The sequence below is a fragment of the Notamacropus eugenii genome, chromosome 2, assembly GCF_028372415.1.
Source record: "Notamacropus eugenii isolate mMacEug1 chromosome 2, mMacEug1.pri_v2, whole genome shotgun sequence".
NCBI lineage: Eukaryota > Metazoa > Chordata > Mammalia > Diprotodontia > Macropodidae > Notamacropus > Notamacropus eugenii.
Window position 1 is genome coordinate 483,485,277 of NC_092873.1, and position 144,179 is coordinate 483,629,455.

The following is a 144,179-nucleotide window of genomic DNA, read 5'->3' on the forward strand; positions in this document are numbered from 1 at the left end:
TCAGGTCCCTTATGAGCTCTACATCTATAATGTTGGGATTGGAAGCTCAATTCCGTGTGGACAGTCTCGGGCGGGTAAAGGTGGGAGCTTCTAAATCTTAGAGCTCTCACGAGACCCCCCCAGGAAACGGCAGGGAATCGAGGTGAACCGAGCTATCTCGAGTAATTCCGCCTCTTCCCGTGAGAAACGTGATGGGAGAGAGATCTCCCCGCCCTCGAGATTGTCCCGGATCTGGGCACACCTAGTTACCTAACAGCACGGTATTCAGATGCAAACTATGTGGCTGAAGGTTAAGTAGGATTGAGGAAGCCTGAAAGCTCTCTTAGCACGTGAGGAGCCAAGAGGACAGTAGGCTCCGCTTCTCTTCTTTCCTCTCTCCCCTCCCCCTCTCTCCCCGCTTGTACTTCTACTTCCAATCCCTTAAGATCTTAGCCTCCTTAGGAAATCTCCCCCTCTTCCTCCTAAGGAAGGCCCCCCTGCACTTGTAACCGAGACGCTGAAATAAAGCTCAACCCTTGTTCGACTCTGGAACGTCCTTTCTCTCATATGAGCATCCGGTTTTGGCCAACCGAAGACCTCGGAGGTGAGGTAAGAAGACTCGGGTAGCCCACACAGGCCTCTAGGCCTGGCACTATAATTCTATATTTTAATGCTATTGTGTACATGCAATTTGTAGTTCACATTGTGCAGTTTATGCCCACCCTGTTTCTCTGAGTGACTCCAAGCGTTGATTCTATAGAGCATACGGCATACCAGGAGGTGCAATTCTCTATCATCACCACAGAAGAATGGGGTAAACAAAAAGGCATCAGAATACAGCTTAACTATAGTTAATCTTGATTACAAAGGACCAATGATGACACACACTTTCTTCCTCTTGGGAGAAAGAAGTACAGAAGATTATATAGTATGTTAGATGATCAATTCCATCATGGTTTGTTAAGTTATTGTTATTATTATTATTAAAAAGAGGAGGGTGAGAAAGGTGGATATTACTAGAAATGACAATGATGTAAAAACAAACAAAAAAATCAGTAACTTTTGGAAAAAAGAAAATATTGTTCACTGTTGTTTTCCTCTGTTTTCCCAAGACATCCCTATATTGAAAGATCCATTCTATGAGTTATCCATTCAACTACAAATCTTGCTTTGAACAGTCAGCATTCTTCATTCACTTCTTTTTCCTTGAGTAGATAACAGTCCAAGCTCTTAAACAAGCAAAAATCAGAATTTGGGTTAGAAGATTATCAGTGGCTGTCTGGTCCAACTCAGAAGTAAAGACATGCCTACTATACCTCAGTATGGTCATCCATCCTTTGCTGAAAGTGTTCCACCACCTTTTGAGACAAGTCATTATCATTCTGGTTGGTTCTCATTGTTGGGAAGTTTTGCCTTACATCATCAAATTCAAGCTGGGACTCTGCAAACTCTATCCATTGTTCCTGGTTCTATCTACCCTCTGGGGTCGATAAAAAATTTCAATTCATCTTCCAGTGACACAACTCTACCCATTATTCCTGGTTCTTAGGAGGAATTCCATCCTCCAATGACACGAATCTAACCAGTGTTCCCAGTTCTATTTTCCCTCTGGGGTCGATAAAAAATTTGAATTCATCTTCCAGTGACACAACTCTACCCATTATTCCTGGTTCTTAGGAGGAATTCCATCCTCCAATGACACAAATCTACCCAGTGTTCCTAGTTCTATTTTCCCTCTGGAGTAGATGAAAAATTTGAATTCATCTTCCAATGATACCCTTCAAATCCTGAATCACAGTAATCATATTCCCATTTTCCTCCTGCTTAGTTCCTTCAAGGGATCCACATGTGCCATGAGCTCAAAGCCCTTCACCACGATGGCTGCATTTCCTTTTGAGTCCACCAAGCATCTCTTTGGTGACAATGTTTTAGAATTTTGTCAGCAATTGAAGTCAGACTCACTGATCTATTGTTTACAGACTGTTCTCTTCCCTCTTTTTGAAAACAGGGACATCTGCCCCTTCTGATATTTTCAATATCAATAATTGTGGCCCTGAAGTCACAATTGCTACTTCTTTTAGTACCTAAACATGTATTTATCAAGGGAAGTTAAGCGTTCTCTTACCGTCTCCTTATATACCTTGAGTGTCAACTTTGCCAGTAATTACTGTTTCATCATTTCCAGGGTAAAAGTCACTCTACTTTGCAGAAAAAGCAAACAAAATGAGCATGAAGCAAGCCAGCTTTTTCTCTGTTGCCAGTTACCAAGCAGTTGTTCCAAGCAAAGATTCTAGTCCCTCTCTAATCTTCCCTTTTCTTCCCAAAACTAAAAAGCCCTTTGAGTTGTCCTTAGCCAGTCACAGCTCATTGTGAGCATTAGCATTCCTAACATGGTCCTAACTGTGCCATGGTCCTAAATTCATCTTATGTTTCCTGGATTGACTTTCCTCTTCTGTAGATTCTTTATAAAATAGAAGCAAGTTGGTGAAATCCCCATATATCTATATTTGTATCTTTAGACAAGTCCATTTTTTTCCTCTCATTGGAATTATTTCCCTTTTTGTCTCTAGAGTTTCATTGTCAAGCACCTCTCATCCTCAAAGTCTGACTTCCCCAGAGGCTTCTGAGTGTGGTTCCTACTTTAAATCCTTTGTAATCTGCCCTTCTAAAATCTAGGGTGGATGTCAGACTATGTCCAGCTTTCCTCTCCTTCTCTATCATAAACTCTAGGAAGGAGTTGTCAACATTCTCATCATTTCTATCGTAGCCATCAGTTCCTCTCTGTTAGTTAGAATAAAATCTACAAGTGAGAAAAAAGGTGCTCCATGTGGATTCCCCTGCCTTTTGAACAACCTCTATCCCCTGACCTCCTTCAAGTCTCAGTTAAAATCCTACCTTCTTCAGGAAGGCTTTCTCAATCTTCCTTAATTCTTGTGCCTTCCCTGTAGATATTTTGTTCATTCATTTCATTCCTGTCTGACTTTTCATGATCCCATTTGGAGTTTTCTTGGCAGAGATACCAGAGTGGCTTTTCATTTCCTTCCCCTATTCACTTTACAAAACCTTCCTATTTACTCTCCATGCAGCCCGTTTATGCACAACCATAATACACGTTTCCCTCTTTAGATTGTGAGCTCCTTTAGAACAAGAACTATCATTCCCCTTCCTTACACTTAGCACAGTGCTTGGCACAAAACAAACAATTAATGTCCATTGTTTCCCAAGTTCTTCATCATTTCCTCTTTCTGTCTAGGTGGTCTGTAGTATACTCCAGTGATAAAATAAATTCTATTTTTTCCTCCTCTTTTGACCTTTATCTAACTACTCTCACTCTTGCACCCTTTGGTTCCTGGATTTTCTCATGTGAGTATCCTTCTTGGGAGACAACACTATTCCACTACCACCCCTACCCCTTTGCCTGTCCTTGTTCCTTTGAATAAGGTATATCCATCCCTGGTCATGGTTCAAGCACATTGAAGTGTCAATGAGACCTATGAGGGCTCGTTCCTCTTGTTTGTTGTCAGTTCTTTGGACAGTTGTGCAGCAACATCTGAGGCCATGGAATTCACTGCTGGCTCCTTTCTCAGGCTTAGTTTCCTGGGAATTTCTGGGTGGCCCCGTTGCTATTTTTCTTAATGATGTTTTCCTGCTTTGTATTAATAACCAGAGGAGCAAAGTTTCCTCTGTTGTTGCATTTTTCAAGGACTCTTGTCTGCTTTGCAACAAATGTATGGGAGACTCCTTATTGGAAAAGAACCTTTAAAGTGGCATTTCACTCACTAAATCAAGTGCTCTAAAAAGAGTCAACAAACAATAAACACATTGGGCTCTTGTATTTTCTGCACCTTCCAGTCAATTGTGTGACTATAAAGATGTGGCAAACCCTAGAATATAACTTGCAAAAAGCCTATTTTCTGTTAGTGGAGTTGAAAAGCAGCCTTAGAGATCTGACTTTATTAGTTCTGGCTCTGGAGAGCTAAGTTATCAGGCTTGTGGTAGAGGTCACAATGATGGCCAAATGAGCAAGGTTGACTGGGAGGATTCTGGAGCTAATTCAGGAAAGGTACAGGAAGTGGGAAAAGAAATCCAAGGTCAGACACAATCACTCCCTAACCCTTCTTTGTTCTTGATTCTCCCAGAGTGCACATCCCTTTTGGAATAAGTCTGGGGACAGCAGAGAGACTGGCCTCACACAATATCATTCACATAGAGTAAAGAATAAAATTAAATGACAAGTAGTTGGTATTTGTACAGTGATGTAAGGCTTACAAGATGTCTCATGTGTTCTCTTGTTTGATCCTAACAGCTACCCTGGGAGGGAGGTGCTGCCCCTTCTTACAGATGAGGAAACAAGATGTGCCCAGGGTCACATAGCTAGAAAACATCTGGGCAAAGATTTGAACTCAGGTATTTATGTACTAACACATACCAGAAGAAGAAATGACTGGGGGCTTCAGAAATAGACCTCATGGTAAGCCTAGTGCCAAGTGCTCATGGAAACAGTGTGTGTATGGATGCTGAAAAATCTTCTTCTTGACACATTCCTTACCTTAGGATATAGCTGCAGAGGTGGTATCAGAGGTAAATTCAGCCTGGTCCTCAGGTAGCAAGGCCCCCAGTCCAGCTCTGCACCACGTCCATTCATAGTTCTCTAGGATTTGAAAAGCGAAGACTGAATCAGCAATCTTCTATCACTATAGGACCCCAGGTTAAAGAGCACAAGCTCTCGAATCAGGGGCCTAGGATCCAGTCTTACCTATGGGATTTACAGCCTGCATAAACCTGGGTGAGGCACTTACCATTATTGGGGCTCAGTTTCCTCATCTTTCAAATGAAGGGCTTGGGCCAGATGGCTTCTACTCTATACCTATAATTTTCTAATCTCTAGTATTATGGCTAGCAAATTGGTACCTTAAATTTTTGGAATTAAGAACTGCCGATGGAAAACCCCCTTTGCTGGTGATCTTATGCCCATTCTTATCCCAATCCAGTTCAATCCAGTCTCTTCTCTTTCCATCATGTTACAACTATTAAGCTGTTCCCCATTCTCAATCTGTTCTTTTCATATCTCTTGCTTCATGGAAGTCCACACCTCTCTGGAAATCTTCCCTTGGCCACTCTGGCCAGCAATGACTGTCACTCCTCTGATTTCAGGAGAAAGAAGTCCTCACATATGCTGTGACATTACTATTATAAAGGACAGGACAATCCACTGTCTTCCCATTATTTTCCTTGACCATCATTTGAGTTATCTCAATCATCTCTACTTCTTTCATCTCCCATCTTAATGCAACTGCTATTGGTTCTTCCGTTTTCCTATCCAGATCCAATCAGTTGCCCTATCTTGCTGAGTTTCCCTCCATACATCTTTCTCTCCACTCACACAACGATCTCACTAATTCAGACCCTCATCCTAACAGCCTTGTGTTTTTGATTTCAGGCTCTCTTCTAATCCATCTTCCACGCAGGAAAAAAAAAAAACCAACATTCCTAAAAGAAATCTCTGCCCATGTCACTCTTCTGTTCAAAAACATTTGTCAACTCCTTTGGCTATGAAGTAAAATCAAAATCCTCAGCCTAGCGTTCCATAATCGTTCCACAATCAAGTTCTTATCTATCCTTCTAATCTTATTTCACACTATTCCCCTGAAAGAACTTCTAGGTTCAGAAAAACTGGACAGCTAAGATGTTCTTCAGACTCAACATTCTGTTTCCCTCCTTCATACACTCTCACAAGCTGCACCTCCCCCCTCCCCAGTAGACACTGCTGCTTCATCTCTGCTTCTCATAACCTCTCAAGGCTCAGTTCTAGAGCCACCCCCTCCATGAAGCTTTCCTAGATCCCCACTCCCAATCACTATGTAGTTGTTACTGTTCTCTGCCTTTCCAATCTTCCTTATACTATATTATTTATGTAAGTTTGTATCATGCAGAAGAATATAAGCCACATAATTTTATTTTTAACTTTGTATCTCTAGCACACCTCTGAATACATCTTTCTAATAAAAGGTATTTAATGCTAATTTCATTCAATTGATAAATCAGAGAATTAAGTGACTAAAGCCTGGCCTAGGTTAATAAAAACAGAAATAGTGAGAAAGGACTAGGTAAATTTTTTAAAATTCTAATTTTTTTTCTTATAAAATTTCAAAAGAAAAATTAATGGGATTTTGTGACTGACTAGATGTGAAGTTGAAGGAAAGGAATCCCAAGTCTTTTGAGTTTGCCAACAACAGGAAAATCATATTACTGACAGACATGGGGATATTAGATAAGGGAGCTTAATTGGAAGGAAAGAATGAAAAGGTCAATTTTGAAAATGTTCACCTTCCTATGTTGGCAAGACATCTCAGTTGAAATGTTTAGCAGAGGTTGGGATGAGAGGACAGAACTAGAGACAAAAGGTGGGAATCATCTATTTGTCTAGAGGTAATAGTTCAAAAGAAAAATGGCTGCATTTCTGATCAGCTCAGTGACTAACCATGATTCTGAAGGACTGATGACAAAGCATGCTACTCACCTCCTGACAGAGAGGTGATAGAATCAGAGTGCAGAATGAGACACCTATTTTTTGGATATGGTCAGCAAAGGAAATTTTTTTTCTCTTGTTACAAGAGTTATATTTTTGTGTTGTGCTTTTTTCTATGGTAGGAGAGAAATTAATTTTTGTTAATAAAACTAGGTGAGCTCTGAGAACTTATTCAAGAATTTATTTAAAAATAAGAATATGAGAATTAGAAAAGGGCAAAATGGATTTATTGAGAACAAGATTCACCCAATCCTTCCAATCATAAGGGAAGCTAGGAACCATCTAGCTATATTTAATTAATCCATTCACCTGGCCATGACAAACTGTATCCTAGGATGATGTGATTACTGAGCCACTTTTAGTGAATTCTTTAAGATGATGGAGAATGGGAAAAAGTATCACAGGACTGGAGATTCACAAAAGTCCTGATTTTCATTAAAGGGAAGAGAACAGCAACTTAAAAACCAAAGATCTGAGCTTGACTTTTATTTCTACAAAATTCTACATCTCACTATCCTTTTTTGGTGAATATCTGGAAAAGGTAGCAGTGATCTCAGAGAGTCATCATGGCTTCATTAGGAACAGTTTGTGCCAGATTAACCTCATTTCCTTTTTCGATAGAGAATAATGCAGATATACTTTATCATGGTTTTAGCAAAACATTTCAACACTCTCATGCTACTGTTACTCCTGTGAAAAAGATAGAGAAATGTCAACTGACAATAGAACAACTTGATGAATTAAGAACAGATTCAATGGCCAAGCTGAAAGAATTGTCACTTTGGAAGAAGGTGTTCAATGAAGTCCTTCAGTGATCTGTGCTACTAAATGTTTTATTAATTATTTGATTAAAGACACTTAGAGCACGCTTATCAAATCTACAGATTGTAAAGCTGGTTGAAGAAATGCATACAACAATAATGGATTCAGAGTTAGAATGGACTTTAGAATTCATTTAGTACATACAGCTCTTCTTATTTTGCAGATGGGGAAACCAAAGCCTATAAAGGTTAAATGACTTGCCCAAAGTCGCACAAGTACCAAGGAACAGACCTAGGATTTAAACCCAGGTCCTCCATCTTTAGAATCCAGAGTTCTTTCCATTGCACTAAGCTACCTATTATGTTTCTGTGTCAATTTGAAAAAAAAATGTCTGCGAGAGTACCAAAGAACTTTTATTTTCTGTCCTCTCTAATATTTTTATCAATATCTTAGAGGAAGTTAAGTGGTAACATTGTTATAGCACCAAGGATCAGGAAAAAATCTAGTTCAAATCTTGCCTCAGACACAAACTAGTTATGTGATGATAGGCAAGTCACTTAACTTTTGTCCATCTCACTTTACTCATCTGCAGAAATAGGAATAACAATAGTTCCTGCTTCAAAGGATTGTTATGAGGATCAATTAAAATAATATTTTAAAGCACTTTGCAAACCTTAAAGTGCTTTATAAATGTTAACTATTATTAATAACTTGGTTTAAAAGACATAGAAGACAAACAATAGATTTTACATGACAAAGTTGTAAAAGAAAGCTATCATGCTAAATGAAAAATTGATAGGTGGGAATGTTGAACTAAAACAAAGAGGAGTGAGAAAAATATAGTGTTTTGCCATTTAGATTCAAAATATCAATTGCATAAAATTAGAGAGAAATGACTTGACAGGAAATCATAAGAAAGGTACCCAAAGATTTGGGTCAACCACAAACAAGATGAGTAAACCATGTAATGTAGATGCTAATGAAAATAATAGTGCTAATGTAAGCAAACTGCTTAGATTATGGTCATCTCACTATACTCCATATTTGTCAGGCTGTATACTTTGATATATTTGATTTCATGAATGTGAGCATGCCTTCTACTCCTGGATATTGGAATCTATCCATGCTAAATCCTAATGCTTAAGCCTCATCCATACTTCTTTATTCTCCTATCCTAGTATATATGCTCTGATAAGTCCTCCTTCTGTGGAAGAGCTAAAGAGAACCCAGAAGGCTATGCCCAACATTTTACAATATTTTGTGGATACCAGTGTAGAAACCAACTCTTCGATGTCAAAAATTCTGATGATATCCACTTCTTCCTTCCATGTCACCTATTTCATGCAATCAAGGCTATACTTAACACAGTAGGATTTAGACCTAGGGAAGATATGAGGAGTCATGTATACGAAACTTCCCATTTTCAAGATAAGGAAGCTGACAGGTGATGTGAGACATAACCCTTAGACACACAAGTAGCAAGGTCAGAGTTTTAACAAAGGTCTTCTGACTCCAAGTCCTGATCTCTTCTCCTTCATGTTTATATCATACCACCACTAATAGGCTGCAGGATACTTTATGCCCATCATGTTCTACCCTACCCTTTGCATGTTGAGCCATGCACAATTTTGATTTTTCAGAGATTATGCATGATATTCCATGATTCACAAGATAGCATTCTGGAGTAATGGAAGGAAATTGCACAAGAAGTCTGGACCTACACTGTTACAGCATTTCCTCTTTGTATTAATGAAATCACAGGTCTGGTAAAAAAGGAAAAAAAAACCCTACAGAATAAAGTAATTTGTTAGTATCATTAAGCTCTCAGGGGGTCACTTTCTCAATTAAAGAAATATCACTATGAAAACTTTCTGTTTATTAAAAAAAACAAATGACTACCATATATTACATCAAAACAATTTAGAAGGATTAGTGGTCTAATAAACCAAATAGGATTCAAACTCTTCTCCCAGCCAATCTTTCCCACTCCATTATACACTAAATCTCTTCTTGTCCTCTACACTGAACAAATAAACAACAAGCCTTTTTAAGGCAAACATGGTACTGAGGATACAAGTAAAAACAACCAAACAACAAAAAACAACAACAAAAAAAAAAGCCTCAGACAATTACTAGCCATTAGACATTAGGTAAGTCAAATACCTTCTGTTTGCCTCAGTTTCTCCAGCTACAAAATAGAAATTATAGTAACACCTACCTCCAAGTCTGGCCTACAGTAGGGACTTAATGAATCCTTATTTCCTTTTTGCTCCCCACCATTAACAAATCTTTTCCAATATATTAATGATACTGGTAGATTTAATTATAGCTCTCAGAGAAAAAAAGTGACAAACAGAGGAGAGAACATGTATTTACCTCCAAACCTGCCTTCTTTTACTCACTCCTCACCACACCACTCCATCTCCCATCTTCATATGATTTCATCAGCTCTCTCCAGGACTGGTGTACATTCCCTTTTTACCTCTGCCAAATAGAATCTCTCACTTCTATTAAAATTCAACTTCAGCACTGCCTTTTCTATGAAACCTTACATGATCTCTGTTTCTACCTCCCTAGTTTCTTCCATTTTATGTAGATTCATTTTTTGTGTGTATGCATATGCATAGGTGCATGCTTATATGTTATTTACCTGAAAGAATATAACCTTGATGAGGGCAGGAAATGTTTCACTTGAGAAGCATTTAAGTGCTTATATTTTTGTCATTTCAGTCCTAGCACCAAACACATTGTAAGACCCTTAATAGGTACTTGTTGATTGCACATTGTTAAAATATTTTTAATATTGATACTCATCTAGAACTTTGCAGATCCTTTCTTTTTTATCAGAATGAAAATTCAGGGTATTTTCTTAAAGAGAGGCTCTCAACTCAATAGCCTCAGTCAAGAAATGAATCGTAAATGAGCTTAGTTTTAATGATTATTATAAGGCAATCAAGAGAACTAAATGTTTCGAAGAGATCCTGTCTGCTGACAGTGTTTATGATTTGATACCTTGGCTGTAAACGAATGGATATTTACAGAAAACATTCCATCACACCAAGGTTACCTGAGGTTTCCCTTTACCTGGCAATTGCAGTCCATCTAAAATATCAAACCTTTACTCACCCAGAACTTAAGCTTCTCATTTTTAGTGACATCTCTGAACTGCTGATTTTCACATCTGAATGTTTGGATATTGCTATCAATTTTATTAGGGAATCATGATGTGCTTCTTCTCAAATGGTTCCCCCCTTCTCTTGAACTTTAGTAAAAACCCTACAGAAAAAAAGTAAGATGGTGGAATTGGATAGCTGCTCTATGAGCAAATGTCAAAATATAAGAAGGCAAACTTTAAATGGAAATTCAAGATACTTGAAAGTGAGCATTTTTCCTTATTTCTATCAAATAAAAAACTTTGCTTAACAAAACTTACTACTCAAGATATAAAAACAAATGGTTAAAAAAAACAAAGTAGAATGTTATAATGACTTCATGCTAGTGAGTTTTAAAACTTAAAAGCAAATACTTAAAATGGAACTTTCAACTTACTAATTTCTAATCTATCAGACAGTCAAGATTCCTTGGGAAACCCCGGGTATACTTGATGAAGTCAAATTCTGTTATAATACAAATCATTCTATCCCCAAATATTTCTAAATCTAGTCAATGGACCTTTATAACAACTCTTTTATTATTCTCTTTACAAAAAATTAATACTCATAATTAAAGTAATAACTATTATTATTTGTTGGCAAAAGACAGATTTTTTAAAAATTTCTATAACACATGTTTGCATAAGTGGCTAATTTAGGTGGAATATTTTAGCTCTTTGACTGTAGTTTAGAATGTGAAGGATGACTTTAGAAGATCCTAAGTCATCTTTCTGATGGTTATGCAGAAAATATTTCATCAGAAATATTGGTGGTTCTCAGGCATTACAAATCACCTGCTTCTGCTTGCCAGGGCCAAAGAAATGTCATTAAAATTAATAGGAAGAGACTTCTTTTGATGGAATGCCAATGAAACATTTTAAAATTAAAATTGCAAGTAAATTATTCTCACCAGAACCAAGTGTAGAATTTTTCATATTACAAATAAAAAATACAATAATCTGGCAGAGAAGCTGGGAAGAACATACTTTGAAAACCACTAATACAACTGACAGCACAGGATATTTTCATTACAATAGCAAAGACAGATAGTTAGGGCACTTTCCCCTATAATACGTCAAGAGTGAATTAACAGCCTTCTAGATACCTGAGAATACTGATGTTGCTTCCTAGGAAAATATTTCAATACGAGATTTAGTTTGTCCAATATAAGAAATAATTTGAATAGCTTATAGAATTGATTATTATGAGATTGAAATAAATAGTAAACATAAAGTCTCCTCTTAAAGAATTACATGAAAAAATAGAATTGATTTTAAGGGAGGGGGGAGCAATATTGAACTTCAAAGTTAAAGTTTATATTTTCGACTAATAATGAAAGCAATGATTTTCCCAAAGATCCCAAACTTTTCAAATAATAAGCAACTCTGCAAATTTGAATGTAGCCTCATGCTATTGAAAATAGCTTAAATTCATACTTGATTTTTATAAATGCTTAAATATTGCTAGCCATCCTCATGATTCTTATTTATCTTCAGTTGAATTGTGACAAGTTGCTTTCTTGTCAGTGCCTTAGCCTTTTTTCATGAGTTGTCCTCTGTCTTTCATTTCTTTAATTCTAAGTACTTTCAACCTGATCCTCCAAGTAATGGTTCCATATGTAAAATAAAGTATATAGATTCAACCAAACCAATTATGGTTTATGAAAATGAAGATTTTTGTTTCTCTGTCTTGTTCCATACAACGATTAAATACAATTTTAATAGGTAATCACGATAAGCTTTTTAGTAGTTAACTAGTATCATGAAAGCAATATTTTAAGCAACATTCATTCAGTATGAATGTGTAACAGCCTGGAGAAGGGAGTAGGACTGAGCAGGCAAAAGAATCAACTTGTAGTAATAATAAAGAAAAAGAGGAGCTATTTATAGGATGCTTCAAAATTTACAAAACACTTTCTTCACAAAAGTCTATGATGATAAATGTTACTATAGGCAAGCTGGTTCTGATACAACAAAAGTTCATTTTCCTATGTGTACCTGAAGTCTATCATCTGTGATGGGACATACCAGATTTTGCATTCTTGGCTGCCAAAACTAGTCAGGGTCATCTCAGGCTTACAATGAGATATTAGAGAAGGGTTCTTTTTGGAAATTTTAAAATTCAACAAGAAAAAATTGAAGATCATGGGTAACAAGATGTCTAAATTCTGATTACTTCATGATCTCATCAATGTGGGCTTACCCTTCAGTTTAAAGTTTCCATTCTCTATAGCTTTTTTTCCATAATCCTCCATAATAGATTCACTCAACATGATGCACATATCCTCTAGCTTCCTGGAAATGATTGGGTATCTATACTTCCTATGGTTTGCCCGTTGCTGCTCTTTCACTCTCACTACGTGATTGGCCCTATATCTTTTCCAGCCATTTACTTTGGTGAAATTTTATAGCTTGTCTATACAATTAATCATTATAAATATGCCTGAGAATATTTCTCATACACTATATATCTCTTCAACAGTATTGCAAGGACTCCTAAATTTTGTTTTTTCTACAATTATGGTATTCATCCAGGGTTTCAGCTCCCTTTTATGTGTTGTCTTCACTCATTAAAATGTAAGGTACTTGAGGGCAGAGGGTGTCTTTCTTTTTTTCCTGTATTTGTATCTCCAGTGCTCAGAACACTGTTCTGTACACAGAAATCACTTTATAAATGCTTGTTGATCTGACACATGGTGGCCATATCCAAAAACCTATGTTTCTTTGTGAACCTTGGGTCCATCACCTCTTTGTCAAGAGATGGCTAACATATTTTATCACATAGGTCCTATAGAGATGTGGTTGGTCATTACTTCAATCAAAATTCTTTTCAAAGTTGTTGGATTTTTTTTTTTGCATTGTTGTTGATATTGCATAAATTGTTCACCTGGTTCTGCTCACTTCATTCTAAATCAGTTGATACTTCCCAGAGTTCTCTGAAATTGTTTCTTTTTTTCCCAGTGTAATAATATTCCATTACAAGCACATACCAGAATTTACTCAGCTATTTCCCAATTGATGAGCACCCCGTTAGATTCCAGATGTTTTCATTTATATTCCTTTTAATTGCACACACACACACAATCAGGAGGTTTGTTGAGTAAGCATTATCTACCCTTTTAATAGCACTCTCCATCTCTAGTTTCATCTATTTCCAGCCCACAGCCATCCACTTCAATTCAGTAAACATTTAAGTGCCTAATACATGCCATGCATGTAGTATTTCTACACCAAATTTCTTATGCCAAACTTTGTGCCAAACTATGTTCAATTCTCCTTTGTTGCTTTCAGATTAAAAGTGAGGGTATCTGATACTCCCCCAATTCCCTCTTCCATGAAGGATTGCTTACTTTTCTTGTCATCTGCTACAACTGTCAGAAATAACAAGTTAGTCCATTCCTCCATTCAACACTGTTGTTTTCCTTTTAATCTTTTTTCTTTCTCCTCTTAAAACCCTCAGAACAGAACCCATTCCCTGGTCTTCTGTTTTTCTTGTTAAACTCTATCAGTTCTCATTAAAGGCATGAAAATTCTGAAAAGACACCTGTTTCCCCTTTACCCCTATTGCAGTGTTAGTGCTGCATCATCCAACAACTCCTTTCAATTGTTCATGCTACCTTTCCAGATTTCTCTTGACTTGTGTTGACATAAAGTTCTTATTTGGTTCCAGCATTTTCATTGTGAATGAGTGAAAGTCTTCCATTACAATAAAGGTTTACTTTTTTCCTAGTAGGAGAATCTTTGCAGTGTAAATATTCTTGGATGCAAGTCTGTATTTTTTAGCTTTTAAAATACAGTATTCAAAGATCTCCTCTGATTTTACACTAGAAGCAGCCAGGTCTTGTTTGATCCTAATAGTGGTTCTTTGGTACTTAAACTGTTCCTGGATGCTCGCAGCACTGTTTTCTTTGACAGCACAATATTTTGGCCAACACTTCTGAGACTTTTCCTTTGGGGATTTCTTTCATGAGGTTATCCAGTGGATTCTATCTTCACTTGGTGCACTGGTTTTAATAAATCTCGGCAGTTTTCATTTGTCATTATTTTGTTATATTTCCTAGGCTTTTTTTGGATCGTGGCTTTTTGGGAGTCTAATGATTCTTAAATTATATCTTCTTAATCTGTTTTCCAAGTCAGTTTTGTTTTTGATAGCAGATATCATTTGACTTTGTTCTAATATTTCTTGCTGTCTTATGGAGCAATTTATTTCTTGTTTGATCTGTTCTAGCTTTAAGGGAGTACATTACTTAGGTAAAATTTACCACTTTCTTTTTAAAATATTTCTTTTCCAAGCTCTTTCTTTGGAGTCTATTTCATTTTTGAAAAAAAAAAAATCTGGCTTCATTTCTTCTATATTATCGTAGTCTTTATGAGAAATCCTTTCTTTCCTCTAATTCTCTGCTTGCAGTTGTTATGAAACTACTCTCCTTCTAGATTTGGGGCCTGTAATGGTAATTTCAATGGAAAGATTTTTCCCATTCATTAATAGGCCCATGTAACCTGCCTGGGTCACATGGAAGTCTGAGTCACATGGAGTCTGTGGTAGGAGAAGCTTGCTGAATGGGTGGAACAGGAAGAGGTGGAGCTAGAGCAGAGTTGAGAGGAAGTTAGTCATGAGAGCAGTCAGAGCTAGGAAGGATGCAGGCAAGCAGGCATCTGGCTAGCATGAGTGAAAGAGCTTCTTTGTCATTTAGTTTAAGAGAGCCTGCTTGTGATTTGTTCAAGGAAGCTGGTTTGTGGTTTTGTAGCAGGCAAAAGTCTGAGGATGGTGTTGTCCTCTGTATTGTTACTGTGTATAGATTTTTGTTACTGTGATGCACTTGGCTTTCTGGTGTCTAAATCAATGTTTTTATTCAGTCATCGATGTGGAGAGTTTGTTGTATTTTGCAATTCAGAATTGCATTGGGATATTTATGACTGTCATACAGGCTGTGAATATCACACTGGCACTACAAATGGTGAGAAGGATGGGATTGTGAGATATCAGACCTCTATTTAGAGGCAGGAAGGCTTTAGAGGAAGAAATAGATATGCCAGGGTGGGAGGATTTATCTTATTCCTCCCTAGCAAGAGAATGAGCTAAAAGTACAGGACTCTGTGAGAACTGGGAACTGAGGTTACAGAAGGGAGGTCCAGATATTTAGAATGATATTTGCAAGGAATACCAATAGAACAGGGAAAGAACTGGCAGGGGTATGTATGAGAGGCTAGGCCTTGCTCACAAGTTATTGCCTTATGTGTAAAAGCAGAGACAAGCTGCTGGAAGGGATCAGATGGAAAGGGAGTTGGTTGGTTTATATGAGAAGCTTTTTTATGCCACAACATTCAAACTCTCCTTTAAAAGAGCAAGCTAGAAAGTCTCAGGTGGTATAAGAAAAAGATGTAGTCAGTTTAGCTCACAAAAAGAAGCAAAAAAGTAGCAAGAGGAAGTTGAATGCAGCCCTTGCACAGGCAAAGCTTGATTGGGGCCCAAAGACCTGCCAGAATTAAGGGGGCCTCACAGTGTTTGGGGAGGTAATTGAGGGCTCTACTCAGCAGGAGGTCACAGATATTTTGAGTCTGTTCACCCAAAGAATGGGAGAATAACTGGTATCTTGGACAGTGATTATCAGTGAAAAAGATAAATTTCCTCAAGAGAGAAGAGTAATTAGACAGCAGATTCAAAGTTAAAATAGATTGACAAGAAAAGAATTATTTACTGTTCTATTGAGGGCAAGGGTAGAGTTTGGAAAAATAGATGGCATGCCAACTAATGAACTATATAAAATGTATGGAGGAAAAAAGCTTGATTTTAGACTGAGCAGGGAGATGAGAACTGCCCCTACAGATTCTTGTGAAACATTATATCCAAGTTCATCACATGTGCAGGGAGAATGGGAGATTGGATAGGCCCCAGGTCAGATTAAAAAAAGTATGCCTCTAGCCAAAATAATGATCCCAAAACTGCAAAGTGGAAAACAGTAAACCACAGTGAATGAGGCTATGATAGTGGGTTCATGGACTCCAGAAGCATGGCTGACCCTATACCTACCCTGCTTCTGGTTATTGTCTCCTTGGTTTTTTTTTGGCTTTTTTCTGTTCACCTTATTTGTCAGATTTGTTTTCTGCAGGCTTAATACCCTTCACCTGCAGATGCCTGATCACTTAAGCTAGATGTCACCCCCAGACCAATGTGGTGTGTCACCCCCTAGACCTGGTGTTGACCAAACTCTGAATGTTAGTTAAAGAACTGACCTCTTGGGGCAGGGATAGCTCTATGTCCAATCTCAGCAGGAAGTGACTGTGGAAGAAGAGACCTTCACCCCTTACCCCAGTTTTGGGACCCATTCATTCAAGGGGGGAATGTTGGGGTGCTTGTACTCAAACCCCACTCTGAGATATTGTTTTATGTGCTCATTTTGTGTGATCCCTGTTATTGTTGTAAAGTTCTATTGACAGCAGTTGCCTTAGGTATTGTTTTATATGTTTAACTTCTATTATACCTCTTAAAATTCTGTTGATGTGAGTTGCCCCACCTACCAATATGAAAAATGTTGAGGCCACATGTAATGGTAATTTAAATGGGAAGATTTTTTCCCATTCATTAGTAGGCCTATGTGACCTGCCTGGTTCACAAGGAAGTCTGAGTCACATGGAGCCTATGGTGGAAGGAGCTTACTGAACTGGAACAGGAAGGGTGGAACAGGAAGAGGCAGAGTTAGAACAGACCTGAGAGAAAGTTAATCATGAGAGCAATCACAGCTAGGAAGAATGCAAACAAGCACATAGCTAGCTAGTACGAGTGAAAAAAACTTGTTTGTGATTTTATTTTAAAAAGCCCCTTTATGATTTGCTTAAGGGAGCTGGTTTGTGGGAAGCCTAGCTGGGGGAAGGCTTGGGAATAGTGTTGTCCTCCGCATTGTTATTGTGTATAGATTTTTGTTACTATGATGGATTTAGCTTTCTGGTGTCTGAATACATGTTTTGGTTCTGTCTCCCATGTAGACAGTTAGTTGTATTCCACAATTCAGAAGTGCACTGGGATATTCGTGGCAGCCGTAGGCACTGTGAATATTGCATTGGTGCTAGAGGGTCATAATTCACCTAATTATGATTCTAATAGTCTGTATCTTTTTTGGTTATATTCATCTGTCCAAATTTCATTCCTGAATTGTGTTTTGTGTGCAAAACACCAACTCCTGTGGTGCTTTTCAGCAGCTCTCTTACTCAAAATGTATCTTGTGCTAAATAACCTTATTAATAGCAACTGTGGAAAGGACACAGAATACGTAAAGTTACATCAACAGTCAAGGAGAACAAGGAGGAGTCATGGGGGCCGAAGGGACAATGAAGCCAGGACAAATCTATCTGCTCAGTATGAACATGCTTCTGACCCTTATGGCCTGAAATTCAATATGGATGCCCACGGACTATCACTTGGTATAAATGGAAACTGCTTCTTAGAAAAAGATTTAAATTTTTTTATATTTATTTGAAGTGTTATCCAATTTTTAAAACTTAGAAGGTCATGTTTGTGCTGACTTGAAAAAAGGTGGGCATTGATGCACAGCATGACAGCCTGGCACTAGGGATGAGGCTGTGCTCCCTTCTGGAAGTATATTTTTACAGGGAGTTCTCCTGTCTGTCTAAGCAACTTCCTGTGGTTGGAACATTCCCCACCCAGTCCGGTGGGCTGAGCAAGAGAGCGAAAGCAAGAGAGAGAGAGGGAGATAGCCAAAGCACTTTACAAACAGAGATTGGATTTCATCCTATCTTCTGGCTTGATGCACTGACTTCCATCCCCCAGGCATGGGTTCTTTCTAGACATTTTAAGGTTTAGAATGGTGAATTGTCATGCTTGCTATGTATTTCACAAAAGAATGTTGAAGACCTAGGCATTAGGTATCCTGATCTGAGCACAAATGCAATGACAATGGTTATTGCTTCTTCTCGTCAATTGCAAGGTCAGTTTTTGACCACTCTGAAGTTTCTTGGGGGGGCTACTCTCTCTGCCTTCAAATATAGAGTCTTGCAGGCTACAGGTGATTCCTCTTGCACTGGGATGATGCATGGCTTGTTTGCCTAAGCATCTGAACTGGTAACACTAATAGCTGCTTTTCCTATTGCTCCAGGCTTCTGGCTTTTATGTGTACTTCTGAAATGGATGGACTTATTTATTTTAATTGCTCACTGGATTTTTAAACATTATTCAGTCTGATGCGGTTTTTAGTTTTCTTGATGAAATAGGCGTACTGTCAGCCTCTGCTTAGCCAGGTTTGTTGGCTGAACAGCAATAGGAATTCTCTATCCACTCAATTTTCCCCATATGAATAGTTAGGGTGAGATATCATGAGTGACTATGGATCTCATTTAGGAAGCTCTGCAGCATTCTGGGGATTAATGCAATTGACACAATGTTATCTGAAACAGAAGCATCTCTCTGGAATACCTCCCCATCTAGAATGAACCACTTTTCCTGTTGGACTATGTACCAGACATCTTCTATGATAGTGGCAAAACTTCCCTATTTGTGCTGCACTTAATATTAATAATCAGAAAAATGTCAAAGGTAATTTTGTTGTTCCTTTTCTCAATGAATCTTATATGTTCTTCAATATATACTACATATGATCCGATGGGAAATGTTTTATGGGAAGGAAGTCTTTAAGGATACATTTTATCATTTGGAATATTTTTTAATAGTAAACAATATTCTTTGCATCCATCAATCAATCATGTGAGTATAGAGATGTGTTCTTTTGTGGAATACACTTAGCAAAAGTCTGCCTGGGAAAAGATTTGTCAAGATTTTAAAAATAAACTTTTATTCAATTGTGACAGTTGAGCTGCTGCATTTGGACTCTAATATCACAGTCTCTAATGTAGTATGGTAAGAAGTAAAAATGGCACTAACAACGAAAAAGGAAAAATAGTAGATCAGCACACATAGTAAAGGTACATTTTGGAAGTAACACAATTTTGAGGGATGGTACTTCAGAATATCATTTGAAAGTAGGGTAGACATTAAACAAAAGTGGGGGAAAGATCATAGATATTACTACTTCCACAAAGATTATTTTAAAAAAATCTTAACTATCAGACTGCCTATTTTTTCATCTTTATGATAACAGCTTAACATGTTTTCAGGACATCTTTAATGAAAACGTGAAAAGATTTGTGAGATCCTACTAAAGAGAGTGGTAGAAATGCTGGAGCCTGAGTTCAGCTGCCATAATCTTTGAGAATCAATGTTTACCTCTATAGCATGAATAGATATAGTAGAAAAATGCATAGCGAGGACATGTAAGCATTATAAAACAGGAACCTCTTTCAAGATACTAATTACCTTTTCCATATTATCTGTAAGTTCTTCAATTTTCTTTTGAAATAATTGTAGCTCCATTTGGCATGAAGGCACACCCTCAGTTGAGTCTCCATAGGCTTCATATTTATCAGTCACTTTAAGCTAAAAAGTAAAAGGACTTGGTAGAAACCACAGTTCAATGATCTTCTTTATAGAAACTGTAGTAATGTCAATTTGTTTGCTCTTAAACAATCTCTGTACCTAACAAAGAACACAGAACTACATATGAAGCAATTATGCTCTTAGTAAGAGAGCACTGGTACTCTCATAGCTTAAGCGCACACTGTTCTTAATTGCCAAAATGTCCTTGCACCTCTTTATTACAAATGCAGTCATCATATTTCCAAATAAATTATCTAATACTGGTGATTATACAAATGTTTTATTTCTGGCATTAGTGCTAAAAGTATTCGTGATTAATTGTAGAGCAATTGTAATGCCCATTTTAAATCTTTCTATTGATTTCCATAATGTAGCTATTGCTTAATTATATATGGCAATGACTGAAGCAAATCTTTCCATAGTTCATTAATATTATCTAACACTTTATCCTTTTTACTAAAAAATCCAAACAGCAAGATATTTCCATTGATAATAGCTCATCTTCCAAAATGTTTCTATTGTTAAAACAAAGCAAAACAAAAACAAAACAAAACATAACAGGGAGGATCATAGATTTAATGTAAAAAGATAGCATAGAGATTTAATCCATCCAACCCTTTCATTTTAATTATCTTTTTATTGGTACTTTATGTTTTTATATAAAGTTTATTTTTGAATATATTGCTGCCTCTCTCTTAACCAAGAAGCCATTGCATTTTAGCAAAAATTTTAAAAACAGGGCAAAACCCCCCCCACCAAAATTTCAATATAACAGTGTGTCTGATAGTGCACATCATTCCACCTTCCTAGTCTCTAAATTTCTTAACTCTTCTTTGGGGCTATTTTTGTTAATTATAATTACATAATATGCAGTTTCTTTGAGTTTTTTGTTTATACTACTGTTATCAGTGTGTATCTTGTATACCTGGTTAGGTATACTTCACCTTGCATCAATACATACAAGTTTTCCCCACAATTTTATGAATTCTTCATGTTCAACGTTTTATACTAAATTCATATTCCATCACACAAAGGCACCATACTTTCTTTAGCTATTTTCCAATTGGTGAACGTTTTGTTTTTAATTCTTTGCTACCACAAACTGGTGGCATGGATATTTTGGTGTTCACAGGACCCTTCTTTCCATCTTTGATTTCCTTGAAGAATATGCTTAACAGTAGGATCTCTGAGTCAAAAGGCATAGATACTTTGTTCATTTTTAGAAGCAGAATTACAAATTTGGTTTAATTCCCAACTCCACCGACAGTACACTTGTCTTCCATGGCTCCTCCAATATTGACTATTTTATTATTTTGCCATGTTGGCTAATTTCCTGGGTTTAAAGTAAAACTTTTTTTTATTTGAATTACTCTCATTAAAGATTTAGAGCAATTATTTCTATGGTTAACAGTTTCAATTATTCTTTTGCAAATATGTGTTTTTCATATCTTTTGGTTATTAGAGAATAGCCCCTGGTTGACACATTTGTATTAATTCCCTAAATACTGGTCTACTAGACTCTTATGAGAAATATTTGATGCATTTTTTTTCACAAACAATAGTTTCCCTTCTGGTGCTTTGTAGGTAGAGCTGTGAATCAGTACAACCACTTTGGAAAGTACTTTGGAATTGTGCAAATAAAGTGACTAAAATGTCCATATCCTTTGACCTAGTGATTGAACTAATAAGTGTATACCCATGTACACACACGTATACATACACACACACAAAAGATGCCACTGATAAAAAGAAAATATATATACCAAAATATTTATAGTAATGCTTTTTTTATGGCAACAAACAACTAGAAGCAAAGTTAATACACTTAACTTGAGAAATGGCTAAATGAATCATGGTGGTTAGTAGTTGTCCTTCATCTTCGAAGAGGACCAAAATGCAATCACCGTTGTAAAGTGAAATTTCAGTGTGTCAGACTGTGGCTGATCAGACCAATTAGAGCTCAGAATGCTCTACCACAGGTTGGGCACAGATAGTTTGTGTGAATATGGGGGGTGAATATCCCAAATTTGCGCATCCTGCGTTAACTTTGTGCTGTCTCAATTCTGCTTTGCTCAAAGAGGATAGCACCTTTTCTTACGTGGGCACACCATGCTGAGGGTCCTGTGACAGTATTTCCCATGTTGCACAGTCAAATCCAAAGTTCTTGAGAAAGACCTTGAGAGTGTCTTTGTATCATTTCTTTTGGCCACCACGTGATTGCCTGCCCCATGTGAGTTCTCCATAAAATAGTCTTTTTTGGCAAATGTACATTTTGCATTTGAACAATGTGGCCAGCCCATCGGAGTTGTGCTCTCTGATGCATAGTTTGAATACTTGGCAGTTCAGCTCGAGCAAGGACTTCAGTGTCTGGTACCTTATCCTGCCAGGTGATGCTCAGAATCTTCCTAAAACAGTTCAATGGAAGCAATCCAGTTTCCTGGCATGGCGCTGGTAGGCTGTCCAAACAACAATGAGGTCAGCACAACGGCTCTGTAGACCTTCAGTTTGGTAGTCATTCTAATACCTTTTCTCTCCCAAACTTTTCTTCAGAGCCTCCCAAACACTGAGATAGCTCTGGCAATGTGTGCATCAACTTCATTGTCAATGTGTACATCCCTGGAAAGTACACTACCAAGGTAAGTGAACTTATTCACAGCATTCAACACTTCTCCATTTCTTGTAATTGATGGTTCCATATATGGATGGTTTGGTGATGGTTGATGGAGCACCTGTGTTTTTTTGGTGTTAATTATTAGGCCAAAATTAGCACAGGTAGCAAAGAATTGATCCATACTTTGTTTCATCTCAGCTTCAGAGGCTTCATTGAGTGCACAATCATCTGCAAACAGAAAATCATGCACCAATACTCCCTCCACTTTGTTCTTGGCTTGTAGCCTTTTCAAATTGAAGAACTTACCATCAGTACAGTAGTTGACCTTGATGACGTGTGTTCATCCTCATTGAAAGCATTTGTCAACATGGCTGAAAACATCATGCTAAAAAGCATGGGAGCAAGCACATAGCCCTGTTTCATGCCATTGGTGACTGAGAAGACATGAGAGCTTTGTCCATTATCCAGAACCCGGGCAAATATACCATCATGAAGTTGATGTACAATATTGATGAACTTCTCTGGGCAACCAAATTTTGACATAATTTTCCATAAGCCCTCACAACTAACAGTGTCAAAGGCCTTGGTCAGATCTATAAACATTGTGCACAGACCTCTGTTCTGCTCCTGGCATTTCTCCTGGAGTCAGGCAGCAAACGCCATATCAACTGTTCCTCAGCCCTTTCTGAAGCCACACTGGCTCTCAGGTATATGAACGTCTTCCAGGTGAAGGATCAGCTTATTAAGGAGGACTCCAGCAAGAATTTTACCAGTAATGACTAAGAGAGAGATCCCCCTGTGATTGTCGCAGGACAACCTATTCCCTTTACCCTTATAGAGATGGACAATGGAGGCATCTTTGAACTCCTAGGGGATAACCTCCTCTTGCCATATAACCTGGAAAATTTCAGTCAGCTTTTATATGAGCAGTTGTCCTCCTACCTTGCAAATCTCAGCTGGAATAAAATCAGTACCAGGTGCTTTGTCACATGAAAGAAGCCTAACAACCCTCAAAACCTCTTCTTCAGTTGGAAGTTCAGCTAAGGAGGGATTGACTTCAACCTGAGGTAAACAGTCAATGCTATCAGTATTGATTGATGATGGTCCGTTGATAACACTATGGAAGTGTTCAGCCCATCTCTCTAGGATAATGTCCTTATCACTAATCAATGTGGCTCCATCAGCACTGAGTAATTGTGATGCATCATAAGTTTTTGGTCCATAAATAACTTTCAAGGAATCATAAAAGTGCTTTGGATTGTTACTATCAGCATAAAACTGAATTTCATGTGCCTTCTTACTGAGTCAGGAATCCTGCATCTCTCTAAGCCTTGCTTGTACTTTGCTTTTGATGGAATTAAATGCCGCCTTCTTAGAGGTGGATGAACTATCCTGCTGGTAAGTCCTGTGGAATTCTCCTTTTTCATTTAGCACCTTCTGAATTTCCCCATCATTTTCATCAAACCAGTCTTGGTGTTTGCAAGTGTTCTGACCCAGACAAGCAAATGCAGTGCTGTACACCAAATCTCTGAACACTGCCTGCTCCTTTTCTGCTCCACTGTTGCCAACTGTGTGTTGGCTCAACTTTCCCTCCAAGTCAGCAGCAAACTGTTCACGCTCAGAGAAGAGCTCTAATTTGTTGACATTAATGCTTCTGGTAGTCATTTTGCCTTGGGGTTGGTGCTTTTGATGAATGCGAATATTTAGCTTGGAAAGGATAAGTCTATGATCAGTTCAGCACTCTGCACCACACATTGCCTTTGTCACTTTTACATCTTGTCTGTCTCTTCTTGTTACAATCACATAATCTATTAGATGCCATTGTTTGCTGTGAGGGTGCATCCATGAAGTTTTATTGCATTTAGGTAAATGGAAGACAGTGTTGGTGATGAGAAGGTCATGTGATGCACAAGTCTTTAGCAATAAATGACCATTGCTGTTGCTTTTTCCAACTCCATTCCTCCCTAGGACTCCCTGCCAAGTCTGGCCTACTCTAGCATTAAAGTCACCTAGAATAATAAGCTTGTCCTCTTTTGGCACATTGACGATAAGTGTCTCTAGGTCTTCATAAAATTTTCTTTGACTTCATCAGGGTTTGTCATGGTGGGAGCATGGGCACTAATGATGGTGGCATGGCATTTCCCTGTGAATGGCAAGCCCATTGTCATGAGCCTGCCTTTCACTCCTTTTGGCAGGCATGCCAGCTTACTGATTAGACTGGTTTTGATTGAAAAACCCACGTCAACTTCATGGCGCTCCCCTTCACTGCTCCCACTCCAGAAAAAGTTATATCCAATTCCAGCCTCAGTAAGCTGGCCTTCATTTGCCAACCTTGTTTCACTCAGGGCTGCTATTTGGATGTGAAACCTGTTGAGTTCTCTTGCAACAAGAGCATTTCTTCTTTCAGGTCTACTGGATTTTGTGTTGTCTATTAGTATGAGCATGTTCCACATACCAACAGTGAGTGGAATCATCTTTGTAGATGTTTTTGTACATTTTTGTGTGTTTCAACCACATAGTGGGATTCCCCGCCTGCTGCAGTAATCAGGCCAGGGTTGGCTAAGCAGGCAATGTTTAGGGCGCCTTTCCTAGCCCCCTTCCTCACACCAGGAAGTGAGCAGTGTGATCCTTAAAAGGTTGGTCAGACACCCAGGGGGCTGCTGAGTCCCACGGCTGCTTCCAGTGAGAAACAACCCTATGGCCTGGGCCGCCTATGGGCAGGGTTGTGACTACAGCTCCCAGTGTATCCACACCTGCTGCTTCATCACTTGCCTATCGCCACAGGACTTTGAGGCATAATAGTGAAATGCAATGGGTGATGTCTTTTGATTCATGCATAAATTGGATTTAAGTGAGACAGAGTTACATGAAATCATGAGCCTCACTCTCTCCTCCAGAGTCATCATAGTCCAGTGGCAGGACAGAGTCAAGACAACTGGTGATGACTCAGGATGCAGTGGATGACCTTGGCATCTTTGGTGTCTAACCAAGTTCTAAGTGCTCCACATCACCTGCTTCATCTGCTTTCATGCCCTTTGGAACAAATTGTTCTCATCCTCCCATTCTACCAGATGAAGTCTTCACATGCTTGAGGTAGATACCCCTTTAACTCAACAATGGGTTTGAGAACCCTTGGTTACCCTCAACCTGGTTTGGCCCATCTGCCAAAATGGTTTATCGGGGCCTGGCCTCTGCACATGATGCAGTTTCTTGGAACCACAGGTGAGAGGTAGGTGGAATAGGTGGACACCAAAGGTGGAAAGAGCCCTGAAAAGGGCTCAGCAGCCATCACAACAAAGTTATTGGTACTGGTACTGGTCCTCCCTGAACACACCCTACACCCTTTATTTTTTTGAGGCAGTTAGGGTAAAGTGACTTGCCCAAGGTCACACAACTAGTGAATGTCAAGTGCCTGAGGTGAGATTTGAACTCAGGTCCATCTGACTCCTGCATTGGTGCTCTATCCACTTGCACCACCTAGCTGCCCCTAAGTGAATTCTGGTACATTAATGTAATAGAATATTACTGTGCTCTAAGAAGTAAATATGATGAATATAGAAATGTAGAAAGACTTATATGAACTGATGAAAAACCAAGAAAACAGCATACATAATGATTACAACAATGTAAATGTTAGAGTAACCATCACAGAGCAAAAGACAATTGTGCAGAATTACAAAAAAACATGGTCCCAAAGACAAAATATGAGAAGATCCCATCTTTAATTCCTCTACAGAGGTAGAAGTCCACAGTTCTAGAACATTGTATGTATTTTTAAACATTTTTAATGTATTGATTGATTTTGATGATTTTTTTCCTCTTCCTCTTTTTTTCTTTCTTTCCTTAAAAATTACATTATGTGAAATGGCATACCAGGAAACAGAAGGGAGTAGGATACTAGGAAAAAATCAAGTAAAGTAAAAATTTTTCGCTTCCTATCCTAGCTGCATTGATTTCATTTGTGCAAAACCTTTTCAATTTCACGTAACTGAAATTTAGCTTTTGTATTCTCTATCACTTGCTTGACAACCCTTTTCATTGCCCACCAGGCTGTCCTCCTCTGGACTCTCCATTCTGCTCCAGAGACCTCTTCATCTTGGAAGATCATTTTGACCCTAGAACTCATACCTCATAAGGACTCTCTGCCCCAAGCCCTCTCCTCTGATTGGAGGGCTCAGCCCAGAACTTACATCTAAGGAGGGCATCCAGGTCAGTTGTCTTTGGCCTTCTCCATCATGTCCTTTGCTGGTACTTTCTTAACCATTCCTTCTTCCACTTTTATGGTTTCCTTTCAAGTGTTGTCTTCCACATTAGAATTGTGGGTAAGTGTTACTTTTTTGCTAGCAATTATCTTCCCAGAGTTTAGCACAATGTCTGGCAATCAGTAAAAGTTTAATGAATGCTTGCTGAGTGACTGACATATTTTATAGATGAGACCCAAAGAAAAATGACTTCTCCAAGGTCAAACAATGATAGTGTAAAAAGTAGAACTCAGAACTCCTAAATTGTAGTCCAGTATTCTTTTCACACTACCAAGATTATTGCTCTTGTATTGAAAAGAGATTTTATTTTAAAGTTGCAAATAGGACAGGAAAACCTTGTGGATGTGACTGTATTCCTCAGATTTAAAAAAAAAAAAGTTTTCTATCAAATGAAAACTATATTGCTCTATGACTGTGTGTTGTCTAGGTAATCCACACAGCTAAAATGTTTCTTCATCATATTTCCCTGGTTTACTGATTGAAGACTAGTTAAATGGAAATTAATGAAGATGTTTACTAAACATTTAGTGATTTCAGCAAGGTCTAACTTCTTCTGGGTAATTTCTACGTCAGGAAACAGCAATTAAGAATTGTTTAATGATCGAGAAAAAATTTAAAACAAAATCTATCATTGGTTTGGACAACAAAACAACTTAATAGTTTTTTTTTTTCACCTCCCACTTATAACCAGCTCACTATCCATTCTTAAAGAGATAGTACATGCCTTTAACAACTCAAGTACCGCTACAGCCTGAATAGTAGAATCATCGAATCATTACAAATCTACATTTACCAGTAGACTGAAAGATGATCAGACTGTGAGATACGGGTTCATATTAACTAAATTCATATTCTGACTGTTAAACCAGATTATTAATTTATTAAATTTATAGTAGGAGGTTAACCTGGCATTAGAACTCATATTGATCATCTGAAGAGGGCACTCTCTATCTCCTAGCAGATAAGTTCATTTCAAGTAATTGTATAATAGGAGAATCAAATAGTTGCCTGGTGAGCATAGTATCGGAATAAAAGAAGGTGCCTAGTTCTGAAAATCTTCCATTAAGTCCTAATAGCCTGATAAAATGCTCTCTTTTACTTCAAGGATATTTCCATCTAAAGAATCACTAGCTGGTATCTAGAACCAGATTACCCTCATCCTCTAGAGGGCTGAGGAAACACTGGCAACTTCTTCTTCTTTGGTTCCCTGTCTCAACTCTGTCTATCTAAATTGCCACTTCTTTGTTGTAACAGCAGAGCATAGAACATCAAAACTGATACATACCTAGCAAATCATCCCAGGGTTCTTAATCTGAAATCTATGAACTTGTTTTTTGTTAATATTTTGCTAACTGTAATTCAATATAATTGCTTCCCTCTCTATATTTTATTTTATGCATTAAAAAATTTCTTCTGACAAGTTTTTAGATTTTACACGACTACCAAAGGATCCATAATATAAAAAAGGGCTAAGAATTTCATCATTTTATAAGAATTTCATTTTATATTTATTTTACTATAAGGAAACTGAGGTCCAGAATGTGGAAGTCATGTACCACAAATCACATGACCCTATGTTAAGACACTATTTTAAACATGTTACATTTTATAATGTTACCTGTCTATGGTTACTCGAGAAATACCCTTGATGATTTAGGAGGTACACTTTCTTTGATAGGATTTGGAAATACTCTAACCCTTTTCCCAATTCACAATGATATCAGTCTTTAGAATGCATTAATTTTCTATTTGAATAATCTCCATTTTATAGAATAATCTGAATTAGCTTCAGTTTCAAGGGGGCACTTGCCAACCCTATCCCAGATTCTGAAAAAACCAGTCTGGTATTGGAGCTCTCTATTTGTCGATGGTAGAACATTCCAGGACTATTTATTTGAACAAAAGAAAACAAAACACATCCTATAAGTTCCATAAGTCCAAATTATATAAACTCCCAAAGGGTTTTCAGGTCATTTTTTAAGAAAACCATTAAGTGTTTGTTACAGCTCCTGAATGTCATCTGAGAATTGTTTGAACTGTTTACTATTCAAATGGGACAGAGCTAGGAATAAAGAAAGGGAAAGTCATGGTGACACTCACCTTTTGTTGGGATTGGAAGCTCAATTTCGTGTGGACGGTCTCGGGCGGGTAAAAGTGGGACTTCTAAATCTTAGAGTCTTACGAGGCCCTCCATGAACAGCAGGGATTCGAGAAGGTCAGACTGGGCTAGCTCGGGTATTTCCGCCTCTCCCCGGGAGATACGTGATGGGTGGAGTCTCCCTGCCCTCGAGGTCGTCCCGGATCTGGGCACACTATTGTTATCTAACAGCACGGTATTCAGATGCAAACTGTGTGGCTGAAGGTTAAGTAGGATTGAGGAAGCCTGAAAGCTCTCTTAGCACGTGAGGAGCCAAGAGGACAGTAGGCTCCGCTTCTCTTCTTTCCTCTCTCCCCTCCCCCTCTCTCCCCGCTTGTACTTCTACTTCCAATCCCTTAAGATCTTAGCCTCCTTAGGAAATCTCCCCCTCTTCCTCCTAAGGAAGATCTCCCTGCACTTGTAACTAGACCCTGAAATAAAGCTCAACCCTTGTTCGACTCTGGAACGTCCTTTCTCTCATATGTGCATCTGGCGTGGCCAGCCGAAGACCTCGGAGGTGAGGTAAGAAGACTCGGGTAGCCCACACAGGCCTCTAGGCCTGGCAACCTTTTCTTTTGAATGCTTGAGAAACAACCATTGCTCCTCATAATGTTCCTTTTAAATCTATATAATGAAAAAAATAGAAGAAGCAATTCTATTTTTTCTTTAACTAGATCTGCTATATATGAAAATAGATGAGGAACTTTCTCTCTCAGTGCAGATCAGGTCTTTGGTTTGGAGAGCTGCCTGGGGCATTTAACCAGGGACAATAAGAGTGTCAGAGAAACCCAAAACTTCTTCAGTCCAAGTCTTTATGAAACCACACTGCATTCCACTGTTTCTTAAGGAACAATAATATTCCATTATATCTAGCTCTTATAATTTCTTTAGCCATTCCTTTATCAACAGGCATCTACACTGATTCTTTGATATCACAAAAATGTGTGGCTTTATGTATTTTGCTATGGATGGGACCCTACTTTGTGCCTTTGATCTCCCTGGGGTACATGCTTACAGTAGTATTACCGGGTCATTGAGTAAAGACTACCTATTACCTCCAGACTCAAATATACAATCCCCTGTTTGGCACCCATTTACTTTTCCAGTCTTTTTACACCTTATTTCCCCTTTCCATACAGGATAACATTGGCTTATTTGCTGTTCCTTGCACAAGACACTCCATCTCTCAACTATATTTTCATTGGCAGCCCCACAGGCCTGGGATCCTCACTTATCTCACCTCTAACTTCTGACTTTGTGACTTCCTTTAAATCTGAGCTAAAAGCCCACCTTCTACAAGAAGTCTTTCCTTATTCTTATCCTCCTTAATGCTAGTGTCTTCCCTCTGTTGATGATCTCCAGTTTTTCCTTTCTTTTTCATTTTATTTGGACAGAGTTGTTTATATGTGGTCTCCTCTATTAGGCTGGGAGGTCCTTAAGCGCAGGAACTTTTCTTTTTTCCTTTCACTGTATCCCCAATGCTTACCACATAGCAGGAACTTAATAAATGTTTGTTGACTAACAGTAATCCTCTTAAATTCCTTTTTTTAAATTCTGATTTTAATTTAAATGACTTGGGGGCATAGTTCCAAATTGCTTTCCAGAATGGCCAGCCCAATTCACAGCCCCTACCCACAATGCACTAACGATCCCATTTCCCCATAGCTTCTCCAATATTTGTCATTTTCCCCCTTTTCTGTCATCTTTGCCATCAGTCTAATCAGTGAGAAATAAAACCTTCAGAGTTGATTTAATTTACATTTCTCTATTTATCTAATTATTAATAATATGGATCATTTTCCCCCATATGGTGGTTGATAGCTTGGATTCCTTCCTTTGAAAACTGCCAGTATATATCCTTTGATCATTTATCAATAGGGGAAGAGCTCTTTGTCTTCTAAATTAGATTAAGTGCCTTAGAAATCTTGGAGAAGAAATGAGCCTTTTATCAGTGAAATTTGCTGCAGATGCTTTGTTTCTCAGTTGACTGTTTCCATTCTAGTTTTTAACAGTTGTTTGTTTATGCAAAACATTTTTAATTTTTTTGCAAAGTTGTTCATTTTATCTTCTCTGATTTTCCTTTTCCTATCACTTATCATATTCATTTTTATGTTGCAAAAATCTGAAAAAAAAAACCCAACCTTTTTTCTTTCCTTTAGCATATTTCCCAAGAATCAGTTCATTTGGAGCTTTACCTTTCCCAGTGTTCTTACAATTTATAATAAGTTTTTGCTGCTTTTTTAAAATTTCATTTTTATCATATCAATACTCTTTACTTTCTATATTTGGTATGTATGCCCACTAAATTTAAGTGCAAAGTTTTCTCTCAAAAAAAGTCACATTATCTTTTATGTGCTTTCTCCTACATTGTTTATCTCATTGTTTATTTATGGTTGTTTAATCAGAACTAAAAAAAACTATCAATCTAACACATTCCCTTTCTAGATCTTGCCTCCTCAAGTTTTTGAAAATTACTTTTCTGAAGCCTAGGGTGCATATATAACTAAGTTTACTGTTTCTTTTCTTTTCTATTGGGGAACTCCAAGGCAATTTATATAATCATCATATATATTACATACATTATCATATATATCTTCATCATATATATGATATATTATCATATGTTGATATAGATACACACATATATATATATAATACCACTTTTATCATACGGACCTTATAATTTCCATCTGCCTGATTCTTTCTTATTAGTCAGAACTAAAGCTGACTTAGCTAGTAGTTGCTTTCATTGTTTCCCCTATATTTTAAGAAAAAATTTTTGATACTTTCCACCTAAAACCATCCCTCCCTCTACCCCTAAATTTCTCTGTTTCTATGCAGTGCGGTGCCATCCTTCCAGATTCCTAGGTGTTATCCTTCACCCCTCCCTCTTGCTCACCCCACATATCCAATAAATTCCCCAGGCCTCCTGTTTCCACCTTCACAACACCTCTCACATGTGCCCTCTTCTCACTATTCACACAACCACTTTAGTTGCCTTCACTGCCTCTCACCTGCGCTGTTATAATAGCCTCCTAATTGGTCACAAATCTTGGTCCACTTGAATCCATCCTCCATGCAGCTGTCAAAGTGATTTTATTTAAGGACAGTGTGACCATGTCATTTCCATACTTCATAAACTGCAATGCCTTCCTATTGCTTCTAGAATCAAATACAAACTCCTCTATTTGTCTCTTCAGTTCCCTCACAAGCTACCTTTTCTGCCTCATTACGTGATATGCCCTGATCCTGCACACTGCAACCAAGTCAAACTAGCCTTCCTGCTCTTAGTCACACAGTAAACTGTACACCTCCTCATTCTGGGCCTCTACACTGCACCAAGGGTCTTTAGTGCCTGTAATGTGCTCCCCCTCCTCTAGGATTTCTCTTGGAGTACCTAGTTTACTTTGAGGTACAGAACAAGTACTACTTTCTACTTAAAGCTTTCCTGCTGTCCTGATAAAGCTCTGCCCACCCCTCAACCCCTCTGAAAAAAAAACTGCTCTAGATTAAAAAAAGAGAGATTCTATAAGTCCTCGTATATGCATATGCCATCACCTAGAATGCTAACTTCTTGCCTTGGTATCCTCAGAGTCTAGCACAGTGGAGCACAATAGATACTTAATAAATACTTGTTGAATAATGATATTAAAAATTTATCAGATAGCCTTTTATGTAAGAGATAGCTTTCTGATAGTCATAGAATAGAAATCACTATACCCCTTAGGTTTTGAGATATTAATTACAAAACAGTCAACTCCATCAGTACAAGATGGGAGAGGCATGATTAAATAGCAGTTCTGAAAAATTTCCAGAAGTTTGTGTGGGCTAAAAAGTCACTGAGTCAGGAGGATGATGGAACAGTCTTAAAAGCAAAGTTAATCTTGGATTATATATTTAAGGTTTAAACAGCTACCAGGATTAGCAAGGTAGCTCTATTATACTTTATCCTCTTGACAAACCTCACCTTTAACACTGTGTTCCATTCTGGGCACCACAGTTGAAGGAAAAATATTGATAAGCTGGAGAGGGTCAAGAGGAACAACTAGAATGGTAAAGGGCCTTGTAGTCCACATCACAGAAAGATTACTTGAAGGAACTGGGGCCATTTAGCCAGGAGAAAGGAAAGCTCAGGGAAAACAAGAAACAGTAAAACAAACAGAACAAAAACATATCTGGCTTTAATTTTTTGAAGGATTGTCATGTGGAGGAGGGACAAAAGTCATTCTGTTTAACCTTGCAGGTAGAATCAGGTCCAGTGGGTAGAAGTAGCAAAGAAGCAAATTTGACTTCATTGTCAGGTAAAATTTTCTAACAATTAGAGCTACATAATTGAGTGGTTGGAAGAGCATTTGGGAGGTGTATTTATAGGTATTCATTGCTTTTCTACAAGGGTTAAACTAAGATGGCTGCTGAAGTTCTTTCCAAGTCTTAAATTCTGGGGTGATTTGATTCTGAATTTTGAATATTTCATGTCCCTTTACCACTCTCCAATCTTCCATTTTCCTAACCTCTTTACCCTCCTCAGTCTCACTATGTTCTCTGTGTCTATCACTCCTGTTGTGGCTTGACTTCCTTCCATTCAGATTTGAATTTCAGTGACCACTCAGGAATTTCAATTTAGCTTCTATCCTTGACTCCCTTTCTCAAGCCATGTCTGATAATATTTTGATAGCTGTCCCCTCTTACCTACCTGGACAGTGAACCTGTCTTTAAGAATGTCACCAAACCATGCTGATGACATCCACTACAATTTATGCTAATTTGCCTGAGCTCTCATTACTGAATGTCAATCTGTCCACTCATCATTTGGCAACTTTTCACATTCTCTATGGGTACTGTTCACATAGTTTCTTAAATTCAACAAACTTTATCTCCAACTTTCTTTTTCTCAGAGAAAGACCTCAGCTCCTATTTTGCTGATAAGATTGAGGCCATCTGACATGAACTTATTCATTTCTTCTTCTTGCATCTCAAAACTTCTGGATCTTGTTGTCCCAGACTATCTTCATTCCCTGTGATCTCTCAGAGATGGAGCACCCAGATTACTCCACATTTATAGCTAGATTCCAGCCAAACTAGCCATTAGACCAGTTCCCTCATTTTGTCCTGCTCAATTTCATATCCATGCCTTCCACAGTCATCCCTATTTATTGAAGTCTTTTTTCTTCTTCAATTTGGTACCAAAACCATTGTGTCTTTTCTAATGTTGGCTATAAATGATTTTTTCCTACTTAAATCCCTTCTGACACTGTTTGACCTTTCCCAGTCATCTAATTATAAATCAAATGAGAAAAATATTTAACATGTATATTCTTACTACTATATTTTAAGGTCATTTAGAGTACTTACACAGTTTTCATATTTGTGCCTTATACACATCAAAATCACCTAAAAATTGTTTGTTGAAATGAACTGAATGTCAGAATGCATGACACTCCCAATTAGTAGTATAGCTTGCCTCTTTCGCAGATTTCTAATTTTAATTAGGAAATGCACTATCTTTAGTTTCTCTTTCCTTTTATTCTAATCCATTGACATTTATTACCAAGAATATGGAGGTATTTCTGCTGCGGGTATAACCATATGTCCATTCACCTAGATTTGTAACATCAGAGTCTTTCTTGATTCTGCCCTTTCTGTTAACACCTCACATATAACCAGCTACAAAATCACATCAGATCCAACTCCACAACTACTCTCATTTAGTCCCTCTTTTCTTATTCACACAGCTACCACCCCAGCTCAGGACATCATCACATCTTGCCTGGACTACTAAAAGAACCCACTAAATGATCCCTGTTTTCAGTCTCATTGCTCTCCAATCTCTTCTCAAAGCTGCAAAGTAATTTTGCCAGAGCTCAAGTTAGCTCAAGGGTGGAGGACAATGAAATTGGTCAACAGTAGGGTCACGATGGTGAAGTAAAATGAGGCCCCGAATGGTGAGACAGACAAGAAGAACAAAGAAGGATCTGATGACTGGAAGTAGAGGTTTTCAAAAGGAGGCTGAGGGAAATAGAAGAGAACAGAAGATTGCGATGAGAAGTCCATTTTAGAATTCAAAATCATGGAAGTGGTAAGTTAGAAGGAATCTTGAGCTCCAAATCCATCACTATACATATCTGAAAGAGACTGAAGTTATAGGTCATGGGAGCTTAGAAGGCTATTTACCTGGGAAATGAAGGTGTTATTGGAGATTTATTTCAGATTCAATATGTTAGCTGAGTTTTGATCTCATCCATGTGGGCACTCCTTTCAAAGGCAAAAATCACAACATAAATGAGACTTTTCATCCAGTGAGACTCTTTTTCATGTTCTATAAATCCTCCATGCCAGATACACTCAATCCAGTGATGTAGCATGGATGTGAATGGAGTAGTGGAGCTATCCCTCAATTATCTCTCATTCTTACTAAATGACCAGCCCACTTCCTTTTCTAATCTTACATCCCTCTGAAATAGCCATGTTATAGCCACATTACCACTAATAACAGCCACATCCACTGCATAATACCTTAATAAAGTTGTATCCAGGTCCATCATGTACCTCTAAATAGTGTTCTGGGTCTTTTTAATTCTTTGAAGACTGTGGCTTTCTAAGCATCATCAAAAAAAAATATCAAAGTTAAAAAGATAAGTCTGTTTTAGGCAGAAACTTGGTATCATTAAAAGCACTGTGCAAAAAGAAAACCTCTAACTTTCCTTCTTATAGTCAATATGGGCTTCCCTAACATCTATCTATAGTATCTAACAAGATATATGAATTGTCCATCTAATGTTTTAGATAGGTAGATAGATAGATAGCTATAGACATAGATATAAACACATATATACATATAGAGAGATAGATGTATGTTTATATATGCTGCTCTCTCTCTCTCTCTCTCTGGGTCTTGATGACAGACATTTTTCATTTATTTTTTTTCTCCTGTGGATAGTAGCCTGAACTCTATTAAATGACTATGGATGTCATTTTAGGAGGTTCTACAATGTCCAAGGGCTTGATACAATTAATACAACTGTCATCCCAAAACAGAATCATATAGAAAGACCTTATCTCTCTAGGGAATTCATCTTGGACTCTGCCCTGGACAACAGCCATGGCAGTGGCAAATACTTGTAGCAAGCCTAATATATTTGTCTTATGCTCCATTTGATATTAGTGAAGAGACACTCAGAAGGTATGAATAAGCTATACCTTATAAATGAAACATGCAGGACAAATAGTATAAAAGATGTCAAAAAAAGAAGGACTTATTATATCAAGATGTGTGTTTCACTGATATCCATGGAACACCAAGAGAGTGAGAGAAAAAAACAAGCATATTGAGTGGACAATCATGCAAAACTTAGGGGAAAACAGATAAAAGAATTATTTGTGATAGGTAGGCTAGAAAGATCAGTTGCCACCAGCATTGTTGGGGGTGATATTAACCTCAGTGAGATCACAGAATTAATAGAATACTAGAAAATTTATATTAATAATCAAAGGTCAAACCAAGGTAATGTATATTTTCTTTCTCTGCAAAGCCATATGCTATTGCTATGGTTTAAAAAATAGGAAAGACAAGTTTGTCTGTTTATTAAAGGAAGGAATGCACGTAATGGGGAATGGCAAGATATCTCGAGTCTTGCAAATCTAATTTAAAAAATACTTCAAAATGAAATGTAAGCAGGAGAGAGAGAAAGCTGCTTATATACAACACCAAGCTAGATACCATAGGGAAGAGCTACGATGTAGACAAATAGTAGTTAAGGTACATATAAAAGCTAAGAAAGAAACTAGTACTAAGAGCCCTGGGCTCAGGTGTGTACTCATAAATGCACAAAATATGACTAACAAGATGAATTAGAGATTGTAGTATGTGGCAAATCTAATGTCCTCTAACCCCAAATTGCCACAGAGACTTGGGTAGAATGAAATTTATGACTATGATAGGTGAATGGAAGAGTACACCTTATTCTAAATGAGCAGAGGGAGCATAGTGGAGAATATTTGAGTAAGAACAATAGTGATAAGAAACAGAATTGATGTCATCAGCTGACATTACAAATAACCTGCATAGAAGATAGAATTTATAAGGAATTAATGAACTATAGAATTTCAGAGTTGGAAGGAACCTCAATAGCTATCTAGCTTGACGCATACCTATAAAAGAATCTCCAATGAATGGCTATCTAATCTTGTGGAAAGACTTCAAATGAGGGGGAACCCACTACTTCCTGAGGCTACCCATTTCTATTAGGAAGTTTGTCTTCTGCTTTCTGAGGTCGAATAGAACAAGTCTAATTATTCTTTTACATGATAATCCTTCAGGTGCTTAAAGACATCTATTATTTTCACTGAGTCTTCTTAAGGTTTAATTGCTCCAATTAGTTCTCATACAGTATCACTAGAAACTTCCTAAATATTTATAGTAGCTCTTTTTATGGTGGTGAAGAACTGGAAACTGCAGGGATGCCCATCAATTGGGGAGGAGCTGGACAAGTTGTGGTATGTGATGGTGATGGAATATGAAATGATGAACTCAATGAGCTTAGAAAAGCATGGAAAAACTTTCATGAAGTAAATTTGCAGAGTAAAATTAGCAGAACCAAGAGAACACTGTATACAGTAGCAGTGATGTTGTTTTAAGAATGGCTTAGAGAAAATAAGTTTTGACTTATAAATACCCAAATTTGGCATATAAAGGAAGACCCTATCTGCATCCAGAGAAAGAACTGATAATTAGAAGTAAGTATAGAATACTTTTACATATATATTAATATATGTGTGTATACACCAATTTGTGTCTAATGGTAGCCATCTCGGGGGACAGGGAAGAAAAAGGGAAGAAAAAGAAAAATAAACATACATGATAATTTTGTTGTAAATATTTGAAAGGAATAGAAAGTTGTGCATAGTAGGCTTGCAAATTTATTTGCAATCATTTTTATTGTACTATGTTATGAAAATTCTTGTTTAAAATTCCATAAATTAAAAATAAAATAAATTTTAAAATAAAGAAATGTCCCACAATTTTGGTTTCATTCCTCTATACCCATCAGTTAATAACATTCTTCATAAACACTTGTACCCAGAACACAACAAAATACTACAGCTATGGCACAACTAGACAAATATGGAATTAGATGAATAGCCAAATGCAAAAAATATTCATTAACAACTGTCATCTTGAAAGGTATCTAGTAGATAGTGCCAGGGTTTAGTGTTTGCTCTTGTGCTACATAACATCTTTTTTTAATCAATAATTTGGATAAAAGCATAGGTGACATACTTATCAAATTTGCAGATGACATAAAACTGGGAGGGAAAGCTAACACTAGAAGATGGAATCATGATTCAAAAAGATCTTGACAGACTAGACTATTTGTTTGAATAAGATGTAATTTAGAAGAGAGGAAAATAAGGTTTTATGCTTAGATTTAAAAAAAATAAATTTCACATGTACAAGGTGGGAGAGGTAAGAACAAGTAAGGAAGTTAAAGTTATGTTAGGCTACATTAAATGAGGTGTGGCTTCCTGGAATAAGGAGGTCATACTTCTTCTATCCTCTGCCTTGGTTTGACCACACCTGAAATGCAGGGTTCAATTTTGTGTCACATTTTAGGAAATCCCTTAATAAGCTCGAGTATTGAGAGAACAGCAAACAGTATGGTAGAGGACTTCAAGTACTTGCCATGAGAATTACATGAAGCAAATGGTTATCCTGGAGAAGAGAGTTAGCAGGTATGATCAACATCTTCAAGTATTTGAAGGGTTTATACATGGAGGAAATACATTTGTTCTGCTTAGCCCTTGTCCTCCGTGGCCTTTTTTCTACCATTAGTTATTTTGATGCTGTGACCTGCTTCACAGCAGAAAGTCTCAGTGGTGTATGAATTTCACACTACAGAGTGATGCTGTGATGGATTAAGCCCCTATCATTATCTTCATCCTAGTTATTTTTATTGCTGTTACTAATGTCTACTGAAACTACAAGTATAGCCTCCATTTTGGGAGACTCCTATCAGCAATGGAATTTTTGTATTAAGTATGGCTTATCGTAATTCTTTTCAGTTGTATACTTAGAATTCATAAAACATAACCACTTGTAACCCCATAAATTTGTTTGCCAAAGGCTCAATAGAATTTTTTAAAATAACTTCTAAAAAAGGTTTTACCTTCACCACCACCTCCTCTCCCCCAGTCTAAGATAACCATAACTTATATCAAGGTCATCCTGAGGACATGTCTCAAAACAGACAATGTGTGTGGGGAAAAAAATCCAACAATAAATTCTTTAAGAGTCATGCCTTGGCTCATCAGAACTCAAAAAGACTAACCACTTGCATAGACATGTACCAATTATTGTTCACAAATCTTCCAGAACAACTGGAATATCGGGGATTTTATGAATAACTATTAATGTCAGAAGTGAAGTTTTTTTTTCTCTTTATTAGTGAGAACAATCTGGTCCCAAAGACTTGTCTTTTGACCTTCTCCTGGATACTGGTGTTTACATCAATGTGAACTCTGTCAGAAGAATAGAAACTCTATGGGTCCTGAGAATTATCTCCTCAATCTGGAAGCACCTGACCAAGGGAGCAATTAGCAGCTCTAAAATCTCTGCACTTGCTACTCAGTGAAGATCTGGCCAGGGGTCAATCATCTCTTGCAATAACTCAAATACTTTAAGTAAGCCCCAGAGTAATGAACATCAGATATGCAATGAGTTTTATTTTCACCTTTTAATGGTACAGGGGCAATGTTTAGCACATCATTATTCATTTAGAGGATATTTGCTGCTAACTTCTAGGGAATTAGCAGGTCAATCTCACCACTTTACCAACCCTAAGAATGTAAGAATTAACACCATAAACATAGGAAAGTTCTTGAGGGCAAATAAGTAACAAGAGGGCTCTTTAGGCTTCATGTCAGAAAGATATTCCAATTAGTTATCCAAAAGTAGGATGAGATGATGAAAGGATAGATATTTTCCCCTCATTAGAGAACTTAAATATAGGCTGAGCATTGGGTATGTTATAGCAGGGAGACTTTTTTCAGATATGAAAAATGAGTTTGACAAAATGGTCAGCTAAAGTTCTTTCTGGCTCTGAAATTCTGTGGGAAAAATGTTCCAACTGCTACCCCATCAAGTCCTTTCTGATAAAAAAAAGAATCCATTTCACTTTATGAGTTGTTGTTTGTCATCATTGTTTCTGGTACTCCCTATTCTCTTCTCATCTCAGCTATGTGGCATGAGGTCCTCTGTGAAGTCCATGAGCCTTTGGCCTTGGTCTGGGTTTCTTATTCCTAACTTGTGCTAATTTTCTTCTTGTCATCCCCTTGTGACCACTGATGCATTGAAGTTGCCACGTATTAACATGGTACTCTATTTTGGATGATCTTAATGAGTTCTCCGTAGAATTTCTCTACCACTTCATCCTCTGCAACAAATGTTGGAGGAGAAGCTGGAAGTATTATGAGGTGATCTTCATATAAATATCTTCCAAAGGCATTGGCCACACAGGATGACCAAACACCATGTTTAAGACACATGACAAAACCAACTATTTTTTTTGGAAAGCTAAAAACCTTACTTTTATCTACAATTTCCTTTGATCTAATTTGTAACAAATGTCAAGACCAAGGTGATTAAGTTGCTACAGTCTTATTAGTCCCTGTCACATTGTGAGAACCAATAGATGTTTATAGAAGGTGTGGAAATTAATATTCTTTGTATTTTCTACTACCCTTCCACTATCACTAGATTTAGAAATGGAAGGGACCTTAGAGGACCTCTAGTTCACACACTTGCCCAAGGTCACACAGAGAAGAGGTAGAGGTAGGACTATTTTTCCTTTGAAAAGGATGACACAGATAGACTCTGAACTTTAGAGGAAAGACTGCTGAGTGATGGTAGCAAAGGGAGGGTTTGGAATTAGTGCTACAGAGCAAGAAGTATTCTAACTCCTCTTCCTCCTCATACAGTATATTGGAGCTATGAGTTGGCAATGGTCAGTATACTCAGGTATACAACATCTTTTGGAAAGAGCAAGTATGAGTATGAGTATGAGAAGGAAAGAACACAGAATGAGGAAACTGAGACTGATAAGAAACTTGTTACCAATCAAGTAAAGGAGTGAAGAGAGGGTCTGGGAAGTGGTAGGTTTGATTTAGACAAAATGAGAAAATGGAAACAAAAACATGGGAAAGAAAAGGACAAAAGGTCTTTTATAACAGGAGACAATAACTTCTTGTTAAGGTAAGCTCAGTTCTCACATGAACGATCTTGGGTCAGGTACGAGGCCCCCCAGAGAACAGCTGGGAACTGAGGAGTGAGACACTAGTTATCTTGTTTTCCACCTCTTCTCAGTGGAAACTTGCTGGGGAAAGCATCCCACCCTTGAGATTGGTCCGTGGTCTGAGCACAACTTTTGTTAATTAGCTAAGGGGCTGAGAGCATGTGGTCCAAGAGCGAACTAGAAGGGGGACAGCTTAAGTGGGGACAGGAAAGCCTGAGAGGGGGTTGTTGTTCTTCCTTGCTCCTCGGGAGGGAGAAGGAGGCTCCCACAGGGAGAACTAGCCCTGCATGCTGACATGTAGCTTGTATCTGGAATAAAGCCTACACCTCTGTTTGACTCTGGAGGTCTCTTCTCTCATTCGTTTATCTGGTTGGCCACCGAAGACCTGAGTATAGGTAAGAAGACCCGGGCAGCCCACGGCAATTAGGCTGGACAACTGTCAATCGCTGGAATTAAAGAATAGAGAAGAATAAGTCCTCCTACATCTTAGCTCTTATTAATCTCCTACTATGTTCCAGATTCTAGGCCAAGTACTAGGGATACAAAAAGAAGCAAAATAGTTCCTACCCTTAAAGACCTCACAATCTATTGGGGGAGACAACAAAAATGATGAAAAATATACACACAAGCTACAGATGGGATGAACAGGGAATACTTTATGTAAGGAAAGAACTAGAATTAAGAAGGGTCAGGAAAGGCTTACTATAGCAGGTGGGATTTTATCTGCGACTTAAAGAGCCACTGCAGTTTATGAAGTCAGTGAGGTGGGAAGGGAATGGGTGTGATGTGGTTTGACAGTAGACTGCTGTGACATTACAGGTGTGAGGTGATGAAGGTCTGCACAGTTTGGGAAGGGGCAGGTGGCAGAGAGGGCAATGCTAGAGGAGAGAAGGAGGAATTCTCAAGAAATATGGCAAAGGTAAAATCTCTAGACCTTGGATAAATTTCACTTTGATATGTGGGGTGACAGAAAGTGTGGGGTTGAGAAAGCTACCTAAGTGGTGAATGCAGCATTCAAGTCCCTCTCAACTCCATGTACTTGTTGAAGGAGCTGTGGGAAAACAGGCAAACTTAGTGAAGCTAGAAACTCTTCTAGCAGCTCAGGAAACTTCCCCAAAAGTCACTAATCTGGGCAGGTCCTCTGACCCAATTATATCACTATTAGGCTTATGCCCCAAAGAATTTAAAAAAAATAAAAAGGTCTTGTGTACAAAAGTATTGATAGCAGTTCTTTTTGTAGTGGCAAGGAACTGGAAACTAGGGGGACACCTATTAATTGAGAAATGACTGCACAAGTTATGGCATGTGCATATAATGAAATACTGTGCTGCAAGATGAAAGGAACAGTTTAAGAAAAACCTGGAAAGGCCTTTTCTACTTAACTGATGAAGAATGAAGAAAGCAGACCCAGCAAAACAACTTGACAGTAACTGGAACCTTGAAAGACTTAAGAATTTTAATGTAGTGACCAATCATGATTCCAAAGGACCTACAATGAATACTACTCCATACCTCCTGACAAGTGATATATCTATACATATTTGAGGTTTAATGGGGAGAGGAAAGGTAGCAATAATATTGTGAAAGAAAGGTAACTGAAATGTTTTTTTAAATGCACAGAAGAGAATTTCAGAAGGAAACATCCAGCAAACAGGACAGGGTGACATTAATTCTAAAAGGGGCCCCTCTAAGTGATTCCCACTTTAGCTTCTGCTCCTAATTTCACCAAACAATACCATCATTAAGAAGTCACAAGTTCCCATTTATTTTCTGCGAGATGTCCCATTCTAGCTTCTACTCCAAACTCTTTCTAGCTTTCAAATCTAAGAAGCTGGATGGATTTCAGAGAAGAAATGAGGAATCCAGCCAGGAAAGACTTAGTCCTTCATGTTTCACCACCTCATAAAAACAAGTTTTGATTAGACTGGTTCTCTGCAGACTACCACAGCCTAACCTGACCCTATCCTAACTATCTCTGTAGATGATGATAATTCAGTCTGTCTTATGCTCTCGTTCTAGTTGTTCTATTGACCCCTATGGACCATTTTGTTCTCCATCAGACCTCTGAAGGTGATTACGACAAACAAGTTTTTCCCTAAAATAAATAAACAGTAAGACACCAACAAAGAAAGAAACAAGCTACTTTTATGGCTTAGAAATTCATATAGAACGTCAACATATCATAAGTCCAAAGTGATTTTTTTTCTCCTCTATGCCTTATGACCAGTGAAAGGGGGACAAATTATATATACATATATATAATATACATATATATATATATATACGTATGCATGCATATGTATGTGTGTGTGTGTGTGTGTGTGTGTGTGTGTGTGTGTGTGTGTATGGATCAACTGGTCAGAAAAAGAGTCTAGAGAGAGTTACGCATAATACTTCCAGAAATAATTTAGGAGGGCAAGGTGATGGCTCTTGGACTCAGTAATGTGACACACAGTAAGAACTAGAAAAGCAGTAAAAGAAGAAATAACATAGAAAAAGTCAAAAAGAAAAGAAACATTTCTTTTAAAAAAAAAAAAAGAGAAACTGGATTGTTCTGCTCAATATGATGAAGCAATTTCAGAATGCAATATTGGTCACCAAACATTTACAATTCAAACTTTTAAATAACCCCATATATAATGTTAATAAGTCTTCTATTTATTCAGGTTCCTCCAGTTTCATTAATGATTCCTGTTGTGCTACACGTAGCTGCTGCATTTTGTCCATAGAGGATTTCTGCAACAGTAATTTTCATGAGCTTATATTAGCCCATTTCTATATAACCAGTCACATAAAAATTTGAAAATGTAGTTAACACAGCTATTTGTCCATTCTATAGTACCCATCAGAAACAAGATATGATTAGGAGCTAGTAACAAGAGACTCCTGGTCACATATAGATACATACTCTCAGAAGGAAAAAAAAATGAATTGAGCACTATACAGAGTGGATAGAGTCTATGAGACCTACCCTCTTAGATGTGAATCTTTATTTTGAAAAGCTTATTCGGGAGGATATAAAGGACGTATCCTGGCCTTTTTGGATTGTTTTGGTGATTCTATTGCAGAGCAGAAGCAGAAAAAAATTGAATTCATCATTCACTTTGGTATTACTTTTTTCAATGACGACTCAGTGAGCATTTATTAAGAGCTACTAAGTTTAACGAATGTAGGGAAAATAAAGAGGCAGAGTTCCTGATTTGTCTTTTACCAATAACTTTATATCTTTCTGGTTAAAGAGATAGAAATGTGGCTTCTAGAGTTTATCCCTATTGTTTCCTGGTGAAGAGAACAATGTTGCTCTTTTTTTTGTAGACCTGAGAGATGAAAAATGAATCAGTTTGTTGAAGGGGCTGTCTTGGACTGATTTTCATGTGTAATATAAAATATGTGACAAAGTAAAGAAACCAACTTCTAAGATAACCTAATAAGAAGCTTAACCTAATCAAATCTAATTTAGAATAACCTGCTATTCCAATCTAAAATAGCATACTCAAATTAGAACTCTAAATAACTACTAGTTAGTTATTTTAATTTGTAGAACTGTGGATTTATCATACAATTCTGTTCAGAAGACTTTAAGATAAATATCATACATTCAGGAAATTTTTTATAGACCTAAGAATTAATTTTATAACTAATGCCCTTATTAATTAATCAGAGAAATTTAAGAGCTAGATGAGACCTTGGGTTATCTATTTTAACCACTACCTTATGCATCAATTCCCATTACAATGTATTAAAGAGTGGGTGGGCAAGTTGTATGAGGGGAAATGACTGTAGTATTAAAACAAAAAGTATCAATAATGCTTTTTTAATATAAAAAAATCTAAAGGATGAAAATAGTAAATGACGTTTGCTTTGCCTAATACTTATAGTACTGTGGTCTGGATCCTTTTATTAAGAAATACATTTTTACCAATGTTTCGTTTTTGCATCATGTAGATTTCCTCTGCACATTTTCATTCAGTCCCCCAAAATTATACCTTATAACAATAAATGTCTTTAAAAAATAAATAATAAATTCAGGGAAACTAATCAACGTACTAAAGAAGTCTGGCATCATATGCAATACTATCCACCTGTGGACCCTGACTTCTGCAAGGGAACTCAGAGAGGCATCCTACCCTTTAGGGGTCAAGTTTCTTCAAATTTCGGAATATTTATCTTTATTTTTTGGGGTTGTTGTTCCCTTCATTTATATTGTTCTTATAATTGTATTCTCAAAATTTTCTAGATCTGCATACTTCATTTTGCATCAGTTAATCTAAGTCTTTCCATACTTCTCTGTATTCATCATATTTGTGGTTTCTTCCAGCACAATGATATTCCACTACACTTGGTTCATTAATCCTTTCTTTTTCTATCTTGCTAAAGTATTAAAACATAAATATTCTCCCTCTGAGGACAGTTTTTAAAGAACTATGTTCTTGAGTGAGCTTTTGAACCCCCTTTTCCATTTGGTCAATTCTGCTTTTTAAAGCACTCTTCTCCTCATTGGTTTTTTGGACTTCTTTTGCCATTTGGGTTAGTCTATTTTTCAGGATGTTGTTTTCTTCAGCATTTTTTACGGTCTTCTTTAGCAAGCTGTTGACTTGTTTTTCATGATTTTCTTGCATTGCTCTCATTTCTCTTCACAATTTTTCCTCCACCTCTCTTACTTGATTTTCAAAATCCTTTTTGAGCTCTTCCATGGCCTGAGACCACTGGATATATTTTTTGGAGGGTTTGGATGTAGAAGCCTTGACTTTAATGTCTTCCTCTGATGGTACGCTTTGTTCTTCCTCATTCGAAAGGATGGAAGAAAATACCTTTTCACCAAGAAAGTAACCTTCTGTAGTACTACTTTTTTCCCCTTTTTGGGGGGCATTTTCCCAGCCAGTTACTTGACTTTTGAGTCCTTCATCACGTGGAGGGTATACTCTAGAGACCTGTAAATTCTCAGTTTCTCCAAAGTGGCACAATCAAGAGAGAAGAATTTACTCCTCTCCTGGCTTGTGTTCTAGTCTGTGAACAAACATAAGCACTCTTTTCTGCCCTGGATCTACATGTAGGATTCCCTCTCCACAGCCACCACCAGCTCTATCATGCCAGCACCAGTGCTCCTCTGGGTAGCTTTTGCTGTATCACAGAAATATTGGTAAATATTAGATATTAGTTTTATGCCTTAATTTATAAAAATTCAGAACATAAGACTACTATATTATTCTTAAAGGAATAATAAATGACTTAGTTCCTTTGCAGAGGTCATCATCCACAAGTGTAGAACCCTGCATAATTTTTTTTCAATGATTTGATTAGTTTTCCTGAATGTTTTAAGGATTTCTTTACCTTGTTCTTTTCATTCATTATTTTCTTCTTTGGTGTACTTTGAAAATAACTGTTTCATCTTTTTTTTTACCTTTGTAGTCCTCATGGATTTAAAGTTTCTGACATCAAGATTGATCTCCTTCTTCAAACCCATTTCTTGTGCCTCACTCTTTAGAAGTGTCACTTTATGAAGGAAAAAATGAGGATAAAATCATTGTCCCATGGTAGGGTCTTAAACCGATCTCATTGTCAATAATATTCTACAAGAGACTGCAGTTTTGAAATAAGAACTTTAAAAAAGGTGTGTGTGGGGGGGGGAACTCTGGATCTCCTCAAATCATTGGTTATTGATAATCATTTCTCTGTTTTCTTGGCACAGATTTTGGAATTGTTTGCCACTCCCTTCTCCAGTGGATTAAGACAAACAGAAGTTGAGTCACTTGCCCAAGGTCACACAACTAGGAAGAGTCTGAGGTTGGATTTGAACTCGAGTCTTCCTGTGTCCAAGTCCAGCATTCTCTCCACTGAACCATCTACCTGCCTCTTTCTGTAGTACTGCTTCATATACTGAACCTGTCTCAGTATGATGCTTATATTCAATGGCATTGGAGATCATAGTATAGCAATGCTATCACCATTTTATAATAACAGCTAATACTTACAAAACATTTTAATATTGCACAGTACTCTACATATATATCATCTGATCCTCACAGCAACCCTCTAGCATAGGTACTTTTACTATCCCTATTTTACAGCTAAGAAAAAGAAGATAGTGTTTGCCCAGGGTCACACAGCTAGTAGTGCCTGAGATGGGATTCAAACTCAGGTTTTCCTGACTCCAAATCCAGCCCTTGATCACTATGACATTTTGCTGTCTCACATCATCATATGTAATCATTTTATAGTACATTAAGAATGAAGGTAAATTAAGTACAATGTTAAAGATCTACTACTCTATGGCATAAAAAAATGTGAACAGCATTATCATCTGCATAAAATAAAACATATTCCAGTAGAATGGGGTGAGGCTACAAGAAAATTACTATCATAGATCTTTTTGTGTCATTCAAGAGTATCCATCAGACATCCCAGAGATTTCAAGATATCAGAAGGTTGAAAAATAGAGCAGCTGTTCCAAGTTTAATAAATGCGTATCTATAGTTGGATCACTTAAGCAGACTATGGGGAATTTCATTAGCATCCAACACAATGGTGTGGTCATGAAGCATTTACATCGAACAAATTAATAGGCTAGTTTAAGGCCAGGTCTTTCCCACGGGTCTCCATTTATTGTAACAGTGATACTTCATCTTCTTTATTAGTTTTTCCTTTCATTTTCCTTTATCAATATTTCTTTTTAAATTTTATCTTTTTCAACTATCTATTTTTATATTTTTGGCACTAATGTCATACTCTGTTGCCTCATAATGATGTGGCAGCAACTTTGTGTTTTCAAAAGCTTTGGATGAGTGCCATAATATCTAGAAAGTCCTACCAACCTGGAAAGACTTAGAACATGTACAGAACAGACTGCATTTCTGTTGAACGAAGGCTGGCCTGGATATGTCTAAAAAAGATCATAAAATAAAAATGTTGGTCACTGAGACATTGCTTTAGTGGTTAAAACTCATAAAAATCATCTGTGAAGTAATGGAAAGGTTGGAATTTACTTTGGTAGTGGTCGTAGATAATCCAAATATTTGAATTTGATTATATTTATTTGTTCCTACTTAATTACTAGATATTTTACTTATTTGATGTGTTAATGGTAATATTCCAAAATTACAAAAAATTTGAGCCCATAATAATAGATTTCTTCAAACTACTTCTACTGTGCAAAATATATAGAATTTTTAAGCTTGAAGGGCTTGAGGTTATACTCTAACTTCCCACCTGGTGCAGGAGTATAATCTATAATATTCTGACAATCTATTTAAATGTCTCGTGTGAAATAGAAATAACCACCAGTGCCAGGCCTAGAGGCCTGTGGGCTACCCGAGTCTTCCCTTACCTCTATCGGAGGTCTTCAGTTGGCCAAACCGGATGCTCGTATGAGAGAAAGGACGTTCCAGCGTCGAACAAGGGTTGAGCTTTATTTCAGGGTCTAGTTACAAGTGCAGGGGAATTCTTCCTTAGGAGGGAGCAAAGAATCTCCCAAGGAGGCAAAGATCTTACAATAAGAGATTGGAAGTAGAAGTATAAGTGGGGGGAGAGGGGGAGGGGAGAGAGGAGAGAGGAAAAGCGGAGCCTTGTTGTCCTCACACGTGGCCCCTCCGCCCAAGAGAACTTTCAGGCTTTCCTGATCCTACTTAAGCTCTCCAGCCGCATAGTTTGCATCTGAATACCGTGCCTGTTAGGTAACTAGGTGTGCCCAGATCCGGGACAATCTCGAGGGCGGGGAGAGCTCTCTCCCATCACGTTTCTCACGGGAAGAGGCGGAAATACACGAGATAGCTCGGTTCACCTCGATTCCCAGTCGTTTCCTGGGGGGGCCTCGTGAGAACTCTAAGATTTAGAAGTTCCCACCTTTACCCGCCCGAGACTGTCCACATGGAATTGAGCTTCCATCCCCAGCACACCAGGACCAAGACAATGACCTCAAAGTCTAAGGAGTTCTCAGGCTTAGAGACCCTCCATGGCTATTTTTTGAAGGAACTATCATAGCTTTATTTACCAGAGAGCCTTTCTATTTTTTGACCAGAAAGGAATGATAACAAGGACCCCCCAAAGAACATCTACCTACTCTGCTTCCTCAGGGCAATTGCTATCGTGTCCAGTTAACCACACTTCTCTGGAGGTGAATTTTTAAAATATTTTTAATACTTTCCATAAAGCATATAATGACGTAGACAGCACACATCAAATTATCAGAGGACACAAAATTAGGAGGCATTATTCACACAAATGTCTTTCAAGATCCAAACAAATCTTGATAGGCTATAATGTTGGGGTGAGCCTAATGAAGATAAGATTTCATTAAAAAATCAGAATAAAAAAAACCAACAACAAGCCAACTTCATAACTGTAAGTTGAGTAAAGTATAGCTTGAAAGTGGTTTTTGTAAAAAAAGACCTGGAGGGTTTTGTGTGCTCAGGTTCAATAGTGAGAAATCCTAGATAGCAGCCAGAAAAAGGCTCATGGGACTTTAGGGTATATTAATAATGGCACAGTGCCTGGGACTGAGGAGACGATGGCGTCACTGTGCTTCCATCAGGGCACAGCACATCTGGAGATCAATGCCCAGAAATGAATACTGGTATTTTAGGAAGTACACTGCTTGGCTAGGAACCATGATGGGGGAGGGGCTTGAGTCTGTCTTGCAAGCATCCGATAAAGAACAATCCTGGAGAAGTGATGCTTTAGGAGGAACTTAAAAGAAAAAGTTTTAAAATATTTCAAGGGTTATTGCGTGGTCCAGGTTCACAAATTTAGAGCAGGATGAGACCTGAGAGATAACCAATGTGAAATGGATATGCTAATCACCTTGACTTGCTTGAGCCCCCTCGGTTATCGAGGTAACTGAGGGGAGGGGCACAGGATTGTTTTGGCCCATCAGGTTATAAGCTTGACATCCAACAATCCATTGCGGTGACTGAGAGTAAATCTGCAACCCTGAAGGTAACTTAGTTCATACCAGGCTTGGAGGGGACCATGAGCTAGTTTATGGACCCTCAGAAAACATCCATGTTTATATTCCTTGTGGGACTCGGAGACCTCCTTGCATTTGTGTTACGCAGCTCTCCTCCTTGAGCTGTCTGGGTTCTTCCATGCTTGTTGGGGGACAGCTCTGGACCGGGGTCCCCCGTGAGGACCGTGAGACGCCTGAGGGTCCGAACCTGCCCCCTTGTGGGGTACTGGGATGGCCCTGGTAACAGGCTGGCTCCACCCACGGGGAGGCACTTGAGAGGAGCTCGCCCGCCCATGGGAGGTACGGGGGAGGAGACAGGGGATAATAAAAGGGGATGACCACGAGAGCTGGAGGAGAAGAAACGCAATAAAGCTTGCTGGCTGCAACTCCTTTGGGGTGCTCTGCCTGTTTATTCCCCTCCCCCAACAGGGAGAGGGAATTCCCCTCCCCCACCCAGGAGAGGGGCGCAGACGTCCAAAGACCGCCCGGGAGGGAGTCGCCCGGGCACATGCTCATCACCAGGAATGCCTTCTATTGGATGTTGTCAAAAGGCCCCCTCCCCTACTGGCTGGGGGGAGGTCGCAAGGCCCTGCCCTAATAGAGATCGCTTTGGATAAAGGGGAGAGAGAGAGAGAGAGAGAGAGAGAGAGAGAGAGAGAGAGAGAGAGGGAGGGAGAAAGAGAGAGAGAGAGAGGGAGGAGAGGGAGAGAGGGAGAGGGAGAGGGAAAGAAGAGGGTGAGGGAGAGGGAGAGGGAGAGAGGGAGGGGGAGGGGAGAGAGAGAGGGGGGAGGGAGACAGGGAGGGGAGGGGGAGAGAGAGAGGGGGAGGGAGACAGGGAGGGGAGGGGGAGAGAGAGAGGGGGAGGGAGACAGGAGGGGAGGGGGAGAGAGAGAGGGGGAGGGAGACAGGGAGGGGAGGGGGAGAGAGAGAGGGGGAGGGGGAGGGAGAGGGAGAGAGGGAGGGAGAGAGGGAGGGAGAGGGAGAGGGAGAGGGAGAGAGGGAGGGAGAGAGGGAGGAGAGAAAGAGGGAGAGAGGGAGGGAGAGAAGGAGGGAGAGAGGGAGAAGGAGGGAGAGGGAGAGAGGGAGAGGGAGAGGGAGAGAGGGAGGAGAGAGGGAGGGGGAGGCGGAGGGGAGGAGGAGAGGGAGAGGGAGGGAGAGAGGAGAGGGAGGGAGAGAGGGAGAAGGAGGGAGAGAGGGAGAGGAGAGAGGGAGGGAGAGGGAGAGGGAGAGAGGGAGGGAGAGAGGGAGGGAGAGGGAGAGGGAGAGAGGGAGGGAGAGAGGGAGGGAGAGAAAGAGGGAGAGAGGGAGGGAGAGAAGGAGGGAGAGAGGAGAAGGAGGGAGAGGGAGAGAGGGAGAGGGAGAGGGAGAGAGGGAGGAGAGAGGGAGGGGGAGGCGGAGGGGGAGGAGGAGAGTGGAGAGGGAGGGAGAGAGGGAGAGGGAGAGGGAGAGAGGGAGGGAGAAGGAGGGAGAGAGGGAGAGGGAGAGAGGGAGGGAGAGAGGGAGGGAGAGAGGGAGGGAGAGACGGAGGGAGAGAGAGAGGGAGAGAGGAGAGGGAGAGGGGGAGGGAGAGAGGGGGAGGGAGAGAGGGAGAGGGAGAGGGAGAGAGGGAGGGAGAGAAGGAGGGAGAGAGGGAGGGAGAGACGGAGGGAGAGAGAGAGGGAGAGAGGGAGAGGGGGAGGGAGAGAGGGAGAGGGAGAGGGGGAGGAGAGAGGGAGGGGAGGGGGAGAGAGAGAGGGGGAGGGAGAGGGAGAGGGAGAGAGGGAGGGAGAGAGGAGGGAGAGAGGGAGGAGAGAGGGAGGGGGAGGGAGAGGGGGAGGGAGAGAGGGAGGGAGAGAGGGAGGGGGAGGGAGAGGGGGAGGGAGAGAGGGAGGAGAGAGGAGAGAGGGAGGGAGAGAGAGAGGGAGAGAGGGAGGGAGAGAAGGAGGGAGAGAGGGAGAAGGAGGGGGAGGGAGAGAGGGAGAGGAGAGGGAGAGGGAGGGAGAGAGGGAGGGAGGAGTGGAGGGGAGGGGAGAGGAGAGGAGAGGGAGGAGAGGGAGAGGGAGAGGGAGGGAGAGAGGGAGAAGGAGGGAGAGAGGGAGAGGGAGAGGGAGAGGGAGAGAGGGAGGGAGGGAGAGAGAGAGGGAGAGAGAGAGGGAGAGAGGGAGGGAGAGAAGGAGGGAGAGAGGGAGGGAGAGAGGGAGAGAGAGAGAGAAAGAGAGAGAGAGAGAGAGAGAGAGAGAGAGAGAGAGAGAGAGAGAGAGAGAGATCAGATATCCTTCACAACCCGGAAACATTTTGTTATCGGGCGCAGCCTGGCGAGAAAATCTCTCTAGAAGGCCCAGGCTCTTTTATTTTATTTTATTATTTGCCGGCTGTTCAACTTCCTGGTGAGGCCTCTCAGGAAGGTTCCTCCTCCCAGACCTCCGTCCCGAAAGAACTACCGACTCAACAGGAAAACCCCTCTCTCCCGGAAATTTGTAAGATGTCGAGCGGAAGTGGAAGCAGGCGGAAGGGGCGGGGACTTCCGGCCGCTAAGTCGCGGCAAATTTCCTAAGTGAAGTTGTGTGGAGAAGCTGGGTTTCGGTTGAGCCGCTGCCCCGCTGGCAGCTCCTCCTGCCTACCTCCGGAAACCTCGGGAATGTCTTTTCGAGAAGGAAGAGGGGAGGGGGGGGAGGTTCGGAGCGAGCGCGACCTCCCTCTGCGGGTCCTCGCCCTCTACCTTCCGGGAGGCGGGGGCCGGACGATGGTTTTCGGCGTTTTACCGACGGGGCAGGCCCGGATCCAGCCGCTTTCCCGGCCTGGCCGGCAGCAGCTCAGTCCGCTGTGTCCCCTGGCTGCCTCCCCCGAACCCCCTCTCTCCAGTCCAGATCCGGCTGCGCCCTCGAATCCCCCGACTGTCACCGTCGTTTGAGTTCCTGGCTCTTTGATGGAGGGTTTGTAACAACAACCCAACCGGGTAATTTCGGGTCCTGGTGGGGTTCCTGGCTCTTTGATTGGGGGTTCACTCCGAGACGCCCCCTCCCCCCAAGCAGACGGCGGGCCAGGACGGGTTTTCAAATTATGGAATTGAATAATTGGCAGTTTAGCCAAGCCTCCCCAGCTATGCAGGCCACAGGGGGGCTCCCGTGGTCACAGAAAAGCTAAAGCTTTGGGGTTTGCCCTGGATTCCTCTGGCTTCAAGATCGCGGGACCCGAGTCCAGGGTCTTCTTGAAACAATCAGGAATTTAAATCTCGCCTCTCTCTCAATCCAGTAATTGAAATCCCTAAAGGAGGATCCTCAGAATCCGGTCTGTGCCCTTCAGGAGGAGGGATCCAGATTAATGGAGAAAGGCAGGTGAAGATTTTACGCAGGAACAGAAGAACTTAAAAGAGCCCCTGAAAGATAGTCTCAAAAAACCAGCCTTTTCAGAAGGTACCCCCTGGGTCAGGTCCAAGCTCTAAGCCCTGGGCTAGGATTTTCCTAATCGTCCAGAACCCCGTGGAGTTTGCTGTCAAGTTTGAGTTTGATCGTACTGTCCGTATCTACAGACCTGGCTTTTCAGAATTGTGTCAGCTTGCTGAGGTCCTGTGGGTGCTGTCCGTTGTTTTTGTTTTTAACAATTTATACAACATGGTATTTGTTTTTTGTTTATTAATTTGTTTTCAGTTTTCTACAATCAGTTTCATAAGTCTTAGATTTTCTCTTCCTCTCTCCCCAAGACAGCATGCAATCATATGTGGTTTCTATACATACATTCTTATTAAACACGTTTTCATGTTGCATGTCCATTAGTTTCAAAAGGCAGGTTGGGATTATCCCCCTAAGCACATTAGGCTCTCTTTTCCCAGCAAGGGCTCAACATTCATTTTCAAAAAGGCCCAGAGAATTGGGAAACCCTTAGTGGAAGCAATCTTTGAGGCTTTCCGTTGGCTCATCAGTTGGGGAAAAATGAAGTGCTTCACCCAAAACCAAAAACAGTCAGTTTTTGATTTTTAAAAAGAGACTCTTGTCAACCTTCCAAGTTTATTTGAGCCTCTATCCTGATAATCCAGTTCTCAGAATCACCTTTTAACTCCCACTATGTGGAGGGATGGAATAAGGCCCTTGCCTGCCTTATAAAGACTAGTAATTTAGATTGGTATATGACTCCTATCCTTAGTCTGGTTTATTTAGCTAGTAAGTACCAACAAACTGTAGAGGAAGAAGAAAAAAGAAAAAAAAAAATGAGATCTTAAAACTGAAGCTACAACTGCTGCAACAGAGGTTAGAGACCTCCTTTTCCTTCCTTGTCCCCACCAGGTAAAAAAGTATCAAAGCCCACAGGGTTTGGTTCTGTGGGGGTTTTTTTGTTTGTTTGTTTTGTTTTGTTTTTTTGTTTCAGCCATTTGAAGAAAAACTGCCATAAGCTAGTGTCACCAGGGCTGCCTTCCTCTTCCTCCACTGGGATTCTGAGGATGTAGAGGAGGTTTTTCCTGTGGAGCTTGCATTTGTAGTAGGGGTCACTGATATTGTGATGGCCTCTCATCCTATTGAGATGTTGATAGATCCAGGTGCTACATTGTCCTAAACCCTGCTGCTTTTCCCAACTCCTCCCATGGATTTATAATAAGGTTTCATGGTGGAGATCCAAGTGCAATCTGTCCGTTTCCATGCCCCACCCTTTATCCTCGGGGGTTTGTCCGGGACCTATCTCTCCTTCCCTCCCCAGATCCTTCCACTTTCTAGGCTGTGATTTTCTCAAAATATAAAGAGTAACAACTGAGTTCTTGGAATCCCCCAAATGATATTTAGCTGTCTCCCTCTGACAATATCTCCCACTTTCTTCTCTCCTCTCCCCACTCCTATTTTTGTTCCTCTCTACCCTTGGGGAGGTTCCAATCACCCTCTGAGCAGCTAGAGCTTCTAATATGGGAAGGGTCTTTAGAGCACCCCACCTATCCAGATTCAACTGGATCTCTCTAAGCCTCTCTCTTGTGTCCCACAGTATCCCCTCTACAGAGAGGCTCTTAAGGAGATCAGGCCTCTCATGAATAACTTTATCCTCTGCCTCCTGGTCCCCTACACTGGCCCTTGTAACACCCTAATCTTTCTTGTCTGTGTGCCTCATCTTGGAGGACCTACACACCATCAATGCTTGTATGTTCCCTAGAACCCATGTTATCCCTAATTCCCATACTGTCCTGAATCTTATCCCCCCATGACCCTATCGTGTTCACTGCCATTGATTTGTGTAATGCCTTAATCTGTGTTCCCCTGGACTCTGATAGCCGGTTCTTTTTTGCATTCCAGTATACCTGGACTGTCCTACCTCCAGGCTACACCCTTCCCCTGGCTATATGGAGAGCCTTGCCTACTTCTCACAGGCCTTGGAAGTAGACCTTGAGTTTCCTTTACTTTCCTCAGATCTTGAGTCTTCTAAGACTGAACTTCTCCCCTCCTTCAATCAAATTGATAGCTTCCTAGTTTCTTGGGACTCACTGAGTATTGCAGGTTATGGATCCCTTCCTTTTCCCTGTTAGCTTACCCCCTTTATGATTTCCTTAAAGACTGCTCCTGAGCTCCTCCCCTGGAATGAAGTTTCCCAAGACTGCCTTTGTTGATCTCAAAGTAGCCTCTGATGTCCCCTGGCTATTGACCACCCGAACCATTCCCTCCCTTTCCACCTTTTCCTAGTGCAAAAATGGGTAATAGCCTTGGCATTTTCTGTCAGAAATATGGAGACAATTTCCACCCCCTCAGCTGCTATCACAAGGTCCTTGACCTTGTTGCCAGGGGCCTTCCATGGTGCCTTCAAGCTGTTGTTGTGGCCTCTGACCTTTTGTTCTTAGTGGAACAGGTGACTTTTAAAATTTTTTTATTTTTTAAACTTATTTATTTTTAGTTTACAACATTTAGTTCCACAAACTTTTGAGTTTTATATTTTCTTTCCCTCCCTTTTCTCCCTCTCCCCAAGACAGTGTGCCATCTGATGTAGGCTCTACATATACATTCACGTTAACCATATTTTCACATTAGTCATGTTGCAAAGAATTATAACCAATGGAATGAACCACAGGAAAGAAGAAACAAAAGGAAAAAGAGAGAGCAAATAGTATGCCTTGGTCTGTATTCAGACTCCATAATTCTTTCTCTGTATGTGAGTGGCATTTTCTGTCATGAACCTTTTGGAGTTGTCTTAGAACCTTGCATGGCTGAGAAGAGCCAAGTCTATAAGTTAGTCATTGCACAATGTGGCTGTAACTGTGTACAGTGTTCTCCTGGTTCTACTCACTTCACTCAGCATCAGTTCATATAAGTCTTCCCAGGTTTTTCTGAAGTCTGCCTATTCATCATTTCTATAACACAGTAGTATTCCATTAAACTTATATACCACAACTTGTTCAGCCATTCCACAATTGATAGGCATCCCCTCAATTTCCAGTTCTTGGCCCCCACAAAAAGAGCTGCTATAAATAGTTTTGTACATGTGGGTCCTTTCCCCATTTGTATTATCTCTTTGGGATACAGCCTTAAAAGTTATGTTGCTGGGTTAAAGGATATGCACATTTTTGTAGCCCCTTGGGCATAGTTCCAAATTGCTCTCCAGAATGGTTGGACTAGCTCACCAAGAATGCATTAGTGTTCCAGTTTTCCCACTTCTTCCTGCTTTTGTCATGTTAGCCAATCTGACAGGTATTATATGGTACCCCAGAGTTATTTTGACCTGCATTTCTCTAATCAAAAGTGATTTAGAGCATTTTTTTTATATGACTATAGATATCTTTAATTTTTTCCTCTGAAACTGCCTGTTCATATCTTTTGACCATTTATCAATTGGGGAGTGACTTGTATTCTTATAAATCCGACTCCAATCTCTATTTTAGAAATGTGGCCTTTATCAGACACTGATTGTAAAAGTTCTTTCCCAGTTTTCTGCTTCCCTCCTAATCTTGGTAGCAAGAAGAGGTGACTTTTGACTCTACTTTATCCTTGCTTGTTCCTCATGCAATTGACACTTTTCTAAAGTCTCATCACACCAAGCATTTCTCACCAGCTTCCTTGCTGGATTAGAGGTCTCCCCTCTATCTAAATTGAATGTCACCATCTCCTGGTCTAAGACTTAACCTAGCCACAGATGCAGAGGACAGGGCCCCTACTACATGGAGGATCATGATTGTTCTAATTGTTGACTCTGTTTTAACTCCATGAGAGGACTTCCGAGAAACTGAGTTAGAATAGAATATCCAGATTATTCCCAGTACACTGACAGTTCCTGCCTCTGAAACAATTCAGAAGTACTGTTTTTAAATCATGTATTTATACATTGCGTTCCAACATCTTTTGTTACAATTACAGTTAATGATAGCCTTTTAGAGAATTCATTAGGGTTCATCTTATAAAAAGTTTCCTGTTATTTGTTCCTTAGCAGATGAGGAGACCTGTCTTTTAACATATATCTAGTACTTCTTTTTACACATGGATTCCAGTAATAACCTCCTCCTCCTGCCTTCCCCATTTACATCTCTGTTACTGTTCTTCCAGGTATTTCAGCATCAGCTTTATCCCACATTTTTCTAAATGTCACAGGCTGGCCCCACAGCCACCAGTGATGGAATAGGATCACAGGGGTTCTAAATCAGAGTCCTAACCAGAAAATCACTTAGCAGTGGTGGATAAGGGAATCATAGGTAAGAAACACAAGGGAAAGAATAGTCCAAGAATGGTTGCTGAAGCCAAGTTGTCCACAACAGGATAAGAGGGAAAATGGTTCAGAAATAAAAGGACAATGAAGCAAACATTAACCAGTTAAGTCAAGTGAGGGTCTGTAGTAGCAACCACCCTAGCACACAAGGTGGGCTGCTAGCACAGGTTTTTTGGTCTGCTTTTCCAAAGGAAAGGCAGTTTCAAAGGGGTTAACAATCCTATTTTAATTAAACAATGCAGACCGAGAAATAGAAAGAAGAGAGTATCCAAGAAAGAATTCAGTGGGCAGGACTCCAATTATCTAAACAGAATACAATCACCTACATACACCACCAGACTGGAAGAGCACCAATATCTGAGTAGTTGGGATGGGGGGGCTCTTGACAAACGGCTACCCAGAGTCTGATTCAGGGAATCAAAAGGTCCTTTTCATGAATGAACTCCCAAAGTAGTAGTGGAATATCAATGTTATTTCAGTTTTAGAGTGAATTGATTTTTCAGGAAGCTTCAATACATTCTAGGTGCTACTCACCTGCTGCTAGCACTCAATTCAGTTTATTTCCACTTTCCTGGTTCCTCTTTCCCATCTTCCAATATTTACTTTTCTAGGTGCAAGCTGCGTGTTAACATCTTGTACACTATTCTCTAGCCAGACCAATCCTACTCCTCGCACTCATTAACTCTTAGTCCACTGCTCATTGCCTTTTAGGACTCCCACACTATTATCAGAAAATTATCCCACATCTTCAAAATTGTCCTCATACGCTGTGTATTGACAATTCACACCTAACTTACGCCAGGGACATGTTTTCAAAAACTTTTCTACAGAAGGTTTTCTTTTACTGTCTCCTCCAGGCCAAGAAGAGTTATTACATTTTGCTTGCTTTTAGCCACCTCCAGACAATTGCTTTTCCACTGTTCTTCAATACTGTTTCCTTAGAAATCTGAAAAAGAGCCTCAGACCTTCCTCCTGTTTATTGTCACTCTCTTAACTTCCTTTATGACTAATACTGATTCACAGTCTTTATTTTCATCCTAGCCCTCACCATCTTTGGGGACATCAGTATTAATGTTGTTTACCCAAAACCTAAACTAATTTCTTTCTTCTTAACTCCAGTGGCCTCTTTCTATCCACCACTTCACTTCAACTATCCTCAGAGTAACCACACCTTATCTCAGGGTTTCTGTGAAGCTGGGTATTTTTTTCATAACTTTCAATATTGCTGATTTCCTTTGCAATCCTATATTTTATGCATTTAAAACATCATTCTCAGGATTCCATAGATGACACCAGATTGTCAAAGGAGGCCATGACAAGAAATAGCTTAAGAACTTCCCTGCCTTAGGCTTTACCTTTTACTTAGAACTACAGCAGGATTTTGAACTCCAAAAGGACTTTGATTGTATTCTTTTTCCTCATTAAGAATTCTGGACATTTAAAAGGCCATGCATGAGGAACAACATAAGGAGATGTTTTGAGACAGAAAAGGGCAAGGTACATTTAAGAAGAATGAATGGTTTGCAAGGTCAGCTAGGTAACACAGTGGATAGAGTAGTGGGCCAAGAAAGAGGAAGACTTGAGTTCACATCTAGCCTGAGACACTAGCTGTATGACCCTCTGCCTTAGTTTCTTTATCTGTAAAATGAGCTGGAGTATCTGTTCCAAGAAAACTCCAGCTAGGGTCACAGAGTCGACTGAACTACATCAACAAATAGTTTTCAGGACTACAGAGAAATTGGAAAAAAGTAATGTGGGATACAAGACGTTAAAGACAAATTATAGAGAGGCTTAAAAGTTAGTAAGGAGTCTGCATTTTATTTGGGAGGGAATCGAGAGCTTACTTAAGTTTTTGGAAAATGACCAATGTGGACAAAGTTGAACTGAAAGTGGTGAGTAGGCTAGATGAAAACATCAAAAGACTGAATGCAAAAAAGAAAAGAAAAAGTTGTGCCTGAATCTCCCCCTACTGACTCATAATGGCCAATTGTTATATTTTTCAGAGTAAATATTTATGCCTTGGGAATGAACAAATGCTACAAATCAGGGTGTTTGGCTGATTGTCTAAACTTAAGAAGGTGATGGATAAAATGTTAAAAATATAGATTAAACTTAAAAGTGAAAACAAAAAGATTGAATTCAGTTAGGCGATTATGTAATGGAAGTCTGAATGAAGATGATGGCAACAGGAGCAGAAATGAGATGAATAGCCTGAGAGACAGAATGGACAGCCTGTCTGATTTCATCCATTGTAAATGTAAGCCACATAACAACAGTGGAGTTTCCAGTGATCTTTGGCAATTATTACTCATTTCTTATCGATTCTGTATCACAATCTCCGAAACAGCTACTGTGAAGTTCTTATTCTCACCTCAAGCCCTTCATTTAGCCCAACCAACAATCAGAATCACCCAGTCTCAAGACTGAGAACTTCTGTTTCCTGAGACCGCCAGTAATTAGCATTTAGACCTTTCTAAGAATTAGGTAGTTTTTCCTTAGATTGAACTTTGTCTTCAGCTAGGGGTGATGTATGCCAATCCCCTGGTAATTACCAAACTGGAATAGACTGAAGCACTTGTAAACGCAGCAAGGAAAGGATGTTGAGAGCAGGGAAAGGCTTATCATCTAGGATAAAGGTTGACATGGTTGTTTACAGCTTTCCTGTGAGCTATCGCTCTCTGATCCCTTGGTGGAGGAAGGAGCTCTCCCTCATATGCTGACTGTGTAGTATACAGGTTACAGCTACTTCATTAATCTCTAGTTGAGAAAATTCAGTCTCTATCGTTGCCTCTTCTCTATAGAGCTGCAGCTCTATTCACTGCAGAGTGGGCTTTTTGCCTTAAAACTCCCAGGCATTGCCATTGGCCTGCTTTCCTGGTTGAGCAGTGTTGGTTGCTGTCCTATGTTTTCAAAGAGGACCAAAATGACATCACTGCGATAAAGTGAAATTTCAGTGTATCCGACTTTGACTAATCAGACCAATATGAGCTTAGAATGCTCTACCACAGGTTGGGCACAGATAATTCGTATGAATTTTTGGAGTGGATACTCCAAATTTGCACATCCTACATTTACGTTGTGCTGTCTCAATTCTGCTTTGCTCATAGAGCACAGCACCCTTTCTGATCTGGGCATACCATGTTGAGCGGTCCTGTGCCAGTGTCTCCCATATTGCACAGTCAAATCCAAAGTTCTTGTATCACTTCTTCTGACCACCATGTGGTCTCCTGTCCCATGTGAGTTCTCCATAAAATAGTCTTTTTTGACAAGTGTATATTTTGCATTCCAACAACATGGCCAGCCCATCGGAGTTGCACTCTCTGAAGCATAGTTTGAATGCTTGGCAGTTCAGCTCAAGGAAGGACTTCAGTGTCTGGTACCTTATCCTCCAAGTGATCCTCAGAATCTTCCTAAGACAGTTCAAATGGGAGCAAACCAGTTTCCTGGCATGGTGCTGGTAGACTGTCCATGTTTCACAGGCATGCAACAAGGTCAGCACAACGGCTCTGTAGACCTTCAATTTGGTAGTCAGTCTAATACCTCTTCTCTCCCAAACTTTTCTTCAGAGCCTCCCAAACACTGAGCTAGCTCGGCAATGCATGCATCAACGTCATTGTCAATGTGTACATCCCTGGAAAGTACACTACCAAGGTAAGTGAACTTATTCACAGCATTCAAAACTTCTCCATTTGTTGTAGTTGATGGTTCCATATATGGATGGTTTGGTGATGGCTGATGGAGCACCTGTGTTTTCTTGGTGTTAATTATTAGGTCAAAATTAGCAGCAGAGAATTGATCCATACTTTGTTGCATCTCAGCTTCAGAGGCTGCATTGAGTGCACAATCATCTGCAAACAGAAAATTATGCACCAGTACTCCCTCCACTTTGTTCTTGGCTTGTAGCCTTTTCAAATTGAAGAACTTGTCATCATTATGGTAGTTGACCTTGATGCCGTGTTCATCCTTACCGAAAGCATTTGACAACATGGCTGAAAACATCATGCTAAAAAGCATGGGATCAAGCACACAGCTCTGTTTCACTTCATTAGTGACAGGGAAGGCACAAGGGCATTGTCCACTATCCAAAACCTGGACAAACATGACATCATGAAATTGATGTACAATACTGATGAACTTCTTTGGGCAGCCAAATTTTGACATAATTTTCCATTAGCCCTCACAACTAACAGTGTCAAAGGCCTTGACCAGATCTACAAATGTTGTGTACAGACTTCGTGCTCCTGGTATTTCTCCTGGAGTTGTTGGGCAGCAAGCACCGTAAGACCGAAGGAATAGGCCCCCTATCATTACTCTCTCCCATCTGATAGAATAAATGATTTTTATAAGTCCTACCTGCAACAAGAATAATAGACAAACCAAATGGTAGTGTGATCCTCACTTCTCAAAGGTCATGTCAGTGGGCCTTGATGTAATGTAAAGATCTTCCCTGCCCATTAGTAGATCTCAAGTGGAGTCTGTTAAGAGAAGCTTGATTCAGGGAGGCTTGTTTTGTAGGAAGGCCCACCCCTTTTGTTAATTAATATGGCCCTGGGTCAGGAGGGTCATGATGCCCCTCCAGCTCTGAAAAGTGTATATATGTTCTGAAGTAAGGTTTTGTTTTGGGGCTTACTCTTTCGAAGAAGACTCATGTGCCAGATGAGACTCTGGGTAGCCATTAAGGAGCCCCCTGACTTTGAAAACCCAGATGTTGGTGCTTCTCTGTCTGGTAGCTATGTATATATGTAATGGTCAGAAAGTTGCATCTGTCTGTTGATCTGTGATATATGTAGAAGCCCTGTCTGTTGGTCTTTGTTTCTCTGCTTGTATTTTCTCTGTTGGTGAATGTAATTAAAGAAGATATTGACCCCTTAAAAGTTATTTTCCTTTTAGAAAAGCAGATCTAAGAACCTGTGCAGCACACCCTCCTATGTATTCCAGGGTACTTGCTGCTACACTTGGCAAATCCTACCAAGCTAGATATACTCTGGTATGTAAGAGGCAGTTCTGACTTCCATCCCTAGAAAATTGGACACTGGATAATTAAGTTTCAACTATATAAACTTATGAAGACCCCAGAGAGACTTGTGATTTACATGTGTTGAAAAAGTACCCATACTTATGAAATCACAAGTGTTTAGAAATACTAAGACTTAACTGGGGAGGAAATTTAAAAAAAAATAAAAAAATACTTAGAACATACACAAATATTTAATTGTGAAAATTCTTGGTCCATGTAACTTTTTTGTTTGATGTGACCTACTGATTTCATGGCTGTGGCAGGGAATTTTACCTGAGTGTTATTTTAGCTTCATAGTCTGAAGCAATATAGTGAGGTGTGTGTGTGTATGTATTTGAAAAGATTAAGTGTCAGGCTAAGGAGATTTTTCAACCCATTCTCAGTATGAATTCTTTCATTGCTTTCTCAATAGCAACAGTCTTGAAAATTTCAAAGAAGTTTCTAGCATATGTTGTTACAGTTGGTAATTAGGAAAGCTCTGAATCTGGAGGAAGAGGACTTGGGTTTGAATCCCAGCTCTGATAGAGAGTTACTTTCTTCTCCAGGCCTTGGTTTACTCACCTGTAACATGAAGTAATTGACTAAAAGATATCTCCCAGGTCTCTTCCTGCTCTGCAGAATCTTAAGACTCTTATGAACAAAAATATTCTGCAAATAGTAACATAGATTAAGAGCTAGACTGTGCCTCAGGCCTGGAGAGATAAGTTTAATTTCCCAAAGTCACATTCACAAAGTCATTGGCAGAGGCAGAATGCAACCCTAGGTCCTCTCGTGCATCATTCTTTCCACTACATTAGGCTGCAGTCTTTATATCTTTTATATCAGATTGTGTACTTTAATTGCCATTTAATATGCCTTTTGACATCTAGTACACATATTTAACTTGGGGGCCTCAGTTTCTCCATCTGCAGAAAAAAAGGTTAAACTAAAGCAGCCGTGTCAAATTCAAGTAACATATTGACTTAGAAGACTACATATTAACACTAGTTCTTATTGCTGGTGTTTTTTTTTTTTAATTTTTGTTGACTATATAATTCCCAATTATAGTTTTATCTGGTTCCAGTTACCCTGGAAACTTCTTCCAGAAGCAATGCAACAGAGTGTTTGACATCTCTGGTCTAAATAATTATCTAAGGTCCCTTTCGATGTGAAACATAAGAATCAATGAATCTGTGTTTTACCATAAAAATTTTTTCATGTAAATGATGCCTTTTGATACCTACAGACAGGGTAGTATGTTGGTATTATTTCTCTGTACAATATGTAGCACTACTTCCCTTTTCCCAATTACAAGAAAAAAATGTGTTTTTAAAAATATATCTTGGAAAATGCAGCTTTCAACATTAATATCCTTAATCACACTGACATTACCAACATTATTCTTCCTGTTCTTTTTAATGGCCAATCATTCAACTGTGAAATAAATTGTCAAAATGCAAATCATTTATTTAGTAGGCACTAATTGAGCACCTAATGCGTGTAAAACATAGGACCAGAAGGATAACAAAGAAGACAATTCTGGCTCAAATTGGAGAGGGGAAGAGGTAATAGTAAGCACTCAATATTTGTTGATTAATGGATACATACATACATGTAGATAGAAAGACATATCATCCATCCATGTGTGTATATATATGTATATATATGATAGTACAAACAAATGGAGAGCATTATGAAAAGTATGTGCTGTGCATAAATGTGGAGGAAATGCAAAATTCAGGGGGATGAAGGAGGAAGATGATTATTTTGGTAATAAGGATGGGTCAGGGAAGGCTACTTTCTGGAGATGATTCAGCCTAGTTGTTAAGAAATTTGAAAGATGTGTATTGACAGAGGAGACACTGGAGATAATTGATTAATGGGGCATAAACACAAACAAGGAAATATAAAGAAGAACACGCAAGAGATCCACAAAACCATAGACTGGCCTAGCTAACGTTGAGTAGACAAGTACAAACAATGAGGAATGCTTAGAAATAGAGCTGAATGGCTTGTGGATGGGAAAACTGAAGAGAAATTATGTCTATAGGAATAATTCATTAGACTTATATTTGTGTTATGTGGGGTTGTAAATAAAGCAAACTTTATGCATGGATTATCTTTCTAGATATCTCATACTGATCCTCTAATATTATGCTTATTTACAAGACCCCTCACCATCCTGGTCTCTCCTCTGGGCCTGTTTCAGCTTGTCAATGTGCTGCCAAAGTCTGTCTGCTCTTTACTGGTATTACTGCTTAATGATAAGATTGTTGTTGAAGATAGAACATCACAGGTAAGATGTTGGGCCCAAGAACATCAGTCCCTTATCGTGATGGCAATCAAAATAGGACCTTTCTGCTGTTTTTGTTTTAGTATAATCAAGTGTCTCTGATTGAATCTTGCCTTTATCAATCAAGAGTCTTTACAAGGAGTAAAGTACAGAAACAAGAGTTTCTTCAATTAAAAACTGTGTGTGTGTGTGTGTGTGTGTGTGTGTGTGTGTGTGTATTTTTTCCTCAAAAGCAGATGCAACTCTAAATCAAAACTAAACATCAGTGATAGTAATTTTCACAATGCACTCACTGGGTGGCACTGTTGTATTAAGCTTTAAACACAAACTGATACTGCTATAGGCTTCCATTTTGCATCTACAGGTGCTAGGTTTATAAATATTAATAGTACTATAGTAAAAAAAAATCTGATTCCAAATTTTTTTTTTGTAAATATGGTTGAACTCAACTTTAGAAAAAATTAACAGAAGCAGTTTTTAGTATTCTTGACCCCAAATTTTAATCCTTTAATCTTACTCCTGAGATGTATGTACCGTTGTTTTTACAATACTAACCCATTTGTTAGCAGAAATATGAATTTATATGGAATAGTGCTGTTTCTTAGTAATGAACGTAAATGGTTGAATTAGAACATTTGAAGGCTTTTTTCTTTGTTATTTATAACAGCATTTGAACCCAAGCCTCTCATGGCTCCCATATAATTCTTTGAAGTATTGACATCCACATACAAAGTGCAATAAATGTTTAGGTTAAATCTATAAAAATTAAAAATAAGAATAATATTTGAGGCATCCCAGTAAAATGTTTTATTTAAATGTTCAATATATTTTATTTATGATTGCCTAATGATTTCTATGTGAAAAATATTAAAATAGCTTATACTGATTTCACATTGGTTGTCAGAGGAATTCAAAGTCTGTAATAAACATTAACCTTTGAAACAACCTTGTGAAGAGCAGTAGCATTTATTTTAATTGTCCAATTACAGAAGAAAGTAAGCTAAATTTACAAGAAAGAGTTACAAATAGAAGGAACAGAAATATGAACTGAAATCCTAATCCCAAGATTTGCAGCCTGCTCCCTTTCCCCCTCCCAAGGTTTGTCCACCTTAGGCTTTTATATCTTAATAAAATGTGTTGATTCAGCAAATATCTCGTGAGCACTTCTGCTTCACTGGTTCAAAAAGACAATTTCTTCAAAGGACTTTTGGCTACATTCCATAAATTTTTTTTTTTACATTTTTATTCTCGAGTATAATAATAATTATCATTATTTTTACGATTTGTTCTTTTATCCTCCCAATTACGGTATCGTTATTTACCCTTCGGTGTACTTTTGGATCTTTTATTGTCTTCAGATGAAAGCTTAATTAGCTTGGTGATACTTGGAAAGGGAAGAAAAGAACTGGTGTAAAAAACAAAGCAAAACACAAAAGATTGCCCCTGAACTACGTATAGAATGCTAATTTTATTCTTAGCAAATGGAAAGATACAGGAATGAAGACTATTTCAGGATAACCATTTTTCAAACAGTCTATTTCCATATCGTTCAGTTTATACTTTATTCAAGCTGAAAAATGCTTAAGTTCTATTTTTTTAATAGGATAAATATCATTTATGTTCAGGTCATATAGTTAACTCACAATTACCTGTGTAACCGTCTTCATTGGCTTACGGGAGGATTCGCCCTGGTGCCTTCTTCCTGGGATACAGTTCTTTGCTGCCCAACTGAGGCAAGACAGTGGAAAAGCTGCTATAAGGGAGTGAAGCCTCAGTTCCCACTATCTAGTATATGAACAGTTACTTTTACTGGGGTAACGAATGAATGATTAAATTAAGTTGGTAGTTGCATCAAGTTGGTGGAAGGAAATGCTAGGGTAGGTTTTTTGTTTTTGTTTTTGTTTTTTTGCTTCCTATTTTCTTTCTACCAGGTTTATGTTGCTTTCACAGTTCTTATGCCTGTGGTTTAGCTCCTGCTACCAAGAAAATCTAGATTGAAAGGTGGACTGATTACATAAAGTCTTGTCAAGTCAGCAAGCATTTCTTAAATACCCTATGTACTAGACACTGTGCTCTGGCCTGGGAATTGGCAAAAGACTCCTTTCCTTCAAGGAGTTTCCAGTCTAATGGAGGGTGATATATAAAAAGAAGCTGAGAAGTGGGAGGGGAATGGGGAATCTTGTAGAATAAGTCCTAGAGGCTCAGGTGTGTAGCCCGGAGAGGAATTTTGTTGTCGTTGTTGTTTTGGTTTGGTTTTTTTGGAATTTGTTTTTTGTATTCACTGACTCATGCTCCTTATCAATAACAGAGGTCTAGTCAAAACCCCATGTTTTATAGATGAGGAAACAAACCAAAAGAGTTGAAATGACCAAGTTCACACAAGTAGAAAAAAGCAAAATATATAATGTTTTACTGTTCATTGTAGATTTGGGGGGCAATTTCTTCTAGTGGAAACTCATCAAAATTTGAGTATGTTCTTAGTAGCTTCAGCACTCACTATATGACCGTAAACATATCACTTTGCTTGACCTTAATTTTCTCATCTGTATGTGAGATATGTATGTGTTTATACACATGTACATTGAATCACTGTCTGAATATACTTGGCTCAGCTCATTTGGCATAGCTGTCTTCAAGGGAATGTGTAATGTATGCCTATGTGGAGAACAGGAAGAGACTTGGACTCTTTTCCCTTCCCTTGCCAGTCTCTTAGAGGGGTGTTGTTACATCTATCCATCACACCTTCAAGTGTTAGTAGTCCAAGAGTACGATACCTCAGGGGACAAAATGTACCCCACTTTCTCTTATTGCTCTCAAGGGTAATAATTTACTGTGTTAGATCTATCCCATAAAACGCTATCATGAATAGCTAGTAAAGCTCTTTAACAAATAAATAAGAAATGAGAAAATGAGAAACTTACATATAAGAATAAACAAAAAAAGACAAATTCTTTCAGAATAAGAGAAGAGCTTAGGTAGGTCCTAAGGGGAGAGAGAATGAAAATATTTTTGGAGTGGCGACTGGGGAAGAATTTCTTTCTCAGCAATTGCCAGGAATACAAGCACTAAATATCAAAAGCTATGTTGGGGAGTTTGTTTCTCTACGTATCTGGGTCTCTGAGGACTCCAACAGCCATTAAAAATTCAAGCCTCATCTCCCTCAACCCCATCTCTTTTGAAATTTTTCAACTATCTAAAGAAATCCCTTCTTTACTCATGCAGATATGAGATTGAGAAGGGCAGCATTCTCTTAGCCAGTCAGGTATCTTATCTACCTCCATGAACATTAAAAAACGGGTTATAGAGCTATCTCTCAGAAAAAACCATCAAACCCAACTGGGCAGAAATATTACATGTAAAATTAGGGAGACTGGACAGATGATGTCAGATGTTCATTTAAGATGATAATTTTTATTGACCAACATGATTTCCTAAGTCTATATCCTTATAGCCTCAGGTAATCCTACTACAGACCCGGGACCAATCTAAATCCCCAGGTAAGGAAGACATAAAAATTCATAGTTATATAGCTCAGCATTACCATATTTGTTTTATCCCATGGGTATGTCTCATTTCCAGGGAGGCCTCTTTAGGGATAACCCACATAGAATGTAATTGCCTATGCAGTATAAACTGAGGGACACTGGAAAAGTCTTTTTTGAATTAAAAAAAGAAAATCTCCTTCATTGGCCTGTCAGAGCAAGGAAATTTAGCATTCATTAGAAACTCATCACCTTGAATGAAGACTGTATCTATAGAAGTCTCTTTTTTAAAATTTGAATATCCTGAGAAGTATGAAAGGTGAAGACTGAAATTGACTTAAGGACCTGCATTAAATTTAGTTTATCAGATTCAATTCTCACCTGTTATATGCCCTTACTTATACTAATTGGTAGACCAGAAACATTAGTTAGACTGACACTTTTCAATACAATCAAACTTTACTACTCCAGAACTGTAAACAATACCTTCTAAGAACAAACCAGCACTCTAACATTTTATATGTTCTTTCTGATAGGATTTTCTCTTACCTGAAACAAGGTTTCCTCTCTGTCTAATCAGAGGCCATGTATCCCCCTGCCAATTCTCCATCAATGAACACTCCTGAGTTTCAGGTATGGGGAATGCAGGATCTGGTCATGTTCATACCCTAGGAAAGGGCTAAAAGCTGGGGTCTCAGGTGGATGATTTTATTTTTGGCTATGGGTGTTCTTAAATCATTCACCACTTTATCTGACTAACAGTTTACTTTAAAATTACTAATATTTATTTATCACGTTTTCCTATTTGTGGTCTGTCTGATTGGAGGATCTTTTTGTGTTTATTAGCTGTTTAAGAACATACACATGCTGCTTAGGACTTACTACCACATAGGTATTTATCTTCTTCTTATTCAAAAACTTATTAAAAAGTTCAATCACAAAATGAAGGCATAAAACAAAATGGAGTTATTTATGTTAGGTTGACAAACTTATTCCTACTTAAAATTTATTCTCACTGTAGTATGGTAGGTAAATATTAATGCAGGAAAGTATAGATATTGATCATTGAGTTCTCTAGAAAGGGCAGGGCTGACTGGATATCTGGTGAGTTATTCTAGGCTATTGAGGTTATACATCAAATGCCTAAAATGAGATGTGTCAAGACTCTTACATCTCTGCACTGCACCATCCTATCATATTACTCTGTAATAGTTCAGAGATGAACTCAAACACACAGAGAGTGGACAAAGACTGCCATCTTAAGACTTTACAATCTACATCTTTAATATATCTGTGCTCTAGCGCATGTAATCTTTCATCAATGCAGATCACAACTGATCTACACCTCTCACCCTCTGTCATTCCTATCCATATCTTTCCATAGAGGATCCCTCCAGTTGAATAGTGACCCCATTCCAATGCACAGGTTCCCAAACTTTCATCCTTAATGTCAGTAATTTTTTTCATGGTGCCTCTAGGACAAAAGAATACCTGATGCAGAGAACATCTCAGCATTGGTTCCATTACGTCACCCTCTCAGGCAACATTGCTCCAGTGAGGTATCACGTCTGACTGAACTCCTCTTGCATCTTCCTCAGTTCTGGGTAGTGAAGCTCTGATCACCTCTTGTTCCTTCAGAAGAGGGAATCACCCTCCTACTGGAGACAGTTGTAAGAGAATTCTGGGATTTCCCCCACCACCAGCACTTGGAATTTTTCAACTCTTTCCCACGTCTACTCTCATTCTTCTATCTTATGTCTCCCAATCTCAGTGAAATGTAGTGAAACTGGAATCTTTCCAATGGAGACCCTACAGTGGATTCCTCTCTGTGGCCTATCACTACTAATCCCCATGAAATGAGATTCCTTCACTTGTGTGGCCACCACTGACTTTAGTTGTTCCTCAGCTTACAGTTCTGAGGCAGTTCACTTCAGGCTTATGCTAACAATCCAGCTTTGCAGAATTGTCAGTAACAACCAGGGAATGCTGAATTTGGAGCTTTATTTGCCTTTCTGTGTAGACTTCTCCATGATCTACTGAGCTCATCACTCCATTCTAGCGGGAGCCTGTTCCCTGCTCAGCTAAGAGAACTTCCCGTACAGAACTACAACAACTCTTGCTACCAGACACCATCTTGTGGTGTGTGGCCAGCTGATGAGCCGATCCTCTGGATATGAGCCACAAGGCCATTCCCTCTGATGCCAATTGCCTACTACCTCAACTCTTAGGGACAGGTCTGAAAATAACATATTGCTAATACGGGAGGGGTGAGAAACTTCTATGTCATTTTAATAGCTAACAAAAGGAGATTAATTAGCTTTCACATAGTAAGCATATGCAACAAGAATACATGGCTTAGCTATTATGGACATGGCTCCTCTAGTCTCCATAGGAAAATACATCTGGTCAGCAAGGCAGGGTATGGTTTGTGGTCTTCAAACATCCACCTAATTGGAGGGCTTAAACTCCAAGGGAAGCTGTTGTCAAGGGAGGCAGAGGTCAATCGGGTCTTGGGGACTGCTTTATTGCCTTTTAGGGAAACCCTTCCCAGAAAAACTACTCTCATTCATCTGAATTATCAAACTTCTTTCAAGCAAAATTGGGATTCTTGCCTACTTTTACTTTGAAAAGGTTAGAACTGGACTGTGTGGAAGAAAGCTAAGCTTAAAGACAATTCTAGGACCTGGATAACTAAGTTAAAAACCAGGATTTCACTGATTACATGGGGAAACACCCAGATACTGTTACTGTCTCCGAAGTTCCATTTTACCATGACAATGGAGGCCTGACCCAAATACCATGAAGTTGTACAGTTGTCCCTTGACATTCACAGTGGTTAGGGACACAGGGCTCCCACAAATGTGAAAAGCCATGAATAGCTTTAGGCCTCACCTCAAATTTTTACTTTTATAGTTTTGATCATATTTATCTAACACAAAAAACAAGCAAAACACACTAATACCCATAAAAAGTTGTAGTTTCTACATGAGAGAGATTAGTATATCTCACATTCTACAGAGCCACCAGTGTAACTGCAGCACCTGCTTCATGGACTTCCTTCTCTTAGGAAAAGTGTAGGATACAATGATCATTCTGGTAAAAAATTGTGTGATTGAGTCTGGATCGTAGAGAGATAAAGAGAAGGCATTCCCAAAGAAAGCACTGAAATGGTTCGCGAAATTTAACTGTTTATTATAAATTTATGTATGTTTACTTATAGTAGTAAATGATAAAGTAGATTAATAATATGCTAAATTTATGCATTTGTGATTTACTGTTTTCTTTACTGTGATTTTCCACAGTGCACTGAAGATCTTCAGAAATTCCCATTTAATTATTGATGGCAGTACCCACAAATAACCAAAACCAAGAAACCCACAAATGTTAAGGGATGACTATATTTTTATGCTGATCCAAGATGCTTCACAAATATTCAGTAGAAAGGCTGAGATGTAGGGCCCTGGGCCACAAGAAGAAAGAAGACAGTTGAACACAGTCAGTTTAGCCTGATCTCTAAGCAGTTATTTTGTGTTGTGTTCATTCTGAAGGAGGACTAATGACTTCTTGAGGGTGATGTCTTGGTGCAAATGGGGTTAAAATGAGGCCGAGCTACACAAAATTGTCTAGAAAATTCCACATAAACTTAGACTATTAGAACTAGAAGGGATCACAGAGGTCCCATATTCTAAGCTACTCTATGAAGGCTAGGATTCTAGCCCTAGCTCATCTGCTGCCTCATTATGTGTCCTTGGGTAAATCATCTCACCTCTCTGAACCTCAGTTTCCTGATCTATAATATGAAGGGGTTGGATGACTTCATAAATTCACTCTACAATATTCACATCAGGCAAACAAAGCATCCAGCCTCAGCTCATTTTCAAAGTTGGAAAATTTGCCATCTCACAAAACATCACGTTGCTTTTTTGGGTTGCAATTTATCCTGGAATTAGAAATTGACTTGTCTCAATTCTTTGCAGTTCTTTACCAATGCTACAATACCCAAGGTGTTTTCTAAATAAGAGGTTTTTTTTTCCTGAGAAAAGCATTTTGTGTGATCACATATCTAAAATATTCAAGGTTCTGTTAAATATGTGAAACTTCAGACCTTGTGTTGTATTTGCAAATAACAATTCCTTACTTTGGATTTGTTCCTCAATTTTTAAAAAAGTGACCACTAGTTCCTTAGGTTTATACATGCTGTCTTTCTCTATTCCATTCCACGCCCATCACCAGAGGTCTTCAAAATAGAAATACAACATTTTCAGCTAATGCAAATCCTTTATTTTCCCATGATTGCTGGAATTTTCAAACATTCCTATGCACCGTAAAACTTCAGATTTGTCTTTGTTTAATTCTCATACTTTGTATTCAGGGTCAATAAACTTTGTAAGTACACAGCTGTGACACAGCATGATTCCTATAGGCTCCAAGCAAATCTACGTGATTTTAGCAGTCCCAGTTGACTAGCCCTTGAGTGGTTTTTCTTGGATAAATATATTTTTGGCAGTGCTCTTTGCTTTGTTTTTAACATCATTTTGGATTTATGTTTGGGAGACTCAAATTTGTCTCTGATTAGATAAAGGTGACCTTTCCCTTTCTCCAAGCCCTATCCCTGAGAGGTATCATGAATCCTGTTCAGTTCAGCTGCTATTAGCATTTATTAACTGTTAGGGTACCTTCCACCTTTAAAATCTGGCCTGAAAACAAAACTTATCCATGAAAAGCAGTATCAGTCACAACTCAGAAAATTGTGCAACATTTTAAAATAAGATAAACTATTGGACGATTTTGCCATTGTGATATCAATGTTATTTCTTGAGCTGAGGCTCCCCAATACAGAGACACATTCTGGAGTTTAAATGGAAGTTAACCAAAAAGGATGAGAGTATTGAATGTTTAAGATAGAGGCAACCCTGGAGCTAAAGTTGAATAGAGCAAACACACTAGCCTGGTCTTGGGAACAGTGACAAGAATAGGAGAGGAGAGAGTGGAATAATATGTTGGAGAAACAGACCACAAGGAGGGAAAGAAGAGGAAAAGGGGGATATTGCTGTTTAATCATATAATACATGAGCAGTAATTGAGTGCCAGCCATTTGCCAGGTACTACTAAGCATAGGGCATTCACAGATACATGTCCTCACCCTTAAGGGTCCTGCATCCTACTTGGGAGACAGTAAGTACGTATAAAAATCTAGCAATGATGTTAGTGTTAACATGGTGAGCTGACAGGTAGGACTCTCAGTTACTCTTACTTGCCTCCACCTTTTTTTTTTGGTGGGGTGGTAAGGGAGAAAGTAGAAAGAATGTTAAGCATCTTTTTTCTTTTCTTGCTTTTTGATGTCAGTGTGGAAAGGGAGTCAGAAGATCTTTAGGCTCAGGGAGAGCCCTAATCACCAGCTCTGGTGTCAAGTACTGGGTCACTTCCTATCCCTTGCTTGCTACTTTTCTTAAGATGAGTCTTTGGAAGTAGATGTAGCTCTGATCCGTCTTAGGCAACAGTTTATGGTCTAAGGCATGCTTGTAAGAAACAGAACTGGGGCTTAAGTTTGGATCCCAGTGGGAACAGGAGAGAAAGGAATACAGACAGGCAAAAAGGTTGAAAGTAAAGTACAGCATTTGGTTTTTTAGCAATACTCACTGGTTGACGAGTCATAGTGCCTTGGGGATAATGGGAATTTTTGGCCCTGGCCTCAAGCTTTAACTGGCTTGGTTACCCTTACTATATACCTGGCTTGTCTGGGTCAAATAGGACCTGGAGTTTCTTTGGGGGCCTGCAGGTGGGGTATAGTTAATTGCTCTGGGGCTTACTTGACTATTCACGGTGACATGGTGTGCTGGTGGATAGATACCCAAAGGTCTATCTGATAAGGGATCTTTATGATCTGCCTCTAGCACACTCAGCACTCATACAAACTAAACCAATCTCACACTGGTTATAGCTCTCACCACATGAGGGCCTTTAAATATTAGAAGGAAACAAATCACTTCTACTTTGAAAAGCTGTCTAAACCAATTTCCCCATTTAGCAAGGTTGAGCCTGAAAAGAGGACTGTGGACCCTTTCGCTGTCCAGTTTTTGGTTATTTGCCTACTTACATTGATTACTCAGTTTCATTCTCTTAATATGCTCACTCATGTGGGCTTGTGGTTTACATCCAAATGTATCAGGAAATGTTTTTGTTAGTACAAACCCCTCTCAGGTCCGTAAGGTCATCTAGAGTTAAAGCTGTCAAACTCCCCAAGCCTTAATAGGTTTTTCTAAATTTCTGTTAGTACCTTCTATCTAGGCATATCTTGGGATAGGGACAATACAGAGTTGGTTGGAGGGGGGAGGTGTGAATGTCACTTCCTTGGGTACCCTAATAGCTATAAGTGTGTTACAAATGTTTGCTATAGTTGAGCAACTGGGGTGTTTTAAGTAGAGTTGTATGACTTGGATCGAAGCACATGGAAGTCAGATCCTACTTGGCCATGGGGACTCCTATCAAGGAGCATAGGGTAGGATTGGTGGCTAGTCTTAAGTCAAGGGAGTTATTGGTCTTTGGGAAATCATACCATTTTTAGTGTTACAACTACCTGATAAGACACTAGACCTCATGGAGTTAGGGTATGGAAATGACTGGGATTTCCACCAATTTATGACAGTTTTGACCCAGGTAGAACTTATTTCCTATGGCCAAAAGTGCCCATCCATCCATTGAGAGTGATCAGTTAAATACTTGGTAAAGTTGAGTCCCTTGGCCTAAGCCAGTTATACATTATACACAATTATACAATTATACACATATACAACAGATATATTGACTATGCTGAAGCCAGTAGAGACAGAGTATTATCTAGCTCTATTCTCTTCATCTAAATCGTTGATTTGAATCTCTTGAGTTGTCCCTAGAAGTTTTCCCAATCTTTAAGTTCTGTCCCATTGATGCCAGTGGGGGTCCAAATAAACACATTTTGCCAATTCACCTAAAGAGAAAACTAAATGATATATCAAAAGGGAAAACCTCCAGAAATTCTATCTATAGTAATGAAAAGAATCCAAGGATTCAAGCAACTTTGGCAAAATTATGATTGAGAAACTTGGAAGGACTATTATGTCTCTCAAGAAGCCTGATTTCTTGAAGGAAGAATGCAGAAATTCGAAATGATGCTATACTCCAGTGACCATTCCTGCACTTCCCTGCTGGTGATATGGAAGTTCTGCTCTGAATCAGTAATGTAGGAGAAGAAGTGTACCTCAAGTCCTATTATGCAGAACATTAATCCTTGCACAATGTTTTGAGCATTCAAGATTCTGATAGGCATCAACTAGTAATCAACTTGTGTCATTTTCAGTCATAATGAGGGCATATTTATTAGCTTTGATACCTGAGAGATGTGGCCCTAAGAAATCAATTTGCTCTCTTGTAAAAGGCTTGCAAACCTCAGTGTGTCTTAACTTCCAAGCAGTGATTTACAGGGTTTTGATGTCTCATGAAGTCATTATCTTTCATTTGGACAAATGTAATCTTCAAGGAATTATTTGCTTCAATGAGGTTCTATACCTCTTTAAATCAAGCTGATAGTTTTCCTTGGATATCTTTTTTTTCTTATAACTCTCATTTCTTTTCCCATTTCTACTCTATTGCTCTTTTTTGGTTTTTAACATCATTTTTTGCCCTTTTTACAATTTCTTTCATTACTTTTACTAGGAATTCTGGATGAGCTTGTGTCCAATTTGCATTTTTTTTCTTTGAGGCTTTGCTCAGAGATGTCTTTGAGTCATTGTTTTCTTTTAGGTTTATGTCTTGAGTGTCCCTGTCACCAAAGAATTCCCTTATGGTCAGGTTCATCTTTTGTTTGCTCATTCTTCCAACCTTGTTCCCCACTTTGAATTTTATATAGTGCTGGGCTCTGTGCAGTTTTGGGTTGTATGTCTGGGCTGAACTTCTGTCCTTAATGTTTTGTTGCTCCATTCACAACTCAGTCTAGGGGCCTGTAAGTATTTTTGTGCTCCCAAAAAGCTATCTGAGATAGCTTAGACATTTTATGGCACTGCCCCTCTGATCTGAGCCATACAAGTTCCCAACTGAGGACTGAATTTGTTGATTTATGTATGGATGAATTTCAATACAATGCTACTGGATTTGGTCACAGCCTGTTAGGAGGTTCTGCAGGTTCAGAGCAACTGAACTGCTTGCTCCTCTTTGGTCTTGTTCTCCTGCCCTGGTTATTCTACTGTAAGTTTTTATGCTGAGCTAGAGGTAAGAACTGATTCACTACCACTCTCCTCCTGGGCTTACAGCCACACAACTATGCTTCTTTCCCCTATTCAGCATGTAGATAAGGCATGCTTGCAAAAATTGCCTCTTGTGATACATCAGAGGACAGGAGGTCAAACATTTAGATCCTTTCTTCTCTGGTTCCTTAACCACCAAAGACACCACATAGCTGGGGTGGTAGCTCTTGAGGCTAGGGTCTTTCTTGCAACAGCAGCATCAGCATTTCTTAAAAGTGGCCGAAGTGAGAGGTGGAGCCAAGATGGTGGAGTGAAAGAAATGACTCACCTAAGCTCTTGGACAAACTCCTTCAGATACCTCTAAAAAGTGAATCTGGCCAAATTTTGGAGGTGCAGAATCCAGTAGGAGACAGACTGTGGCAGATTCAAAGCCCAGGACAGGGTTTTGATCCGGGAAGGATCTGTTTCACGGGGATGATCCCACAGTGTACAGCACAGCACGTCCAGTGCAGTGGAGCAGGAGGGCCCCAGGGAAACCTGAGACAGCAGCAGGTGGAACCAGCAGACCACCAGCCCAGGGTTAGATACCAGCAGAGCTGAGTGAGTGACAGTTGCTGAGCACCAGATATCAGCACAGCAGCTCCTGAAATTTTCAGCCCAAGGATTAAACATCAGTAAGTCACCTACTTGAACTTCCAGGAGCCAGGATGGTGGAGTGATCAGTAAATGCTCTCTCCTCCCCCCTTGATGACCTTGAAAGAACCATAAAATATTTCCCCAGAAAAATCCTGGATCAGAGGGAACAGCAGAGGGGGCAAATAGTCTCATAATACCTGAGACTAGGAAAATAGTTAAGGGGGATTCCTCCTACTGTGGCAGAGGCAAACTGGAAGGAAAGGGGACCCAGGGTAGAGAAAACTCTCATTACGACCCAGGCAAGTCTCAGTGCCAGGAGAGGAGCCCCAGGAGGGTTGGAAACTCCCACTAGGATCTAAGTGTGCCTCAGCACTCCAGGGGAAATGGAAAGATATTAGGACAGCTGTGATCACCATCCCCTGAGCTTGCCTTTGCCTCAGTTCAGCTGAGGCGATCTCCCTTGACCAGACCACCCCTCCCCCATGCTTAACAAGCTAACCCCAGGGCTGCTCCTGGAAATATAAAACAAAAATCTGCTCTTAGCTTTTTCACACAAGTCAGCTCAACACCAAGTTCTGCAGCTTCTAACTGAAACAACCAGAAGCTACAACACACAATCAACATCATAACAAGAAAAAGCAAAAGAAGGGCGAAAAACCCATAAAATCTTTCTATAGGGACAAGGACCAAAACACAAATACCAAAGAGGTCAGTAGTGAGACTGTACTTCCATCTGAAAATTCAGAAGGGACTATGAACTGCTTACATGCACAAACAGCTTTCCTGGAACAACTAAAGAAGGAAATAGAAGAAAAACTGGCCAATGATTTTAAAAGTATAAAAAAAGAATTCACTGATGAGAACATCTCTTTGAAAAGGAAAATTGAACAAATGGAAAAGGAAGTACAAAAATTAACTGGAGAAAATAACTCCTTAAAGGGAAAAATTGAACAGATGGAAAAGGAGATGCAAAAGTTAACTGAAGAAAACAATTTGATAAAAATTAGAATTGGGTGAGTAGAAACTAGTAACTCTATGAGACAGGAAGAATCAGTCAAATAAAATCTAAAGAATGAAAAAAATAGAAGAAAATATAAAATATCTAATTGGAATAACAACTGTCCTGGAAAATAGATCCAGGAGAGAAAATTTAAGAATTATTGGCCTGCCAGAAAGCCATGATGAAAAAAAGAGTCTGGACAATATCTTCCAGGAAATCATCAAGGAAAACCGTCCAGAAGTGCTAGATCCAGAGGGCAAAATAGTCATTGAAAGAATCCACCGTTCACCTCCCAAAAGGGATATCAAACTCAAAACCCCAAGAAATATCTTTGCCAAATTCCAGAACTATCAAGTGAAGGAGAAAATACTACAGGCAGCCAGACAGAGACTATTCAAATGTTGAGGAGCTACAGTCAGGATCACACAGGACCTTGCAGCTTCTACATTAAAAGATGGAAGGAATTGGAATCCAATATTCCATAAGGCAAAGGAGTTGGGACTACGATCAACTACCCAGCAAAGTTCAGCATAACATTTTAGGCAAGGAGATGGTCATTCAAAGAAGTGAGGGATTTCCAGACCTTCCTGACAAAAACGCCAGAACTTAATAGTAAATTGGATCTTCAAGCACACGTCTCAAGAGAGGCATAGAAAGGTAAACGGGGGGTGGAGGGGGGTGGAGGGGGAACAAAATAAAACCTTGTTACTCAATTTGGGCAAACTGTTTACCTCCCTAGAAGGGAAGATGATACCTATTAATCTTGAGAATTGTGCATCTATTATGAAATAAAAAAGGGATATACATAGAGGGGATGGGTATAAAGTAAATGATGTTATGTTAAAATATGATTTCAGTATGCAAAGGGATTGTAACAGGAGGTGTGAAAAGGAGGAAGCAGAAAATGGTAAATTACATCACAAGAAGAAGTACAAAATTATAGTAGAGGGAAAGAGGGGAGGGAGATGAGCATTGTTTGAGAGGTACTTTCATCTGATTTGGTTCAAGGAGGGAACAATAAACTTAAATATATAATCCTAACTAGCTCTATAGGCAGTAGGAGGGGAAGGGAGAAGAAAGGGGAGGGAAACTAAAAGGAAGGGAAGAAGCAGTAAGAGTAAAGGGGAGTAAAAGAGAGGGGGGCTAAAAGAAGGAAGGAAAGGCTGCAGGAGGTGGTGGTGAAAAGTGAAAACTTTTGAGGAGGGGAAGGGAGACGAGAAACGTAAAAGCACAAATGGTGGGAAAGAGGATGGTGGGAAATACACAGATTGTAATCATAACTGTGAATGTGAATGGAATGAAGTCTTCCACAAAATGGAGACAGATAGCAGAATGGATTAAAAGCCATAATCCAACAATATATTGTTTACAAGAAACACATTTTATACGGGGAGATACACACAGGATAAAGGTCAAAGGTTGGAGCAGAATATATTGTACTTCAGTTGATGTAAGAAAAGCAGGAGTAGCAATACTAATCTCAGACAAAGGAAAAGCAGAAATAGATCTAATCAAAAGAGATAAGGAAGGAAACTATATCCTGCTAAAAGGCACCATAAACAATGAAGCAATATCATTACTAAACATGTATGCTCCAAGTGGTATAGCATCCAAATTCTTAGAGGAGAGATTGGGGGAGTTGAAGAAAGAAATTGACAGCAAAACTATGCTAGTGGGGGACCTCAACCTCCCCCTCTCTGAACTTGATAAATCTAACCTCAAAATAAACAAGAAAGAGGTTAAGGAGGTAAATAAAACTCTAGTTAAGGTAGATATGATAGATCTCTGGAGAAAACTGAATGGGAATAGAAAGGAATATATCTTTTTCTCAACAGTACATGGCACATATACAAAAATTGACCATATACTAGGACATAAAAACCTCACAATCCAGTGCAGAAAGGCAGAGATAATCAAAGCATCCTCCTCAGATTCTAATGCACTACAAATTATATGTAATAAAAGGCCATGGAAAGATAAATTAAAACTCAATTGGAAACTAAACAATCTAATCCTAAAGAAGGAATGGATTAAAGAAGAAATCATGGAAACAACAACGTCATTCAAGAGAATGACAATAATGAGACAACCTACCAAATCTTATGGGATACTGCAAAAGCAGTTCTTAAGGGAAGTTTTATATCTTTGAATGCCTACATAAATAAAATAGAGAAAGAGGAGATCGATGACTTGGGCATGCAGTTGAAAAAGCTCGAAAAAGAACAAATTGAAAATCCCCAAGTAAATACCAAATTAGAAATACTGAAAACCAAAGGAGAGATTAATAAAATTGAAATTAAGAAAACTATTAAATTAATAAATAAAACCAGTAGTTGGTTGTATGAAAAAAACTGATAACATTGATAAACCTTTGGTCAATTTGATTTAAAAAAAAAGAAGAAAATCAGATTACTAATATCGAAAATGAAAGGGGTGAACTCATCTCCAATGAGGAGGAAATTAAAACAATAATTATAAATTACTTTGCCCAACTTTATGCCCACAAATTCGATAATGTAAATGAGATGGATGAGTATTTTAAAAAAAATACAAATTGCCCAGATTAACAGAAGAAGAAGTTGAATACTTAAACAACCCCATCTCAGAAAGAGAAATTGAACAAGCCATCAATGAACTCCCTAGGAAAACATTTCCAGGGCCAGATGGATTTACAAGTGAATTCTATCAAACATTTAAAGAACAGTTAATTCCAATACTATATAGACTATTTTTGAAAACTGGGGAAGAAGAGCCATCCCAAATTCTTTCTATGATACAAATACGTTTTGATACCTAAACCAGGAAGAGATAAAACAGAGAAAGAAAATTATAGACCAATTTCTCTAATGAATACAGATGCAAAAAATTTTAAGTAAGATTTTAGCAAAACAAATACAGCATCTTATCATGAGAATAATACATTATGATCAGGTAGGATTCATATCAGGAATCCACGGCTGGTTCAATATTAGGAAAACTATTAGCATTATCAATCACATCAACAACAAAACTAACAAAAACCACATGATTATCTCAATAGATGCAGAAAAAGCTTTCGATAAAATACAAGACCCATTCTTATTAAAAACACTGGAGAGTATAGGAATAAAGGGAACTTTCCATAAAATAATAAGCAGTATCTACCTAAAACCTTCAGCAAGAATTATATGTAATGGAGATAAGCTAGATGCATTTCCAATAAGATCAGGGGTGAAACAAGGATGTCCATTATCACCACTATTATTCAATATGGTACTAGAAATGTTAGCTGTAGCAATTAGACAACATAAAGAAATTGAAGGAATAAGAATAGACAAAGAAGAAACTAAGTTATCACACTTTGCAGATGATATGATGATATACTTAGAGAATCCCAGAGATTAAAATAAAAACTACTTGAAATAATGAACAACTTTGGCAAATTTGTAGGTTACAAAATAAATCCGCACAAATCTTCTGCATTCCTATATATTAGCAACAAAGTCCAACAGCAAGAGATAGAAAGAGAAATCCCATTTAAAGCTAGGGTAGACACTATAAAATACTTGGGAGTTCACCTGCCAAAACAAACCCAGGGACTATAGGAACACAATTACAGGATACTTTTTGCACAAATAAAGTCAGATCTAAGGAAGTGGAAAAACATCAGTTGCTCATGGGTAGGCTGAGCTAATATAATAAAAATGAGAATTCTACCTAAATTAATTTACTTATATAGTGCCATACCAATTAAACTATCAGAGCCGGATAAAATAATATCAAAATTCATCTGGAATAACAAAAGGTCCAGAATATCAAAGGGACTAATGAAAAGTAATGCTAGGGAAGGTGGCCTAGTGCTACCAGATCTCAACTTGTATGATAAAGCAGCAATTATCAAAACCACTTGGTACTGGCTAAGAAACAGAAGGGTAGACAAGTGGAATAGACTAGACACTCAAAGCACAGTAGGCAAGGAATATAGCAACATCCTGTTTGATAAACTCGAGGACCCCAGCTTCTGGGATAAGAACTCACTGTTCAACACAAATTGCTGGGAAAACTGGATAACACAGTGTGGTGGAAACTAGGCATAGACCCATGCCTGACACCATACACAAGAATAAAGTCCAAATGGGTACATGATCTAGGTATAAAGATTGATACCATGGACAAACTGGAGGAGCAAGGAATAGTGTATTTATCAGATTTATGCAGAAGGGAAGAATTTTTTATTAAAGTAGAGATAGAAAGCATTATGAAATGCAAGATGGACAATTTTGATTACATCAAACTGAAAAGTTTTTGCACAACCAAACTCAGTGCAACCAAAATTTGGAGGGATGTAGTGAATTGGGAAAGAACTTTTACAGCTAATCTCGGGGATAAAGGCCTCATTTCTAGAGTATATAGAGAACTGATTCAAATGTACAACAACGCAAGTCATTCCCCAATTGATAAATGGTCAAAGGATGTGAGCAGGCAATTTTCAGAGGAAGAAATTAAAGATAGCTATAATCATATGAAAAAATGCTCTAAATCACTTTTGATTAGAGACATGCAAATCAAAACAACTCTGAGGTACCACATCGTACCTATTAGATTGGCAAACATGACAGAACAGGAAAATGTTAAATGTTGGAGAGGATGTGGGAGAGTTGGAACACTAATTCATTGTTGGCGGAGCTGTGAGCTCATCCAACCATTCTGGAGAGCAGTTTGGAACTATGCCCAAAGGGCTACAAAAATGTGCATACCCTTTGACCCAGCAATATCACTTCTAGGACTGTATCCCCAAGAGATCATAAAAATGGGAAAGGATCCCATGTGTACAAAAATATTTATAGCAGCACTCTTTGTAGTTGCCAAAAACTGGAAGTCAAGGGGATGCCCATCAATTGGGGAATGGCTGAATAAATTATGGTATATGAATGTAATGGAGTACTATTGCAGCATAAGAAATGATGAACAAGAAGACTTTAGGGAGGCCTGGAGGGACTTATATGATCTGATGCTGAGTGAAAGGAGCAGAACGAGGGGAACTTTGTGCACAGAAACAACCACAGTGTGCTAGAATTTTTTCTGGTAGACTTGGAACTTCGTAATAACACAAGAACTTAAAAGAAAAATCTCAGTGGTTTTCTAAGGCAAAATGCCTTCCCAACTCAGAGAAAGAACTATGGAATTCATTCACAGAATGTAGCAGATCATGTTTGTGTGTGTGTGTGTGTGTTTGTGTATTATGTTTTGATTTGTTATATGATTTCTTCCATTTATTTTAGTTCGTCTACATAGCATGACTATAGTGAAAACATATTCAATAGAAAAGTATATGTAGATCTTATATAGAATTGTATGCTGTCTTGGGGAGGGAGGAGGGTGCTGGGGTGTAGCTGTGGGGGGTTAAAATCTAAATTTTATGGAAGTGATTGTAGAACATTAAAAAAATAAATTAAATTAAATTTTAAAAAAAAGACTTCAGAGAGGCCTGGAAGGACTTATATGATCTGATGCTGAGTGAAAGGAGCAGAACCAGGAGAACTTTGTGCTGGTAGACTTGGAATTTCGTAACAACACAAGAACTTAAAAAAAAAAAAAATTCCCAATGGTCTTCTAAGGCAAAATGCCTTCCAGACTCAGAGAAAGAACTATGGAATTCATTCTTAGAATGTAGCAGATCATTTGTACGTGCGTGTGTGTGTGTGTGTGTGTGTGTGTGTGTGTGTGTGTGTATTATGTTTTGATTTGTTATATGATTTCTTCCATTTATTTTAGTTTGTCTACACAGCATGACTATAATGAAAACGTATTCAATAGGAAAATATGTGTAGATTCTATATAGAATTGTATGCCATCTTGGGGAGGGAGGAGGTTGTGGGAGGGTAGGTAGAGGGGAAAAATCTAAGTTTTATGGTAGTGATTGTAGAACATGAAAAATAAAAAAAAATTTTAAAAAGTGACCCAAGTCGAGAGCAGAACAAAGATGGTGAAGAAAAGACAGTGACTTGCATGACCTATCCCAAATTCCCCTCTGAACAACTTTAAATCTCTCCTCACAATGCATTCTAGAGCAGTAGAACCTGCAAAGGCATAAGATGAAATAATTTTCCAGCCCAAGACAACTTAGGCTGGCAGCAAAGGTCTGTCACTCCTGGTTGACAGTGGAGCACAGACCAGTGTAGACAGGACCTTGGCAAGATAGCAATAGGCCTTGGTGGCAACTGAATCAGCAGCAGTGACTTCTGGAACTGTCAGCCCATAGACAGTAAGGAAGTTGGACAAGTGGTCAGAAAGAGATTAAAGGGGACCCTTTGCTGCCACTGGCCACAGGATTTTGTTGTCTTGCCCATACACAGTTCTGGGTCACAGTACTAGGGGTGAGGAGGAGCACTCACACTCTAGAGTGTGCAGATGAGGGGAATAGGGACCCTGCTCACAGTTCTAGGGTAGAAAACAGTGCTTGAAGTTGCTCACAGATCAAGGCACAGGTCAGGAGAGCAGTGACCACACTTCTTCTTAGATCTTACCATCTTATAAGAACTGGAAACCTACAGATACCCCGTCCCCAAACTAGCTCTGAAAATAGCTGCAAGAAAAGCCAAGAAAAGTTTGGGACAGTGCCCTTTCTACCAGGGGAACAGGGTCCAACTTTAATATAAAATTAAAAATCAAGAAATAGTTTGGGAAAATAAGTAAACAACAACAAAAAGAACCTGACTTCAGAAAATTACTATGGTGATATGGAAGAGCAAAATACAAATTCAGAAAACAAAGTCAAAACTACTATATCCAAAACCTCAAAGAGAAATGTTAAATGTTCTTAGGCCCAAAAAGGAATTCCTGGGAGAGCTCAAGAAAAATTTTTTAAAATCAAATAAAAGAGGTAGAAGAAAAATTGGGAAAAGAAATGCAAGCAATATAAGAAAATTATGAAAAAAGAGTCACCAAAAAAAAAAAAAAAGCCTGAAGAAAAAATACCTTAAAAAAACAGAACAAATGGTAGAACAGGCACTGAAAAGAAGGCCCCCATACAAAGCAGAATTGGCAAATGGAAAAAGACATAGAAATGCACTGAAGAGAAGAGTACTTTTAAAAAAATAGAATTGAGAAGATGGAAAAAGATGTGCAAAACTTCACTGACAAAAAGAACACCTTAAAAATTAGAATTAGGCAAATGGAAACTAGTGATTCTACAAGATATCAACTAACAACAAAACAAAATCAAAAGAATGAAAAAATAGAAAAAATGTGAACTATTTCATTGGGGAAACAACTGACTTGGAAAATAGTTCCAGGAGAGATAATTAAACATTTTTTGGACTACCTGAAAACGATGATAAAAAAATAAAAGCCTAGACATCATATTTCAAGAAATTAAGGAAAATTGCCCTGATATTTTAGAACAAGTGAGTAAAATAGAAATTGAAAGAATCCACCAATCACCTCCAGAAAGAGATAGCAAAATGAAAATTCACAGACTCCTATTTATGTATGAGGGATGGTGGATCCTGAGGAGCATTAGCTTCAGGACTAGTCTCTAGTCCCTAGCTCTAGTGTAAGGTAGAAAGACAAGGTGTCCTTACCTTTAGATCATGTCATCTTCCCAGCCCTTGCTTTATTCTTTCCTTAATATATCTTGAGAAGTAGATGCAACTGCCAAGAAATCCCTGTCCATAAGTTTATGGTTTAAGGTAAAAAACTTCCAAAATTTCTTGGTTCATGGTGACTTTATTGTCTCAGTAATTTTTTTCAAGGTGCCTTTAAAGATAAAAGAAATATTTAATAGTTATGTTTATTAAGTAGTTAGATGCAAACAAATTGAGTACTTAGGTCAAAAAGTCCTTAGTATCGATTTCAAAAATTAATGCACATAAATTTAAAAAGTAATATTTTTATTAAATATTTAAATGACTGTAATTGGTTAGTAGTGGGATGTGTTTTCCTGTTGGGCACCACTGCTCATATTTCCTTTCAAATAAAAAGCTTGAGAAGTTACTGTATTAGTACAAAGTACAAAATAAAATAAAAACATCCAACACTTAAGAATTCCATCAAAAGGGAAAGAAATGGAATACAATTTAATATTGAATCTGTGAACTGGCAAGCTAGATGGTTTCTACAATACTATGTATCTGTATGGGGGCAGCTAGATGATGCAGTGAATAGGCAGGGCCAAGTATGTTGTTAAGAAGACATATCTTCTTCAGTTCAAATCTGGTCTCAGATACTTAGTAGGTATGTGACCCTGGGCAAGTCACTTGACTCTGTCTCAGTTTCCTCATCTGTAAAATGAGCTAGAGAAAGAAATACCACACCTGTCTAGCATTTTCACCGAGAAAATACCCAATAGGGTCACATGACTGAAAAACAATGATGTTTCCTTCAAATTTAAAATATGCCTTGGTGCCTCTACCCCATCATTTTTTGGAGTACTTCTGTGAACAGTTTTGGAATCATGAGTCTAAGGCAGGGCTTGGGGGTTTCATGAGAGGACAAAAAGGCATAGAGGGATGGGAGCAGGTTATCAACAAACACAGAAATTACTGGCAATACTCCCAGGATGATGAATTATTGGAATTTGGTGGTGATAGGGTTCTTGGTCCTGGACTTGAGCACTGATTGACTTGGATGCCCTTGTTTTAAGCCTGACTTATTTGGGTCAAGCAAAACCAAGAGGAGACTGATAATGACTCAGGGGACTGCAAGTGGGGCTCAGTTAATTCTCTGGGATCTTCCTGTTTTTTAATGATCTCAATATGCTGATGAGTTAGCATTACATGGTAAGGCAAATGGGTACTTCAGGAAGATCTACTTCTTGGGTGTGACTTTTTTCTGTAGCCACTCCCTTAGCTCCTCTCCTTCTCAGAGGAGGTTTCTTCTTAAACCAAGTCATGTTGGAGGTCCCACTCAAGTACCAGGCTAAATAGTCCAGTTGCCTTAATTTTTGCTTCTTACTCATTGTGCAGTAGGATCATTTCCCTCCTTTTGTCAAGGAGAGACTTGTACAATGATGACCATCAACCCACTCCCAAAGTCAACTTAAGCAGCAAATTTCATCTTGGAATTCAGAGGTTCCATTTGTTGTCTGGTCTCTAGAACATCTTTTCTTGGAACAATTTGGAAAATGTCTTGTCCTCAAGGGCAACTCTTCAGTAGATTTATTCTGCTGGTTGCAAGTTACTTGTAGAGACTCCTTAGATGTTCCTGCTAAAGTATTTTGCAAAATAGATCTCAACACAAGTTAGAATAACCTCCCAAGTTTTACTTCTCCAAAACGTAGTTCATACTGTGAAAGCCAGTTCAAACCTTAGAGTTCTGACTTTAATAATAGATATATAAGGAGAAACATCCTATGAAGTAGGAACCCAGAGTTTTCTTGAAGCATCAGAAAATTCAGGTTTTTATATGCCCCATTAAAATCATTTACATTTAACATACAGGGTTATCTAATCTTATTACTTGCTCAAATTTTTCCATTCTGATTCCAATTTCTTTAGGAGGATCAGATGCTACTGGGAATATCCTGTATATTAAAACAGAAGTAACAACACTCTTGCAGATAGAGGCTTTCCACCCCTAGATTCACTGTTTACACAAATGGATTTATTTATAAGAGGCTGACTTTACTCCAATTATAATAAAAGACTTGCGAGGATACTTAAGTAATTGATTCCAAAATAAGACACAGAACAAACAGGTGTTATTTCCATAAGTGTAATAAACTTTGATGAAATTGACTTTTTCATTGATGTAACATAAAATATTCCATGTTTTATCCCTATAAGACAATTGATTGCACACAAATTCTCCTCTGCAAATCAAACTGAACATGTTTCTGATTTAGTTTCAGTAATTAACAGAATAACAGCTAGGTCTCTCAATCAGTTGTACCAATATCCAGTTATTCTTACATCATTTTGAAACATTTATTGACCTTATTTTATCTTTGCTTAATTATTCCCGTATTATTCAGAAAGGATGAGCTATTTAAGGCACTTAATCTTTCACACAAGACTATGTAAACCTTAGCAGGTTGATGGCAGACTCAAATATTGTTTTACTTAATCGTTTGGAATATGGAATGACTACACATTCAGATTGAATTCAGACACAATTCAGAATGAAAACAGCAAAATCTCACATACTTGCACTGTTCTCATATCTTCTACTGACCTCTTGCTCTGATTATAGAAATCTGATAAAACGAAGAGGCAGGGAAATGATTGTACAAGCATCAAACTGGTCCTTCAGGCTTAAGCCTAAGGGCACATATATGACAGTTAAATTCTTAACTCTGATTTCAAGTGTCACAATTTAACAACCAACCATGCAGTAATAATTCCACTTCATAGCTAGACTCAGGAATAGCTAGGTAGGAACATTCCTGTTGAAAAGAACACAATGGGAAAAACTGAGTCAGGAGGATCCTACCTTAGATTAATGTCAAAGTTGTCCTCTCAACTTTTCTGAGATATAAACCTCTACCTGTGAGAGCTCAGGATCACATTCTCTCTTAGTAGCTTGTGGCATTTCTCTTGAATGGTGGATTACAGACTTACTGATCCATCAGACAACCATACCTGAATTCAAATCTCAAAATAAAATCCGTTACAGTCTCAAGAGCTTTTACCTCAAATGGCAAGTTTAACTAATCCCTGCTTAGGGATAAATACAGTTATTTTTACTATCATGGTACTGCAATAAGCAATAAAAGTGTATGAAGACTCATACATATAAGAGTCTTCACATAATATTTTTCACTTATTTTTCTTTTCTTCTGAAGTTTAAATTTGTCCTGACATAAAGACCAATCATTAGAAATCATTTATATATTATATACAAACTTGCAAATCCTCAGCAAGTCAAATTCATTGTTTAGGAACTCCATAACCCAAACAAGCTCTTTTCTCAGGGTCAATGACTTTGCCCACACAGATGGTTTCCAGGAACCTGGCAAGTTTCCAAAATAAAGGGAATTGACATGGACCCCAGAGAAAGGGATAATCCTCTCTCAGGGAATAAGTTCCTGCCTTTGCACTCCATAATATGTTTTAGTTTTCAACATTCATTTTCACAAGATTTTGAGTTCCAAATTTTCTCCCCATCTCTCCTCTCCCCCCACACCAGTATGGCATTCATTCTGATTGCTCTTTCCCCCAGTCTGCCCTCCCTTTTATCACCCCCACCCTTATCCCCTTACTTTCTTGTAGGGAAAGATAGATTTCTCTCTTTTCCCCAGTTGCATATAAAAACAATTTTTTAACATTTGCTTTTAAAACTTTGGATTCCAAATTCTCTTCCTTTTCCCCTCCTCACCCACCCTCATTAAGAAAGCAAGAAATTCAATGTAGATTATACATGTGTAGTTATGCAAAATACTTCCATAATAGTCATGTTTTGAAAGACTAACTATATTTCCCTCCATCCTATCCTACCTCTCCATTTATCCTGTTTTCTCCTTTAACCCTGTCCCTTTTCTAAAGGGTTTGTTTCTGACTACTCTCCAACCCAATTTCTCCTCCCTTCTATGATCCGCACCCCCCATCCCCTTCTCCCTTACTTTCAAGTAGGGTAAGATACCCAACTGAGTGTGTATGTTATTCCCTCCCAGAGCCAAATCTGATGAGAGTAAGGTTACCTCATTCCCTTTCACTGCCCCCTCCTCCCCTCCATTGAGAAACTTTTTTCTTGCCTCTTTTATGTGAGATAATTTACCCTGTTCTATCTCTCCCTTTCTCCTACTCCCAATATATTCCTCTCACTCCTTAATTTTATTTTTAGGTATCATCCCTTCATATTCAACTCACCCTGTACAATCTATCTATCTATCTATCTATCTATCTATCTATCTATCTATCTATCTATCTATCTATCTATCTCTGTCTGTCTGTCTGTCTGTCTGTCTGTCTATCCACCTATCTATCTATATTTATTCCAGCTACTCTAATACTAAGCAAGGACTTATGAGTTACAAACATCATTTTTCCATATAAGAATGTAAAGAGTTGGACTTTAATAAATCCCTTGTGCTTTCTCTTTCCTGTTTACTTTTTCATGCTTCTCTTAATTCTTGTATCTGAAAGTCAAATTTTCTATTGCACTCTGGTCTTTTCATCAAGAATGCTTAAAAGTCCTCTATTTCATTGAAATTCCATTTTCCCCTGAAGGATTATATTGTTTTGTTGGGTAGGTGATTCTTGGTTTTAATTTGAGCTCCTTTGACCTCTGGAATACCATATTTCAAGTTCTTTAATCCCTTCATTTAGGAGCTGCTAGATCTTGTGTTATCCTGATTGTTTTTCCACAACACTGGAATTGTTTCTTTCTGGTTGTTTGTAATGTTTTCTCCTTTTACTGGGAGTTCTGGAATTTGGCTACAATATTCCTAGGAGTTTTCCTTTTGAGATCTCTTTCAAGAGGCAATTGGTAGATTCTTTCAATTTCTATTTTACCCTCTGGTTCTAGAATATCAGGACAGTTTTCCTTGATAATTTCTTGAAAGATGATGTACAGACTCTTTCTTTGATCATGGCTTTCAGGTAGTCCAGTAATTTTTAATTATCTCTCTTGGATCCCTTTTCCAGGTCAGTGTTTTTTCCATTGAGATATCTCACATTGTCTTCTATTTTTTTCATTATTTTGGTTCCATTTTATAACTTCTTGATTTCTCATGAAGTCATTAACTTCCATTTGCTCCATTCTAATTTTGAAGGAATTATTTTCTTCAGTGAGTTTTTGTACTTCCTTTTCCATTTGGCCAATTCTGATTTTTAAGGTATCCTTCTCCTCATTAACTTATTGAACCTCTTTTGTTTAGTCTATTTTAAGGTATTCCTTTCTTTGTTATTTTGGGAGGTCTCCTTTAGCAAGCTGTTGACTCTTTTTTCATGATTTTTTTGCATCACTCTCATTTCTCTTTCCATATTTTCCTTTACTTCTCTGACTTCATTTTCAAAGTCATTTTTGAGCTCTTCCATGGCTTGCAGTCAATTTATATTTTTTCTGGAGGCTTTTGATCTAGGAGCTTTGACTTTGTTATCTTTTTCTGGTATATGTTGATCTTCTTTGTTACCAAAGTAAAATTCTATATTCTGATGTTTTTTTAAACACTTTGCACATGTTCCCAGACAAACATTTGCCTTTGTAACTTTTTGCCAAGGTAGGATTCTATTTCCAGTGAGGGTGGAGGTGGGAGTGTGTATACTTTCCCAGGTTTCAGGGGTTTTGTATCAGCTGCTCAATCCCCCACTGTCTGTGGACCCAGAGCTCTGGAAAGAACCTCTACCACCACTGCCACTGCTGCTGCTGCTGCCACCAGTGCTGCTTCTTCCTCCTCTCTCCCAGTACTGGGGCTGGATCCCAGCCAGACCAAGTCTCATAGAGTTTTCCCACTCACCTTCTATCCTGTCTTTGGCTATTGTGCGCTAAGAAGTCTAGAAATTGCCACAGCTGCCAGTGATTTGGTCCCCTGAGGCCTGTTCCAGCCCCATCTGCTCCAGTGTGGCCCACACTGGACTGTACTCCACTCCACTCCACTCCCAGTCTAGTGCAATAGATGCTTCCCATCAACCTTCCAGACTGTCTTGGGCTGGAGATTTGTTTTACTCTATCATTTTGTGGGTTCTGCAGCTGCAGAATTTGTTTAGAGTTATTTTTATAGGTTTTTGGTGGGGTTTGGGGAGAGAGCTCTAGCAAGTCCCTCCTTTTATTTTTCACCATCTTGGTTCCACCACAACCACATGTTTTCTGGGTGGCAAGCCCCTTATTTTCCAATATTCTATGGCTACCCACTTGCCAGGATGTTGGGTTTTTGTTTTGGGGTGTTTTTTTTTGGTTCCTACATAGCATCATCCATTTCACATCAGTAACTATCAGAAAGAACATGGATTGTTTATTTTTAGGATCCCAGTATATGATAACCAGCACATGGGGCCTAGAGTCATCCCCTATAGCCCTATATTGAGGGTTACTATGACTATCTTCCTAAGGGAGGGGAGTTGGGGGTATCCATTGCATTTATCCTTAGAGTTGCTGTGACTGTGCTCTTTGACACCACCACTACCACTCCCCAAGGTGGAATAGACCAACCATGCTGCATACCTTCATATTTCAAGGAGGACTACTTTGAATATATAGAACCAATCTAGATAAGGCTTTCATCTCATTCCTTCCTTTCCACACACAATAATCAATTACCATTTCCAGGTTTTAACATTAAAACCATAACCCCAAATAACTTTCATAAATGATAGCCAAATTGCTGTATATTTAACTTCCTCATAATTATAGGCAAAGGTAAAAATATCTAGTTCCCTAAATGGCTATTACACAACACTATAAAATAGGGTTAGCGGGGATGATAAAATAGCATCATTGAGCTTCAACAATTTTCTACCATCTTTTAGTTTCTTTCAGTTCATATTTCAATAATGTCAAAGTTGCTTGACATAACTGATACAAAAGTTTACCAATTTGAACAATATTATGCATTTGAAACCTGAAACAAACCCATTACCAATTGACTTCAATCCTGTTGAATGCATTTCCTAATTACCTCATAGAGAAAAATCAGGCCTCTCATCACCATTCCTATTGTATGCCAATCACATCTATTTAAGGAACTGGTAATAACTTGCTTAAAGTCACTCAGTTAACAATATCAGATCCCTGCATTTTCTCAGTTTTTCTTAATGCCAAATAACATAATAAATTTCAGCCTATCTTAAGCATGAAATTAGAAGTGACATGTTTCCCTTAAAATGTGACCAGAATGAATTAAATTACACTTGGATCTATATTCCAAATGGTATTACATAGATTCTGGGGTTATGATTTTAATACTGACTGTAGTATTATATTTTAAATAATTGCTATTTGTTCCAATCATTTCACATTATGGGGTCAATTATTTCCAGCCAATTCACTGCCAAAAATTGTAAAAGTAGCAAACTGATGTTAGGGATTTAATCTACCCTCATTATCACATTTAAGAGCACATTTTAATTTAGTTCAAATCTTGGTTCCACAATCTTGGAAGGATCCTGTAGCTTATCAATTTACTCATGGCTTCTTACAATTAATAAGAGTCTCATATAATTTCAGTTGTTTCCAATTTTAACACACATACTGATTTAAAAAGTTTTATTTTTAATTGACCAGTACTTAAGTTTAGTTTGTAAGCATCCCTAAATTCTAGCTAGAAGTTCCAGTCAAATTCACTTACCTTTTGGTTGTTTCCCAATTCACACAAACCTTTTCTCTTTTTGTGAACCAGAAAAGGGTTAAGTACCAGTTCTATCCAAAGTGTATGCCTTATTTTTTCTTTATTCTCTTCACCTTGAAACTTTTACTGACATAGCCTCCAAATCCATTTCTCTATAATCAATCAAATGACCTTCTCTTAATAAGTCTATCATTTTGGGCTGAAAGATTCCCCCCTTCTCTGTTTTTTTCTTTTGTCTGTCCTTTTATACCCCAGGACCTGGCCACAGTTCAAGAATGTAGAAGGAGAGATAGAATGTGTGTGTGTATAGATAGATAGATAGATAGATAGATAGATAGATAGATAGATAGATAGATAGATAGATAGATAGATAGATAGATGGATGGATGGATGAATGGATATAGACAGATGGATATCATACCTATCTATAAAACTTTTAGGGATTTAATTAATAAGGCACAGGAAAATTTGCCAACATATGTCTTGTTTCTTTCAAATTCTGATCCTACTCAAATAATTTTCACTTCACTGAATACATTTTCTATTTTTTTCTCCTTCTGTTCACCCATGCAGGCTGCTGCAGTCAACCATGGATGGAGGGAGAGGAGAGACTCTCTTGCAATTACATTCCTTATTGCTCTCCAGTCTACATGCTTAACTGTCTTCAACCTGGCTAACCAGCAAACCAGCATTTGTGTTTCTCCTTCTCTACCTTTTTGACTAACACCTCAGCTATGACAACAGTAGCTTTCTGCTTATTTCCTTCTAAGCAGAATTCCTGCAGCAACTTCCTATTCTCAGACTCTAAGTCTAAGAACTTGATAGTGGCTTTTTTTTCAGTTCTGTGAGAAAGGGACCATTTCACATCTGCCACTACCTATCTCCCTCCCTTTCCCTACCTGATGGAACACATTCTCACCAGGAGGGACTCTTGTCCTTCTAGCATTTTCAGGGCATCCTCATACTTACACAGTGGTCCTCATGTGTCCAACACAGTGCCACCCCCCATATGGAGGTCATTCAGACATTCATTCATGGACTATCCCCTACTCCCTTGGCATGACTTTGGTATCCTGCCAACTCTGCCAATTGTAAGGTCTGGAATACCCTCAGCTGGGGAACCCTGTACTACCCCCACAACAAGGGGGTGTTTTGATACCCAAAAAAGGCCAAGTAATTAGAGTTGGTTAAACAAAGGAATTTAATCAATCATTATAATTACTTACAATACAGGCTATCTGGGGTGTCTGCCAGATCCCCACAAAAGACCCCCAGAAATCCCCATAGTAATTATAGAAAACAGATGAAGGGAGGAGGATCCATAGGACACTTCACTATGGATTGGTGGATATTTGGGGTTTCTGCTTAGTAATTGGCTCATTTCTAAGCTTGGGCATTAAGCCAATGTTGATGATTAAATGCCCAAACACAAGACTGTATACAGGTCATGTACTGGTCACAAAATGGTCGCTGTACCCATGCTATGATTTTCATCTAAGCTATGTCTCAGTATCTAATTAATGATTTTGGATCTAAGTTATAATTTTTAACAGGTCACCATGTCTGGGCTTCCACCTTTCACAGAATTTAAGTTAATGGCTTTTCACTTCTTATTGTGTATTATGGTTTTTTCCCAATTGGGACCCACACTGGTATAAGTAATCTCTGCCCTTGGAAGCTGTAGAACTGAATCCATAGATTTCTCTGACAGCTAAATACTGCCAACTAGAGATAGTGTTGTGAGAATATCATAGTTTTAGATCTATTTCTGTCTCTTCTCATGTTCCCCACTTGTTTCTTTCCATTACATTCCAGCAATGATATATACAGATTAGCAATGCAGTGTGCCAAAGCAGAGAGATGGAATATATATTTTTAGGAATAGTAAGAAATCCAGCTCAGTTTTTATGTTTGTAGATTTTAAGAAATAAAAAGACTTTTAATATTAAAAGTTTATACTATGATTTACCAAAATAGAAGGGTAACTTTGACCTAAAACCTAACACATCTGGACTTAATGTCTTTGGAAGCTTGGAAGAGGAAAACTCTGACTTCTTTGGAGAACTAAGTCTGCTGGAACATCAAAACAGCTAGAGACAGAAAGGGGACTGAATCCAAGAGTGTCACGATGTTAAGTATTCAGAAACCCATTTAAGTATCAGTATAGTTACACATAATTTTCCTTACTGGAGGCAGGGGGAGGGAATAAGCATTTATATAGTGCCTACCTCATGACTGTGCTAATATGTGCTCTACAAATATAATCTCATTTGAGATACCTGATAACCACCAATACTTGAAAGCAATTGAAAGGAAGTTGGATAGGTTGTCTCTATCTCAGAGGTCATTAGAGCCTTTAACTGTTCAGTATCCCTGTGATGTCAATGAGAGATTCCATCACCTAATGTTCTAAGATGAGTTCAAATCCCACCCCAGACACTTACTCACTCTGTGACACTGGATAAATCCTTTAACTTCTCCCAGCCTCAGTTTTCTACTCTGTAAAATGGAGGTAATCACTGCACTTACTTGCCAGGTTGTTGAGGATAAAACAAGATAAATGTAAAGTGATTTGCAAACTTTAAAGTGCTTTGTAGAACACTAGCTATTATTATTATGACTGTTGTTGTAGATGATGGTGAGGATGATGGTGATTGTCTTGGCAAGGGATGATAAGAACCTAAACTACTTGTGATAGTTGAATGAGTAGACAGAAAGATTGAGAAGGTGATATTGCAAGACTTGCAAACTAGGGTGAGTCAAGGGTAACTGAGCTTTTGAACTGGGGTAACTGCAAGAATGATGGTGTTCTCAATAGAAATACAGACATTAGGAAGAGTTGTAGGTTTCAGGAGAAATATTATAAGTTCTTTTGTGGATGTGTTGAACTTGAAATATCTATGGGACATCCAGATTATCTTCTGCAAGTATTGGAATGTGAATAAGATCACTGCATTGAGGAAGGTGCAAATAATATTTCATTGACTGGCACAGGAAGTCAAACTGGAAACAATATACTCACAAGCAAGTGGGATTTTGGGGAGAGGGGGATGCCTGGGCTTGGATACTAAGTTGTTGTAGGAATGTTATAGCTCTGATAGCGTTCACCTCTCTGCTCTGCTAGGTCTGACCCTAGAAGACCTTATAGGACATGAAGTATATGTTTTTGAAGATGGAGAATTTGCTGCAGGAAGACCTGATCATTTGGCCTGAAACCTACTAAAGCAAAGGGCAGACTCTGGCTTATGGTGGGGTGGCTGATGGGACATCTGCTGAGCTTTTCCTAGAAAATAGTTGTGCTGTATCAAAATATCTCAAATTAAGTACAGGGAAATGCAGGCTCAATATCAAGAAAAAACTAAATTAGTGGAAAGAACCCAAGGGAATCATTCCAACATTGAACATTAAGAAGAAGACAAAAATATTAGTTTTTTATAGAGTATGGGCTAATAATGGCACTTCGTAGGCCTTTTCTGTAGCTTCCTAGATATGTAAAAAAGGGCCAAGTTCTCCATTGCATCCTAGGCCATCTCCAGTCATCCTGATGAATATCTGGTCACTGGATTCAGATGGCTCTGGAGGAGAAGTGAGGCTGGTGACCTTGCACAGCCCTCCTTCACTCAAAACAAAGTCAAGTGCAAATCATGTCATCATTTCTCTGATGGCATGGTCTTCTTTGGCAATGAAGGATGAACATAACAATCTAATAAGTAGTTGGTAGTGTCAAAATGGAGCTCAAAAGAGAGATTATGGCAGATAGTCTCATAGAGGTGATGATAAAAGCCATGGACATGGAGGAGGTATTCTAGAAAGAGATGTGGGAGCCCAGGACAGAACCTTGGGATAACCCACTGAGGCCTGGAAGGTTATGAGACTTGGTCCAAAATCTCTTAATTTCTAGGGTTTCTTAAGTTTAGGTCTCTGGACTTGTTAGACTACGTCAAGTTGCCTTCAAAAACTCCGAATCTATTCTCACCTTTGCTTTGTCTTTTCATTTGTGACTAGCAGAGTCATTGACATATATTAATATCAGAACTGCATGCCTGGTCCCTTTCCTGGACTGGCAATTGGATGTTCTAGTGTGTGTATAACTTGAAGGGAGGAATGTTGACTGATAGGAGGTCTTTCAGGCTGTATCACCAAAATTATGAAGAAATGGGTGGGGGAGAAAAACTATGATGGAGTCTCTTGTTCTGTTGGACATTTAAATCTGACTTGTCACATGCTGATTATTTTTCTTGCTCATATTTTTACTTTGGCTTCTTCTGCTATATATAGGAAATGTTTATGGGAAATTTAAATCCTCCCATCCCTGGAGGACCTGCCTTTTGAATTATCTGTGATCCCTGAGGGTGGAACATCCAAAGAACAGATGCATGAATTCATTAAAACTGGGGTATAATTTGGATTTTGTATGTTTTTGTAAGCAAGCCTGCCAGTCAGTCTGTTTATTTCCATGACTGATAGTCTGACTTTTCCGCAGTGAAATCCACTTTCTGAAACCCCACAGGCCTAATTTTCTGCAGGGATATTACCTTCTCTTCATAGTCTGCAGTTTAAAGGAACAGAAATTTGTCTTTAGCCAGGAACCCATAGTACTGTGAGAATTTGGGGAAAATTGACATGCTGCTTTTAGGTATCTGCAAAGATGTAAAAGTAGAGATTTGTGCCTTAGCATTATTTCTAGTGTTTTAATTATTCAGATCTCTTTTCAAGTGTATTTGAGCTTTTCTTTTGAGGCTTTCAGGTCTCAGACTTTGTCTGAGTTTATATGATGTCAAAATAATCTGTTAATTTGATTAAGCTAATAAAAATAAGTTGGACCAGTTTTAAATTGTCATGAAGATGACAACTCATTAATTTATTATATATATATATATATATATATATGTATATTTACTTTTCAAACAGGAGCATAATTCTAATGGAGGAAATTTCTCCCTCTTGGGAATCTTGGAGCACACTCATTGTCTTTAGAACCTATAGAACACTTAGCACCCAAAAGCTTATATGAACCCTATTTTTGTGCATCTTTAGTCTTATCAAAAATCCCTAAGGGCAAGGAGTGCATATAAATGAGAGTAACAGTAATGATAATTATGACATAGGGACTTGGAATCTAGAAAATCTGGCTTCTACCTCCACTACTTGCTAGCTGTGTTACTCTAAGTCATTTAAACTGTCAGCCTCAGTTTCCTCACCTATAAAATGAGGATAAACACCTATACCTCAGGGTTGTTGTGAGGCTTAAATGAAATAATCTGTAAAAATTTTAGAAGACCTTAACAAGTTATATAAAAGTCAGTTATCATCATCAAAATAACTTTACATGAAGAATTACTCCAGTATTTTATTTTGGTTTGAAGGTAAGTGGATTCTCAAAGACTGTACAAGCAAAATATAAACTCTGACAGATTCTGCCATTTTGGGAAGAATTTGAGTATGGTTCTTACAAGAAACTATTTTGCTTCCTTGAGACCCAGCCTAATTAGGTATTGAATCTCATTAGTAAACTGGCTGCTTGAAGATGAATGGCTTGCAGGCCTTCTCTGCTTATGCAGCATTGGTTTCAGCTTTGTAGAAAAAAGAGTAGAGGGCCCTAAGAATAACCTGTCTATCCATACTGATTTAGCTGTGGGTCTTCTAAATGTGGGGTCTTTGTCCAGCAGCCAAAGAGGACACACACTACTGGAAGGAAGGAATCTTTTCCATCTTGAAATTCCCATGGCAAGTGAGACCAAAAGACAAATGGAAGTTGCAGCCAAATTGAAAGATTACTCATCCTCCTTAGGGAGGCAAATAAAGAAATGGATGGGGCTAGCTTTGTTGCGTGTGTAAAGTCAATAAGAAATATAATTTCATGGGCCAATTCATTTTGAATTGCAATGTGTGTGATAAACTTTGCAAAGAGACCACCATGGATGTAGTTGCAATTTATGTACCAACACTTACTGTTAGATGATAAGAAAATAGAAAAAAATTCTAGAAAGATCTTGATAAAACTCTCCAAGTTAAATCAACACATATTTTATTTTTAGGTCATGAGAACATAGATTTAGAGCCAGAAGGGACTTTAGAGATGATCTGATCCAAGTCCCTCACTATTTGTTATTCAGTCATTTATAGTAGTATCTGACTCTTTGTGATTGTATTCGGGGTTTTATTGGCAAAGATACTGAAACTGTTTGCCATTTCCTTTTCTAGATCATTTTACCAGTGAAGAAACTGAAGAAAACAGGGTTAAATGACTTGCCTAGGGTCACACAGCTAGGAAGTATCTGGAGCCAGATTTGAATTCAGGAGGTTGAGTCTCCTTGACTCCAGGCATAGCACTCTATCCACTGTGCCATCTAGATGCTCTTCCCTTATATTTTATACACAAAGAAATTTGAGACTCAGAATTTAAATGACTTGTCCAGTTTCTAGAGACATACAACCACTAAGTATCAGAGGTAAGGCTTGAACCACATCTTCTTGGTTTAAATCCAAAACTCTCTGCATATGATCATGATGTATTTCTGTGCAAAACTGGATTTTTTTTTAAAAAATGGAAAAAACAAGGTTCAGGAGTAAGAAAAAAATGTTGCCAAAGACTTGTTGACTACACAAATCTTGCCAGTGTAAGTCATGAATATATTTTTCACTGTGTTGATGCAAAAAAAAAAATGGAAATAGATTAAAAGGTGAAAGGATGGAAGATAATGGCATAGACTATCACCATTTCCTAAGAGTGTTTAACCAATGTAAATCAATCACCACAACAAAGAGATCAAAAAAGCCTGAAAAACATTTTAGGCAGCACACTATTATTCTTCTTTCTAGGAGAAGAGATACAACACTCAAGGATACCAGATTATAAAATCTCCTGAAGGAGGATGATAGCAGATGAAAATCAAATTCTCAGAAATCTTGGCAAGAAGCTCAATTAAGTGAGATCATTACAATTGAACATAAGGAAGAAATTAGAAGTCAGTAAGTCAATGAGCATTTATTAAGTGATTTCTATTGTTCCAGACACTGTGCTAAGCATTATTAAACAGATGGAAAATGGAAAAGACCTTTATAGATTTCTAAAACAAACTATTTTGTGCAACAATAGTAGAACTGTCACAGTTGAATTCTTTAGTACAAAAACCAAATGAAATAATATTTGTAGAGCATTTAGCACACTGCCAAGCATACCATAGGTGCTTAATAAATACTTGTTCTCTTTCCTCCCTTTAACATGATAAATCCTAATGTGCATCGTAAGGAACTGAAAAGGGAACTAAGTTGAAAACGTCAACTGAACTAGACAAGTTTATACAGAAGATGCCTAAAATGGATGTGATACAGTTTTAAGGGAACTGAGGTATTGATTCTCAAGATATTGAAGAAAAGACTATCAAATTCTTGAAAAAAAATCATGGTTTTTGTTATTTTAAAAACTCAACTGAGTGTTTACAAACTGCTACCTATTCATATACATTCTTCTTAGCTCTACAAAATCCTAGTGAGAATAATCTATTCACATATTCAGAGTATTCTTAAAAAAGGATACAAGAAAGAAATAAACAGATTTTGGCAAGTTATATTTTATAGCAAATCATATTTTTACAATCATACAATTGACTGAAAAGTACAGAGAACACAAAATCTCAGAGTTATTGTTTTTGACTACTGAAAATTGGTGAGAAAAACATAACCTTACCGTGCATATGTAATATTCTTACATGTATTCTATATGCTTCATTTTTATGCACACATACACATATATCATATATTGTATGTGTGTGTGTGAATTATTAAAACATTGGTGAGAAAATGCTATATACTAGACTATATTTTTCATTAGGTTAGAAACCATGGCCTAGAATCATTTTATTCTCACAAAGAATCTAAGGTAGTGACTTATAGGGTAAATCTTACTTAATATTTGTTGAATATGTGAATGTATTAATTAATTCAGTCCCAACTCTCTCCCTTCATTGTTGTTTGCTGGATTTTTTGCCTTTTCCATAAAATGATGGAATCATAGGGAGGTATAGGGTAGTGATTGTCAAAAATTTTTAGTCTCAAGCTTTAAGCTCTTTAAATTTTAAGCTCTTTAAATTTAAATACAGCTAAAACCTTTAAACTCTTAAAATTACTGAGGACCTCAAAGAACTTTTATTTATTTGGGTTTTCTATTGATATGTGCCTTATTATAAATGGATACTGATATTTTTTTTAAAAAATGTATTAATTCATTTAAAGTAATAATAAACTCATTGTAGGATAGCATAATTTTTATGAAAAATATATTTTTAAAACAATAAATTAGTGAGAAGAAAAAAGGGAATTGTTGCATATATTTTTGCAAAACTTTTTAATACCTCTTTAAAGAAAACAGCTGAATTTTTATATCTGCTTCTGCATTCAGTCTTATGCTATATATTTTTTAGGTTGAAAATATATGAAGAAAATCTGATCTCATACAGACATATGATTGAAAAAGGGAAGAGTATTTTAATAGGTAAATAACACTTTAATATTATTATAAAAATAGTTTTGACCTTGCAGATCCCCTGAAACGGTCTTGAGGACCCCCAAGCGTTTCCAGAGCACACTGCAATTTTTTTTATGGACGAGGAAACTGAGGCCCAGAGAGAAGTGATTTGCCCAATGTCTTCTGCATTGAGTTATCACAGGACTGGGATTAGAATTCTGCTCCTGATACTTAATCCAATTTTCTTTCAAAGATAATACCTGGCACATCTCTAGTCCTTTATACTTTTAAAAGAGTTTTGTTTTCTATGATCTTGTTTTTCTGTCTAATGTGATATTTCTCCTTATTTCAAACTTACTTCTTCAGGTCAGCAGCAGAAGGAGAAGCAATCCTCTCATTTCCGCTGCAGAGTGTCTCCATGGTTTATTCCTCTATACAGAAATAATAACTGTAGTTCATTCTCCACTCTTACCGCATCTGAGATAAAACTTATGTTAAAATAATCATCCATTTGGATGTGGGGATGTTCCTCAGAGCTCTAGTTCACAGACATCTAATATCTCATTAATGCCTCATTGACATTTTTTTCCATAATAGGAATTGAATAGTTACAAAAGTTTTACCTCAAATGAAGCATAAAAGCCTCCAGAGAATGGTAGTACAGGTCAGACAAGTCTTAGCATTTACTAGGAGAAGGAAAATGTGTCGGATCAGATAAGGTATATCTATTTGTAGCAGAGCAGCCTAGAGCATGCCAGTAGTTCTGTTATAGTGAACTTTATATTCATTCTCTTGACAGGTTTGCCAAATATGGTAATAAAACAATGTTTAAGCACACATCCATATACACACAAAATAAAATAGAGGAGGTAAAATTTATAATGGGCAGGTTTAACTTGGTTAATTTTAGATTCCTTTCCACCATAAAATATAAAGTAAAAGTTTATTAGTTCATAAGCATAATTTAATGGAATGATTTCTATCACCAACCCTTGCTGCTGCATTTCTATTTTTTTCCCCTGCCTAATCATGATCAGTGAAACTCAATATCTCAAATTGTCTTTCAGTGAAACTGCTTGTTGAGTCTAGGAACTGAGATTTAGTTGGGTCCTTTCAAATGTTATTGCTCCTGGCTGGAAGTCTCTCTTACCTTTGTTTGTTGTTATGAGCTAATTGGAAGACCATCTATAGTTGTTCTGATCTATTTCTAGCCACTGGACTCAGATGGCTCCAGAGGAGAAAATGAGACTGGTGACCTTGAACAGTCCTCCCTCACTTAAATCCAATTTACTTTCAAGTCATGGCATCACCTTCCTGATGTCATGGTCCTCTTTGAGAACAGGATAAACAATGACAGTCCATTCATTGGGGCAGCTAGGTAGTGCAGTAGATAGAGTGCAGGCTTGAAATAAAGAAGGCTCATCTTCTTGAGTTCAAATCTGATCTCAGATACTTACTAACTGTTTGCCTCAGTTTCTTCATCTGTAAAATGAGCTGGAGAAGGAGAATAAAATGGCTAACTACCCAAGTATCTTTGCCAAGAGAACCCCAAATGGGGTCCTGAAGAGTTGGACCTGACTGAACAAATAATTTCATTAGAGGAGATTTCAATATAACAACACTTTATTGTTACAAAACTATTTTAGGGTAATTTTTCCCTAATATCACTTGGGCATAAAATTACAGAACTAACAATGAATAGAGCAGCTAGAAGAAATTCAAAGGAATAAAAGCAGGAACATTGCATAACATTGCATCCTAAATAAATATTTTCAAAAATTTCTAAAGTAGCTATTATGTGCCAAGCACTGTGCTGAGGCTACAAGGTCAAACAGGAAAATAGTCTCTGCCCTCAAGATTACATTCAAACAGGGAAAATGACATACACATACATACCTGTGTACACAGACATATGTACATTCACACATGTATATAAGACAAAGTATACAGAGAGTTACTCATAGGGCAGTTTATTGTAGGACCAGTTCCAGAGGGTGTATTGCAGAGGGATGGAGGGGGTATAATGGAGCAATGGGAGGAATGCAGCTGAGGCAGATAAGTATGGGGGATCCACAGGGGTGGACAGGAAAGGCAGCAGTATCAGACCAGGTAGGCATCCTACAACTTATAATTAAGGGAGTTCTGAGTCGATCTACAGGGAAATAGACTGTTAAGACCTTTGAACTAGAAATGCTAATGCTGATTTGAGATACAGTACTTAAGCAAGAAGTAGAAATGCTACAGTGAATAATACCTAGTCCTGCCTAATGGTCAAGACATCAATGAGTGGAGTCTGGGGGACTGAGTGATTATGTAGATGGGTGAGGAATGTCTGAGGTACTTTCTCACATCTTTAAGCAAGTAAGATCTGCCTCAGAGCAAAAATAGCAAATGCTACTTTCTTAACCTCCTTAGCTAATACACTCTTATTATTTCTCTTTTGCCCAGGAACCCTGAGGGTCTTCTCCTCCAGTTCGATTTTTTATGATTAAAGAGACCATTGCTTGAGCAACTACTTAAAGAAGCCTATTCATTGAATGAATGTATCTCACTCAAAGTGAAAATGCTATAAGACCTTAGTCTGAAAGAGCCAGGATCTCACATTGTATCCTGAGCCATCTCCAGCCATCCTGATGAATATCAGGCCACTGGACCCAGATGGCTCAGGAGAAGAAAATGAGCCCTCCCTCCCTTAAATCAAAGTCAACTGCAAGTCATGTCATCATCTTGATGTCATGGTTCTCTTTGAGAACAAAGGATAAACACAGCAAAAGCAGCAACAACAACCTTATACTGATCAATGGGAATGCCCTGGGAGGTTTCTTCTGTATTATACAGCAATTATGCTGGCCAGAAAAGAAATATTTCCTTTAATTAACTTCATTAGGCATAACTGAGAAACCAACGCAAGGTGGGTTTGGATTGAACCCTGGCTTTGTAGCACATGACTGACTCCCTCTTACTTAGGTGGGTGAGCAGAATGAATTACTCTATAGGTTGCTTACTGCAACCATTTCTGATACTGTCAGTTCTAGGTCCCTAGAAAATAACAAATCAGTGAATAAGAATTTATTAAGTGCTACATATGGACAAGACACTGTGATAAGTGCTTAGGATAGAAAGAAAAGAAAAAAGAAACAGCCCCTGCCCTCAAGGAGCTTATATTCTATGTGGTTTCCCTCAATATCCTATGGTCTTTGAGGTAGTCCCACTGAAATGGAACACATTCCTCATCCAGTATTTTAACTGTTGTGTCTCCCCAGTATTATTCAGTCTACACAAATAAGATCCTCACAAGAATAGCATTTATTAGATCATAAATATAATGATTTACTTAGAACTGAATGCACTGGTGGGAGAGTAAGACCTAGGATTCTTTGTGAATTGTGATGTATTTTATTATTCATGCATTTAACATATGAGTATTTGTGATTTATTTATTTATTTTGTTGTATTACTAAGTAAATAACTTACCAAATTTCCCCTGAGAAATCAGCATCTTGAAGATGGCAGAGTGAGAGCATGTACTCACCCAAGCTCTAAGAGAAATGCTTTCAGATACCTCTACAAAGAGAATCTGAACAAAATTTAGAGTGGCACTAGGAGATAGAGTGTGGCATATTTCCAGCCCAGGACAGCTTGGAAGGTCAACAGGAAGGATCTGTTGAGTGGGGCTGGAGGAGCGCACAACTCACAGTGCACAGGCTGTACCAGTGCAGAACCTGCCATAGAAAAGCCAAGCAAGAACCACCTGGCAGTCTGAAGCAGTGTGGATTCTCAAAGTGTGGAGAGGAGTCCAGTGGAACTGAGCAAGAGATTAGTGCATAATCCCAGGTAACAGCAGCAGCACTCCTGAGACTATCAGCCTGTAGATTAAATTATAAGTCATCTACTTGAACTGCCTGGAGCCAAGATGGCATAGTGATCTGTAAATGCTCTACCCCTCTCCTTGTGGAATTTAAAAAACCCAGAGAATATTTCCCCAGGAAAAATCCTGAAATGGTGGGATCAGATGAAGGGGTAAACAGTCTCTTAACCTGAGAGGCTAGGAAAATCACAAAGCATAGTCCCTCTTGCTGTGCCTGAAGGGGACCAGTGCAAGACTGGAGACCCAGAAATCCCTACCTCAGTGAACCATGAGGACATCCTGAGCCCCAGTGGGGTGGAGCCCATAAGCACCAACACCAGGATCCCAGGCATGCCTCAGCACAGCTAGGGGAATCAAGAAGACACTAGCATAGATGGGGTTCACCAACCACTAAGCTTCCTTTTGTTCTAGTTCAGGAGAGGAGACCTCCTTTGGCTAGACCACCCTCACCCACACCTCATGCAGCGAGCTCCAGGGTAAATCTGGGGAAACTCAGAAAGATTTCACCTGGCCTCTGCTTTGGCACACCAGCTCAGCACCAGGTAAGCTATAGCAATGAGCTTCTAGCTGAAAGAACCAGAGGCCACAATACATAAAGCCTCAAGTTCTAAGCACAATAACCATGGGACTGAGCCCCCTGTGCCCCAGAAGCAGAGACCCACTTTAAAAGCCACAAAAAGTGTGATCATCATGATCAAGAAGCAAACCAGAAAAGACCATAGAATCTTACTTATGGGGACAAGGACCAAAACAAGAATACTGAAGAGATTAGCATTGAGACTAAACTCCCATTTGAAACCTCAGAAGGGAATATGAACTGGTCTCAAGCCCAAAGTGCATTATTGGAAGAGCTCAAGAAGGATTTTAAAAGCCAAATTAGAGAGGTTGAAGAAAAATTGGTCAATGATTTTAAAAATATGGAAAAAAAAGAATTCATGGAAGAATTTAAAAGAAAAGTGGACAAATGAATAAAGAGATGCAAAACCTAACTGGAACAATTGGACAAACAGAAAAAGAGATGTAAAAGTTAGCTTGAGAAAATAATCTTTTAAAAATTAGAATTGGATAAGTAGAAGCTAATGACTCTTTGAGACATCAAGAATCAGTCAAACAGAATCTAAAGAATGAAAAAATAGAAAAAAATGTAAAATATCTCATTGGAAATACAATTTACCTGGAATATAGATCCAGGAGAGAAAAGTCTAAGGATTATTTGTCTACAAGAAAGCCATGATGAAAAAGAACCTGGACAATATCTTCCAAGATATCATCAAGGAAAACTGCCCTGAGTCCTAGAGCCAGAGGGTAAAATAGTAATTGAAAGAATCCACCAATCACCTCCTGCAAGAGATCCCAAACTAAAAACACTGAAGAATATTGTTGCCAAATTACAAAACTATCAAGTAAAGGAGAAAATACTGCAAATAGCCAGAAAGAAAAAATTCAAATATTGAGAAACCACAGTCAGGATCACACAGAATCTTGCAGCTTCCATGTTAAAAGATCGGAGGGACTGGAATATGATATTTCGTAAGGCAAAGGAGCCTGAACTACAACCAAAGATCAATTATCCAGCAAAATTGAGCATAATATTTCAGGCAAGGAGATGGACATTCAAGGAAATAAGGGATTTCCAGACCTTCCTGACAAAAAGGCTAGATAGAGCTCAATAGAAAATTTGATCTTCAAATACAAGTCTCAAGAGAGGTAAAAAAAAGGTAAATGGGGGAAAAAAACCAACTTGTTTTTCAATATGAGCAAACTGTTTGCATCTATATAGGAGAAGATGTTACTTGTTAATCTTGTGAATTGTGTGTGTGTATATATATGTATGTATGTATGTATGTATGTACGTACATATGTGTATATATTATGATATTTAAGAGGGATATATATAGATAGAGGGAGTGGGTATAAATTAAATAATGTGATGATAAAAAATGTGATTTAAGTGTGCAAAGGGATTATAACAGGAGATGTGAAAGTAAATGACATCACAAGAAGAGGTACAAAAACATATTACAGTTGAGGGAAAGAGGGGAGAGAGATGAGCACTGTTTGAGATTTACTCTTATATGATTTGGTTCAAAGAGGGAACAAAAAAGTCAGCTAAGTACAGAAATCTAACTAGTCCAATAGGTAGTAGGAGGGAAAAGGGGAAAGAAAAGGAAAGGGAAGCTAAAAGGGAGGGAAGAAGTAGTAAAATAAAAGGGGAAATAGAGGGAGGGGGGATGATAGAAGGGAGGGAAGACTGATGGAGGTGGTCAAAACTAAAAACTCTACTGTGGAGGGGAAGGGAGAACTAAAAGCCTAAAAGGGGGGAAATAGGATGGAGGGAAAGACACATATAGTAATCATTAATGTGAATGTGAATGGTATGAACTCTCCCATAAAATGGAGGTGGATAGCAAGATAGCAGAATGGATTAAAAACCATAATCCAACAATATGTTGTTTACAAGAAACATATTTGAAACAGGAAGATACACACAGGGTAAAGGTAAAAGGTTGGAGCAGAATATATTATGCTTCAGCTGGTGTATAAAAAGCAGAGGTGGGGGTGGTGGGTGGAGCCAAGATGGTGGAGTAATAGTATGGACTTTGGAGAGCGCTCCTGCCAAGCCCAGCTAATTACCTGTAAAAATGGCTCCAAAAAAATTCTGCAGCAGCAAAACCCACAGAATGAAGGAGCGAAGCAAATCTCCAGCCCAAGTCAGCCTGGAAGGTCATCAGAAACTGTCTATCATGCCAGGATGGGAGCAGAGTGCAATCCAGTGTGGGCTGCAAGTGCACAAAGGGACCTGAGCAGGCCTTGGGGAGACTGAATCTCTCACATCTGTGGTGGTTTCCAGACTTCATGACCCTAAAAGGTTGAGGATAAATTGGAAGGTCAATGAGAAAAGCCTGTGGAACCAGTGTAGGAGAGTGGAGTGGTCTGGCCCAATGGAGGGGAAAAAGGGGGGAGGTGAGAGAGAAAAAGTGAAGCTTATTGTCATCACATTTGACTTAAGGAGGTAATAACATGCACACTCAATTTGGTATGAAAACCTATCTTACACTACAGGAAAGTAGGGGGAAGAGGATAAATGGGGTGGGGGAGATGATAGAAGGGAGGGCAAATGGGAGGAGGGGTAATTAAAAGTAAACACTTTTACGGAGGGACAAGGTCAAAAGCGAGAATAGAATAAATGGGCAGGATAGGATGGAGGGAAATATAGTTAGTCTTTCACAACATGACTTTTATGGAAGTCTTTTACATAATTACACATTTATAACCTATATTGAATTGCTTGCCTTCTCAATGGGGATTGGTGGGGGTGGGCGAGGAAGGGAGAGAAGTTGGAACTCAAAGTTTTAATAACAAATGTTAAAAATTGTTTTTACATGCAACTGAGAAATAAGAGGTACAGGTAATGGGGTACAGAAATCTATCGTGCCCTACAAGAAAACAGAGGAGATGAGGATAAGGGAAGAGAGGGGTGTGATAGAAGGGAGGGCAAATTGGGGAAAGGGGTAATCAGAATGCATGGTATGGGGTAGGGGAGGGGAGAGTGGGGAGAAAATTTGTAACTCAAAATTTTGTGGAAATGAATGCTGAAAACTAAAAATAAATAAATACACAACTAAAAAACCTGAATAATAAAAGAAAATTATTGAGGCTGAGAAAGTATGGGATGGTAAGCAAATGTTCCAAATAACTAGAGAAAACATGGGATACTGGCTCTCTAGGTGTGGGACTCTGAAAATATTATGTGGTAATAAGAATTTGAAAACAATTTTAAGAAAACATTTGTATAGGACCTTTATTCTAAATTCCTAGTCCTTAATCCAAAAGTGAAAGGTTCTCTGGTTTGCCTGCTTATTCTCCAACATTTAGCACCTAATGTTCTTTAAATGAAGGGCTATGTTGTAAAAATTGCCGTTGTGTCACTAAAAGGTAAAAGTAAAATCCAATATGTAGCTCACATAATGTAGTGGGATTTAGTGAAAGACACTAGATTTATTAGTCAGTCAACAAGCATTGATTATCTATTATATGCCAGGTACTTAGTGCTGGGGATCCAACGAAGAGCAAAAGATAGCCCCTGGCTTTGAGGAGCTTATAGTCTAATGGAGGAAGCTGAAAAGGAGGGGAAGGGGGAGAGAATAAAAGATACTTGGCATAGGGCATGATGGAGTAATCCAGAAGAGAGCAGCCAGATGGGAAATTAAGAGATGACTGACTTAAAAGTGAGTTGCATGGGTCATAGAAGACCATGAGTTTTGTGTGTTTTAAAAATTGCTTTATTAATGCCTTTTGGAATTAATTTGACATTTATTTCTTACTATATACTTCTTTACCCAGGCAGTTGTCCATGATAACAAACATTTAAAAACAATTGAGCAAAACCAGCTAACATCACTGCATGGCAGCCTTTGCAACACTGTCAAACTCTTTGTGAATAATTTCTTAGTAATGACTACAGTGAATCCGAAAGAAAAGCAATCCTTCTAGGAATGTTCATATCTAGATCATTTAAGAATTGAGCCACATTAACTCTTCAGAGACTAGTATAAGGACCTAAGAAGGATAATACCTGAGTATTCCCAACATGCTACTAGAGAAGTCTGGGGAAATTGGGAATCTGAACTTATTCCAAAAAATACCCCATGTTGATTTTGTGCTAGAGAGATCAAATGTTGGAGTAGTGGGGCATTGTGAAAGGAGGATTCATTGCCTTTCTCACAGACACACAGTCAGTCACTTATACATACACAGTTAAGAGTGGATGTAGTAACAAAACAACAAGCTATCAACCAACCAACCAGCGATGAACCAACTAACCAGAAACCATTTCTTGATTACTTAATGCATGCCTGTCGTTTTACTAGGTTCTGGTAATATGAAAAAAAAGGCAAAAATACAAAAAACAAGCCATGTTCTCAAGAAGTCCACATACTAATTGGGAAGATAATGTAAGAGACACGTACAGAGTAGATTAGGGAAGTAATCTTTGAGGTTAATGAAAGGGTAAGGAGAATTTTTCTCCTCCTTCCTCCTCTCATTTCCATTGGTCATATTACCTTATTTTTCCTTTAAATTTAATTTCCTTAATTTGCAAAGTTCCAGTTTTTAACCTTCAAATTTGTTACTTTTTTCAATTAACAAAAAATGTTTTATCCATATCACTTTGAAGTGGAGCTATTCACCCAGTTAGAAGGCATTGCTTCTAGCAGGAGTAGAGATAGACACTCCCAATGGACATGAATACAGAAAGGTAGTCACTCTAAGGACAAAATAATTCCAAGAGAAGGACCACTGGCAGCAAGAAGGAGGCCAACATTGTCCCCTCAATCCAAGCTGTATAGACAGCCACAGGTGTCCACCTGTGGACTGAACCTATATGCTTCAGAGTGAGAGCTATTATTATCTCATAATGGCACAGAAAACAGGGGAAATAACACTGACTGGAGCCTAAGGACACAAGTTCTGATCCTAACTGGGTCATATATTATCTGTGTGATTGTGGGCAAATCATTTAACCTTTCGAAGTTTCAGTTCCCTCATTAGTACAATGAACAAAGATGAACTGGGTGACTATTATTGACCTTTCAGCTCTAACCCTTGATTCTATGACTGAGTCCCTGGCAAAGACTATAAGTTCAAGTGAAGTCATTTTTCCAAACATTTGTCTGAAAGTCACATTTTGATGCCAGAATAAACTGAAAGAAGCTAGTTGGATGTATTCCATTCCTTTCTTTTCCAACTAACATTTTGGGTCGCCATTTAATCTGTTTTTGAATAATTTCAAGTCCTCAAATCCATAATTAGAATTAGAAGATGATAAGATTTCTTTAAAATGACTTTGCTGGAAACTGACTTCTAAAAGCTGGCAGAGACTTGTCAGGAGGTCAAGGAAAAATCTAATTAACCAAGAAATAGCCCTGGGGAAAGCTGGCTCTCAAGTTAGCACTAGGATCCATTGTAGAACTTCCTTTGGAGATTTGTATTTCACTTGAAAGAGGAAGGAACAAAATCTTCATGAGAAACTTGTAAAAAATAGAACAAACAAGTAACTGTTAGGGTCCTTGGAAGGTTAGATATCTAATCTAAAAAACAACAAAATGAAGTCCAAGTTGGTAAAGCATAAATTGCCACCAGATGATTTAGAAAATATAGTTTTCATTGAATGGAAGAACACACTTGAGGAATAAAAATGATATTACAGAATAAAACTATAGGTAATTTTGATGGAACTTTGATGCCCAAATTTTGTGGCAGTAAAACACTAGAAATAAAGTGTACCCATCCTCGGAATGAATGGACAAATTGCAGTCTATTAATATACGAAATATTATTGTGTCACACAATAAAATGATGAGGGATTCTGAGAAACACAGAAAGACCTGTATGAACTGATATAGGATGAAATATAAAATAGATGTCAGAGTTCAGGATTTTATTCAGGGAAACTCAGTTGAAATTCTGGTTTTGTCACTTACAGATTATGGTTTTGTGATAAAGTAAGGCAAGCAATCTTAGAGGATATTTATCTCAATTATTTTATAGATTAAGGAAACTGACACCCAGAAAGGTTAAGTGTCCCAAGGTTGCACAGTGAGAAGGAGTCTTGGGGTGTGAGCTCATGTTTTGTGGTTCTGAGTCCAGTTCTTTCCACTGCAACACACTGCATCTAGTTAATACCCATGTTAGCATGTAACAAGTAACATGCAAATTATGCAACAATGCTCATCCTCAGGATTTCCTCACCTGTGAAATGAGGGGGTCAGACTAGAGGCCTCTGAGGTCCCTTCTAGCTCAAAAATCAATGATCCTACAGTATTAAAATGAGCAGAACCAGAAGCACAATTTTCACAATGACTACAACAGGGTAAAAAAATAACACTAAAAAGCCAACTAGACTTAAAATCATTTACTCAAAATGATTCCTTAGAACATCTGATGAAGCATACATCCTTCCTCCTAGTGAAATGATGGTGGACTTTGGGTGTCCAGATGGTGTTGGAGCAGTCATTGTACCAGTTGGTTTTGCCTATCTGTTTCTTAGGGATACTTTCCAGGGGTGACTATTTTGGGGAAATACTTGTGGTGTAAAAATAATGAAGTGCAACAATAAACAATAAGAAGTAGGAGTTTAGAACAGCAGAACATTAGTGTTTCTTCATAGATATTCCCATTGGGAAGTTCATGTCCATAAGTCTACCTTTGGTTTGATATCCCAGCCTGGTTATCTAGATCAGAGGTGTTCAACATGTAGCTCAGAGCACTCCCAGAATACTACCTGAACCATATTCAAATGTAACTGAGAAATGTTTAGCAAAATAAATAAAAATACAACATAGAGAATGTTGATTTGTAGTTTTCTGAGACAATATATAAGAAATAATAAATACTGATCTAGGTGATAAAGTTGTCGAGATAACTGCTAAACCTCTATTTTTTTTTTGGTCTTTGGAAAGTGTCCGCATAGCCTTCTCATTACTACTAGAAATCACCTTTTCTTCCACTCTCCTCAAACACATTGCAATTCTGTTCCAGGACTCTCATATCAGGACCTCAGAATTCTGGGGCTATTGAAAATGAGTTTCATGTTTTTCATCCCTCTAGGTGTTTTTCTTTCTTTATTTTCAGGTTCTGAGAATGATAGATTGGGAGAAAAGCACCATTTGAAACTAATTGTCAAAGTCCCTGGAAGGCTCACTTATCTTTGTCAAGTCTTTGTTCAGCTTGAACGACTTTGCAATTAATTGTGAAGTAGCCTTGATGACATTCTTATTATGGGTGGATCTATGCATGTGTATCTTGCTCTGTGCTAATTAATCATCTAAACTTTCTTTCCTGTTCCTTCTACTTTACCACTTAACTCTAGGATTGTCTAATTCAATTCACCTGTCTTCTAGTCCTGTTTCCCATTTCTTCTTTAGAGATGAAAACGTTAGAAGAGTTACATTAATGCTTTTCTAAAGACCTGGTGACAATGAAGATGACAGAGTTAATACAGATAATTGGCAACAGAGACTGATGCTAGGAGGAACAAGGCAGGAACTGTCCAAGTCCCTGTTTTTCTGTTCAACATTGGCATTATCAGGGACTTAGTAGAAGGTTTAGATAGAATGCTTATCAAATTTGTGGATAATAGGAAACAGATATAAAATGGTGCAATGGATAAAGAACTGATGTTGGAGCCAGGAAGACCTGGGTTAAAGTGTCATTTTTGATACACACCGCTCTATGGCTCCAACCTCTCAACACCCCATGTAACTCTAAAATCACATGCTGTAAAACAATTGCCAATCTGCATTGAATAGAGGTTGTTTCTTCAGAAAAATCTCTATGCCAGAGAAATCAATGGTCTGCTACAGTCCAGTATGAAACTAGATAGTATAGTCACATTGGATGGCAGAATTGGGAACCAAAAAGATTGACTGGCTAAAATGAGGGGTGAATCTTATGGGACTGAATTAGCTTTGAGTAAATCTTTTGAAAATCTCAGTTTCATCCATGTGGTTTCTCTTTCTACTGTTAGAATTTGCAGTTTCTCTGATCCTTAGTATATAAGTATATATGTGAGTTTCTATAGCCCTAAAAAAATAATGAATGGTCATCTTTCTAGTGATAAACCTCTCTAAATTTAGTTGAGTTCAACCTTGGAGCACACTTCCAATTACTTCCAAGTACATTCAGAAGACTTTCCAGTTTAGTAGGATCTTTTATAGTCTGTATTCATCTGATGTAGCCTTTGAAAAATATATCGAGAGAAGCAGCATAATGTTTCAGTGCTGTGAAAATCACAGAAATGGATTCCTGTGGGGCAGCATACTGACTTAGAAAATCACAAATTAACATCATATAGGTTGAATTGTATTTTTATTTGTTTTGTTAAATATTTCCCAATTACATTTGAATCTAATTCCAGAATTGCAGGCTTCATGGGCCCCTGGGACCCACATATTTGATGTTTCTGGAAGATGAGATGAAATTTAACAAGGGTAAAGGTAAAATCTTATCCTTGGGTTCACGAAGATCAGTTATGAAGACAGGGAATGGAGAGTTAATTTGAAAGAGAACCAAATGTTTTAGTAAACTACAAGCTTCGTATGAATCAACAGAGTAACGTTGTAACCGAAAAACCTACCTAATATGATCTTCATCTACCATAAGAGAATTATGGTGTTTGGAATGAGGGATATTATTGCCTTGCTCTACTATATCCTAGTCAGGCCACATCTGGATTCCTTAAAAATGTGTCACATTTTAAGGCAGGCACTAAAAAGTTGAAAGTATATCTTCACTAGGGTGTCATTGTTGTGGTCCTTCATATTTGAAGAGGACCAAAATGACATCATGATGTCGGGGTCCAAGTACGTTGTGTCTGACTGTGGCTGATCAGACCAAGATGAGCTCAGAAGGCTCTATCACAGGTTGGGCACAAATTATCCATTTGAACTATGATGATAAGATTAAAGGACAGAGGACATGACACATAAGGACCAGATGAAAGAATTTAATGGGGATCTTTAGCCTGGAGTAGAGAAGATTTGTGTGTATGTGTGAGGGAGGAAGTGTCATAACTATTTTCTAAATCTTTAAAAGACTTTTATGTTAAAGATGGATCAGTCTTGCTGTGCCTGGTTCCGCAAGAGAAAATTAGGAGTGCAGTGGGTAGGAGCATCAGGGAAATACAAAAAAACAAAAAACAGACTTCTAATACTTAGAACTACCAGAGAATGAAATGTGATATTCTAATGAGTTCTTTAGCTGGATAAGCATTTGTTGCCAATACTATAAAGGATGGGTTGGAGGTGGGGTTTCCTTTTCAGGTACAATCTTATGACCTCTGAACTTCCTTCCAACTTGTAAATTCTGTGATTCCAGGAGCATGTGATTTATATGTTGTGGGGGGGATTATGCAATACCTGCCTTACCCAAACAGCCTATTTTACCTGCCTTAGGATTTACTAACGAGTCACAGAAAAAAAATCTTCCTTAAAATGGAATTGGCAGAACACTGAGCTGGAAGTCATGAGATCTGGTTTAAACCCAAGCATTCCTTTTAACTAGCTATTTGTGAGGAATATTGTTTGCTGTTTTGAGCTTTAGTTGCTCCACCTGTAAAATAAAGAGGGATGACTAGAGGATCTCAGATGTATGTTTTAGGCCGGAAATCAGTGATTCCATGATTCTAGCACAGCAATCATATTGCTAAACACCTGCCTAACTGCCCTTTTATGGATTTGTATTCTTAAAACTACATGACTTTAAGCTTATCTGACCCTTTGATAAAACATCCTTTTGAAAATTTTTCTTCATTTATTTGTCAGACTTATGGAGAATAGAAGAATTTATGACCAAATATGAGATAGAGAATATTGTGAAATGCAAAATGGATAACTTTGATTACATGGAATAAACAAAGCCAATGCAACCAAGTTTAGGAGGGAAGCAGAAAACTGGGAAAGAATTTTTACAACTCGTGTCTGTGATAAAGGCTTCATCTCTAAAATATATAGTGAACTGAGTCAAATGTTCAAGAATACAAGTCATTCCCCAATTAATTAATGGTCAAAGGATATGAACAGGCAGTCTTCAGAGGAAGAAATTAAAGCTATCTATAGTCACATGAAAAAATACTCTAAATCATTATTGATTAGAGAGATGCAAATCAAAACAACTCTGAGGTACCATATCACACCTATTGGATTGGCAAAACAGAAAAATGATACACATTGGAGAAGGTGTAGGAGGATTGGAATACTAATTCATTGTTGGTGGAGCTGTGAGCTAATTCAATAATTCTGGAGAGTAATTTGGAACTACACCCAAAGGGCTATAAAATTTGCATACCCTTTGACCCAGCTATACAGCTTTTAGGGCTGTATCCCAAAGAGATCATTAAGTTGGGAAAAGGACCCAAATGTACAAAACTATTTATAGCAGCTCTTTTTGTGGTGGTCAAGAATTGAAGACTGAGGGGATGCCCATCAATTTGGGGAATGGTTGAACAAGTTGTGGTATATGAATGTAATGGAATACTATTGTGCTATAAGAAATGATGAATGGACAGACTTCAGAAAAACCTGGAAAGACTTCTATGAACTGTTGCTGAGTGAAGTGACCAGAACCAGGAGAACATTATATACAGTAACAGCCACAGTGTGAGAAGACTATTTTTGATAGACTCAGCCCTTCATAGCAATGCAAAGACCTAAAATATTTCGAAAAGGTTCATGATGCAATCCACTTCTAGAGAAGGAACTATGGGGTCAGAACACAGAATGAAGAAGATTAAATTCTCTTTTGTTATGTTTTGTTTTGTTTTTCTCATGGTTTCTCCCATTCATTTTAATTATTTTATGCAACATGACTCATGTGAAAACGTGTTTAATAGGAATATGTGTACAGCCCACATAACATTGCATGCCATCTTAGCGAGGGAGTAGGGAGGGAGGGGGAGAAATTTTGTAACTTAAGGAAGTGATTGTTGAAAACTGAATTAATTAATTAATTAATTAATAATTAATAAATTTTGAAAAAAAAATGAAAATTTCTCCTCAGTTCTCCAGATACTTTAAAAGAATGTAAGTGACCACAAAAGGAGGGCTTACGTCTGAAACACTTACTTAGGTATGTGAAGGAAAAAAATAAACACTCCTAAATAAGCAGTCTATAAGCGCAGGCTATTGAAAAGTTTCTTTGTTCATGACTAAGCTGTGGGTGTGACTTTTTGATAAGGATAGCAGGCTCAAATCCCTTTCCTCAGTATTGGGAAAGAGGAACTGATTTTCCTGAAATCAGCAGTTTTCTAAGACTAAGAATAATAACTTAGACTTTTTTAGCAACCTTTTTTCCAGGAACTTTGCAAAGGCAAGCTCATTAATCTTTCCCAAAGGTGAGGTAAGCAAGGAAAGGGCATTCCTTTCCCAGGGCTAAGTAAGCCTTGACATAATTTACCTTTGCTTCAGGCGCACTATGCTTTGCCTTGTTTTGGGATCCAACTAGGCTTGCTTGGCCTCTTCACCATAAACTCATAGAATTATTAGAGCAAGAAAGGAATCCAGAAATGATCTATTTTAGCTCTTTCACTTTGCAAAAGAGAAGACAAGCTCAGAGATAGGAACGAGTTTGAATCAGGGCTATTCACCTAGTAAGTGGCATTCTTGAGGATGATTATAGGTTTTCTGACCCAATGCCCTTTCCACCATATCATGCCTCTTACTCTCCTTTGGTTTGGTTGGGATTATTTCATGTACAAGTAGTATGTAAATTAAGGGGCAGCTAGGTGGTGCAGTGGATAGAGCACCAGGCAAGGACTCAGGAAGATCTAGATCAAATCCAGCCTCAGACACTCGCTAACTATATGACCCTGAGCAAGTCACCTAACCCTGTTTACCTCAATATCTTCATCTTTAAGATGAACTGGAGAAGGAAATGACAAAACCCTCCAGTATCTTTGCCAAGAAAACCCCAAATGGGGTCACAAAGAATCAGACATGACTGAATGACTGAACAGTAACAAAAATACATGAACTGCCATAAACTATCATTTTTGACATGGCTTCATTTTGTGACATTAATGGACACATGTGCTTCTACAGACACTCGGCTGATCCAGACCATCTGAACTTGACCAGGAGAAATAAGTAATCAAACTTCCCAAGCATTTATTAAATCTTTATTGGTTGAATACTGTATTTCATGCCATAAACACTTGTTTCATTGATCTCTTTTGTTATGTTTTAAGTCTATGATTTTAAAGAATGATTGTTACCTTTAAGAAAATATGCAAAAAAAAGTGACGCTCGAAGAGTGCACTTCAGTGGTTGTTAGAGATACTGCAGTGGCCAGATATTGATGTGGGCAAATCAAGAATTTCACATTTTTTTCAAGTCATTCACTTCACATTGAAGCCCAAAAAATGATGGACTATTGCTATCAAAATGATCATTTCTCTTAAAACAAGCAAAGATCTTCATAGGAACTTGATAGTGGAAAGGGCTGCTGGTGATCTCTCAAAAGTGTGGCACAGACTTTTTCAAGATGGACAGTAAGAATATCATTGAAAAAATGATAATCATTGTTATGAAGAAAAGTGCTCATCATTACAAATATTAGTGTACTGAAGATTGGAAAAAAGTAATTTTTAACTAATAAAACTGGATTTTTCATTTAAGGCTATACCAAAAGCATTATCATAAGTTAAGTTAAGGCTATAGGATCTGGACATCTTTATCAGACTCTAAAACAACCACCTCCAAAAGGCGAGGGGAGAGAGAGGGGGTGGGGGGCGGGAAGGGAGAGGGAGAGGGAGAGAATTTAACTTCTAGAGGGCTTGGAAAACTTTTCTCCATTGAGAAAATGATAAACTCTTCACTAAAGAAATGATACATTAAAGAAATGATACAAATAATGAGGCAAAATATACTGGAATTAGAAAAATTCCCAAGTGGCTGTTATATACAGTAACATACATAGTACCATGTCACACAACATGAAAGTTAAGAAATTTATGCAAAAGATGGAGATAAACATGTTCCAGTGGCCTGGAAACTCATCTGATTTAAGTTGTAATAAAAATCTTTGGGCTACAATCAAGGTTAGACTTGGTAAAAATAGACTTCATCAAAGGTGCATTTAATATTCAATGTGATAGAAGTGTGGTTTCATGATGAATAAAAGAATATGTCAAAATTTAGAAAATTCAATGTCAATGTGACTGTAGCAAAATAGGATAAGATTAATTCACATTTGCATAGCACTTCGAGGTTTAGAGAGCACTTCGCCCAAAACACATGGGGTAAGGAGGGTAGGTAGCACAAATATTATCAACCTAGTTTTATACTAGGGAAAACAGTCTTGGAACAGTTATAATATTCACAGACAACAAATATCAGGAGCCAGGATTCATAGCAAAGTCTTCTTCCAAATGCAGAAGTATTTCTAAATTCATGCCCTTATTAGACTGTGGGCTCCTTGAGAGCAAGGTGTGGTTTTGGCTTTCTTTGGATCTCCCAGACCTTTGCATAGTGTGCAGTAGGCCTTTCATGAAGGCTTGTTGAAACTCTGAGGTTTCCAATTGCTAATATTAGCAAAAAAAGGGAAAATGAAAAATGTTGAAGAAGATGTGGGGAAACTGGAACACTAATACATTCCTGGTAGAGTTGTGAATTCATCTAACCATTCTAGAGAGCAATTTGGAACCATGCCCAAAGGTCTATAAAACTGTGTATATACCCTTTGATCCAGTAATACCACTACTGGATCTGTATCCCAAAGAAATCATAAATAATGGAAACAGATCCACATGTACAAAATATTTATAACAGTTCTTCTTATGGTAGCAAAGAATTGGAAAATGAGAAGATGCCCATCAATTGGAGAATGACTGAATATGTTGTGGTATATGAATGTTATGGAATATTATTGTGCTATAAGAAATGATGAGCAGGCAGATTTCAGAAAAACCTGGAAAGTCTTACATGAACTGATGCTGAGTGAAATGAGCTGAACCAGGAGAACACTATACACAGTAACAGCACCATTGTGTGATGATCAACTTTAATAGATTTACCTCTTCTCAGCAATACAATGATCTAAGACAATTTCAAAAGACTCAAGATGGAATATGTTATCCACATCCAGAGAAAGAAGTCTGAATGCAGATCAAAGTATACTATTCTCTCTCTCTCTCTCTCTCTCTGTCTCTCTCTCTCTCTCTCTCTCTCTCTCTCTCTTTCTCTCTCTCCTCTCTCTCTCTCCTTTCTCTTTATTTTCCCCTTTTATTCTGATTTTTTCTTTCATACATAGCTAATGTGAAATATTTTAAATATGACTGTACATATATAGCCTATATTGGATTGATTGCTGACTTGGGGCAAGGGGAGGGGAAAGTGGGAGAAAAAATCTGAAACTCAAAATCATATAAAAGTGAGTACTGAAAACTATCTTTACATGTAATTGGAAAAAAAATTTAATACTATTAAGTGGGGGGAGAGGAGGGAAAAAATAAAGTCTTGTTGACTAAATGATTTTATTCTCCAAACCATAGCTTTCTCACAAGCTAACTAATCTCAAAAGTATTTTGTTAGAATCAAACCAGGTCACGTATATGTATAACTCTTTGGGAGTTTTAAAGCACCATATGAATATGTTATTCAAATCAGGTGAAGAAACAATGTTAGGAAAAAAATAAAAACCACAAGGCTTTGCTGAAACAGTAAACATCTGCTCAGACCAGGTTTTCCAACTGGTTTGTTTGATTTGAGGCAAAATCAAACAACTTGGAAAGCAATTTTGACAGAGCCCAGGTTCTGGGCATTGTGTGTATATATGCTTTTTGCTAGTGATAATAGGAAATCGAGCGGTTCTGGTTAATTTCCTGTTCTTTCCTTCAGAAGAGCTCTGAACCTGCTTTGAGCCTTCAGGACCCCAAAGAATTGTCAACAATTATTAAAGAAAAGAGAATAATGACAAACATTCAGAGCTTCCTTCTCCTATGGCTGGAACCCATCAGTTTAAAAATAGAGAGCAGGTCCAGCCGCCAATCCTTAACCAAGTTAGAGAAAAGGCCCTAACTACCTTACTGTCTGTTTCAGGGGCCTTCTGGCTTCCCCCAGATCTAATAAGGGAGATTGTTTTATCTCTGTTTTTCGTCTGCTTACCCAGACCTTCATTTCCCAATTGAGGTTAATGATAACAATCACAGTGTGACTGTTTTGCTCAGGGAGATAACGTGGGCTGTAAGATAGATGGTAAAGGCAGAAAACTGGCCCCATCTCATCTTCGGTATTCCTTATATATGCCATCCCTATCTTTTTGTCTTCTGTACTCAGTTTCTTAATTTTCATAGTCATAGAATATTGGACCTTGTTGCTTCAACCCCTTATTTCATGAATGAAGAAAATGGGTCCTAGAGAGTGGTGAGATGGCTTGCTCTCAGACTCATTGAAACTGAGAGGGAAAAGGAATATAATGAAATCATGTAATCCAACTCTGTCATTTTATAGATGAGGAAAGGTCAATTCACAGAGGTCAATTGACTTGAAAGAAGTCAGTAAGTGTGCAATAACTATTGATTGTGAGGATAAAGTAAAATAGTAGAAAGTCATCTGAACCTGAAGTCAGGAGAATTCTACATTTAACTTCCACCTGTGGAGGTAAATCTCTTCATAGGGAATAAGCATTTTTATGTTTACATAACATCTACTATATGCCCGGAACTGTGCTAAGAACTTTATAAATATTATCACATTTGACCCTCACAACAGCCCAGAGAGGTAGGTGTAGCTAGATTAATCCCTGAACTGCATACCTATTTCCCAAATTGGTGAGGATTGAATGAGATCACATACATATAGTACTATAAAGGAAAACAATAGTTTTCGTTGTTATTGTTCAGGGTCACACAGAGAAATGGAAGCAGAGATGGGATTAGAACCCAGGTCATTTGACTCCCAGTCCAGTGCCAGTGGAATATTCTTTCTTGTATAGAATACTTCAGAGAATCATAGAATTTCAATCTTGGACAAGTCTTCAGTGACCATCTACTGTAACTCATTGAGTCATTTCAGTTGTACTTGACTCTTTGTGACATCATTTGGGTGACTCAAGTGCTATTTTGTTATAAATGATCATTTGGTCCCACTTCTTGTCTCAAGGGGCCCTTATTTTGGGGAGTATGAGTAGACCTGTATTATATCCTTGACATTCCAGACTTCTTAGATAGTCTTATAGGTAGACAGATTAGATAGAGTGTTCAACCTGGAATCAGAAAGACATAAATTCAATTCCAGCCTAGACATGTACATGCTATGTGACTCTATGCAAATCATGTACTCTTTGCCTAGTTTCCTTATCTATAAAATGAGGATACCAAACTATTTCTTAGGGTTGTGATGAGAAGAAAAATATTTGTAAAGTGATTTCAAATTTCAAAGAATTGATAAATGCTGTTTATTATTATTATTATAGTGAGTCAAATATAATCAACCATAATCCAATCTCAGTAATAGTTTCAATAAATACAGTGGATAGCTGCAGTAAATCACAAATGAGTATATTAGTAATTAGGTTCTGATGGAGTTAAATGTGTACTCATCTATCTTGCCCAACAAGACTGGATTATTACATAGGCAAACCTGTTGACCACTGCATTGTTATTTGGTCTGAAGGCAATAAAGTTCAAGTACCAACTCTGCTGCCCATTAGTTGAATAGCCCTGAGCTAATTATCCTTGCCCAAAGTGGATGGAAGAATCAAAATAGATTGCACAGGTGAAATGTACTTGATAAGTACTTCTTTCATCATGAAGTTTAACTTGTCTCTTAACATTGATTAGCTGGGGTGAACCTTGAAAATGCCATGAGGTAATGCCAATAACTAACATTTACCATTAGCGGATAGAGCAAGTGAGGCCTTTTACCCCTCTTTCAGTCCTTTGATCAACATTGCCTTTCAGCTATCTTCTTTCTCCAAGTTGACAGAGAAGAAACTATAACTCTCTTTAAATGCATCACAGTGTTTTTGGTACTGTAACACCCAGAGCTGTTACCAGATAGCTCTAGCTTTTCGACCCCAATCTACCTTTATAGCCTTACTTCACATCATATTCCTTCATATTTCTTTTTAAGAGGCTACATGGTAGTGGTTTGAGTGCAGGTATAGGTTGTGTGTTTCAAATCCTGCCTCAGATATTTATCATCTGAGTGAAAAGGAGCAAGTCACTTAAATTCCCAAAGGCTCAGTTTACCCCATCTATAAAAGGGAACTTATATCATGCTGTTATTTACCTAAAGAAAGCCCTTTGCAGACTTTCAAGTTCTATAAAACTGTTATTATGATGCCCCATGACTGGAGATGCATGAATGGGACATGAATGAACTCTTGAGGGAGATATTGAAGGAGAGATATTATGTTCAGGTCCCTGAGACCCTTCCAACTGAAAATTCTGTAATTCACTGTCAATAATTGGGCTCAAATCGCAGAATCACAAGATTGGAAGTAGTAGCGGGAGTTGGGCCAACACATCTGAAAGGAATCCCTGTTCAAACACACTTAAAATAATGGCCTTCCAGCCACTACTCAAAAGTCTCTAATGTGATTTCAAAGATTAATAGATGTGGGAACAGAGGACCTGAGTTCTACTTAGTACCTTAGATCACTTTTGGCAAGTCACTTAAATTCTCTAGGCCTCAGTTTCCTCATCTGTAAAATGGGGTCTTCTGAGGTCCCTTCCAATAGATCTAGGATCCCATGATATCCTGGGGCAGCTCTTTCCATTTAGGGAACAGCTCTAATTGGCAGGAAGTTTTTTTTTTCTCTGACATCAAGCCTGATTTTGCTTCTTAGCAACTCCCACCCATTGCACCTGGTTTGATTCTTGAGGGAATAAAAAGGACAGTTCTAATCCCTCTCCTCTAAAATCTTCAGTTATTTGAACACAGCTATCAGTTCCAGCTCATGTCTTCTGTTCTCCAGGGTGACAATACTCAGTTACTTTTAACTGTCATCATATGGTGTGAAGTCATAGTCTTTCACTATCTTGGTTACTGTCCACTGGCTGTGCTTCAGTTTCTCAATGACCTTTTCTTAAACTCCATCTGATATTCCAGGTGTGGGCTGCCTATAACAGAGGCACAATAACCTCCTTCTTTCTGGAAGCTATGCCTCTCTCATTGTAGCCCAAAATTGCTTAAACTTTTTTTGACTGCCAAATCACAGGCTAAAACTGCCATCTCCAGTTGAGTTGTGCATTCTTCAGGTTAGAGTTGTGGTAAATACATATAATCATCAACATTAGCATAGATGGTGAAATCTTCAGAGAAACTGACCTAAGGCACAATACAAAGCATTTTCTTGTGAATAAAGCAATAGTAGTTCTCTAAACAAAGTAGAGTCTAGATTTTCACCCTGGGCTTCTTGGAAGAAATTTTAAAGCTATAAAGTCATTCCTATAATCCTTCAGTATTTTTTAGTATATATATAGATATAGATATAGATACATATATATGTTGTTTTTTTAAAGAAACTGTCACAGATTTAATTGTTTCATTACCAAATCTACTCCAAAACCTCATTGAACCTCAGTTTCCTCATCTATAAAGTAGGGATATCACTAGTCCTGACTATTTAAGACAAGGCAATATTTCTCAGAACTTTTTTCCTTTTTAATAGTATTTTATTTTTTCTCAATTACATGTCAAGACAACTTTTAGCATTCATTTTTACAAGACTGTGACTTCTAAAATTTTCTCCCTTTCTCCCCTTCCCTCTTCTGAAAATGGAAGGAAATTTTATATCATGCAAAACATTTTTCCATATTAATCATAGTTGTGAAAAATGGAACAGATCTAAAGAAAAAAACATGAAAAAGAATAAAATAAATGAAAAAATATATACTTCAATATGCATTCAGAGTCCTTCAGTTCTTTATCTGAATGTGCATAGCATTTTCCTTCATGAGTACTTTGTACTTGTCAGATCATTGTCTTGCTGAAAAGATCTGAGTCATTCATAGTTGATCATCACATTATGTTGCTGATGATATGCACAATATTTTCTTAGCTCTGTTCATTTCAGTTTGCATCAATTCGTGTAAGTCTTCCCAGGTTTTTCTGAAATCTCCTTGTTTATCATTTCTTACTGCACAATAGCATTCCATTAGATTCATATACCACAGTTTGCTCAGCCATTCCCCAATTGAAGGACATTCCCTCAATTACCAATATTTTGTCACCACAAAAAAGGGCTGCTACAAATATTTTTGGACATGTAGGTCTTTTTGACTTTTTTATGATCTTTTGGGATACAAACCAGTAGTGGTATTTCTGGATCAAAGGGTGTGTGCACAGTTCGGTTGTCCTTTGGGCATAGTTCCAAATTGCTCTCCAGAAAGGCTGGAACAGTTCACAACTCCCCCAACAGTACATTAGTGTCCCAATTTTTCCACATCCTCTTCAACATTTAAAATTTTCCTTTTTTTGGTCATATTAGATAATCTGATGTGTACCTCAGAAGTGTTTTGATTTGCATTTCTTTAGTCAAAAGTAATTTAGAGGACTTTTTTACATGGGTATAGATAACTTTGATTTCTTCATCTGAAAACTCTATGTTTATATCCTTTGACCATTTATCAATTGGAGAATGGCTTGTATTCTTATAAATTTGACTCAGTTCTCTACATATTTGGAAATTATGGCTTTTATCAGAGATACTTGCTGTAAAATTTATTTCCTAGCTTTCTGCTTTCCTTCTAATCTTGGTTGCATTGATTTTGTCTGTACAAAAGCTTTTTATTTTAATATATTCAAATTATTTATTTTACATTTCATAATGCCTGTAACTAACTTCTTTAAGAATTTAGATGCTATGTCACATGGTGCATTTATATTTAGTATTGATATTACTTCATTGTCTGTGGTACCTTTTAGCAAGATGTAGTTTCCTTCCTTATCTCTTTTAAATAGATCTGTTTTTGCTTTTACTTGATCTGAGATCAGAATTTCTACCTCTGCATTTTTTCACTTCAGGTAAAATGTAATAGGTTCTGTTCCAGCCCTTACCTTCACTCTGTGTGTATGTCTCTGCTTTAAAAGTGTTTCTTGTAAACAGCATATTGTAGGATTCTGGTTTTTTATTCAATCTGCTATCTACTTCCATGTAACAGGAGAGTTCATCCCATTCACATTCACAGTTATGATTACTGTTTATTTCCCTCCATCCTATTTTTCCTCCTATTTGTCTTCTCTCTCTTTTCACCCTCTCCCTCCTCACCATTGTTTTGCTTCTGTCTACCACCTCTTCTGATCTGTCCTTCCTTTTGTCAGCCCCCCCCCCTTTACTTCATCTCTTCCCCACATCAGGTAAGATAGATTTCTATATTCTTGATGGTGAATATTATTCCCTCTTTGAGCCAATACCGATGAGAATAAGGTTCAAGTATCACCATTGGCCACGCCCCCATTTTCTACCCACACTGTAATAGGTCTTTTGCGCTACCTCATGTGAAATAATTTATCCCATTCTAACTCTCCCTTCCTTCTGCACCCAGTGTACTCCTCTTTCTTGTTCCTTAATTTTTTTATATCATTCCCTCAAATTCACCTTATACCTGTACCCTCTGTTTATGTATATTCCTTCTAGCTATACTATTAGTGATGGAGCAGCTAGATGATGCAGTGGATAGAGCACCAGGAGGACCTGAGTTCAAATCTCACTTCAGACACTTGACACTCACTAGCCGTGTGACCTTGGACAAGTCACTTAACCCCAATTGCCTCATGTTGGGTCATCTCCAGTCATCCTGTTGAATATCTGGTCACTGGATTCAGATGACTCTGGAAGAGAAGTGAGGCTGGTGACCGCACAGCCTTCCCTCACTCAAAACAAAGTCAAGTGCAAGTCATGTCATCATTACTCTGATGGCATGGGCTTCTTTGGCAACAAAGGACTAACACACACACACTATTAGTGAGAAAATTTTTAAGAATTGCAAGTATCATTTTCCCATGTAGGGATGTAAACAGTTTAGTTCTGTTGAATCTCTTATGTTTTCTTTTCCCTTTTTACCTATTTATACTTTTCGTGGGTCTTGATTTGGAGATCAGTTTTTTTGGTTTAATTTTTTTCTCCTTATAAAAGCTTGAAATCTTTCTGTTTCATTGAATCACCATTTTTTTCTTTGATGTACTATGCTGAATTTTACTGGATAAGTGATTCTTGGTTGTAATGCTAGCTCCTTTGCCTTCCAGAAAGTCATGTTCCATGACTTCTGCTCTTTTAAGGTTGCGGCTGCTAAATTCTATGTAATCCTGATTGTGGCTACCCTATATTTCAATTGTTTCTGGCCACTTGCAGTATTCCTCTCCTTGATAATTCTGATAATTCTGGCCATAATGTTCCTTGGAGTTTTTTCATTTTAGAATCTCTTTCGGGAGGTGATAGGTAGATTATTTCAATGCTTATTTTGCCCTCTGATTCCAGAATATCAGAGAAGTTTTCTGTGATAATTTCCTTACAGATGCTGTTCAAGTCCTCCTTTTGATTATGGCTTTGAGGTGGTCCAGTGATTCTGATATTGTCTCTCCTGGGTCTATTTTCCAGATCAGTTGTTTTTCTCATGAGGTATTTTACATTTTCTTATATTTTTTTCATTCTTTTGAATTTGTTTGATGGATTCTTGATGTCTTATAGAATCATTAGCTTCCACTTGCCCATTTCTAACTTTCAAGGAGTTGTTTTCCTTAATTATCTTTTGTGCTTTCTTTTCTATTTGACCAATTGTACATTTTAAGGAGTTGTTTTCTTCAATGGATTTTTATATCTCCCTTTCCATTTGCTAAATTCTACTCTTTAAGCAATTGTTTTCTTTTCCAAATTCTTGATTTTTTTTATAATTCTCTTGTATCAATCTCATTTCTTTTCCCAAGTTTTCTCCTACCCCTCACATATGATTTTTAAGTCCCTCTTCCTTGAGTTCTTTCTGATCTTGAGACCACTTTCCATTTTTCTTTGGGGTTTTGTCCATAGCTGTTTTGACATTGTTGTCATCTTCTGAGTTTCTGTCCTGATCTTCCCTGTCACCATGATAGTTTTCTATGATCAGGTTTTGTTGTTGTTTTTTGCTCAGCTTTTTTGGCCCTTTTCCTTTATTTTAAATTAGACCTATGCACCCAAGCTTGAAGGGGCACTGTATCAGTCTTCTTGTGCCAGGGGCTGCAGGCCCTAGCTGTTTATCTGGTGCTGCACTGATGTTGCCCTGAGGCCCATGGGGAACTCTAGTGTCTGCGCTGCACTGAGGGGTGGAGTTGGGGTGGATGACATGGCTGGAGGCCATAGGTGTCTGGCAGCTTACCTGGTGCTTACTCTGGGTCCTACTGCTAATGTATGGGATATACTGAAGCTGGTAGAGTGTCTATATTTCTCTGGGAATACACTGAAGCATGTGGTGGTCTGGCACTGGTGACTGCCTGTTTGCCCAAGACTATGCTGACTCAAATGGTGGAGGCCTGTTTGTTTAGGCACACATAGGGTCAACATTTACCTGTTTGACCAGGACTATATTGAAGTACATGGGGGTGTGGTCCCTGGAGGCTGCCTGTTGCTCAGGGCTATGCTGAAGCGCTTGTTCAGTTCTTGGATCTGGAGTCTGTTCATCACTGTGGCTATGCTGACGCACATGATAGGACCTGGTGTGGATATTTTCTACTCCACCTAGCTGGGGCTCAGGATCTTCTAATGGTTTGTTGAGATGGGGCTTGTCGGGATGTTTCCTGCTCTAGACCACACTTCCCTTTTACCCAAGTAAGATGGACATTTCGCATCAATCTTCCAAGTTTCTTAGGTTCAAAGATTGTTTCACCTTATCTTATTACTAGTTCTGCTATTGGTTTTGGGGCACTATTTTATGGTTGTTTAAAGGTGAATATGAGAGAGTTATGGAGATTTACTATTTACTCAGTCAACTTGACTTCTGTATAGTTTGGGTCAGAACTTTTCCTTGATACCCACTAATTAACACTAGAATGATCAGGTGTGTCAATTGATGAAAGAAATTATTATAATTTTACCTTCTGATAAAATTTTCATCCTCATCTCTATTTTCTTCATCTAACGGATTTTTTAAAAATGTGTCAATTGATGCAACTTGGTCTGTCAACTTATTATTAAGTTCTGATCCTTCAAGTATTAATAGTACCTGATTGAAACAGTAATGGTCTCACAATACTGGGAGATTCAACTCAGTTCAAAGAAATAGTTCTCTAGAAGTCTCTTGTGGAATTTGTCCAGACCTCTCCCAAGCTACAATGAATATTTTTGTAATCTTCAAGGTTCTCATGCCCTGAGACTGTGTCACAAGTAAGATAGTGTTGTATCAAAGTAGTGAAATACTTTTGCAGAAATCTGTATTCCAGTGAATTCTGCTTTTGTGGATTCCATTATAAGAAACATCCAGTGAATGGCATAGTACATTGTTTTTCCTATTGATTTTATATATTTGTCTCACTATTCTATTTAATATAAGTTAGTACCTCATCCCCTGCGTGCCTGAAAACCACACTGAATATATATCTGGATGAAGATCACTTAGAGGCCTTTTAATATATTGTTGAATTCCTTTAATTTCTCACTTACAAGTATCCTTTCTTCCCTAGCAACTCCTCTGACTGACTCTTCCCTTTGCCAACAAAATATCATTTCTAAACTTTGTAGCTTTATTTTTCCACAAATCATGGAAAGTGTTATTGAGTAGATCCCAAAGCATCTGGAAAAAAAACACAGTTGACAAATTTCCCTATGTTAAATGCTTTGAAGGTTTCTAGTGTCTAAAAGGAATTTAATGGATTAGGATGTACATGATGAAGCTGCATGTGAGACTGGAATGTGCACAGATTGAAGTTGTTTCTGGGAAAGGCACTTGGAACAGACTGGGGGTTCTGGGTTCTGTCTCTGTCACTTTCTTCAGTTCGTAGAAGTACACAGTCATGGGCATATGGATTCTGGGCCTCACTAAACTGTTGTTTTATCTGACAGTTTGGTGAGTACAAGAAACCCATCTTGAAAGAAAGAAGGAAAGGGAGGAAGAAAAGAAAGAAAGGGAGTAAGAGAGAGAGCAAAAGAAAGAACTATGGAATGCAAATGGAACAAAATTGATTAAGCAACATGTGAATCCCCCAAAGCAGGAATTGTTATTATGCTATCATACTCAAAATGTCAAGAAAATAGAAATATCAAGATGGAAAAGGGAAAACTCCATTATCCTTACAGGAACCAAAGAAAAAGGAACCCATATAAAATGTGCACTTACCAGTACACATCTGCATCACAAAGAAAAGAAACAATTGAATTGCAAGCTTGTCAAAGCTGGAGAAATCTAACAGAAATATTAATAAGACAGAAAATATAGAACTGAACAAGCTTGGAGAATTTGGAACTATGAAAGAGTCATAGTATCTTCTGAATGAGAACATTATAGAATGCACATATTTCTCAGGAGCAATTTTGATACAAATAGAACATCACAAACATATGTGAGACATTACAAACACTTGTGAAAAAGCAGGGTTCTAAATTTATACATAATAATGCAATAAAAAACATCCCTTATAAAACAAAACACAATAAAAATAGAAATAATACAGGGAATAAAAGGAAATGAAACAGACCTAAAGAGAGTGATGATGATAAGATGACACACTAAAATTCCTAGGATGCAACAGAAGCAGTCCTCAAAGGAAAATAATATTAAAATTAAAAATATTAAAAAGCCTAAATTAACAAATAAATTATTTATGGTTGGAATGAAAATTTAAAAATGAGAAAATCAGCAAATACATACTAAAAATAAAATCTTCAAATTTAGAGGAGGTACAGATAAATTGGTCTGACATAGGCAATATAAAAGCACAACCATTTTAAGGCATGTTCCTCCAGATATGCTGGGACACAACTCTCAAGTTTCCCAATAACACAAGAGTAAGAATATTTTTCCTTCCTTATATAATGGAAGAAATCTCCCTTACTCAATATGCTATGAGGTTTCTTTCAATTTTTCCTCATGTCATGCATCGAGTAATCAAACATTTAGTAAATGCCATGCACTGTCCTAGATATTAAAGATTCCAAAATGAAAACCATGTCTGAAATACCATGACCTCAAACATCTCATATATGATGGAGAAAATAAGACATTTACAGAAAAAAGAATAAATTGAAAAATATACAAGGCAGATAGTTACTAATATTAAGATTTACAAAGCAGTTTATATGCTCTCTCATTTGAGCCTCATAACAACCTGGTTAGACAAATGGTGTTACAGATCTGAATTCAAATCTGATCTCAGACACAAGTTGTGTGACACTAGTGTGGGAAAGTCACTTAACCCTGTTTGCCTCAGTTTCCTCATCTGTAAAATGAGCTAGAAAAGAAAATGACATACCACTCTAGTATTTTTGGAAAGAAAACCCAAAATGGGGTCTCCAAGAGTAGGACAAAACTGAAATGACTGAACAAAGAAATTATTATCCCCATTTTGTAGATGAAAAATGGAGTATAAAAGAGGCTATGTTTTGCTCAGTCATATGGCCAGTCCAGATCATGACATAGAATAGAAAAGAATGAGCAACCTACTGAGTTAGTCAATTAATATACATATACATATACATTATTTTTATAATGTAAGCCCTTGCAAGGAAATCCAGTTATTGAACTACTGATGCTGTTATACAAAATTGTACCACTTTAATTGAGGCTTTTAGTTTATATTTGGTGATTTCAAAGTAGTTGTAACTAGACTTGTCAGTTTAAATGCTATGTATCTCTTTTGCACACACACACCACCTTTACACCCAAACATTAAATCCATGCAAAGTAATAGGGCATCATTGAATAAATCTACAAAAAGTTAGTTATTGCAACTTGGGCCCTGTGACCAATTACACATAATGAAAGTGATTTCCCACATTCATATACACAATACTTTTCCACCATTTAACATCTCAGCCAAAAGAAAAGAGAAACACACAATATATGATTGAAAAATCTGGACATTGCCTTCCCAATGGATATGAAAGTTAATATCTTTTGTCTAAAACATTATGCTGAGAGGAATAGCTTATTTTTTAAAAACAAGATCGCTGTCTCCTCAGGTTTTTCAAAACTTAAAAACACCCCAGCTACATAACTGTGTTAATCAAAGTCTTTTTGTATAATAATGATGAACTTGTAGTATTTTAAATCACAATAAGCTACAAATATTGAAGAAGCAAAGTCATCTGGAGTAGTCTATATAGGAACTCTTTGGATTTCTTCTATAGTACAGTGTTATAATAGTGACACTTTTAGGATTTGCATTATTGTGCTCTCCAGTAGAAAGCATGCGACACTATTTCCATACATGTACAACATTGACAGATGAACAATGTCTTTCACAATAATACCGAATATAGCCTCTGGTTTTACCAAATGCATACTCAGACTATTATAAGTAAAAATCTCTTGGGATACTGCAAAGTGACTAGAATGTACACACTCATATAACAGCTTTCATTCACTTCTTAAACGGTACTGCCATAGGAAAGTCCACTTATGATGTTGGGTAGGTTTGATAAACTTCAAATTCTGTTGGCCTTTCTGAATTAGGCAATTGTTCTTCAGATCTGGTTAGAGCTTTAAGGCATCTATATATTAAAGCAATTGGCTTGATGATTTATTTGCCCTCCCAGGCAAAGGAGTTTTTCTGTTAATTTGCACGAGTAGGTCATAAAAATCTCATCAACATTATCTTTGATAGAGAAGATCTAAGAATGCATAGTTGTTCCATTGTCTTATTAGGTTCTGTCCTTGCTCTTTTCCTACAGCTCTTTCAATTCTTTTACAAGTCACACTTATTACCAACAAGAATCATCGGCATCTTATCAATGTCTTTATCTTGAAGTATCTGTTCTGGAAGATCTTGTAAACTATTAAATGCTGATTGTGCTGTGATAGAATAGATAATTGCTAAGCCTTATCCATTTTCATATACAAATCTCTCATTGCTATAAACTGTTCCATTCCTGTAGTGTCCAAGATTTGAAGCATGCACTGTTGAGTATCTACTTCAATTTGCTGTCTGTGTAAATCTTCTATCATAGGATCATATTTTTCAACAAATATTCCTTGAACAAACTATAGTCAGGGAAGATTTTCCACCAGCTCCTCAGCCAAGAACCACTAGCTTTTATTCATATGTAGTGAAAGGTTGTAGTCCATACTTCAGTATTCAGGGTGCCACCACTTAGTCTCCTGGAGGGCCCCATCTCTAAGAACCAGGCTCTCTCTCCCCCCTTCTCTGGCTCTGCTTTCTGACTGCCAAAAGTACCACCTCCCTTCTCTTCCTCCTCCTTCTCCTCTGCAGCTACTGCTCTGGTTACTTCCATGTCTGACTCTCATCGGATGGATTTTAGAAGAGAACAACACAAAGAAACTGACAAGAACAAATAGTTTGGATTTCATTAGGGAATGTCTCCAGGGTTTTTTGTTTGTTTGCTTCTTTTAATGATCTCTAGCACAAAAGTTTGTCTTTCAACTCTGATGCTGTATGGTAGTTAATCATTGAATGCAACAATATACAAAGAATCAGAATTGAAGGTAATTCAAACCGATATGGCTAGATACATAGTAGATATAAGTAGATTACAGCATGTTGTCAATAATGGAAGCAGAAAAAGAAGAAAAAACATTATCAAGTATATGTGTCATGGGAAAAGGATAAGTATGTCTCACTGCAGACAAAGACCAAAGATGCAAGATGGCCAGTACAACCATACAGAACACTCCCAGGATATTTAGGCAGGTCATCCATGGAGAACTTATGGAAAGTGTGAGCAAGAATCAGGAAGGATGAGAAATTTTCAATAGTTACAAATGCCAACATCAGAGGGAGCACCCACTGTCATGAAATCATGGTTATTGTTATGTTTGAAAATTAATGTAAACTGAGAGACAATGGTTTGAGCATGATCAATTTATTAGTTATGCTAGCAGTTCCCAGTAAACTATGATCTCTCAATAACCAAAGTTGACAAGGTATGGCTTACTAAACCTCATATAGTTTTGCTAAGTGCCAAAGAACAAAGAACACAATTGGGTAAAAAGGGAAAATAGTACAATTGGTTATATCAAGGAGAGAAGGCTAGCACCCACATGGGACTAATTACCAGTCCTCTCTGTCATTAAAGAATGCTTGATTGATTCATGGGACCCATCTATGTCTTGTTATCTTTGCTAGGGATCTAAACTACCAGACTTGCTGTCTCCTTGAAAGAGATTAAAAACTCTCTTAAATTAAACAAAAACAGGCAAGGCAGACTGCATATCTTTTAGGGATAACAAGTTAACTTGTTGGGCTTAACAGATATCCAGGAAGTATCTCAGGGGGTATAAGTATGAGAGATAACTTTTCTTTTAAGCTAAGTCAGAGGGAAATCCGAATTCCTAAGCACAACTCAAAGACATAGAAAGGTGGTTTTAGACAGATGTAGACTCAATTATAAAAATAAATACAGCATAAAATACATTACATTGTAGAATCAATACAACAGAAATCAATATAGTAGAAACTAGAGGTAATAACAATTTTTATCTTTTCACTATTGGTATGATAAATATTGTATGTAATAAAATATTTGTTGAATTAAACTAAATGGAGTTAGTTACTTAATATGGGAATCCTTAATTGTCAATAAAAATAATTTGAGGTTTTTCCCCTTAGTTATTTTTTAACTGTTACATTAAAGTAGCATGAATAACTTCATTTTGCCCGTTATCCACCATTTTGTGAATGAAGTCTCAACTTCATGAACGTCACCTGATTTTGGAGAAGTCACTCTCCCTCCCAGCTGTCACTCAACTTAAGGAATGTCACTAATCTACCCCTCTCCCTCTCATCTCAGTGTCTCCCAATCCCCTCCACAAATAAGAAACCAAGTGTCTCAGTCACTTCATTCTGTTTTTTCCCTCCTATCAACTGTATATTCCTATATAGAAACCAAGGTTCTTGTATTATTGAGAACCTTGGACCTCATTTGTTTCTGCGACTGCGTGCCTTGCTAAATAAATTTGTATGGATGATAGTTTTTTTTTTAATTCTGTTGTAACATGTAGACATGGTCCTATGATTATGTTAGGGTTGCCTTTATTATTTATATCTATATGAATGACATGATCAAAATTTAGCAATTTTGATCCTCTATCAACCAAATCAGAATGACAAGCAGTCAGTCTAATAAATGAGGCATAACTGATTTTGTCCAATATCAATTAATCCTTATTGGTTACCCATTCAGAAGAAGACTTAATAGATAATTTAGTTACTGCCTCTCTAGATAATCAACCCTGATAAATAAACTTAATCCTTATGTGACATTGGACAAGTCACTTAACCTCACTGTAAAACCTCATCTGTAAAAAGAAGAGGTTGAAGTGAATGACCTCAGGTGCTTTCGGACTCTAATTCAGATCATTCAACAGTGGGCTGACTGGCTTTCTGCCATAGGCAATACATTTCCACAAAGCAGTGGGGTAGGTTCCACACTCAAGGCTGCCCCTGGGTACTGTATCTTCTTTACATCCCTTCTTCTCTTCCCTTTGATGCCCCCTTCTTGAGCAGCCAGCATCCCTATTCAGGCCCAAGTTCTTTCTTCCTACTTGCCTCTTCTCCCTTTGCTTCAACAACTTGCTAAATGACTGATTAGCTAATCTCTACTCAACTAATTCAAGGATTCCTGGTACCATTTTAAAGGACACAACTCATACAAACTAAAACCTTGACTCAAATGCCCAATTATGGGAATTTCAGGCACCTGGCAAACAGGTGAAGAAGATATTTTAGTGCACAGCACTTATAGCTGTTAACTACCAACTCTACCAGTGAAGCAGTCACATCTTTGACTGTACAACACATACAAGCCATATATTAGGAAATGCTTTGCATGTTGAAGATCTAGTTAGGGAGGACATACTCTTCTCCTTTATTGTTTAGGTTATAAGGGTTACCATGGTAGATTTAATAATGTCTAGTTCCTGCTCCTAAGGAAAGGTGCTTGGGGTACAGGGAAACTTAGTTGAAGGAATTGTAGTATATAGAACAATATTTCCCAACTTTAAGTTGGGAACCTCAGATCACTCCCCTCCTCCTTTCCTCACTCTCTAAAAAGCCCATACCCCAGAACTATTGAGGATTCAGTCCCTCTCCTTCTCCCTCTGCCACTCAGCATGCCTTATCCTTTAGCCCATTTTTTTCAACCCAAACTATGCTACAAACAATAAAATACTTTAATATTCCACCTTCTACAGCCTCATTAGCTGTTCTCCATTCTTTGGAGCTCAAGGAGAGGGATGCAGAATGTAGGAAAGCAAATGACAATAAAGAGTTTGCCTTCTAAGTTGACAGGTTTAACTAGTAAGGATTTTTGATAGCGAAAGTTTGTGGACAAGTAAACCTATTTTTTAGAGGCCATGGAGTTGAAGTTGGGAAATATTAGTCTATGCGTACTATAATTCCATCAGATAGGTTTTTTAGTACCCCAAGCACCTTTCCCGATGAATAATAAACTAGAAGCAAATAGGGTCTGAGCATACAAATTTGATAGTCAACGCAAGCCACTGAATGTGGCTGCCAGCAAGCTATCCTTTCTTGTCTCCCCAATTTTGCTGTATGTGATTTGGGGGTTACTAGAAGTATGTGGCATAAACCACAAACCTAGATCAACACAGATACCCGTGAATACTTTTCCCACTCCAGAAAATGATACAAGACAGTAAACACAAGGTCAAACACCAAAGCATGGGCTTTCCCTTCTTCTAAACTTTGTTGACCTGTCCGCAAGCATTCCACTACTTATTCTGTGTCATGTATCAGGTCTTGACGAATAATACATCTACTCTATAGCAAGTAAATACTAGTCTTTGTATCCACCAAAGCATTCATTTGCAAGTGCACCTTCTATAATTTGGCAGTGGGAAATACCTGGGACAGAAGGCGCAAACAACTGCTGCATTCCCTATGTTCTATAATCTTATTGTGGGGAGAATTCTCCAACTACAGTCCATAAGACCACACCCAAACCCACTTATACCTCCCCATATATCATAGTTCTATAACCTCCAATCTCTTTACAATGGCTATATGGCTGGAGCAGCAACTAGCCCAAAATGAACCTGGGTCAAACTCAGTGGAATGGGGAAGGGTAGGAAGGGTAAGTAGGGTTATAGCACTGAAGGCACGGCCTCCACAGGTTCCACCACACTTGGGTTTGTGTCTTCTGTGTTTTTTGATATTTAAAAAATTTAATATCTTAGAGGTCCAGGGTCTATATCTACTTCTGAGTTCATTTCATTCTGATTTGGAATAGGTTGCAATAGAAGATTAAATTACATAGTGATTAACTATATAGCTTAGTTTGAAGGGGTATTGTTTTGTGTTATTCAGTATCGCTGAAGATTTTATGTCTGCTGTTTGGCTAGTACTATAGGCAATAAATAGTGAAATGATTATTTTAAGAATTTTATTAATAAAGAAGGCATAATGAGCAGGACCATTTTAACTAATCTCTTACCTCCCAGAGCTGGCAGCATGGCATAGATTTCAGGAAACATAGGTTCTGGCCTTGCTTGTGCTACTAACTGATTCTGCAAACTTGGATCATTCATTTAAGTTCTATGCCTCAGTTTCTTCTTCTTCTTTACTAATTTAAAATTCCTATTTTAAATTTTCAAATTTAAACACAAAAAACAGTATTTCTGCATGCAAAGAAGGAAATAAAAAGATCATTTTCTATGAAACTATGAATATCTCTTTCATGTTCCTTGTTTTTTTAAAAATTAAATTCTAAATTTTGTATATTTTTGCAAAATTGTCCTTTTGGTCTGTACTAATTTTTGCGCTTATCTGTGCATTTTTTGAAATGTTTTGACGGACACTTTTTTTGACATCACTTTTACTAAACCTTTCACTCTCCACCCTCAGCCATATACCAATTAACCAAGAAAGAAGAGGTGGGAGAACCTTGTAAGAACTAAGAGATTCAAGAAAATGAATACATAATAGCTATGTCCAAAAATACATCTCTTTTTGCACCCTCCTTGTAATCCTTTTGGCTTTCATCACCCTTTTATCTGGAGGTAGGTAATATGTTTCTTCATGGGTCTTCTGGAGACATCGCTGGTCATGCCATTGATGAGAACTTATACTATCCAGGATTCCCTGAAATCAACTGTTTTGTCTTTTTTTTTTTTTTTTTTGCAGCACAATAATATTGCATTCCATTCTTAAATTTAAGTGTGTTCAACAATTCCTCAATTGTCTAAAGAGTCAATCTAAGGCACCCCTTTAGATTCTTGCATTTTTGTTTTTTCCTCCTTTTAATTCCTCCTTAAGAATTAAGAAATTTCTTATACTTTCAGCTACTTCCTCCCCAATATTGTCCCCCTGCTAACTCCTTTCCCTGCTTTATCCGCGTTTTTTTCTTTATTGAGTTAGATGTATTTTACACCAAAGTATGTGTGTGTGTGTGTGTGTGTGTGTGTGCGCGTGCGTGTGTGTGTGTGTGTGTGTGTGTGTGTGTGTGTGTGCATTCAGCTCTCCTGTGTTTATTCTGGTAAAAGTGATGCTCATCTAATGTCTACTCATTCCCCATCATACTTTCCTTTGTGTTCATCAGTCAATAAGCATTCATTAAATACCTACTATGTGCCAGGCCCTCTGCTAAGCACTGGTGCTTCTTAACATAAAGGAAGATAGCACCTTCCCTCAAACAGTTAACATATTGATTGGCAGAGATAACATAAAAGGAAGCTGAAAAGGAAACGGGACAGTGGGGAAGTCTGGAGCATCAGAAGCAGAGCTTGGAGAGGGACAAAGAATGGCTGTCTTGGACCTTTCCTCAAAACAAAGTTTCTAGGAAAGATTACCAATATAAGAAAGGGGTTGTAGAGTTGGAGGAGATGATCCAAAGTAAGAAGGCCACAAGAATAAAAGGAAGTTCCAGGTGAGAAGGCAGCTGCAGAAGCAAATGAATATTGTTCAGTAAACACAAAGACCCCGATACTTGGAATATGGAATCACTTGATTAAAAAAACTGCCCCCACACCCCATACCTTACACCAAATAAGCTCCAAATAGATACATGAACCAGATGAAAAAAGATCATATCATAAACAAATTAGGAAAACAAAAAAGTTCCTATAAGATAAATTGGGAAAGATGGCAAAAAAAAAAATGTGAAATGTTAATGGGGCAATGGGAAAGCAGCACATTGATGAATTATTATAGGTGGAGTATACTATACACAACCCCTTTCAATTTCTCAAATAAATTTCCTTTTCTTAATTTTTTTGCACTCATGTTGACATTCCCTAGTTCCTATTCAGCTTTGGCTTTCTTATCAGAATTGCTTGAAAATCATCTTTTCCCCTACAGATCTATTTTCTCCGCTTCATTTGGTTGAACTGCGGTGTTTTATGTCTTCCTAATGAAATAGCACCTTTGCTTTTACATATTCTTTGGCCTATTCTAAAGTCTATAACTTCCCTGACTTCTATTTACTGTTTTGCTTCCAAAAATGGTTTCTTCACCGTTCCCTATTCATGATGATCGTCTCTGTAGCTAATGTTTGCTGAGAGGGAGCTAATTTGGCAATATTAAACTGTTACTCTTCCTTCAGTAGTAATTGGGGAAAGTGGCATGTGTCCTGAGGCTCAGTTCCAAGTGTTATATCCTTAAATTTGCAGCTATTTGATGTATGGTGAATGGATACAATTCTAGACTAATATCCCTCTTGCATAAGAGGTAAAGGAAAAGAAGCAAGTGCCTTGTTAGAGCCCTCCTCTTGCTCCTTCTCCAAGATGGATATTTTAGCATCCCTTGGAGAGAGATGGACCAGATCGCAGATCAAATATCTATTACCGCCATATGCTATCAAGTCATTTCTTTTTAAAAAATACTTAGACAACAACCACAAAACTATCTTACATTTATTAAAGGAACAACATGGACTAGATGGCTGCTCTGCTGTCCTCTAATTCTAAAATTTCGTGAGTCACCCTTTCTAGAAAAAGGTGCCTTTGATGCACAGAAATGGGACAAAAGCAGGTGTGTCTAAGAACACTTAGTGTTTATGTTCTGCATTCTGGTTTTGATTATATACTTCTCAATTGAACTAATGTGTATCGTGTTATATAAAGGTCAGCAATCATCATCATCATCTGTATTATATTTAATATAATCCAGCAGGGTAGGAAGCTTCTTACATCTATCCCTTGTATTTCCTATATTGTCTATCATGTGTACATAGTAGAAACTCAATCAGTATTTGTTAAATTAATAGGGCACGCATTGGAGAGGCGGTAGTGAATAAAACAGGATTTGAAATTGGAGAAGCTTAGTTCAGACGTTTGTTTTATTATGTAATTGAACTTGGGCAAGTTGCTTCACTTTTCTAGATATGTATTCTTTTTTTCCCCTTATTCCATAAAATGAAGGGTCTGGACTATATTTTCCAGAGTAATCTTCTGTGCATGCTTATTGAATATCATTCCTTCAAGTTTCAGAGATTTGTATTTCTCCCCCGGTTATTAATGTAGTTACTTGAGTTTATTTAAGTGAATAAAAAGTCAAGGATGCACCTGAGTAAGTCTCTCCCTCCTTCACAATCTCTCTCTCTCTCTCTCTCTCTCTCTCTCTCTCTCTCTCTCTCTCTCTCTCTCTCTCTCTCTCTCTCTCTCTCTCTCTCTCTCAGCATGGCTGAAAATGAGGAGCTTTAGCTAATTAAATATACTATAGTAGTGTAACTATATTGAGCATACCAGTTGGGAGTTCAAGGTGGTTAAAGAGGAACACCTTCTCTCTGGGCCATCCTTCTATGGCAGAGCCAATCTTTATCAATTCTTCTCCTCTGGCATCTTTATGGCTGTTACTTTCCCTCAGTCACTATATGCTAATCCTCCATTAGGAGGGAGAAAACAATGAGACTCTTTAACCTACAGAGAAGAACTAATGCATCTGAGGTCCCCAGGGTAGTTGTCTTCTGAGGAAAGGATCTCCTGTGCACTTCTTGCCAAGCCTATTTGCCCCAACACCATTATTTGGCTTACTTGTGCTCAGAGTTGTAATAAGATCTGAATTTCCATGGCATTTTTCTTTTATTCCTAATATTTTAGGGAGATTCATAATTCAATTTATAAGAAACAATATCTCTGGTTCATAACAGAGCCAGTAGCCAGAGGAAATATCCACTGATTCATAATGAGAATTGTCTTTTTATGTTTTGAGAGTAACTCTAGTTCATCAATCCACTTCCTATGCACATCACACACACACACATGCACACACACACACACACACACACACACACACATACACACACACATACCCCTCAGTATCTTACATAAACAAGTTTCTTTTAGAAAACACTTAGCCAATACAGAAAACAAAAGTATTTAAATAGCAGATGGTCGAGTGTAAGGTGGAGTTCATCCTTTTGGTCACCAGTAGACAAGGAGTAGCTATGGTCTATATTCTCTTGACATTCATTTAAAATCACAATTGGGGAAACCTTGTATACCTCAAAAATCCTTTCAGTGCATTACTAGTTTTTTGGGGTTTTTTTATCATTGCCTACTTTCTTGAATAACTAACACTAATTATAGAATTGCTACCATGATAGGGACTGTAAAATAATTTTAAATTTAAAAGGACTCCTTATAATCAGAACCTTGGAGACTCATTAGACTGTCCTAGTATGTGAAGGTAGTGTCAGACTTGGAGACCAGGAGACCTGAAATCAAACCTCACTTTAATCATGCTAGCTGTGTGAGTCACTTAGTCACTGAGGCATAGTTTACTCATTTTTAAAATTAGAATAATGATTATGTATTTAGCTTACACTTGTAAAAAAAAAAGTGTGAACTTTAAAGCATCATGCAACTCTACACTATATCCCCTTGAATGGAGGAGATGGGAAAGGGAAGCTCTATTCACATTAGGGTAGAAGCCAGAGAGAGACTTTTTTTTCCTTCAGCCAAACTCTTGGACCCCCAGTCACTGTTATATATGGAGCCTTCTCTGGGGATCAATTTCTTTGAATTTAAAAATTTCTTTTCTCTGATTGGGAGTTTAAACATTGCTGCAATTTCTTCTATAAGCATTGAAGATTTTTGTATTTTGAAATTTTATTTTGGGCTTTTAAAATATTCATTTTTACATTATTATTTCAGGTTTGTATTAATAAGCTCATGAGCAGGGTCAGATTGATCAGCAGTTCACGAAGGAGCTGGGTGTATTCAACCACTTTCCTTTCATATAGTTACAAATTATTTCTATGGTTTGTTTTGTGATCCACTAATGAATCACAATATCACAATTAAAATGGAGCCATATCTTTTGCTAATGTCCTTTAATTACCATTTTTATTTCATTATAGTCGATCATGAAAATATTTAATAGTTATGCCTTTTAATATTTTTAGTGCTCTAACATGTATTCTGTTTTTATCTGTTTTTAATAGTATTATGTGGTGATGAGAAATACATGGTTTTTAATGTTTCTATTTAGAGGACATCTTAGCTATCTCATCTCTTCTGTAACATTTCTTTTCATTTCAAGGGTTCTTAATCTGGGGTCTGTGAACTTGGATTCTAAAATATTGTAGTAACTATGTTTTAATGGTACTGAGTTTTTGTAATCCTACGTATCTTGTACATTTACAAACATTTTTCTGAAATGGTGTCCAAAGGTTTCACCAGTCTGCCAAATAAGTACATAATCTAAACCCTTAGTTTTAGTTCATTATTTTTCTTATTCACTTTTCTGTTAGATTTGCTCAGTTCTGAAAAATATTATAAATCTCATACAATTATATCTTTGTCTCTCTTTTTATAGTTCAGCTAATTTATTCTTTGTGAATTTAGATCAATAAAGTTTAGTGTGGATAAGTTTAGTATGATTCCTATTTGTCTACAGTTACTTAAAGCTGCTTAGAGTTTCCCTGTTTTTTTCTTATCTGTACTTTTTTCTTTGTTTTATCTTTGGTGTGTCTAATAACAGCATAACATATCGCACTCATACTCTTTTTTTGGGTCCATCTACTGCATAGTTAATTTTGTTCCACCCTTTCATTTTCATTCCGTATGTTTCTTTATTTTTTTTAGATGTTTCTTGTATACAAAAAAAAAAAAAAAGAAGAAGAAGAAGTTAAGGTGGGAAGAATGAAGTCAATTCTGACAGTTTTGGAGTTCAATATAATACCTGTCAAGAAATAAGCTTTTATGTCAGAAATAGACAAAGTAATGTAAGTATTTAAAAGAAAACACAGTCCTGATTTTTCTTTATTTAAAAGTTTATCCCAAATTTGTGGTTAATGTTAAGAATCTGCCAAAGAAACAAAGCAATAGCCGATGTTAACTTCTTTTTTACAGTTTACAAAGTACATTTCTCACAACAACTCTAAGGAATATGTAGTGCTTATGCTGTTTTGCTTTGTTCTTTAATATACTGAGTTGTCTTCCCAAAATTATTCTTAGGAGAGCATAAGAAGTATTATTGATTTAAAATCAAATAATTTTACTTTTAAAATTACATTATTTTAGATAAAATTGATTACTTTTCTTTTAAAAATGTCTCATTCTTTTTATTTTTATAGCAAAACAATTTCTTCTAGTAACCTCTTCCTTATTCCCATCCCAAGCCAAACAAGATATACTACTTGTAAAGACAAATAAAAAGAAGAAAAATCAAT

General features: G+C 38.0%; 1 long non-coding RNA gene and 1 pseudogene across 7 annotated transcripts; one reads left to right on the top strand and one right to left on the bottom strand.

Moving 5' to 3' along the window:
- The first annotated feature begins 52,294 nt into the window (after positions 1-52,294).
- LOC140529828 (uncharacterized) lies at positions 52,295-106,659 on the top strand. Of its 7 annotated transcripts, none has more exons than XR_011975698.1 (3): positions 52,296-70,750; positions 71,819-79,028; positions 101,997-106,659. It is a non-coding gene; the product is annotated as an uncharacterized lncRNA (long non-coding RNA). The 7 variants fall into 7 exon arrangements; XR_011975693.1 differs by having other exon boundaries at positions 52,297-79,028; positions 101,997-102,067; positions 104,489-106,659; XR_011975697.1 differs by having other exon boundaries at positions 52,298-65,037; positions 69,053-79,028.
- Positions 106,660-133,089: 26,430 nt separating this feature from the next.
- On the bottom strand, positions 133,090-136,061 carry LOC140523205 (ras-related protein Rap-1b-like; annotated as a pseudogene).
- Positions 136,062-144,179: the final 8,118 nt, after the last annotated feature.